This window comes from Salvelinus fontinalis, chromosome 12 (assembly GCF_029448725.1).
Source record: "Salvelinus fontinalis isolate EN_2023a chromosome 12, ASM2944872v1, whole genome shotgun sequence".
Classification (NCBI taxonomy): Eukaryota; Metazoa; Chordata; class Actinopteri; order Salmoniformes; family Salmonidae; genus Salvelinus; species Salvelinus fontinalis.
In genome coordinates, this window is record NC_074676.1 from 7,524,135 (window position 1) to 7,668,313 (window position 144,179).

General features: G+C 41.5%; 1 protein-coding gene across 1 annotated transcript; it reads right to left on the reverse strand.

The window, feature by feature from the left end:
- Positions 1-27,209: 27,209 nt before the first annotated feature.
- Positions 27,210-98,269, reverse strand: LOC129866712 (kit ligand-like). The gene is made up of 9 exons (XM_055939543.1): positions 97,983-98,269; positions 66,198-66,305; positions 61,336-61,392; positions 60,993-61,145; positions 60,027-60,225; positions 39,673-39,773; positions 32,723-32,835; positions 32,511-32,562; positions 27,210-32,334 (listed from the first exon to the last, which is right to left on the reverse strand). The coding sequence occupies exons 1-8, from the start codon at positions 97,995-97,997 to the stop codon at positions 32,532-32,534; spliced, it is 777 nt and encodes a 258-aa protein (XP_055795518.1). The 5' UTR covers positions 97,998-98,269; the 3' UTR covers positions 27,210-32,334; positions 32,511-32,531.
- Between the last annotated feature and the right edge of the window lie 45,910 nt (positions 98,270-144,179).

Here is a 144,179-nt window from a genome sequence, read left to right on the forward strand (position 1 = left end):
TTGTTGCATCTTGCTTATGCCGCTCGGCCATCACTCATCCATATATTTATATTGACATATTCCTATTCCATCCCTTTACATTTGTGTGTAAGGTAGTTGCTGTGGAACTGTTAGACTGCTTGTTAGATATTACTGACATGTCTGAACTAGAAGCAAAAGCATTTTGCTACTCTCGCATTAACATCTGCTAACGATGTGTATGTGACCAATACAATGTGATTTGATTTGAGCTTTGAGAGCACTATGGTGTTGAACGCTGAGCTGTAGTCAATGAACAGCATTCTCAACTAGATGTTATTTTTGTCCAGGTGGGAAAGGGCAGTGTTGAGTGCAATAGAGATAGTCATCTGTGGATCTGTTGGGGCGGAATGCAAATTGGATTATGTCTATGGTTTCTGGGATGATGATGTTGATGTGAGCCATGACCAACCTTTCAAAGCACTTCATGGCTACAGATGTGAGTGCTATGAGTCGGTAGTAATTTAGGCAGGTGCCACCCATGCGTCAATTTAGGGATGGTGCCAGGTTTCCTCCAGATATGACGTTCAGGCCAAAGAGTTCAATCTTGCTTTCATCAGACCAAATAATCTTGTTTCTTTAGGTGCCTTTTGGCAAACTCCACGCAAGCTGTCATGTGCCCTTTACTGAGGAGTGGCTTCCGTCTGGCCACTCTACCATAAAGGCCTGATTGGTGGAGTGCTGCAGAGATGGTTGGCCTTCTGGAAAATTCTCCCATCTCCACAGAGGAGCTCTGTCAGATTGACCATTGGGTACTTGGTCACCTCCCTAACCAAGGTCCTTCTTCCCCGATTGCTCAGTTTGGCCGGGCGGCCAGCTCTAGAAAGAGTTTTGGTGGTTCCAAACTTCTTCCGTTAAAGAATGATGGAGGTCACTGTGTTCTTGGCGATCTTCAATGCTGCATAAATGTTTTGGTACCCTTCCCCAGATCTATGCCTTGACACAATCTTGTCCCGGAACTCTATGGACAACTCCTTTGACCTCATGTCTTTGTTTTTGCTCTGACATGCACTTTCAACTGTGGGACCTTTTATATAGACAAGTTTGTGTTTTTCCTGATCATGTCCAATCAATTGAATTTACCACAGGCGAGCTCCAAGTTGTAGAAACATCTCAAGGATGATCAATGGAAACAGGATGCACCTGAGCTCAAATTTGAGTCTGAATACTTATGTAAATAAGGTATTTCAGGTTTTATTTGTATTGTTTGGGGCAAAAATGTATAAAGACCTGTTTTCCCTTTGTCATTATTGTGTGTAGATTCCGTAGAAAAAAATAATATTTTATACATTTTAGAATAAGGCTGCAATGTAAAACAAAATATGGTCAAAGTCAAGGGGTCTGAATACTTTCTGAAAGCACTGTATAAAGCATGCAAGATCTGTCTCATTGGACTATGTACCTCTTTAAAAATCAATAAAGATATGAAAGAAGGTCATTCGGTTCTCCGTTAAGATAAAGTATGAAGAGTGCACATTTTTACAAGGAGAAGCTGTTCAAACGTATCACATGCTACAAGTTGATGTGGAATTATTTGTAACTATGATTCAATTTCAGAATTCAAGGTTGCGTTAGATTAACTCTCCAGCGAATATCTCACTTTTAAAAGACTAAATTCTGTTAACTCAAACAAATAATGTTATTGACTCATCCTATATACTGTAGTATTTGTTTCTAAAAGATACATTGGAGAAAAAAAACACTTAAAATGCCTCCTCAGACTTGTATCTGAAACAGGCCATTTAAAAAATGCTTGCTATTTCCTCTGAGGACGATGAGATGGCCAATCAGCGGTCTACTCTTCTTTTTTTTTATGACCGGTATACGCCCACACCATTCTGTTGTTGGGGTACACCCACACCATTCCAACACAGAAAAGCTTATTTTTAACATACGTAATTATCCTTTTTGGGAAATAACTATTTCACTGGTATTGTAATTAATTATAGGTCATATTTCATATGAAATCTGGAAACACTGGACACTTACTTTTTAAATAACATCACTTGAAGATTGATTCAAATTAGTTCCGCAAATGCATTCATCAGCACATCTCCACATCCTTCTTTTCCCCTTTTCCACATAAAAAAACAAACATCTCCATGCATGGCTCTTCCTCTCTGAAGTGGGTCTTGTGGGACTCCGCTGTCCTAGTGTATCTATTTTTACCCACAGTGTTCTGTGTTACAAAAATAAATACAAATCGAGAAACTCATCTTGTAAAGTCTTTAATGAGCTCAACAGAATCTGCAATTAATTACGAATGCAGATAAAAATGGTCTGCAAGCAGACCCCTCATTTAGGGATTGAGAGTGATTCCTGCAGTTTCTCTCGAGTGGCCTGGATGACAAGTGGATACGTTCGGATTCCCTGCACCAAGCAAAAAATATCAACGAAGCTGGTTAAGCTTACCTTAACTAAAAAAGTATTTAAAGAGCCACTGAACATGTCATTTGGCATTTTTGTTTTTCTGTTGCTCATTAAAAAAATGAGATTTCAGTCTTGGAGGTGTGTTTCCTGACCAAATCCGCATTTGGTTAATGATGTTTGTCCCCCATGAGACACTGTAGCCTATTTCACGTCCTCAAAATCCCCAGAATAAATGTAAGATAACTCAAGAAATTTGAAATAAATTTTGACCTTTTTGCTGAGGATGTTTTAGTTGTGCAATTTTACATTTTGAAGAGGTTTGGTACATGTTTCTCAAATAAATAAATATGCAACGTGTTGTCTTATGTAAACAAAGTCGGGCTGCTGGGCAGGTCTGTCTCACTGTCTATGCTATTGGATAGAGAGGAATCACCGCAGCTATGTACATTGTTAAATCAAAACCCAACCTTCATTTACCTGTTGTGATCATGGATGTTCCAAAATCTCTTTTAGAGGAGAACGATTTAATTACTAAAGTATCCTATTTACACTCTGTAGTCAATTTTGACACTCGAAAAACTGTTCCTGACTCATCGATGCCACATGCTGTTTTCAAAGGGATTTGGTGCTTTTTAAAGGCAGTTGCTCTTTAAAGGACCAACGAATTGAGAGCTGTGCCATATAGATTGCAAAATAGTTGGGAAGAGATTTTTGATGTACCGATTCCATGGTACATGGTTTATGAATTGACACGCAATTTTCTGTTCCTCGTGAAAGCCCTCATATTAAAAACAGTTAAATGCATTCTCTACATCCCCCACACACTTTAAACATTTGGATAATAAAGCATTTAAAGGCTGACATTGGTTGATTTTAATACTTCTGACAGAACTTTTGGACTTTTAAACATTCCCAGAAGGGCATGGATTTTTATAACCTACTGCAGGCCTAAAACCTCTGGGTGTAAACAACTCTTCAACCATTACAAAATTATATCTCGGGCCATGTGTGGAAGAAAATTCCCCCCAACTTGCAATGTATTAAAGTGGTACATTTCTAACTACAGACGTCATGCAACCGCAAAATGTCAGGTAAAGCATGTACTGTACAGTATTTCTTCATCAACATCTTTATCCTTTTGTTATAAAAATAATTGTTCAAAATGCAGATGTTTATTTCAACTGTCAGCAGGACAATGGACTCTTGCCGAGTTTGTGGACTTTAAATATATTAATGGATCCATAGCGAAATACTGTGGGTATAAATATCACTGAATGACAGCATGGGGACTGGTCTTGATAAATCAATCAGATTTTTATTTGGAAATGCTAGGATTATTTTGCTCTTCACTATCACAATATTAAAAACGTTAAATTACAATCATTTATTAAATCGCTTCACCCGACATGTTGCGGTTCATCTGATGAGGGTGCACATGGGCCTATTTATATCATGAAAATGAATTTGGAGGGGAGAAATGATTAAATATTAAAGCTGGTATGGCAACTGCACAGCCCAAAACCGCAGGGCTCTCCAGAGGGTGGTGCGGTCGGCACAACGCATCACCGGGGGCAAACTACCTTCCCTCCAGGACACCTACAGCACCCGATGTCACAGGAAGGCCAAAAAGATCAAGGACAACAACCACCCGACCCACTGCCTGTTCACCCCGCTATCGTCCAGAAGGCGAGGTCAGTACAGGTGCATCAAAGCTGTGACCGAGACACTGAAAAACAGCTTCTATCTCAAGGCCATCAGACTGTTAAACAGCCATCACTAACACAGTGAGGCTGCTGCCTACATACAGACTTGAAATCTTTGGCCACTTTAATAATGACACTTAATGCTTACATATCTTGCATTACTCATCTCATATGTATATACTGTATTTTATACCATCTATTGCATCTAGCCTATCCCACTGGGTCATTGCTCATCCATATATTTATATGTATATATTCTTATTCCATTCCTTTACTTAGATTGTGTGTATTAGGCAGTTGTTGTGGAATTGTTAGAATACTTGTTTGATATTGCTGCACTGACGGAAGTAGAAGCACAAGCGCTACACTCGCAATAACACCTGCAAGCCATGTGTATGTGACCAATAAAATGTGATTTGATTTGATTATACCTCTCACTAAAGACGTCAGTCATACAAAACTTAAATCCGAACTGGTTTTGTCAGACGAATCATTGGGTCAAAACTATAGAACAGTACAAAACAAGAGAACACATATGGTTAATGTGCAGATTTTTTTTTAAATACAAGTCCGCATAAGTTTCTTCAAATGTCTTCTGACTGTGATTAGAGCAATGTTGATGTTGTGCAGTGATGCCAGCAGATTCCAGATTGCTGATCGCTCGTCATCTTCAACCATCAGTGAGTGATTGGCTTGTATAGTCTCGCTGGAAATGGAATACCACAGTAGATGCATTTGTGAATTCAATTGCTTTGTTTAACTATTTAGGGCTCCTTTCTCTTCTATGTGCTGGAGTTCTTTTAAGAATAAAGTAGGCTAATGAAGGGAACAAATTGTTGCTGACTGGAACACCCAAAGTCATCCAATTGTTATAATAGGACTTGAAGCAATAGCCTACCTGCTGTGGTCAACTATTTCAGCACAGTTTCACGCTACTCTGAGACAAGCATGGGGACTGGTCTTGATAAATCAATGAGATTTTTATCTCTGTTTGGGTATTGGTTAGCCTACAATTAGGGTGTGGAAATGTTAGGATTATTTTGCTCCTCACTCGCAGTCACTTAGTAACCTAATCCGGACCGGTCACATTGTACAGCGCCAACTTTAACAAAACTTTTTCACTATTTCTTATTCTCCTATTTTCTTCTCGCTAAATAAAAGGTACTGTAGTTGCCCAGATACATCCCACCTTTCCCTCAGCTATACTTTCATGGCTCTTCCCATAACATCTGCCTCCATCTAATCCTTGTTTAGTGTTACTGAATCAGGCGCTGTCTGTCAGATGTATAATTTTTGTTTTTTCTTGGAATAGAAACACTAAAATTAATTAAGCTACATTTCTTAAATTCAATCCCAAATACTAGGTTCTTACAAAAAAGGTTTAACATTTTCTAGTACAGCCAATATTAAAAACAGTCAAACGCTTCTCAAATATGTGACTCAACACCTAGATTTGATCTTATGTAGCAAAATTAGAAATTGTGTTTTTTTACATTAGATAAAAGCAGAGATTCAGAGCTACAAAATGACATATCATACACTGCATTTGAGGAACAATGAGAAAGTAATTCTGCTTTGAAAGTTGATCAACTTGTAAACCCACTTTTGCTCACACTTGACCCTCGGGCCGATGATTTGTTTACCTCTGGACAACATGAAAACAGCCTAACCAGTTCTGCTGGCAACAATTTCTTAAGCTTTTTTTTGCAGACGTTTACAAACACACGTCGCGTAACGTTAGCTAACGATCCAGACAACCAGAGCTTCCGGCGATGACCCACGGTTCGGTTCCTCCGGCGACTAGCCACGGTCCGGTTCCTCCGGCGACGATCAACGGTCCGGAGCTTCCAGCGACAAACCCCGCATGGAAGATGACGTATCTGCGAGCGGAGTGGGTACTTCGCCCCGCACCGGTGCCGCCCCCGACGGTAGATAACCACCCGGACACTCCCCTATTGAGTCAGGTTTTACGGTCGGAGTCCGCACCTTTGGGGGGGGGGTACTGTCACGCCTTGACCATAGAGAGCTGTTTATTCTCTATGGTGGTTGGGGCGTGACAATGACTAGGGTGGGTTATCTAGGTGATTAATGATCTATGTTGGCCTGGTATGGTTCCCAATCAGAGGCAGCTGTTTATCGTTGTCTCTGATTGGGGATCATATTTAGGCAGCCATTCCCCCATTGTGCTTTGTGGGATCGTGACTATGTATGTGAGCACTATAGCAGCTTCACGTTTCGTTTTGCAGTTATTGTTTTCTTTGAGTTTGAGTTTCACTTCAAAATAAAGAGGATGGAACCATACCACGCTGCATCTGGGTCCACTCATTATAATGATCGGGACAAAGAGAGAAGGCTGTGCGCAACCCACTTCTCCCGATTGATAGCATAGTTGCTTGTTGAGTCTCGACCGATATCATTTTAAAAGAACCAAGTCAGGTTAAAATAGTGCATGCAATGAGTGATACGTATCTGTGATGTAAACTCAACATAAAAAGAAACGTCCCTTTTTCAGGATCTTGTCTTTCCAAGATAATTCATAAAAATCCAAATAACTTCACAGATCTTCATTGTAAAGGGTTTAAACACTGTTTCCCTTGCTTGTTTAACTTTTTAAGGATAGGGGGCAGCATTTTCCCTTTGGATGAATAGCGTGCCCAAAGTGAACTGCCTCCTACTCTGTCCCAGATGCTAATATATGCATATTATTATTACTATTGGATAGAAAACACTCTGAAGTTTCTAAAACTGTTTGAAGGATGTCGGAGTATAACAGAACTCATATGGCAGGAAAACCCAAACAAGAAGTGGGAATTCTGAGGCTGGCCGATTTTCAACTCATCGCCTATTGAAATCCCTGTGGGATATGGATCTGTTTGCACTTCCTACGCCTTCCACTAGATGTCAACAGTCTGGAGAACGTTAAATGAAGCTTCTACTGTGATGTTTTGCCGGATGGGGGTTGTTTGAGTCAGTGGTCTGGCAGAGAGCCAGGTCCTGGTCACGCGCATTCCAAATGATATCGACTTGCGTTCCATTATTTCTACAGACACAGAGGAATTCTCCGGTTGGAACGTTATTGAATATTTAGGATAACAACATCCGAAAGATTGATTCTACAGTTAGTTTGACATTTTTGACATTTATTCGACCTGTAATTTAACTTTTTGAAGTTTTCGTCCGACGTTCGGATGTGTTCACTAAACGCGCTAACAAAAGTAGCTACTTGGACATGAATAATGGACATTATCGAACAAAACAACAATTTATTGTGGAACTAGGATTCCTGGGAGTGCATTCTGATAAAGATCATCAAAGGTAAGGGAATATTTATCATGTAATTTCGTATTTCTGTTGACTCCAAGATGGCAGAGAAATGTTGTTTATATCTGAGCGCCGTCTCAGATTATTTTATGGTGTGCTTTTTCCGTAAAGCTTTTTTGAAATCTGACACGGTTGCATTGAGAACAAGTGTATCTTTAATTCTGTTAAATATGTATTTTTCATCAAAGTTTATGATGAATATTTCTGTTATTTGATGTGGCTCTGCAATTTCTCCAGATATTGGAGACATTTCTGAACATGGCGCCAATATAAACTGAGATTTTTGGATATAAATATGCACATTATCTGATGAAGATCATCAAAGGTTAGTGATTAATTTTATCTCTATTTCTGCTTTTTGTGACTCCTGTCTTTGGCTGGGAAAATGGCTGTGTGTTTTCTGGACTTGGCGGTGAGCTAACATAATCATATGTTGTGTTTTCGCTGTAAAGCATAATTTAAAATCGGACACGATGGGTAGATTAATGAACATGCATCTGTGGAACGGTTGTTAAGACACTAACAGGTTACAGATGGTAAGCAATTAAGGTCACAGTTATGAAAACATAGGACACTAAAGAGGCCTTTCTACTGACTCTGAAAAACACCAAAAGAAAGATGCCCAGGGTCTCTGCTCATCTGTTTGAACGTGCCTTAGGCATGCTGCAAGGAGGCATGAGGACTGCAGAGGTGGCCAGGGCAATAAATTGCAATGTCCGTACTATGTGAGACACCTAAGACAGCGCTACAGGGAGACAGGACGGACAGCTGATCGTCCTCGCAGTGGCAGCCCACGTGTAACACCTGCACAGAATCAGTACATCCGAACATCACACCTGCGGGACAAGTACAGGATGGCAACAACAACTGCCCAAGTTACACCAGGAACACACAATCCCTCCATCAGTGCTAAGACTGTCCACAAAAGGCTGAGAGAGGCTGGACTGTTGTAAGGCAGGTACTCACCAGACATCACCGGCAACAACGTCACCTATGGGCACAATTACACTGTCACTGGACCAGACAGGACTGGCAAAAAGTGCTCTTCACTGATGAGTCGCGGTTTTGTCTCACCAGGGGTGATGGTTGGATTCAAGTTTATTGTCGAAGGAATGACCGTTACACCGAGGCCTGTACTCTGGAGCGGGATCGATTTGGAGGGTCCGTCATGGTCTGGGGTGGTGTGTTACATCATCATTGCAGGCAATCTCAACGCTGTGTGTTACAGGGAAGACATCCTCCTCCCTCATGTGGTACCCTTCCTGCAGGGTCATCCTGACATGACCATCCAGCATGACAATACCATCAGCCATACTGCTTGTTCTGTGCATGATTTCCTGCAAGACAGGAATGTCAGTGTCCTGCCATGGCCAGTGAGTGCCCGGATCTCAATCCCATTGAGCACGTCTGGGACCTGTTGGATCGGAGGGTGAGGGCTAGAGCCATTCCCCCCAGAAATGTCCAGGAACTTGCAGGTGCCTTGGTGGAAGAGTGGGGTAACATCTCACAGCAAGAACTGGCAAATCTGGTGCAGTCCATGAGAAGGAGATACACTGCAGTACTTAATGCAGCTGGTGGCGACACCAGATACTGACTGTTATTTTTGATTTGGACCACCCCTTTGTTCAGGGAAACATTATTCAATTTATGTTAGTCACATGACTGTGGAACCTGTTCAGTTTATGTCTAAATTGTTGAATCTAGGTTCATACAAATATTTACACATGTTAAGTTTGCTAAAAATAAACTCAGTTGACATCAAACTTATTTATATATCCCTTCTTACATCAGCTGATATCTCAAAGTGCTGTACAGAAACCCAGCCTAAAACCCCAAACAGCAAGCAATGCAGGTGTAGAAGCACGGTGGCTAGGAAAAACTCCCTAGAATGGCTAAAACCTAGGAAGAAACCTAGAGAGGAACCAGGCTATGAGGGGTGGCCAGTCCTCTTCTGGCTGTGCTGGGTGGAGATTATAACAGAACATGGCCAAGATGTTCAAATGTTCATAAATGACCAGCATGGTCAAATAATAATAATCACAGTAGTTGTCAAGGGTGCAGCAAGTCAGCACCTCAGGAGAAAATGTCAGTTGGCTTTTTATAGCCGATCATTAAGAGCATCCTGCTGTCTCTAAATACTTAAAAGTTGAGACCGAGTCTGCGTCTCTCACATGGGTAGGCAGACCATTCCATAAAAATGGAGCTCTATAGGAGAAAGCCCTGCCTCCAGCTGTTTGCTTAGAAATTCTAGGGACAATTAGGAGGCCTGTGTCTAGTGACTGTAGCGTACGTGTAGGTATGTACGGCAGGACCAAATTGGAAAGATAGGTAGGAGCAAGCCCATGTAATGCTTTGTAGGTTAGCAGTAAAACCTTAATCAGCCCTTGCCTTAAATCAAATCAACATTTTTTCAAATCAAATTTAACAGAAAGCCAGTGTAGGGAGGCTAACACTGGAGTAATATGCTAAAACTTTTTGGTTCTAGTCAGGATTCTAGCAGCCGTATTTAGCACTAACTGAAGTTTATTTAGTGCTTTAGCCAGAAAGTAGAGCATTGCTGTAGTCTAACCTAGAAGTAACAAAAGCATGGATTCATTTTTCTGCATAATTTTAGGACAGAAAGTTTCTGATTTTTGCAATGTTACATAGATGGAAAAAACCTGTCCTTGAAACAGTCTTGATATGTTCATCAAAAGAGAGATCAGGGCCCAGAGTAACGCCGAGGTCCTTCAGTTTTATTTGAACCATCAAGATTAATTGTCAGATTCAACAGAAGATCTCTTTGTTTCTTGGGACCTAGAACAAGCATCTCTGTTTTGTCCGAGTTTAAAAGTAGAACGTTTGCAGCCATCCACTTCCTTATGTCTGAAACACAGGCTTCTAGCGAGGGCAATTTTGGGGCTTCACCATGTTTCATCGAAATGTACAGCTGTGTATCATCCGCATAGCAGTAGAAGTTAACATTATGTTTCCGAATGACATCACCAAGAGGTAAAATATATAGTGAAAACAGTAGTGGTCCTAAAACGGAACTTTGAGAAACACCGAAATGTACAGTTGATTTGTCAGAGGACAAACCATTCACAGAGACAAACTGATATCTTTCCGACAGATATGATCTAAACCAGTCCAGAACTTGTCCGTGTAGACCAATTTGGGTTTCCAATCTCTCCAAAAAAATGTGGTGATCGATGGTATCAAAGGCAGCACTAAGGTCTAGGAGCACGAGGACAGATGCAGAGCCTCGGTCTGACGCCATTGAAAGGTAATTTACCACCTTCACAAGTGCAGTCTCAGTGCTATGATGGGGTCTAAAACCAGACTGAAGCATTTCGTATACATTGTCTTCAGGAAGGCAGTGAGTTGCTGCGCAACAGCTTTTTCTAAAATGAGAGGAATGGAAGATTTGATATAGGCTGATCGTTTTTTATATTTTCTGGGTCAAGGTTTGGCTTTTTCAAGAGAGGCTTTATTACTGCCACTTTTAGTGAGTTTGCTACACATCCGGTGGATAGAGAGCCGTTTATTATGTTCAACATAGGAGGGCCAAGAGCAGGAAGCAGCTCTTTCAGTAGTTTAGTTGGAATAGGGTCCAGTGTGCAGCTTGAAGGTTTAGAGGTCAAGATTATTTTCATCACTGTGTCAAGAGATATGGTACTAAAACACTTAGTTGTCTCTCTTGATCCTAGGTCCTGGCAGAGTTGTGCAGACTCAGGACAGCTGAGCTTTGGAGGAATAGGCAGATTTAGAGAGGAGTCCGTAATTTGCTTTCTAATAATCATGATCTGTTCCTCAAAGAAGTTCATGAATGTATTACTGCTGAAGTGAAAGCCATCCTCATTGAAGTGAAGAAACATCCCCATTGAGAGGATGTTTCTTTTTTGGCGGAGTTAAATAAATATACAACTTTTGACGTTAATGTAATGTCATTGTTAAGTGAGAAAACCACTCTGGAAAAGGGTGGAACAGCTCTTCCGGATGTGAGCATGAAAGAGATTTTAAATTCACAGTTTCTTGATATAAAGAACCATTTCAAAGTAGAGGAGGAGACACGGGTGAAAAAGTCAGATGTGACCCCCACCTGTGGCCTCTCTGTTCCCTCTATCTATCCTCACACTGAATTGTGCATGGCAGATCAGGTTTCAAGCATCTGGTCAGTACTGCCTAGCTTCGAGTCAACAGATTCTGACAGCAGTCACAAACGATGTCTTAGGCCAAACAGAAAACAGGCTGTAAAAGGAAGTAAAGATAAACTTCTAGTGAGAGTAATCACACAAATCAGCATCTCCAAAACAGTTGAATGAATGATCAAAAACTTTTACGCATCTACAAGACGTGGGCATCAGAATTGTGCAGGTTCCGATTGAAACCAACAACATTATTCATTCAGCAAAAAAGAAACCAGGTGTATGTCATTATTGCGGGATTTCTGGTCACTGGCAACGAGAAAGTCGGAAAAGAAAATGTATTTAGTGAGAAATGGCTAGGAGAAGCAGGGTCCGTCTAAGGGAAAATGGAATCAAGACAACAGCCCCAACGACACAATGCTGATGCAGAAGCTCTCTCCGACTCAGCAGCAGAGTTTGCTGGATGATTTTCCCATGATGTCAAGCAAAGAGGCACTAAGTTTGAAGGTAGGCCTTGAAATACATCCACAGGTACACCTCCAATTGACTCAAATGATGTCAATTAGCCTATCAGAAACTTCTAAAGCCATGATATCATTTTCTGTAATTTTCCAAACTGTTTAAAGGCACAGTCAACTGAGTGTATGTAAACTTATGACCCACTGGAATTGTGATACAGTGAATTATAAGTGAAATAATCTGTAAACAATTACCTGTGTCATGCACAAAGTAGATGTCCTATCCGATTGTCAAAACTATAGCTTGTTAACAACTTCTCTAGGATAGGGGGCAGCATTTTCACGTTTGGATGAAAAGCATACCCAAATTCAACTGCCAGCTACTCATCCCCAGAAGATAAGATATATATATATATATTATTAGTCGATTTGGATAGAAAACACTCTGAAGTTTCTAAAACTGTTTGAATCATGTCTGTGAGTATAACAGAACTTATTTAGCAGGCGAAACCCCGAGGACAAACCATTCAGATGTTTTTTTTTTGAGGTCACTCTTTTCAATGAGCTTTCATTGGGAATACAGATTTCTAAGGGACCTTCTTGCAGTTCTTACCGCTTCCACTGGATGTCAAAAGTCTTTAGAAATTGGTTGAGGTTTTTCCTTTGTGTAATGAAGAAGTATGGCCATCCAGAACGGGGCAGGAAAACGACAGGTCAGGGGTAGGCAGGCTCAGGGCATACAGAATGGTCAAAACCAGAAGAACTAGAAAACAGGCATTGGACAAGATTATGGGGAAGAACATGCTGGTAGGCTTGATGAGACAAGACGAACTGGCAACAGACAAACAGAAAACACAGGTATAAATGCACATGGGATAACTGGGAAAATGGGTGACACCTGGAGGGAGGGGGGGGTGGAGACAAGCACAAGACAGCTGAAACAGATCTGGGTGTGATAATGTTTGCTGAATCCAAGTTAAAACCAACTGACTACAGCATTACTGTGAAAATGGAGTAGGCAAGTGGAAGGGGGTGAAGGTAGGACACTTGTTTGTCTGCTATATATTAAAGACCAAAATTGACTGAAAAAGATTGGCATTACTAGACACATTTACCAGTTTCATTTGAGGACAAAAATATTTGCAGCTGTGCCATGCAGGTTGCAAAATAGCTTGGAAGAAATGTTTGATGTACAAATTCCATGACACGTAGTGTATGAACGGATACATAAAAAACAGAGCTTGATTCAACGCTGAGTTTTTCCATTTAAATTATTATACAAAATTCTTACCACCAACAGAATATTATATGAGACATAAAACAATTTCAGCCTTAGAGCATTAGATCATTTATTCTGATATTGTCCCCATGTAGCATGTCTTTGGTCACAGGTTCAGGAATGGCAAAAAAAAACACAACAATCATTTAAAATGAACGCTTCAAATAGCAATGTTGGGCGATTTGGAAAATCAACAATATAATAATTCTCTTGTATCTTTAACGTACATTCTGTGGCTAGTCTGCGATTAGAGAAGTTCAAAGTTCATGTGAGACATCACAGCACAGTTGAAAAATGTATGGCACGTGAAAATCAAAGGGTGTCTATGGAGATAGGTGGGATGGGCCGGGAGTAGCAGACGGTTGGGTTTAAAAAACTCATGATCGGTACTAGTTATTACTGAAAACACTATATAGATGTCCAAATACTAACTGTCCACAATGTTGTGTGTGTGTGTGTGTGTATATATAAATATGCATATGCTCAAAAAGAAATAGCTACAAAAGCATTTGGTATGTTATGAATTTTGAGAAATTAATTAGGATTATATTTTGAACACCTGCCCCCTGAAAGATCTGTGCACGGCCCTGTTTCCCACACATGCCTGAGTCATATATGCTTCATAGCAGTAGCTAAAGCTACAAGGATGTACAGTACTGTACATATCCTGCTTATATCTACAAGGTACACAAAAGGCCTAACGCAATGTTGGTTGTGGTCGTAGCCGTTTCATAGCATGGACTGACACGGGCTAATAACTAACTAAAGTGCCTTCAGAAACTATTCACAACCCTTGACCTTTTCACTTTTTTTGTGTTACAAAGTGAGATTCAAATGGATTTAATTTGATTTTTTTTGTCAACGATCTACACAAAATACAAAATGGATGAAAATATGCTCAAATTACTTTGAGTGTGGCGCCAAAAGAAGATATAATGCTTCACTGTCCCAATAATTACAGAGGGCACTCTGTGACATATTGTGTATTCACAGCCGTATCAAATATTGTGGTGTGACAAAAAGCATGCAGGACATATGGATCTTTTGAGGATGAAGAAATTAGCCATTAGGTCAGCCACCTGACCCATGACCATACCCTTGGGTTTACCTTAGTTGAGGTCGCTGCAGTTTAGGTCAGTCCTTCTTCGATAGTCATTGTCAGATATGTTACAGTTCTGTACTGTATGTATATTCACAGCAACACAATGCTGTATTCACACTGACATATTCCACATGTTGGCTCTTTATTTCCTCATGTCAAAAACAATGATATTTGATTACATCTTTAGAAGGAGTGAAGTCAGGGGAGATGTGTTATTTCATAGTTTTGATGTACTATTGTACAATGTAGAAAATAGTAAAAATAAATGAAAACCCTTGAATGAGTAGGTGTGTCCAAACTTTTGACTGGTACTTTATATATTTCCTTTGCTCTAGAAGGTATACTTTATTTCTTTCTAACACTTTTTATATACTGATCAGCAAATACAACACTGCATATTTGGATAAGTGTACTTTATTCATATCATCATATACTGTATATGTCTGTTTTCATTTATACAATAATACAGTAAACAGTAGAGTGTTGCCTAGCTTTCGCCTGGGTCACAATTACGTTTACTTTGGGCACCCAGACTAACTTCCTGGAACACATAAACACAGAATTCCTCAATTCAAATTCTAACATTAGAAATATGGAATTCTATTTCGATGGTGGGAGACTAAACTGAACACCACTGTTCAGAGCACAGCTCCTTTCAACCAAAATAAGCTAAAGAGCATATCAGAACTGATACCATAACATATTTAGGGCTCTTTTACTGAACCATTATTTTACCAGGCAAGTTGACTGAGAACACATTCTTATTTAGAGCAACGACCTGGGGAATAGTTACAGGGGAGAGGAATGAGCCAATTGGAAGCTGGAGATGATGGTATGAGGACCAGTTTGGGACTTTAGCCAGGACATCAGGATTAACACCTCTACTCTTACAATAAGTGCCATGGGATCTTTAGTGACCACAGAGAGTCAGGACACTCGTTTAACATCCCATCCGAAAGACGGCACCCTACACAGGGCAATGTCGCCAATCACTGCCCCCCCCGGGGCATTGAGATATTTTGTTAGACCAGAGGAAAGAGTACCTTACCTACTGTTCACCTAACACTTTTTTTGTACTATTGGTTAGTAAGGACTGCACCTCTTGTATTCGGCGCACATGACAAAGACACTTTGATTTGACCGTCTACTAGCCTCTTCACCACCACTTCCAGCAGCATCTGGTCTCACATCCAATACCAACTCTGCTTAGTTTAAGAGGCAAGCCAGCAGTGGGATGCATTGTAGTATGCTGCTCACTCTTGCTCTCTTCACCATGGACTGCAGGGCTGTTGAGGCTCCATGGAAAGACATTCAAAATAGCACCCTATTCCCTATATAGTGAACTACAGTGTATTCAGACCCCTTGACCCCAGATTTTCTCCCACCAACAATCTACACACAATACCCTATAATGACAAAGTGAAAACAGCATTTTAGAAATGTCAGCAAATGTATAAACAGTTTTTTTTAAATATTTGCAATGAGACTTGAATTTGAGCTCAGGTGCATCCTGTTTCTACAACTTAATTGGAGTCCACCTGTGGTAAATTCAATTGCTTGGACATGATTTGGAAAGGCACACACCTGTCTATATAAGGTCTTACAGATGACAGTGCATGTCAGAGCAAAAACAAAGCAATCGGGTAGAAGGAATTGTCCGTAGACCTCCGAGATAGATCTGTGCCTCGACACAATCCTGGGGAAGGGTACCAAAACATTTCTGCAGCATTGAAGGTCCCCAAGAACACAGTGGCCATCTTCATTCTTAAATGGAAGAAGCTTGGAACCACCAAGACTCTTCCTAGAGCCAAACTGAGCAATCGGGGGAGAAGGGCCTTGGTCAGGGTGGTGACCAAGAACCCGATGGTCACTCTGACAGAGCTCCAGAGTTCATCTGTGTAGATGGGTGAACCTTCCAGAAGGACAACCATCTCTGCAGCACTACACCAATCAGGCCTTTATGGTAGAGTGGCCAGATGGAAGCCAATCTCAGTAAAAGGCACATAACAGGTTGCTTGGAGTTTGCTGAAAGGCACCTAAAGGACTCTGACCATGAGAAACAAGATTATCTGGTCTGATGAAAGCAAGATTGAACTCTTTGGCCTGAATGCCAAGGGTCACGTCTGGAAGAAGCCTGGCACCATCTCTACAGTGAGGCATGGTGGTGGCAGCAGCATGCTGTGGGGATGTTTTCCAGCTGCAGGGACTGGGAGCCTAGTCAGGATCGAGGGAAAGGCAAAGTACAGAGAGATCCTTGATGAAAACCTGCTCCAGATTGCTCAGGACTTGTGACTGGGGCGAAAGTTCACCTTCCAACAGGACAACGACCCTAAGCACACAGCCAAGACAACACAGGAGTGGCTTCGGAACAAGTCTCTGAATGACCTTGAGTGGCCCACCCGGAACCCGGACTTGAACCCGATCGAACATCTCTGAAACACCTGCACAGGATCGGTACATCCGATCACCTGCGGGACAGGTACAGGATGGCAACAACAACTGCCCAAGTTACACCAGGAACACACAATCCCTCCATCAGTGCTCAGACTGTCCACAAAAGGCTGAGAGAGGCTGGACTGTTGTAAGGCAGGTACTCACCAGACATCACCCGTAACAATGTCGCCTATGGGCACAATTACACTGTCACTGGACCAGACAGGACTGGCAAAAAGTGCTCTTCACTGATGAGTCACGGTTTTGTCTCACCAGGGGTGATGGTTGGATTCAAGTTTATTGTCGAAGGAATGAGCGTTACACCGAGGCCTGTACTCTGGAGCGGGATCGATTTGGAGGGTCCGTCATGGTCTGGGGTGGTGCGTCACATCATCATTGGACTGAGCTTGTTGTCATTTCAGGCAATCTCAACGCTGTGTGTTACAGGGAAGACATCCTCCTCCCTCATGTGGTACTCTTCCTGCAGGCTCATCCTGACATGACCCTCCAGCATGACAATGCCACCAGCCATACTGCTTGTTCTGTGCATGATTTCCTGCAAGACAGGAATGTCAGTGTCCTGCCATGGCCAGCGATGTGCCCGGATCTCAATCCCATTGAGCACGTCTGGGACCTGTTGGATTGGAGGGTGAGGGCTAGAGCCATTCCCCCCAGAAATGTCCAGGAACTTGCAGGTGCCTTGGTGGAAGAGTGGGGTAACATCTCACAGCAAGAACTGGCAAATCTGGTGCAGTCCATGAGGAGGAGATACACTGCAGTACTTAACCTCTACCGAGCACCTACCCCGGGTCCGGGAGCACCCCCCACCCCCCCCCCCACACTGATTAGCATCGCTAGCATAGCGTCACAATTAAATAGTAGCATCTAAATATCATTAAATCACAAGTCCAAGACACCTAATGAAAGATACAGATCCTGTGAATAAAGCCACCATTTCAGATTTTTATAATGTTTTACAGGGAAGACACAATATGTAAATCTATTAGCTAAACACGTTAGCAAAAGACACAATTTTTTTACTCCAACAGTTTTTTCCTGCGTCAGTAGCTATCACTAATTCGACTAAATAAAAATGTATATAGCCACTAACCAAGAAACAACTTCATAAGATGACAGTCTGATAACACATTTATGGTATAGCATAGTTTTTTTGTTGAAAAATGTGCATTTTTCAGGTATAAATCACAGTTCTACATTGCAGCTGCAATCTGAAATAGTGCCGACGCAGCCAGAACAATTACAGAGACCAACGTCATATAACTAATTACTTGTCTTAAAACATTTCAGAAAAAATACACAGCGTACAGATATTGAAAGCCCAACATCTGGTGAATCCAAACAATATTTCTGATTTATTAAATGTTTTATAGCGAAAACAAAATGTAGCGCTAAATTAGCATAGCCACGCCGGCCAGAACCAGCTGGGCGCCCCCGACCAGTTCACATGCACGACAGATATATGAAATAACATCGTAAATTGGGTCTTACTATTGCTGATCTTTCATCAGAATGTTGATCAAGGTGTCCTTAGTCCTGATGAGTCGTTCAATCTATTCATAATGGCAACTTTCCCTCTTCATTTAGCATAGGTACTGGCCGACTGGCACGGTTCTGTCCAGAGTAAAAAAACTCACAGAACGGAACACGGCAAAACTCCCGAAAAAATTCAAATAATCTGATTAAACTATATTGAAAAAACATACATTAAGATGATATGGTCACATGTATCAAACAAACTTCGAGACGGAGATAGTTTTCATCCGTAACGGCAGCAAAACTGTAGACAATCGCACCTCCAAATCGCGCGATTCAGAGAACCGGAAGTTGTCGGTCACGCCAAAGAAATAGGTCTTATTTCACGTCAGTACAAGATAAACAAAACATTTCTCCTCTGACGTCCTCTTGACACCCAGAGGAAGACGAATTAGGTGTGTTTCGGGTCATAGGTGGCGTGACCATATATAGGCAGAGCGTTGAAGCGAGCATACACATCTTGCATTCTTCTTCTTGGTCAGGGAAAGTGCTGTCAAATGACTTCTGTTTCACTCAGAGACAAAATTGAAACGGTTTTAGAAACTATAGATTGTTTTCTATCCAATGGTATTAATTATATGCATATAGTAAGAGCAATAATTGAATAAGAGGCAGTTTAATCTGTAGAGGAAATTATGCTAATGCGAAAACAGCACCCCCTGTTTTCTCAAGAAGTTAATGCAGCTGGTGTTCAAACCAGATACTGACTGTTACTTTTGATTTTGACCACCCCTTTGTTCAGGGAAACATTATTCAATTTATGTTAGTAACATGTCTGTGGAACTTGTTCAGTTTATGTCTAAGTTGTTGAATCTAGGTTCATACAAATATTTACACATGTTAAGTTTGCTGAAAATAAACTCAGTTGACATCAAATGTATTTATATAGCCCTTCTTACATCAGCTGATATCTCAAAGTGCTGTACAGAAACCCAGCCTAAAACCCCAAACAGCAAGCAATGCAGGTGTAGAAGCACAGTGGCTAGGAAAAACTCCCCAGAAAGGCCAAAACCTAAGAACAAACCCAGAGAGGAACTAGGCTATGAGGGGTGGCCAGTCCTCTTCTGGCTGTGCCGGGTGGAGATTATAACAGAACATGGCCAAGATGTTCAAATGTTCATAAATGACCAGCATGGTCAAATAATATTAATCACAGTAGTTGTCAAGGGTCCAGCAAGTCAGCACCTCAGGAGTAAATGTCAGTTGGCTTTTTAAAGCCGATCATTAAGAGTATCTCTACCGCTCCTGCTGTCTCTAGAGAGTTGAAAACAGCAGGTCTGGGACAGGTAGCACATCCGGTGAACAGGTCAGGGTTCCATAGCCGCAGGCAGAACAGTTGAAACTGGAGCAGCAGCACGGCCAGGTGGACTGGGGACAGCAAGGGGTCATCATGCCAGGTAGTCCTGAGGCATGGTCTTAGGGCTCAGGTCCCACGAGAGAGAGAAAGAAAGAGAGAATTAGAGAGAGCATACTTAAATTCACACAGGACATCGGATAAGACAGGAGAAGTACTCCAGATATAACAAACTGACCCTAACCCCCCAACACACTGGAGACTGAGACAGGAGGGGTCAGGAGACACTGTGGCCCCATCCGATGATACCCCCGGACAGGGCCAAACAGGAAGGATATAACCCCACCCACTTTGTCAAAGCACAGCCCCCACACCACTAGAGGGATACCTTCAACCACCAACGTACCATCCTGAGACAAGGCCGAGTATAGGCCACAAAGATCTCCGCCACGGCAAAACCCAATGGGGGGCGCCAACCCAGACAGGAAGATCACGTCAGTGACTCAACCCACTCAAGTGACGCACCCCTCTTAGGGACGGTATGAAAGAGCACCAGTAAGCCAGTGACTCAGCACCTGTAATAGGGTTAGAGGCAGAGAATCCCAGTGGAGAGAGGGGAACCGGCCAGGCAGAGACAGCAAGGTCGGTTCGTTGCTCCAGAGCCTTTCCGGTCACCTTCACACTCCTGGACCAGACTACACTCAATCATATGACCTACTGAAGAGATAAGTCTTCAGTCAAGACTTAAAAGTTGAAACCGAGTCTAGATCTCTCACATGGGTAGGCAGACCATTCCATAAAAATGGAGCTCTATAGGAGAAAGCCCTGCCTCCAGCTGTTTGCTTAGAAATTCTAGGGACAATTAGGAGGCCTGTGTCTAGTGACTGTAGCGTATGTGTAGGTATGTACGGCAGGACCAAATCGGAAAGATAGGTAGGAGCAAGCCCATGTAATGCTTTGTAGGTTAGCAGTAAAATCTTGAAATCAGCCCTTGCCTTAAATCAAATCAACATTTCTTCAAATCAAATTTAACAGGAAGCCAGTGTAGGGAGGCTAACACTGGAGTAATATGCTAAAACTTTTTGGTTCTAGTCAGGATTCTAGCAGCCGTATTTAGCACTAACTGAAGTTTATTTAGTGCTTTAGCGAGAAAGTAGAGCATTGCAGTAGTCTAACCTAAAAGTAACAAAAGCATGGATTCATTTTTCTGCATCATTTTTGGACAGAAAGTTTCTGATTTTTGCAATGTTACGTAGATGGAAAAAACCTGTCCTTGAAACAGTCTTGATTTGTTCGTCAAAAGAGAGATCAGGATCCAGAGTAACGCCGAGGTCCTTCAGTTTTATTTGAGCCGACTGTACAACCATCAAGATTAATTGTCAGCTTCAACAGAAGATCTCTTTGTTTCTTGGGACCTAGAACAAGCATCTCTGTTTTGTCCGAGTTTAAAAGTAGAACGTTTGCAGCCATCCACTTCCTTATGTCTGAAACACAGGCTTCTAGCGAGGGCAATTTTGGGGCTTCGCCATGTTTCATTGAAATGTACAGCTGTGTATCATCCGCATAGAAGTAGAAGTTAACATTATGTTTCCGAATGACATCACCAAGAGGTAAAATATATAGTGAAAACAGTAGTGGTCCTAAAACGGAACTTTGAGAAATACCGAAATGTACAGTTGATTTGTCAGAGGACAAACCATTCACAGAGAAAAACTGATATCTTTCCGACAGATAAGATCTAAACCAGTCCAGAACTTGTCCGTGTAGACCAATTTGGGTTTCCAATCTCTCCAAAAGAATGTGGTGATCGATGGTATCAAAGGCAGCACTAAGGTCTAGGAGCACGAGGACAGATGCAGAGCCTCGGTCTGACGCCATTAAAAGGTCATTTACCACCTTCACAAGTGCAGTCTCAGTGCTATGATGGGGTCTAAAACCAGACTGAAGCATTTCGTATACATTGTTTGTCTTCAGGAAGGCAGTGAGTTGCTGCGCAACAGCTTTTTCTAAAATTTGAGAGGAATGGAAGATTCGATATAGGCCGATAGTTTTTTATATTTTCTGGGTCAAGGTTTGGCTTTTTCAAGAGAGGCTTTATTACTGCCACTTTTAGTGAGTTTGCTACACATCCGGTGGATAGAGAGCCGTTTATTATGTTCAACATAGGAGGGCCAAGAGCAGGAAGCAGCTCTTTCAGTAGTTTAGTTGGAATAGGGTCCAGTATGCAGCTTGAAGGTTTAGAGGTCAAGATTATTTTCATCACTGTGTCAAGAGATATGGTACTAAAACACTTAGTTGTCTCTCTTGATCCTAGGTCCTGGCAGAGTTGTGCAGACTCAGGACAGCTGAGCTTTGGAGGAATAGGCAGATTTAAAGAGGAGTCCGTAATTTGCTTTGTAATAATCATGATCTGTTCCTCAAAGAAGTTCATGAATGTATTACTGCTGAAGTGAAAGCCATCCTCATTGAAGTGAAGAAACATCCCCATTGAGAGGATGTTTCTTTTTTGGCGGAGTTAAATAAATATACAACTTTTGACGTTAATGTAATGTCATTGTTAAGTGAGAAAACCACTCTGGAAAAGGGTGGAACAGCTCTTCCGGATGTGAGCATGAAAGAGATTTTAAATTCACAGTTTCTTGATATAAAGAACCATTTCAAAGTAGAGGAGGAGACACGGGTGAAAAAGTCAGATGTGACCCCCACCTGTGGCCTCGCTGTTCCCTCTATCTATCCTCACACTGAATTGTGCATGGCAGATCAGGTTTCAAGCATCTGGTCAGTACTGCCTAGCTTCGAGTCAACAGATTCTGACAGCAGTCACAAACGATGTCTTAGGCCAAACAGAAAACAGGCTGTAAAAGGAAGTAAAGATAAACTTCTAGTGAGAGTAATCACACAAATCAGCATCTCCAAAACAGTTGAATGAATTATCAAAAACTTTTACGCATCCACAAGACGTGGGCATCAGAGTTGTGCAGGTTCCGATTGAAACCAACAACATTATTCATTCAGCAAAAAAGAAACCAGGTGTATGTCATTATTGCGGGATTTCTGGTCACTGGCAACGAGAAAGTCGGAAAAGAAAATGTATTTAGTGAGAAATGGCTAGGAGAAGCAGGGTCCGTCTAAGGGAAAATGGAATCAAGACAACAGCCCAAACTACACAATGCTGATGCAGAAGCTCTCTCCGACTCAGCAGCAGAGTTTACTGGATGATTTTCCCATGATGTCAAGCAAAGAGGCACTGAGTTTGAAGGTAGGCCTTGAAATACATCCACAGGTACACCTCCAATTGACTCAAATGATGTCAATTAGCCTATCAGAAACTTCTAAAGCCATGATATCATTTTCTGTAATTTTCCAAACTGTTTAAAGGCACAGTCAACTGAGTGTATGTAAACTTATGACCCACTGGAATTGTGATACAGTGAATTATAAGTGAAATAATCTGTAAACAATTACCTGTGTCATGCACAAAGTAGATGTCCTATCCGATTGTCAAAACTATAGTTTGTTAACAACTTCTCTAGGATAGGGGGCAGCATTTTCACGTTTGGATGAAAAGCATACCCAAATTCAACTGCCAGCTACTCATCCCCAGAAGATAAGATATATATATATATATTATTAGTCGATTTGGATAGAAAACACTCTGAAGTTTCTAAAACTGTTTGAATCATGTCTGTGAGTATAACAGAACTTATTTAGCAGGCGAAACCCCGAGGACAAACCATTCAGATATTATTTTTTTGAGGTCACTCTTTTCAATGAGCTTTCATTGGGAATACAGATTTCTAAGGGACCTTCTTGCAGTTCTTACCGCTTCCACTGGATGTCAACAGTCTTTAGAAATTGGTTGAGGTTTTTCCTTCGTGTAATAAAGAAGTATGGCCGTCCAGAACGGGGTAGGAAAACGACAGGTCAGGGGCAGGCAGGCTCAGGGCATGCAGAATGGTCAAAACCAGAAGATCTAGAAAACAGGCATTGGACAAGATTATGGGGAAAAACATGCTGGTAGGCTTGATGAGACAAGACGAACTGGCAACAGACAAACAGAAAACACAGGTATAAATGCACATGGGATAACTGGGAAAATGGGTGACACCTGGAGGGGGGGTGGAGACAAGCACAAGACAGGTGAAACAGATCTGGGTGTGATAATGTTTGCTGAATCCAAGTTAAAACCAACTGACTACAGCATTACTGTGAAAATGGAGTAGGCAAGTGGAAGGGGGTGATGTAGGACACTTGTTTGTCTGCTATATATTAAAGACCAAAATTGACTGAAAAAGATTGGCATTACTAGACACATTTACCAGTTTCATTTGAGGACAAAAAAGTTTGCAGCTGTGCCATGCAGGTTGCAAAATAGCTTGGAAGAAATGTTTGATGTACAAATTCCATGACACGTAGTGTATGAACGGATACATAAAAAACAGAGCTTGATTCAACGCTGAGTTTTTCCATTTAAATTATTATACAAAATTCTTACCACCAACAGAATATTATATGAGGCATAAAACAATTTCAGCCTTAGAGCATTAGATCATTTATTCTGATATTGTCCCCATGTAGCATGTCTTTGGTCACAGGTTCAGGAATGGCAAAAAAAATCACAACAATCATTTAATATGAACGCTTCAAATAGCAATGTTGGGCGATTTGGAAAATCAACAATATAATAATTCTCTTGTATCTTTAACGTACATTCTGTGGCTAGTCTGCGATTAGAGAAGTTCAAAGTTCATGTGAGACATCACAGCACAGTTGAAAAATGTATGGCACGTGAAAATCAAAGGGTGTCTATGGAGATAGGTGGGATGGGCCGGGAGTAGCAGACGGTTGGGTTTAAAAAGCTCATGATCGGTACTAGTTATTACTGAAAACACTATATAGATGTCCAAATACTAACTGTCCACAATGATGTGTGTGTGTATATAAATATGTTTATGCTCAAAAAGAAATAGCTACAAAAGCATTTGGTATGTTATGAATTTTGAGAAATGAATTAGGATTATATTTTGAACACCTGTCTCCTGAAAGATCTGTGCACGGCCCTGTTTCCCACACATGCCTGAGTCATATATGCTTCATAGCAGTAGCTAAAGCTACAAGGATGTACAGTACTGTACATATCCTGCTTATATCTACAAGGTACACAAAAGGCCTAACGCAATGTTGGTTGTGGTCGTAGCCGTTTCATAGCATGGACTGACACGGGCTATTAACTAACTACAGTGCCTTCAGAAACTATTCACAACCCTTGACCTTTCCACTTTTTTTGTGTTACAAAGTGAGATTCAAATGGATTTAATTTTATTTTTTTTGTCAACGATCTACACAAAATACTCATCTGATATGGATGAAAATATGCTCAAATTACTTTGAGTGTGGCGCCAAAAGAAGATATAATGCTTCACTGTCCCAATAATTACAGAGGGCACTCTGTGACATATTGTGTATTCACAGCCGTATCAAATATTGTGGTGTGACAAAAAGCATGCAGGACATATGGATCTTTTGAGGATGTAGAAATTAGCCATTAAGTCAGCCACCTGACCCATGACGATACCCTTGGGTTTACCTTAGTTGAGGTCGCTGCAGTTTAGGTCAGTCCTTCTTCGATAGTCATTGTCAGATATGTTACAGTTCTGTACTGTATGTATATTCACAGCAACACAATGCTGTATTCACACTGATATATTCCACATGTGTTGGCTCTTTATTTCCTCATGTCAAAAACAATGATATTTGATTACATCTTTAGAAGGAGTGAGGTCAGGGGAGATGTGTTATTTCATAGTTTTGATGTACTATTCTACAATGTAGAAAATAGTAAAAAATAAATTAAAACCCTTGAATGAATAAGTATGTCCAAACTTTTGACTGGTACTATATACACTGCTCAGAAAATAAAGGGAACACTTAAACAACACAATGTAACTCCAAGTCCTTCACACTTCTGTGAAATCAAACTGTCCACTTAGGAAGCAACACTGATTGACAATAAATTTCACATGCTGTTGTGCAAATGGAATAGACAAAAGGTGGAAATTATACGCAATTAGCAAGACACCCCCCAAAAAGGAGTGATTCTGCAGGTGGTGACCACAGACCACTTCTCAGTTCCTATGCTTCCTGGCTGATGTTTTGGTCACTTTTGAATGCTGGCGATAATTTCAGTCTCGTGGTAGCATGAGACGGAGTCTACAACCCACACAAGTGGCTCAGGTAGTGCAGTTCATCCAGGATGGCACATCAATGCGAGCTGTGGCAAAAAGGTTTGCTGTGTCTGTCAGCGTAGTGTCCAGAGCATGGAGGCGCTACCAGGAGACAGGCCAGTACATCAGGAGACGTGGAGGAGGCCGTAGGAGGGCAACAACCCAGCAGCAGGACCGGTACCTCCGCCTTAATGCAAGGAGGTGCACTGCCAGAGCCCTGCAAAATGACCTCCAGCAGGTCACAAATGTGCATGTGTCAGCATATGGTCTCACAAGGGGTCTGAGGATCTCATCTCAGTACCTAATGGCAGTCAGGCTACCTCTGACGAGCACATGGAGGGCTGTGCGGCCCCACAAAGAAATGCCACCCCTCACCATGACTGACCCATCGCCAAACCGGTCATGCTGGAGGATGTTGCAGGCAGCAGAACGTTCTCCACGGCGTCTCCAGACTCTGTCACGTCTGTCACATGTGCTCATGTGCTCAGTGTGAACCTGCTTTCATCTGTGAAGAGCACAGGGCGCCAGTGGCAAATTTGCCAATCTTGGTGTTCTCTGGCAAATGCCAAACGTCCTGCAAGGTGTTGGGCTGTAAGCACAACCCCCACCTGTGGACGTTGGGCCCTCATACCACCCTCATGGAGTCTGTTTCTGACCGTTTGAGCAGACACATGCACATTTGTGGCCTGCTGGAGGTCATTTTGCAGGGCTCTACTAGTGCTCCTCCTTGCACAAAGGCGGAGGTAGTGGTCCTGCTGCTGGGTTGTTGCCATCCTACGGCCTCCTCCACGTCTCCTGATGTACAGGCCTGTCTCCTGGTAGCGCCTCCATGCTCTGGACACTACGCTGACAGACACAGCAAACCTTTTTACCACAGCTCGCATTGATGTGCCATCCTGGATGAACTGCACTACCTTAGCCACTTGTGTGGGTTGTAGACTCCGTCTCATGCTACCACTAGAGTGAGAGCACCGCCAGCATTCAAAAGTGACCAAAACATCAGCCAGGAAGCATAGGAATTCAGCAGTGGTCTGTGGTCACCACCTGCAGAATCACTCCTTTTTTGGGGGTGTCTTGCTAATTGCCTATAATTTCCACCTTTTATCTATTCCATTTGCACAACAGCATGTGAAATTTATTGTCAATCAGTGTTGCTTCCTAAGTGGACAGTTTGATTTCACAGAAGTGTGATTGGCTTGGAGTTACATTGTGTTTAAGTGTTCCCTTTATTTTTTTGAGCAGTGTATATTTCCTTTGCTCTAGAAAGTATACTTTATTTCCTTCTAACACTTTTTATATAATGATCAGCAAATACAACACTGCATATTTGGATAAGTGTACTTTATTCATATCATCATATACTGTATATGTCTGTTTTCATTTATACAATAATACAGTAAACAGTAGAGTGTTGCCTAGCTTTCGCCTGGGTCACAATTACGTTTACTTTTGGCACCCAGACTAACTTCCTGGAACACATAAACACAGAATTCCTCAATTCAAATTCTAACATTAGAAATATGGAATTCTATTTCGATGGTGGGAGACTAAACTGAACACCACTGTTCAGAGCACAGCTCCTTTCAACCAAAATAAGCTAAAGAGCATATCAGAACTGATACCATAACATATTTAGGGCTCTTTTACTGAACCATTATTTTACCAGGCAAGTTGACTGAGAACACATTCTTATTTAGAGCAACGACCTGGGGAATAGTTACAGGGGAGAGGAATGAGCCAATTGGAAGCTGGAGATGATGGTATGAGGACCAGATTGGGACTTTAGCCAGGACATCAGGATTAACACCTCTACTCTTACGATAAGTGCCATGGGATCTTTAGTGACCACAGAGAGGCAGGACACTCGTTTACATCCCATCCGAAAGACGGCACCTTACACAGGGCAATGTCGCCAATCACTGCCCCCCCCTGGGGCATTGAGATATTTTGTTAGACCAGAGGAAAGAGTACCTTACCTACTGTTCACCTAACACTTTTTTTGTACTATTGGTTAGTAAGGACTGCACCTGTTGTATTCGGCGCACATGACAAAGACACTTTGATTTGACCTTCTACTAGCCTCTTCACCACCACTTCCAGCAGCATCTGGTCTCACATCCAATACCAACTCTGCTTAGTTTAAGAGGCAAGCCAGCAGTGGGATGCATTGTGGTATGCTGCTCACTCTTGCTCTCTTCACCATGGACTGCAGGGCTGTTGAGGCTCCATGGAAAGACATTCAAAATAGCACCCTATTCCCTATATAGTGAACTACAGTGTATTCAGATCCCTTGACCCCAGATTTTCTCCCACCAACAATCTACACACAATACCCTATAATGACAAAGTGAAAACAGCATTTTAGAAATGTCAGCAAATGTATAAACATTTTTTTTATTTTTATATTTGCAATGAGACTTGAAATTGAGCTCAGGTACATCCTGTTTCTACAACTTAATTGGAGTCCACCTGTGGTAAATTCAATTGCTTGGACATGATTTGGAAAGGCACACACCTGTCTATATAAGGTCTTACAGATGACAGTGCATGTCAGAGCAAAAACAAAGCAATCGGGTAGAAGGAATTGTCCGTAGACCTCCGAGATAGATCTGTGCCTCGACACAATCCTGGGGAAGGGTACCAAAACATTTCTGCAGCATTGAAGGTCCCCAAGAACACAGTGGCCATCATCATTCTTAAATGGAAGAAGCTTGGAACCACCAAGACTCTTCCTAGAGCAAAACTGAGCAATCGGGGGAGAAGGCCCTTGTTCAGGGAGGTGACCAAGAACCCGATGGTCACTCTGACAGAGCTCCAGAGTTCATCTGTGGAGATGGGTGAACCTTCCAGAAGGACAACCATCTCTGCAGCACTCCACCAATCAGGCCTTTATGGTAGAGTGGCCAGATGGAAGCCAATCTCAGTAAAAGGCACATAACAGGTTGCTTGGAGTTTGCTGAAAGGCACCTAAAGGACTCTGACCATGAGAAACAAGATTATCTGGTCTAATGAAAGCAAGATTGAACTCTTTGGCCTGAATGCCAAGGGTCACGTCTGGAAGAGGCCTGGCACCATCTCTACAGTGAGGCATGGTGGTGACAGCAGCATGCTGTGGGGATGTTTTTCAGCTGCAGGGACTGGGAGCCTAGTCAGGATCGAGGGAAAGGCAAAGTACAGAGAGATCCTTGATGAAAACCTGCTCAAGATTTCTCAGGACTTCAGACTGGGGCGAAGGTTCACCTTCCAACCTGAACAACGACCCTAAGCACACAGCCAAGACAACACAGGAGTGGCTTCGGAACAAGTCTCTGAATGACCTTGAGTGGCCCACCCGGAACCAGGACTTGAACCCGATCGAACATCTCTGGAGAGACCTGAAAAAAGCTGTGCAGCGACGCTTCCCATCCAACCTGACAGAGCTTGAGAGGATCCGCAGAGAAGAATATGAGAAACTCGCCAAATACAGGTGTGCCAAGCTTGAAGAGTCATACCCAAGAAGAGTCAATGCTGTAATCGCTGCAAAAGGTGCTTCAGCAAAGTACTGAGTGGGGTCTGTGTAAAGGGTCAATACTTATGTAAATGTTATGTCAGTTTTCTTGTTTTGTATGCATTTTGTATAAAAATCTGTTTTTGCTTTGTCATTATGGGGCATTGTGTGTCGATTTGATAAAATCTATTTAATACATTTTAAAATAAGGCTGTAATGTAACAAATTGTGAAAGTCAAGGGGTCTGAATACTTTCCAAGTGGACTGTAAATAGGGAATAGGGTGCTATTTGGGACGCAGCCCCATATCTGTGTTCATAGGCTCTCAGACAGACAAGAACATGGGTGATGCCACCACATTTCTGTTCACAGCTTAAACCATGTTTCAACTCATCGCAATATTCATACAATATGTAAAACACCTGCAAAACTTCTGAAGTTAACTCTTTAAAAGCTTACATGATTGTTTTGTGGCAATTTTTTTACATTTTTCATTGTGGCGAGGGGGATGAAAAAGAATACTCTTGTACCTTTAACAAAACAACACTTACTCACACCAAGCAGTTTCAGCTTCTCATGCTGAAACTGTCACTTTTGCTGAGAACTATATGAACACCAATGTGTTTTTATTTTTTACCTACACTCCATTTTGCATAATAAAAACACTCTTCTAACAGAAAAGTCCAAGAGGACAATTTCCCAAATACACTTGGTGAAATAAACAGGTTTTACCATTTGACCCGTTTCCTATAAAGAGTACAACAGCTAAAACATTACATGCAGGCAGGATTGTCTAAATGAATGCAAACTGGAGGTTAATGCATTTTTCTGTCACATGTTATTTAGTGTAGAATTGCGTTATAAGAGCTTGGTGTTGTGGAGTATAAGTGTCCAAAGGAATAAGGTTATTGCTCTGACTGTGTCCTGATATTTAATATGGCTTCCACTTAGGCTTAGGGTCCATTTTGTTTGGACGAGTATCAAAATTGTGTATTGAAATGAGGGTAATGGGTTAACATATAAGGGCCACAATGACAACACAAGTAACACGTTGTTTCCATTGGTGTGAGATCATTACAACCAGTTGGGCAATGATTCAACACTCTCTAGGTATGGTCCACAACACTTTCTATCCCATTGGTTCATGGACACTGAGAGACAACCAACAACTATCAATGAGATGGGGTTCTTGGTCTCAGGTCCTCCATGTTGCTGTTTTTTTTCAACGGTTTGCCTCAACTCTTAGTAGTCTCCTGATGAGTTGGTGAAATGTCATACACAACATTTTGGGTATAATAGAATGATGGCCATGACTGCGGACCCAACTTTTAATCAGACTAATCTTCCTAATTATGCTGCAATATCTTAGCCTGAGTTGCTGAGTACCACACGATTTGATAGACAGTGGACAAACTGCTAGAGACTGTCCTCACAGATCATATCACTTTTCTAAAAAATGGTGAATTTTAGAGTCTGGTCCTCTCCAAACTTTGCTATATTCTGGCTTTTGACGTGCGTGTTAAGAAAATGTTCTAATATTGTTACCTGAGAAATAAACGTTTTAGCTCACTTTCTGTATAGGTTACTGAAGGTTATTTGGAACACAATTCATTAGGGTACTTGGTTACTGGATTGACAAGTATATTGTTCAAGTAAAAATGTTTTTTTTGGCTCAAGGTCAATTCATAGCTTTGAACCACTTCAACACATTATTAAACTGTACAGCTGTGTACATGCAACATACATAATATGCCTTATGGGTGGTTAGGCTGCAATATACCAGAGCGGAGTTCTAATGTAATTGCAGAATCTGATGCAAAACTGGTTTACTTGAGGCTAGACCACCTCTTTCTTGTGCATTGAGGGCATAGAAAAACCTTGTGTTATCAGATCCTCAATGTCTGATCTAAATCAACATGGATATGTACGATTTTCCCTTGATCTAACATTGATTGCTACAGGGACAATCATTTTTACTGTATATAATGGGATAAATGAAAGTTAGTCAAAGTAGCATTTTTTTTTTTTTACATTTACAACTCTAACAAAGGCCTTTCATACAACCCATTCATAAGCAAGAAACAACACCATCACACACTCTATGGCTGTCTTAATATAGATAACGCATGTGTTTATAGATTCCAGTGTGCTGTTTAAGTAGGCTTTATGCATTGCAGAATAATGGGTTATGTAGTCTTTATAAACCACCCTCGTAGACTTTTTCCTGCTCATTTAGTATGTCTATAGATGAGCTGAATCACTGACAGTTTTTTTCTCTCCAACTGCAGCAATATTAAGCTGTCAGCAATCTGAGTAAATAAATAAATTCATCACACAACCTCATCCCTTCCATACGTACATGGACCAAAAAACATCAAATAAAACAGATGGTTAAATTTGAGAGTATTTCTAGCTAACTCATTTCAAAATAGATTCTCAGGGAATGTCCAATGGAAACCAAAATGGATAAGGAGGTGGAGTGGAATGGTGCTGAGAGGTTGAGGAAAGTGAGGGCGACTAGAGGTAGTCATTTATGCTTCAGTCCTAATGAAAGAAAGCCATTTATAGGTGTTTTGTTCTATGCTGCGTTCTGGAGTAGAACCAGTGTCCACGCTCCAGCCGAACCCACAGAAAGTGCAAACGGGGGAGTGCTTGTGAAACCAACTTTGTCCCGTGAAGTTCACTGTTTTCACCGCTGTCTCCAGATGTTTCCATGAGAATCACACTCTCCTTTTTCAGCTTCATTTGATGACATTTGATAGTAGATGACAGGTTAATATATTCTCGCTAGAACAACTCCCAGCTTATTGCAGGAGTGATAAGACGGAGCACGTTTTTGTGTGCCATTATCTGGTTCTGGTATGAGAAGGCTGTCTGTTTCTGGACAGGAAAGAAGCAAGTCTTTCACCGTAGGAAATGCAGTTTTATGTTTGCTCGCTCTTTCTTAGATGACTCCTCTGTACACCTAAGAGAGAGAGAGAAAGAAGTGGATGTACAGTAAATTAGTGTTAATCTTTACATACAGCGAACTAAGAATAATTATCCTAGTTCCATACTCTTTATTGTCAAGCCATAAATGTCAGGAGTTGCCTAAGACGGTTTTTCATTTCTGAGGTCACATATTGATATGAAAAATCTCACCAATTTCCAAGGCTTGAACAATTACACTGTCTCAATGATGTTCAATCTGTTCCTGTAATGGACAAAACATGTACCATAAATCTATTGATATATGTAGATACAAATTCACCTCACCACAAAACTACTAAATTATTTTGGCACACGCAAACCTGTCAGATATTAAGTTTAGTGAATTGATAGATTCAATTAAACAGATGAGTGAATGTCTTTACTTTTCAGAAATGTCGTCGAGTGGAGGTGCCAAACTCTCTTCTGTTCCTGTGAAGAGGCCTCCTTCCACTGATTTCAGTTCATCTGATTGATGTTGGTTGCTCCTGGATTTCACCTGTTAGATAAGAGAAATACTTTGTTAAAGGCCCAGTGCATTCAACAACTTAATTTCCTGTGTTGTATATGTATTTCCACACTGAGGTTGGAATAATACTGTGCAATTGTGATAGTTGTTTGAAAAGACCATCTGAAATGTCTACTTGTTATGGTGGGATGTAGTTTTGGCCTGCCTGGTGACATCGCTATGCTTTAAATTAGTTAATAAACTGATAAGAGTTCCAAACCTCTCTGCCAACAACAGATAGTTTTCAGTTTCCCCCTCCCAGACAGTCCTAGCTAAATTCTTGCTTGAGAAATTACTCTTTGCTAAAAAGCAATTTTTGTTTATTTGTTACAATTTTCATTTAAAACAATCACAGTAACGTACTTAACTTCTTATGGCTGGGGGCAGTATTGAGTAGCTTGGATGAATAAGGTGCCCAGAGTAAACTGGCTTCTACTCAGGGCCAGAAGCTAAGATATGCATATTATTAGAAGATTTGGATAGAAAACACTGAGGTTTCTAAAACTGTTTGAATGATGTCTGTGAGTAGAACTCAGAACTCATATGGCAGGCAAAAACCTGAGAAAAAATCCAACCAGGAAGTGGGACATCCTGAGGTTTGTAGGTTTTCAAGTCTTTGCCTATCCAATATACAGTGTCTGAGGTCATATTGCACTTCCTAAGGCTTCCACTAGATGTCAACAGTCTTTAGAACCTTGTTTCAGGCTTCTAATGTGAAGGATTAGAGAATAAGAGCTGATTGAGTAAGACGTCTGGCAGAATGCCATGAGCTCAGTCAGTCGTGCACCCGTGAGAGGTAGCTGCGTTCCTTTTCCTTTCTAAAGACAAAGGAATTCTCTGGTTGAAACATTTTTTATTTATTTTTTATTTCACCTTTATTTAACCAGGTAGGCAAATTGAGAACACGTTCTCATTTACAATTGCGACCTGGCCAAGATAAAGCAAAGCAGTTCGATACATACAACAACACATAGTTACACATGGAGTAGAACAAACATACAGTCAATAATACAGTGAAAAAATAAGTCTATATACAATGTGAGCAAGTGAGGTGAGATAAGGGAGGTGAAGGCAAACAAAATATATATAAAAATAAATACAAATATAAAAAGGCCATGGTGGCGAAGTAAATACAATATAGCAAGTAAAAAAAACACTGGAATGGTTGGTTTGCAGTGGAAGAAAGTGCAAAGTAGAGATAGAAATAATGGGGTGCAAAGGAGCAAAAATAAATAAATGAATACAGTAGGTAAAGAGGTAGTTGTTTGGGCTAAATTATAGATGGGCTATGTACAGGTGCAGTAATCTATGAGCTGCTCTGACAGCTGGTGCTTAAAGCTAGTGAGGGAGATAAGTGTTTCCAATTTCAGAGATTTTTGTAGTTCGTTCCAGTCATTGGCAGCAGAGAACTGGAAGGAGAGGCGGCCAAAGGAAGAATTGGTTTTGGGGGTGACCAGAGAGATATACCTGCTGGAGCGCGTGCTAAAGGTAGGTGCTGCTATGGTGACCAGCGAGCTGAGATAAGGGGGGACTTTACCTAGCAGGGTCTTGTAGATGACCTGGAGCCAGTGGGTTTGGCGACGAGTATGAAGCGAGGGCCAGCCAACGAGAGTGTACAGGTCGCAGTGGTGGGTAGTGTAAGGGGCTTTGGTGACAAAACGGATGGCACTGTGATAGACTGCATCCAATTTATTGAGTAGGGTTTTGGAGGCTATTTTGTAAATGACATCACCGAAGTCGAGGATTGGTAGGATGGTCAGTTTTACAAGGGTATGTTTGGCAGCATGAGTGAAGGATGCTTTGTTGCGGAATAGGAAGCCAATTCTAGATTTAACTTTGGATTGGAGATGTTTGATGCGAGTCTGGAAGGAGAGTTTACAGTCTAACCAGACACCTAGGTATTTGTAGTTGTCCACATATTCTAAGTCAAAGCCGTCTAGAGTAGTGATGTTGGACAGGCGGGCAGGTGCAGGCAGCGATCGGTTGAAGAGCATGCATTTAGTTTTACTTGTATTTAAGAGCAATTGGAGGCCACGGAAGGAGAGTTGTATGGCATTGAAGCTCGCCTGGAGGGTTGTTAACACAGTGTCAAAAGAAGGGCCAGAAGTATACAGAATAGTGTCGTCTGCGTAGAGGTGGATCAGAGACTCACCAGCAGCAAGAGCGACATCATTGATGTATACAGAAAAGAGAGTCGGTCCATGAATTGAACCCTGTGGCACCCCCATAGAGACTGCCAGAGGCCCGGACAACAGACCCTCCGATTTGACACACTGAACTCGATCAGAGAAGTAGTTGGTGAACCAGGCGAGGCAATCATTAGAGAAACCAAGGCTGTCGAGTCTGCCGATGAGGATGTGGTGATTGACAGAGTCAAAAGCCTTGGCCAGGTCAATGAATACGGCTGCACAGTATTGTTTCCTATCGATGGCGGTTAAGATATCGTTTATGACCTTGAGCGTGGCTGAGGTGCACCCATGACCAGCTCTGAAACCAGATTGCATAGCGGAGAAGGTATGGTGGGATTCGAAAAGGTCGGTAATCTGTTTGTTAACTTGGCTTTCGAAGACCTTAGAAAGGCAGGGTAGGATAGATATGGGTCTGTAGCTGTTTGGGTCAAGAGTGTCCCCCCCTTTGAAGAGGGGGACAACCGCAGCTGCTTTCCAATCTTTGGGAATCTCAGACGACACGAAAGAGAGGTTGAAAAGGCTAGTAATAGGGGTGGCAACAATTTCAGCAGATAGTTTTAGAAAGAAAGGGTCCAGATTATCTAGCCCGGCTGATTTGTAAGGGTCCAGATTTTGCAGCTCTTTCAGAACATCAGCTGACTGTATTTGGGAGAAAGAGAAATGGGGAAGGCTTTGGCGAGTTGCTGTGGGGGGTGCAGTGCTGTTGACCGGGGTAGGGGTAGCCAGGTGGAAAGCATGACCAGCCATAGAAAAATGCTTATTGAAATTCTCAATTATAGTGGATTTGTCGGTGGTGACAGTGTTTCCTATCTTCAGTGCAGTTGGAAGCTGGGAGGAGGTGTTCTTATTCTCCATGGACTTTACAGTGTCCCAGAACTTTTTGAGTTTGTGTTGCAGGAAGCAAATTTCTGCTTGAAAAAGCTAGCCTTGGCTTTTCTAACTGCCTGTGTATATTGGTTCCTAGCTTCCCTGAAAAGTTGCATATCACGGGGGCTGTTCGATGCTAATGCAGAACACCATAGGATGTTTTTCTGTTGGTTAAGGGCAGTCAGTTCAGGAGAGAACCAAGGGCTATATCTGTTCCTGGTTCTAAATTTCTTGAATGGGGCATGCTTATTCAAGATGGTGAGGAAGGTATTTAAAAAAAATATCCAGGCATCCTCTACTGACGGGATAAGATCAATATCCTTCCAGGATACCTCGGCCAGGTCGATTAGAAAGGCCTGCTCGCTGAAGTGTTTCAGGGAGCGTTTGACAGTGATGAGTGGAGGTCGTTTGACCGCTGACCCATTACGGATGCAGGCAATGAGGCAGTGATCGCTGAGATCTTGGTTGAAAACAGCAGAGGTGTATTTGGAGGGCAAGTTGGTTAGGATGATATCTATGAGGGTACCCCTGTTTACGGAATTGGGGTGGTACCTGGTAGGTTCATTGATAATTTGTGTGAGATTGAGGGCATCAAGCTTAGATTGTAGGATGGCTGGGGTGTTAAGCATGTTCCAATTTAGGTCGCCTAGCAGCACGAGCTCTGAAGATAGATGGGGGGCAATCAGTTCACATATGGTGTCCAGAGCACAGCTGGGGGCAGAGGGTGGTCTATAGCAGGCGGCAACGGTGAGAGACTTGTTTTTAGAGAGGTGGATTTTTAAAAGTAGAAGTTCAAATTGTTTGGGAACAGACCTGGATAGTAAAACCAGAACTCTGCAGGCAATCTTTGCAGTAGATTGCAACACCGCCCCCTTTGGCCGTTCTATCTTGTCTGAAAATGTTATAATTAGGGATGAAAATGTCAGAATTTTTGGTGGTCTTCCTAAGCCAGGATTCAGACACGGCTAAAACATCCGGGTTGGCAGAGTGTGCTAAAGCAGTGAACAAAAACTTAGGGAGGAGGCTTCTAATGTTAACATGCATGAAATCAAGGCTATTACGGTTACAGAAGTCATCAAAAGAGAGCGCCTGGGGAATAGGAGTGGAGCTAGGTACTGCAGGGCCTGGGTTCACCTCTACATCACCAGAGGAACAGAGGAGGAGTAGGATAAGGGTACGGCTAAAAGCTATGAGAATTGGTCGTCTAGAACGTCTAGAACAGAGAGTAAAAGGAAGTTTCTGGGGGCGATAAAATAGCTTCAAGGAATAATGTACAGACAGAGGTATGGCAGGATGTGAATACAGTGGAGGTAAACCTAGGTATTGAGTGATGATGAGAGAGATATTGTCTCTAGAAACATCATTGAAACCAGGTGATGTCATCGCATATGTGGGTGGTGGAACTGAAAGGTTGGATATGGTATAGTGAACAGGGCTAGAGGCTCTACAGTGAAATAAGCCAATAAACACTAAACAGAACAGCAATGGACAAGGCATATTTACATTAAGGAGAAGCATGCTTAATCGAGTGATCATAAGGGTCCAGTGAGTAGAGGTTGGTTGGGGTCACGGCGATCCAGACAGCTTCCCGGGTAGATGGCTATCGGTAGCAAGATAGCATAGGATGGAAGTCTATTTTTTTTTAGACACCTCGTGCGTTTCCGTCGGTAGATTAGTGGGGTTCCGTGTAGTAGAGGGGATCAATCCAATTGGCAAAATAGATATAGTGACCCAAGAAAAATTGTCCGATATACTTATTCAGATAGCAGCCGATAAGACAGCTAACGATTAGCGGGCCCCAGATGAGCGTTCAGGTAACTTTGCGACGGAGGTGCCAGTTGGATAACTCCCTCGGGCAGATAATGTCGGCAGTCAGTCGTGAAGGCCCGATGGGGCTCCGCATCTGCAGCAACAACAAAACAAAACAAAAAAAACAAAAAACGGGTCCGGATAGGTGACTGTAGCCCAGGAATGGCTGATGGAACTCCTTAGCTGGCTAGCTTCGGAATAATTTAACTTTGCTCCGGGATCAACGTAAGCCAATAGTCACACGGTTTGCAGCTAGCTAGCTAGCTAAACGTCCAGAGCCTGCAGCTGAAATCCGGGGACACTGAGAAAAATAGGCCCGGTATGCTCCGGTCCGAGTCGCGTTGCACAAAAGTGCCGATAGATTATCGAGCTAAAGGAATAGCTGAAGACCACAAAACGTGGGCAGCTGAAACTCCAACGCTAGCCAGAAAACCGGCTAACTTCTGGGCAGCTTCAGATCAGCTACTGGCTAGCTTCTAGTTAGCTTCTGGGTAGCTTCCGGTTCGCTTCTGGTTAGCCTCTGGCTAGCTACCACTGTGGATTTTCAGATTTGAGGTAAATAATACTTTTTTTGTAATTGGTGAGGCGGGTTGCAGGAAAGCTTTTGTAGTTGAGTTCTTGGATAATAAAATATATAAAGATATGCGAAGAAAGGTGTAAATATATATGTATACAGGACACGACAATACGAGGACAAAAAAGACGGCAGAACTGCTAAGCCATCTTGGAATATCTTATCTTCTTGTTCTTCTTATCTTCTTCTTCCATCTTGGAATATATTATTGAAGATGTATGTTAAAAACATCCTAAAGATCGATTCTATACATCGTTTGACATGTTTCTACAAACTGTAATGGAATTTTTTTACTTTTCGTCTGGCCTGCGCATCGTGAATTTGGATTTGTGAACTAAACGCGCGAACAAAAAGGAGGTATTTAGACATAAATTATGGACTTAATCGAACAAAACAAACATTTATTGTGGAACTGGGATTCCTGGGAGTGCATTCTGATGAAGATCATCAAAGGTAAGTGAATATTTATAATGCTATTTCTGATTTCTGTTGACTCCACAACATGGCGGGTATCTGTATGGCTTGTTTTGGTCTCTGAGTGCTGTACTCAGATTATAGCATGGTGTGCTTTTTCGAAATCTGACACAGCGGTTGTATTAAGGAGAAGTTTATCTAAAGTTCCATGCATATCACTTGTATCTTTTATCAATGTTTATTATGAGTATTTCTGTAAATTGATGTGGCTCTCTGCAAAATCACCGGATGTTTTGGAAGCAAAACATTACTGAGATTTTTGGATTTAAATATGAACTTTATCAAACAAAACATACATGTATTGTGTATCATGACGTCCTATGAGTGTCATCTGGTGAAGATCATCAAAGGTTAGTGATTCATTTTATCTCTATTTCTGCTTTTTGTGACTCCTCTCTTTGGCTGGAAAAATGGCTGTGTTTTTCTGTGACTAGGTGCTGGCCTAACAAAATCGCATGGTATGCTTTCGTCGTAAAGACCTTTTGAAATCGGACACTGTGTTGGGATTAACAACAAGTTTATCTTTACAATTGTGTAAAATACTTGTATGTTTGAGGAATTTTAATTATGAGATTTCTGTTGTTTGAATTTGGCGCCCTGCACTTTCACTGGCTGTTGTCACATCGATCCCGTTAACGGGATATCAGCCGTAAGAAGTTAATTGTTACCCAGAAATGATTTCATATTTAAAAAGGCTGCGTTGGCTCTTAAGACACCAAGGAAACCCATGTTAACCCACAAACAAAGTTAAATTCAAAAGAGAAATCAAAGTAGCAGCTACTGGGAAAGAAACACCCAGACAGTCACAGACAAAAACCATCAAAGACCAAAAAATGTACTTGCAATCAAAGAGATTGACAATTGCCAACAGTCAGGTTTTAAGTTGCAGGTCTTTAGTGTCAAAGAACAGCTCACCTTCCACACAAACAGAAACACGATGGCTGCAATAGGAATTACAAGTAGTGACAGGAGGCTTCTCTCCACTACTTCTGGCAGGAACCTCAGAGGCTCTTTCCCTGTAGGGACAGAAATGTTTCTAGTCTGTAAGATTATCGAAAAGGTGCAAGCAAAGAAATCATACGAAATCGGACAATTCAAACCATTTGTATTTGAAAGCTGGCAAATAATTGTAATATATATATATATATATATATATATATATATATATATATATATTATTTTTTAAATATATTTTTTAAAATTTTATTTCACCTTTATTTAACCAGGTAGGCCAGTTGAGAACAAGTTCTCATTTACAACTGCGACCTGGCCAAGATAAAGCAAAGCAGTGCGGCAAAAACAACAACACAGAGTTACACATGGGATAAACAAACATACAGTCAAGAACACAAAAGAAAAATCTGTGTACAGTGTGTGCAAATGAAGTAAGGAGGAAAGGCAATAAATAGACCATAGTAGGGAAGTAATCTACAATTTAGCAGATTAACACTGGAGTGATAGATGTGCAGATGAGGATGTGCAAGTAGAAATACTGGTGTGCAAAAGAGCAGAAAAACAAATATGGGGATGAGGTAGGTAGTTGGATGGGCTAATTACAGATGGGCTGTGTACAGCTGCAGCAATCGGTAAGCTGCTCTGACAGCTGACGCTTAAAGTTAGTGAGGGAGATATAAGTCTCCATCTTCAGTGATCTTGGCAATTCGTTCCAGTCATTGGCAGCAGAGAACTGGAAGGAAAGGCGGACGAAGGGGGTGTTGGCTTTGGGTATGACCAGTGAAATATACCTGCTGGAGAGGGTGCTATGGGTGGGTGTTGCTATGGTGACCAGTGAGCTGAGGTAAGGCAGGGCTTTACCTAGCAAAGTCTTATAGATGACCTGGAGCGAGTGGGTTTGGCAACGAATATGTAGCGAGGGCAAGCCAACGAGAGCATACGGGCCGCAGTGGTGGGTAGTATATGGGCTTTGGTGACGAAACAGATGGCACTGTTATAGACTGCATCCAATTTGCTGAGTAGAGTGTTGGAGGCTATTTTGTAAATGACATTGCCGAAGTCAAGGATCGGTAGGATAGTCAGTTTTACGATGGTATGTTTGGCAGCATGAGTGAAGGAGGCTTTGTTGTGAAATCGGAAGCCAATTCTAGATTTAACTTTGGATTGGAGATGCTTAATATGCGTCTGGAAGGAGAGTTTACAGTCTAGCCAGACACCTAGGTATTTGTAGTTATCTACATATTCTTAGCCAGAACGTCCAAAGTAGTGATGCTAGTCGGGCAGGTGGGTGCGGGCAGCGATCAGGTAAAGAGCATGCATTTAGTTTTACTAGCATTTAAAAGCAGTTGGAGGCCACGGAAGGAGTGTTGTATGGTATTGAAGCTCGTTTGGAGGTTTGTTAACACAGTGTCCAAAGAAGGGCCAGATGTATACAGAATTGTGTCGTCTGTGTAGAGGTGGATCAGAGAATCACCAGCAGCAAGAAAGACATCATTGATATATACAGAGAAAAGAGTCAGCTCGAGAATTGAACCCTGTGGCACCCCCATAAATACTGCCAGAGGTCCGGACAACAGGCCCTTTGATTTGACACACTGAACTCTATCTGAGAAGTAGTTAGTGAACCAGGTGAGGCAGTGATTAGAGAAACTAAAGCTGTTGAGTCTGCCGATAAGAGTACGATGATTGACAGAGTAGAAAGCCTTGGCCAGGTCGATGAAGACGGCTGCACAGTACTGTCTTTTATTGATGGCGGTTAAGATATCGTTTAGGACATTGAGTGTGGCTGAGGTGCACCCGTGACCAGCTCGGAAACCAGATTGCATTGCGGAGAAGGTACGGTGGGATTGGAAATGGTCGGTGATCTGTTTGTTAACTTGGCTTTCGAAGACATTAGATGGATATAGGTCTGTAACAGTTTGGGTCTAGAGTGTCTACCCCTTTGAAGAGGCGGGTGACCGCGGCCGCTTTCCAATCTTTAGGGATCTCAGACAATACGAAAGAGGTTGAACAGACTAGTAATAGGGGTTGCAACAATGGCGACGGGTAACTTTAGGAAGAGAGGGTCCAGATTGTCTAGCCCAGCTAATTTGTAGGGATCCAGATTTTGAAGCTCTTTCAGAATATCAGCTGTCTGGATTTGGGTGAAGGAGAAGCGCAGGGGCTCGGGCCAGTTGCTGCTTGGGGTGCAGAGCTGTTGGCCGAGGTTGGGGTAGCCAGGTGGAAAGCATGTCCAGCCGTAGAGAAATTATTTTTTAAATTCTCGATTATCGTGGATTTATCGGTGGTGACAGGGTTTCCTAGCCTCAGTGCAGTGGGCAGCTAGAAGGAGATGCTCTTATTCTCCACGGACTTTACAGTGTCCCAAAACTTTTTGGAATTAGTGCTACAAGATGCAAATTGCTGTTTGAAAAACCTAGCCTTTGCTTTCCGAACTGACTGTGTATATTGGTTCCTGACTTCCCTGAAAAGTTGCATATCATGGGGACTATTCGATGCTTGTGCAGTACGCCACAGGATGTTTTTGTGCTGGTCAAGGGCAGTCAAGTCTGGAGTGAACCAAGGGCTATATCTGTTCTTAGTTCTACATTTTTTGAAAGCGGCATGCTTATTTAAGATGGTGAGGAAAGCACTTTTAAAGAACAACCAGGCATCTTCTACTGACGGGATGAGGTTAATATCCTTCCAGGATACCTGGGACAGGTCGATTAGAAAGGCCTGCTTGCAGAAGTGTTTTAGGGAGCGTTTGACAGTGATGATGGGTGGTCGTTTGACTGCGGACCCATAACGGAGGCAGGCAGTGATCGCTGAGGACTATTTAGAGGGCAAGTTGGTCAGCATGATATCTGTGAGAATGCCCATGTTTACGGATTTCGGGTTGTATCTGGTAGGATCCTTGATAATTTGAGGGCATCTATCTTAGATTGTAACCTCCTCACTGACTAGAGTGCAGAGCACATGTTTTTATGCCTTTCCTGTCTCCAAAGTGCCCTTTTTATTTATTATTATTATTATTTGTCATTGTTGTTCGAAACCTACTGCCCGCAAGTCGTCGTCGCCACCTTCCATCCTATCCGTTGGTTTGGCCTGATTGATGTAAATCAATGATCAGCTGATAGCCCACCCTCCTTTCCTGATGTCAATCATGTGCTTATGAGGCACAGTAGCTAGTAAAGCTGTGTTCGAAATAGTCATACTAACCGCACTAAGAATATTATTTGTGATGTAAATTGAGTGTGTAATCATGCCGGAAACCCTATACCCACTCCAATAGATCCACAGATGACGCAATCTCAATCACACTCCACACTGCCCTCCATCGGCTGCCACCTGCCCTCCATCGAGTTCCTGCATGACTCCAGGGCGAGAAAGATCTTCGTCGACCCCTTACACTCTGATCACCCACTATTCCAATGACTCAACTCTGGCAAACTGTTCAAGTCAATCACGACCAAAACCTTGCATCACCTGAACAGCTTCTTCCCCCACACCTTGGCCCTTACCGTGGCCACCTGGTACACAATGATCTTCTCCCTCATGGACTTTCCACTCTGCAATTTTAATCCACGGACTATCCACCCTGCACTTTTATCCTACAACTGCACATTGCTCTTTGCACTTTCTTCTGCGCTCTGCCACCGATTGACTGTTACATATATATTTCCCCCATTGCTCATCATCCTGTAATTTTTTTTAAAATTCATACATCTCTACATGCATCCGTTATAGTGTTTATGGTGTATTCTGTAGTTTTTAGCTTCTGTTTTATAGTGTACATACTGTATGTGGATTGTGTAAGTTCTGTGTCTATATACACTACCAGTCAAAAGTTTTAGAACACCTACTCATTCAAGGGTTCTTCTTTATTTTTTACTATTTTCTATATTGTAGAATAATAGTTAAGACATCAAAACTATGAAATAACACATATGGAATCATGTAGTAACCAAAAAAGTGTTAAACAAATCAAAATACATTTTATTTGAGATTCTTCAAATAGCCACCCTTTGCCTTGATGACAGCTTTGCACTCTTGGCATTCTCTCAGCTTCACCTGTAATGCTTTTTCAACATTCTTGAAGGAGTTACCACATATGCTGGGCACTTGTTGGCTGCTTTTCCTTCACTTTGTGGTCAGACTCATCCCAAACCATCTCAATTTGGTTGAGGTCAGGTCATCTAATCAGCACTCCATCACTCTCCTTCTTGGTAAAATAGCCCTTACACAGCCTGGAAGTGTGTTGGGTCATTGTCCTGTACACATGCTGAGATCATCGGTTCATCCACACCGCATCTCACGAAGACACGGCGGTTGGAACCAAAAATCTCAAATTTGGACTCATCACAGCAAAGGACAAATTTCCACTGCTCATGTTTCTTGGCCAAAGCAAGTCTCTTCTTATTATGGGTGTCCTTTGGTAGTGGTTTCTTTGCAGAAATTCGACCAAGATGGCCTGATTAACACAGTCTCCTCTGAACAGTTGATGTTGAGATGTCTGTTTTTTAAAATTATTTAATTACATTTTTTTGTTGTTGTTTTTTTATTTATTTTTTAGGGTAGGATCAGCTTAATATTGTGGAAAGAATGTTGCTTCCAATGTAATTGTCTGCATCATTTCCAATCCCCCATATTTTTGGGGTAAATATATATATCCATTCACGTATGCATACATATACACATATATACATACCTACATAGACATACATACTTTTTTAAGGAATATACATTTATTGTTATTCCCCGCAAACCCTACCACCGATCCCCCAATTGGAGTAAACTGATAAACATTTCTGTTTTTACCTTCAATTTATACATCTTATACACATTTTACAGACACAGTCTACTTTACAATAGTTCTCTCTTGTTTGTTCTTAGTCCTTCCTCTATTTCTGATGTCCATTCAGTTTGATTTCCACTTGTAACTGTGCTATTTCACAAAAGCTCCGAACCTATACACATTTCACAGATCGAGTATGCCTTACATTGTTTATCTTGTCATTAGTCCCACCCTTCAGCTCCACTCAACCCTTCCCATCTATCTTCCAACATCATCCATTTCGGAATTTTATTTGCCATATATTTTTCAACTGTGCTGTGATGCTTCACAAAATAATTGAACCTTCCTATTCTCATAGCTTCTACAGATTGTAAATAAAAAAAAATTTAAATCCTAAAATAATTATTATATTATTATTGATTGATTGACTATGGCTTTCAAATCACCCAGTATTGCTATCTGTAGCGTTAATTCTAGGCAAATGTTGCAATTCTTCAGCCATTCCTGGACCTGTGACCAAAAACGAGCTACATATGGACAATACCAAAATAAATGATCTAATGACTCTGCCTCCTCACAGCAGAATCTGCAGAGCTGGGAAGATTGTATCCCCCATATATATATATAACATTCTATTAGTTGCAAGAATTTTGTATAGTAATTTAAATTGAAAAATTCAATTTTGAATCCGGCGTTGTTTTGCGTATCAATTCATAAACCATGTGCCATGGAATGGGTACATCGCAAATCTCTTCCCAAGTATTTTGCAATTTATATGTCACAGCTGTCAGTTTTTTGGTCCTTAATTGAAATTGGTATATGCTTTTATTTATCACACTTTTCTTTAACCATTTATGTTCTTTAATATAGGGCCGACATACAAGTTCCTTACTTTTTCCCCCTTCTACTTGCCTCTTCCATTTTTGTGGTAATGCTGCAATTAATTGGTTGTAATTTTGGGTAGAGCAGACATTTCCATATGTCTGTGTTAGCTGCATGTGTGACATAACTCCACCAGTCCTATTTATGACATCATTCACTAAAATTATACCTTTTTAAAATATTTCTTTGATAAATATAGTTTGTTTATCAATTACTATATTTGAATTTAACCACAATATTTGTTGTACTATTTGTTCCGTCCTTTCCGGTGGATTAAACTGAAATTGCAACCAACTTTCTAAGGCTTGTTTAAAAAATAAAGATATTTTGGAGATGATTTCCTTTTCAAACAACCGAAAGTGAGCAGGTGTAATCTGAATAAAGGGAAAAAGGCCCTTCTTGAACATAGGATGAGACATTCGTACCAATCTACTAGAGAACCAGTTTGGATTTAAGTATAACTTTTGTATGACTGATGCCTTTAGTGAGAGGTCTAATGCTTTAATATTTAATAATTTCTGCTCTCCGAATTCATATTCGTTATATAAATAGGCCCTTTTAATTTTATCTGGCTTGCCGTTCCAAATAAAATTTAATATTTTTTGTTCATATAATTTAAAAAGCAGGTCACTAGGTGTAGGCAAAACCATAAGCAAATAGGTAAACTGTGATATGACTAAAGAGTTAATCAGGGTGATTGTTCCACAAATAGACAGGTATTTTCCTTTCCATGGTAGCAAGATCTTATCTATTTTTGCAAACTTTCTATAAAAATTTATTGGAGTGAGATCATTTCTTTCTTTTGGGATTTGTATACCGAGTATGTCCACATCTCCATCAGACCATTTAATTGGTAAACTACATGGTAATGTAAAATGTGCATTTTTTAGTGATCCAATACGTAATATGGTACATTTATCATAATTTGGTTTTAATCCAGAGGATAGCAAAAGTATCTAGATCCTCTAGAGGCCGTGGAGAGACTCTAATTGTGGTTTAAAAAGAAAACATGAATCATCAGCGTACAATGACACCTTAGTTTCTAAGCCACGGATTTCTAATCCCTTAACCTGTCTAGGATCAGCGTGGCGCTAGCGGCACCCCCCCCCCCCCCCCCACTGAAAAACCAGTGCCGCGAAATTCAAAAAAAATATTTTTTTAAAATATTTAACTTTCACACATTAAAGTCCAATACAGCTAATGAAAGACACAGATCTTATGAATCCAGTCAACATTTCCGATTTTTAAAATGTTTTACAGGGAAGACACAATATGTAAAGATGTACATCTATTACCTAAAAATACATTAGCATATTCCACCATCTTTTATTTGTCCACCAACACCAGTAGCCATCACCAATTCGGCTAAACTAAGATATTTATAGCCCCTAACCAACAAAAAAACTCATTAGATGACAGTCTGATAACATATTTATGGTATGGGATAGGTTTTGTTAGAAAAAAGTGCATATTTCAGGTAGACTTCATAGTTTACAATTGCACCCACCATCACAAATGGACTAGAATAATTACAATGAGCAACGTGTTTACCTAACTACTAATCATCAAACATTTCGTAAAAATACACAGCATACACGAATCGAAAGACACAGATCCTGTGAATACAGACAATATTTCAGATTTTCTAAGTGTCTTACAGCGAAAACACAATAAATCGTTATATTAGCTTAGCACATAGCAATTAGCAGCCCAGCATTGATTCTAGCCAAAGTGAGCGATAAAAGTCAACATCGCCAAAAGATATTAATTTTTTCACTAACCTTCTCAGAATTCTTCCGATGACACTCCTGTAACATCACATTACAACATGCATATACAGTTTGATCGAAAATGTTTATATTTAGCCACCAAAATCATGGTTAGACAATGTGAAATGTAGACAAGCTGGTAAAGAAAACGTCCTTGCGCCACTTAGACAGTGATCTACTCTTATACATAAATACTCATAAACGTGACTAAAAAATATAGGGTGGACAGGGATTGATAGACAATTTAATTCTTAATACAATTGCGTTATTACATTTTTTAATTTATCCTTACTTTTCAATACAGTTTGCGCCAAGCGAAGCTACGTCAAAAAACATGGCGTCCTAAGCCACTAAAATGTTTCGACAGAAACACGATTTATCATAATAAAAATGTCCTACCTTGAGCTGTTCTTCCATCAGTATCTTGGGCAAAGGATCCTTTCTTGGGAGAAATCGTCTTTTGGTGGAAAGCTGTCCTCTTGCCATGTGGAAATGTCAACTACGTTCGGGATGAACTGAAAAGCGCACCCAACTTTTCACATCGTTGCAAAAATAAATGTCCCAAAATCGCACTAAACGGATATAAATTGCTATAAAACGCTTTAAATTAACTACTTTGTGATGTTTGTAACTCCTATAACGAGTGAAAAGATGACCGGAGAAATATAACAGGCTAAACTAACGCTTGGAACAGGAGAGGGTCGGTGTCTTCCACGCGCGTTACGCAGCAAGAAAAGACTTGCTAGCTAAAGGTTTTTTTCATTTGTAGGGCCTGTGAACGAGCAATCGAGCCCGTTGGAATCGTCATCACGTAAAGGCATCCAGGGGAAGACGTAAGAAGTGTCCGTATAGTCATAGCAACGACAGAGCCCTTTTAAATGACTTCAGAAAAGTGGCCAACGTTTCTCAAATCTGACTCCATGTCAGGGAAATTGCTGTAGAATGGGCTCTGTTCCACTTAGAGACAAAATTTCAACTCCTATAGAAACTATAGACTGTTTTCTATCCAATAATAATAATAATATGCATATTGTACGATCAAGGATTTTGTGGGAAGCCGTTTAAAAAATTAGCCACATTAGCATAAATAGTCTAAACAGCGCCCCCATCCCCAACAGGTTAATATTAATGTTTGATCTAATTTTAACAGCTAACATTTTGATGGCAATAATAAATAGATATGCCGATAGTGGGCAACCTTGTTTTACTCCTCTAGATAGTTTAAAACTTTCTGAGATGTAGCCATTATTTACTATTTTACACCTAGGGTTACTATACATAATTTTAACCCATTTTATAAGAGATTCCCCAAAATTGAAATATTCTAGGCATTTATATATAAACTCTAGTTGTACTTTATCAAAAGCCTTTTCAAAATCAGCTATGAAAACCAGGCCTGGTGTCCCCGATATTTCATAGTGTTCTATTGTTTCCAGTACTCGTCTTATATTATCTCCAATGTATCGTCCATGTAAAAAACCTGTCTGATTAGAATGAATCATATCTGACAATACTTTTTTCATCCTATGCACCAAGCATTTTGCTAGGATTTTTGCATCACAACACTGAAGTGTAAGAGGTCTCCAATTTTTTAAATGGACTGGATCTTTATATATACCACTTGGGTCCTGTTTCAGTAATAATGATATCAGACCTTCTTGTTGCGTGTCTGATAATCTACCATTTATTTAGGAGTGGTTAAAACAAGATAATAATGGTCCTTTGAGTATATCCCAAAAGGTTTTGTATACTTCCACTGGTATGCCATCCAGCCCTTGAGTTTTCCCATCCTTAAAGGCCCCAATTGCATCAAGCAGGTCCTCCTATGTAATTTGGCCTTCACATGAGTTTTTCTGTACAGCTGTTAATTTTAATGTATTATTAGGGAAAAATCCATACAATTAGTTTCAGTTAGTGGAGATGGAGGAGCCTGAAGCGAAAACATATTCTTAAAGTACTTGACTTCCTCTTTCAAAATATAATTTGGTGAATCATGCGTGACTCCATCATTTGTAACAAGTTTTAATACATTCTTTTTGGTAGCATTTCTATATTGAAAAAGAATTTGGTGCATTTTCCCCCATATTCCATCCAGTTCGCTTTATTTTTTATAATATATTACACTGGATCTTTCTTGAATAAATTCCTCCATTTCTTTTTGTTTTTCCTCTAACTTATTCTGTGCCTCTATGGTACCGTTTTTATTGCTATCTAACTGTACTGTTAGTCCTTCAATTTCCTTTGTTAACATGGACTCTTTTGATCTAAATTCCCTTTGTTTTATAGATGAGTACTGAATTGCATGGCCTCTAAAGGCACATTTAAAAGTGTCCCATACAATAAGGGGATCTGCTGTACCTATGTTATGTCTGAAAAAGTCAGTTATAAATTCTTCTGTCCTAGTTCTAAACAATTTATCATCCAGTAGGCTTTGATTAAATTTCCAATATCCTCGCCCACGTGAAAATTTTGTAAGAATAATATATACAGTGGTGCAAAAAAGTATTTAGTCAGCCACCAATTGTGCAAGTTCTCCCACTTAAAAAGATGAGAGAGGCCTGTAATTTTCATCATAGGTACACTTCAACTATGACAGACAAAATGAGAAAAAAAATCCAGAAAATCACATTGTAGGATTTTTAATGAATTTATTTGGAAATGATGGTGGAAAATAAGTATTTGGTCACCTACAAACAAGCAAGATTTCTGGCTATCACAGACCTGTAACTTCTTCTTTAAGAGGCTCCTCTGTCCTCCACTCGTTACCTGTATTAATGGAACCTGTTTGAACTTGTTATCAGTATAAAAGACACCTGTCCACAACCTCAAACAGTCACACTCCAAACTCCACTATGGCCAAGACCAAAGAGCTGTCAAAGGACACCAGAAACAAAATTGTAGACCTGCACCAGGCTGGGAAGACTGAATCTGCAATAGGTAAGCAGCTTGGTTTGAAGAAATCAACTGTGGGAGCAATTATTAGGAAATGGAAGACATACAAGACCACTGATAATCTCCCTCGATCTGGGGCTCCACGCAAGATCTCACCCCGTGGGGTCAAAATTATCACAAGAACGGTGGGCAAAAATCCCAGAACCACACAAGTGAATGACCTGCAGAGAGCTGGGACCAAAGTAACAAAGCATACCATCAGTAACACACTACGCCGCCAGAGACTCAAATTCTGCAGTGCCAGACATGTCCCCCTGCTTAAGCCAGTACATGTCCAGGCCCGTCTGAAGTTTGCTAGAGAGCATTTGGATGATCCAGAAGAAGATTGGGAGAATGTCATATGGTCAGATTAAACCAAAATAGAACTTTTTGGTAAAAACTCAACTCATCGTGTTTGGAGGACAAAGAATGCTGAGTTGCATCCAAAGAACATCATACCTACTGTGAAGCATGGGGGTGGAAACATCATGCTTGGGGCTGTTTTTCTGCAAAGGGACCAGGACGACTGATCCGTGTAAAGGAAAGAATGAATGGGGCCATGTATCGTGAGATTGAGTGAAAACCTCCTTCCATTAGCAAGGGCATTGAAGATGAAATCATGCTTTCAGCATGACAATGATCCCAAACACACCGCCCGGGCAACGAAGGAGTGGCTTCGTAAGAAGCATTTCAAGGTCCTGGAATGGCCTAGCCAGTCTCCAGATCTCAACCCCATAGAAAATCTTTGGAGGGAGTTGAAAGTCCGTGTTGCCCAGCAACAGCCCCAAAACATCACTGCTCTAGATGAGATCTGCATGGAGGAATGGGCCAAAATACCAGCAACAGTGTGTGAAAACGTTGTGAAGACTTACAGAAAACGTTTGACCTCTGTCATTGCCAACAAAGGGTATATAACAAAGTATTGAGATAAACTTTTGTTATTGACCAAATACTTATTTTACACCAGAATTTGCAAATAAATTCATTAAAAATCCTATAATGTGATTTTCTGGATTTTCTAATTTTGTCTGTCATAGTTGAAGTGTACCTATGATGAAAATTACAGGCCTCTCTCATCTTTTTAAGTGTGATTACTTGCACAATTGGTGGCTGACTAAATACTTTTTTGCCCCACTGTATGCCAATTATGTGATGATCCGACCGCATTCTGTCCCCTATCAACACTTCTTAAACTTTTGGTGCCAGAGAGAATGGTATAAGAAAGTAGTCAAGACGACTAGCTTGATTATTTCTCCGCTGTAATGGCTGTCTAATGCCGTTACTCTAAGGAGTAAGGGTCGGACCAAAATGCAGCGTTGAATGTAGACATAATGGAATTTATTAAAGAAAGACGAAACACGAAAACTCTTATACAAACTACAAAACAACAAACGACGTAGACAGACCTGAACTTGAGAACTTACATAGACACGAAGAACGCACAAACAGGAAAGACTAGCAAACGAACGAACAAACGAAACAGTCCCGTGTGGTGCAACAGACACAGGAACAATCACCCACAAACAAACAGTGAGAACAGCCTACCTTAATATGGTTCTCAATCAGAGGAAACGTCAAACACCTGCCTCTAATTGAGAACCATATCAGGCAACACATTTAACCCAACATAGAAACACATAACATAGAATGCCCAGCCCAACTCACGCCCTGACCAACTAAACACATACAAAAACAACAGAAAACTGGTCAGGAACGTGACAGACCCCCCCCCCCCCCCCTCAAGGTGCGAACTCCGGGCGCACCCCTAAAACACAAGGGGAGGGTCTGGGTGGGCATCTGTCCGCGGTGGTGACCCGGGGCAGGACGTGAACACCACTCCACCATTGTCTTTGTCCCCCTCCTTAGCGTCCCTTGCCCCCGACCATGGTCCAGGAACCTTCACCAAGGCCCCTCCTAAATATAGACAACTCAGGACAGAGGGGTAGCTCAGGACAGAGGGGTAGCTCAGGACAGAGGGGTAGCTCAGGACAGAGGGGTAGCTCAGGACAGAGGGGTAGCTCAGGACAGAGAGGTAGCTCCGGACTGAACGACAGCTCAGGACTGAAGGACAGCTCAGGACTGAAGGACAGCTCAGGACTGAAGGACAGCTCAGGACAGAGAGGTAGCTCCGGACTGGCGGGCAGCTCATGGCTGGCGGCCCCCGACTGGCTGGCGGGCAGCTCATGGCTGGCGGCTCCCGACTGGCTGGCGGCTCCCGACTGGCTGGCGGCTCCCGACTGGCTGGCGGCTCCCGACTGGCTGGCGGCTCCCGGCCGGCGGACGGCTCCGGCGGCTCCCGGCCGGCGGACGGCTCCCGGCCGGCGGACGGCTCCGGCGGCTCCCGGCCGGCGGACGGCTCCGGCGGCTCCCGGCCGGCGGACGGCTCCGGCGGCTCCCGGCCGGCGGACGGCTCCGGCGGCTCCCGGCCGGCTCCGGCGGCTCCCGGCCGGCGGACGGCTCTGGCGGCGCTGGGCAGACGGACGGCTCTGGACGGCTGAGGCGCACTGTAGGCCTGGTGCGTGGTGCCAGAACTGTTGGTACCGGACTGGAGACACGCACCTCAAGGCTAGTGCGGGGAGCATGAACAGGGCACACTGGTTTCTCAAAGCGCACTATAGGCCTGGTGTGTGGTGCCGGAACTGGTGGTACCGGACTGAGGGCATGCACCTCAGGGCGAGTACGGGGAGAAGGAACAGTGCGTACAGGGCTCTGGAGACGCACAGGAGGCTTGGTGCGTGGTGCCGGCACTGGTGGTACTGGGCTGAGGGCACGCACCTCAAGGCGAGTGCTGGAACTGGAGACCTGGTACGTGGCGCCGGCACCAGAGAGCTGGTGCATGGGGCTGCCACAGGAGAGCTGGTGCGCTGAGCTGGCACAGGACGTGCAGGGCTAGGGAGGCGCACAGGAGGCCTGGTGCGTGAGGCTGGCACGGTCTTCACCAGACGGCTAGCCCGCACCTCAGGACGAGTATGGAGAGCTGACTCAGGTGGCATCAAATCCCCGACACGCTCCGTCAGGCGGATGTCGTGCCTCATGCACCAAACCAGCAAATCCCTCATTACTCTCTCCTCCAATTTCCCCATTAAATCCTTCACAGTCTCTACCTCGCTCACCTCCAATACCGCCCTCACCGGCTCCTTACGGTAATCAGGAGGAGTTGGCTCAAGTCTCCTGACTGACCTCCTTGGATGAGGAGGAGGAGTAAGGGTCGGACCAAAATGCAGCGTTGAATGTAGACATAATGGAATTTATTAAAGAAAGACGAAACACGAAAACTCTTATACAAACTACAAAACAACAAACGACGTAGACAGACGAGAACTTACATATAGACACGAAGAACGCACGAACAGGAAAGACTAGCAAACGAACGAACAAACGAAACAGTCCCGTGTTGTGCAACAGACACAGACACAGGAACAATCACCCACAAACAAACAGTGAGAACGGCCTACCTTAATATGGTTCTCAATCAGAGGAAACGTCAAACACCTGCCTCTAATTGAGAACCATATCAGGCAACACATTTAACCCAACATAGAAACACATACCATCGAATGCCCATCCCAACTCACGCCCTGACCAACTAAACACAAACAAAAACAACAGAAAACAGGTCAGGAACGTGACATCCGCCATGTATATCTCACTAGATCAGGTTATTTAAGTCTCCATATATCCACTAATTCCAATATATCCATGATTTCCTTAAGTGCCTGAGGGTGATAGTTTGTAGTGTGATTTATTTTCCGGTCCATAGAGGTATTTAAGACCGTATTAAAATCTCCCACTATAACAATAGAGTCTAGTGTTGCTTGTAGAGTTGATACATAATATATTTTTTCAAAGAAGCTTGGATCATCATTATTCAGACCGTATAGGTTAATAAGCCATATCTGTTTATTGTCCAATAACATATTTAAAATAATCCATCTACCTTGATGATCTGTTTGGACAATTTGCACATTTGGATCAAAATTATTGTTAATTAAAACCATCACCCCTTTTGAATTTCTTTGCCCATGGGAGAAATATATTTCGCCCCCCGAGTTATTTTTCACAAAACTTAATCTAAAAATGTTGAATGGGTTTCCTGTAAACAATAGATATTATAATCCTTCTCTTTTAGCCAGGTAAATACTGATCGTCTTTTCTTATTATCTGCTAAGCCATTACAATTGTAACTGGCTATACTTATTCACCACTTACCATAATGAGACACAACTTTCAATTATTTTTATCAAAATATATGTTTGTAAACGTACCATTAAAAAGTAACATGATGATTGAGTGTCTATATAGCTGTACCATGATATTTGCATGTAAACCTCCAATTGGTCCCTACTATTCCACCCACTAAAAGCCCTCCTCATCCCGAGTTGGGTTGTCATCCCAATGCCCGGCAGACCACCCTCAACCCCCTGTATCCCATAGCCCTAAACCGACTGGGATCTATCCTTTGAAAAGAGCACACAATGCCATTTACCGAATTGAAGTAGATCAACTGCCAAATGCATTTCCATCGCCCTCACCTCGATTTGTATTATATATAGCTGTGAATCATCCTCTATTGTCCCTAACATCTTTTACTCCTTCGCAACAGTTGTGGGATACACACATACACCCACACACACTCAACCATTACCCCCACACAACCATAAGCTCACTTTCTCAACAATTGCACCATCCCAGAGCCCAACTCAAGATAGGTCATGATTTACAAATGCATTTGCAGCTGCATGAGAAGGCCTGCAAGACCGCGCAAAAAAATGGGCAACAATTGAGAGATTTTATTTACCATTGTCACATCCTAGATGATGGAGGTCAAACGTACACCTTCTTCCTGAAACACCCACAATACGGTCACCCGTAATGACCATATTCCCAAGCATCTCCATGCAGTCCGACTTTGATTATGTGCCACCAGGGTCACAATAATATACCCCCTCTCTGAATGTCCGAGTGTGACCCCCTCCCCATGGGTTACTGTAGCTAGTGTTGCCAGCACTGCCACTGCCTGGGTGGGGGCACCCCACCGGAATCCCCACCGGCTAGGTACAAGGTCGTCAAGGTTCTCATTAGCAGCTTTGAGAATTTTCTTGTATATTATGCTCTCCCTTTAGGGGGCTTTGGCTTTGCAGGACCAACCCTGCCAAGCAGGCTCAGAATCTTGAGGGGGCAGTGCTGCTCTTGGTCTTTGACCTCATTTTAGCTGCATACAGACTGCTTACAGCAGGCACATAAAACAGTTAGGGACTTCTCCTTAGTATCTGGGTCATTCAGGTGGGTGTCTAGGGTATAGGGTCATGGACCGTACCATTAAAATAGGATCATAAATAAATAATTTGATATAATTTTTTTTTTTAAATGTAGTTCCCCATGATAGGACAATAAATAAATAAGATGTATAATTCATTCTAAAAGTATATCCATCATCTGAACAACATTGAAAGCCCTCTCATACCCCGGCTCACAGCAATACATTGGCTCTGGGATATGCAACCATTTCATTACTCACTCACTCAACTTTCAAAACATAACAAATAAAAATAAACACATACCACACCATCCACGCATACTGTGCCTTCTGTTTACTTCGTTTTAATCTTCACATTGTTGAATTAGTGCTTGTGTGTTCAATTAGTTATATGTGAAGATATATAGAAAAGCTACAGTGGGGAGAACAAATATTTGACACAATCAATCAATCAAGTTTATTTTATATAGCCCTTCGTACATCAGCTAATATCTCGAAGTGCTGTACAGAAACCCAGCCTAAAACCCCAAACAGCAAGCAATGCAGGTGTAGAAGCACGGTGGCTAGGAAACACTCCCTAGAAAGGCCAAAACCTAGGAAGAAACCTAGAGGAACCAGGCTATGAGGGGTGGCCAGTCCTCTTCTGGCTGTGCCGGGTGGAGATTACACACTGCCGATTTTGCAGGTTTTCCTACTTACAAAGCATGTAGAGGTCTGTAATTTTTATCATAGGTACACTTCAACTGTGAGAGACGGAATCTAAAACAAAAATCCAGAAAATCACATTGTATGATTTTTAAGTAATTACTTTGCATTTTATTGCATGACATAAGTATTTGATACATCAGAAAAGCAGAACTTAATATTTGGTACAGAAACCTTTGTTTGCAATTACAGGGATCATACGTTTCCTGTAGTTCTTGACCAAGTTTGCACAGACTGCATCAGGGATTTTGTCCTACTCCTCCATACAGACCTTCTCCAGATCCTTCAGGTTTCGGGGCTGTCGCTGGGCAATACGGACTTTCAGCTCCCTCCAAAGATTTTCTATTGGGTTCAGGTCTGGAGACTGGCTATGCCACTCCAGGACCTTGAGATGCTTCTTATGGAGCCACTCCTTAGTTGCCCTGGCTGTGTGTTTCAGGTCATTGTCATGCTGGAAGACCCAGCCACGACTCATCTTCAATGCTCTTGCTGAGGGAAGGAGGTTGTTGGCTAAGATCTCGCGATACATGGCCCCATCCATCCTCCCCTCAATACGGTGCAGTCGTCCTGTCCCCTTTGCAGAAAAGCACCCCCCAAGAATGATGTTTCCACCTCCATGCTTCACGGTTGGGATGGTGTTCTTGGGGTTGTACTCATCCTTCTTCTTCCTCCAAACACGGCGAGTGGAGTTTAGACCAAAAAGCTCTATTTTTGTCTCATCAGACCACATGACCTCCTCCCATTCCTCCTCTGGATCATCCAGATGGTCATTGGCAAACTTCAGACGGGCCTGGACATGCGCTGGCTTGAGCAGGGGGACCTTGCGTGCGCTGCAGGAATTTAATCCATGACGGTGTGGTGTGTTACTAATGGTTTTCTTTGAGACTGTGGTCCCAGCTCTCTTCAGGTCATTGACCAGGTCCTGCCGTGTAGTTCTGGGCTGATCCCCCACCTTCCTCATGATCATTGATGCCCCACAAGGTGATATCTTGCATGGACCCCCAGACCGAGGGTGATTGACCGTCATCTTGAACTTCTTCCATTTTCTAATAATTGCGCCAACAGTTGTTGCCTTCTCACCAAGCTGCTTGCCTATTGTCCCATAGTCCATCCCAGCCTTGTGCAGGTCTACAATTTTATCCCTGATGTCCTTACACAGCTCTCTGGTCTTGTCCATTGTGGAGAGGTTGGAGTCTGTTTGATTGAGTGTGTGGACAGGTGTCTTTTATACAGGTAACGAGTTCAAACAGGTGCAGTTAATACACGTAATGAGTGGAGAACAGGAGGGCTTCTTAAAGAAAAACGAACAGGTCTGTGAGAGCCGGAATTCTTACTGGTTGGTAGGTGATCAAATACTTATGTCATGCAATAAAATGCAAATTATTTACTTAAAAATCATACAATGTGATTTTCTGGATTTTTGTTTTAGATTCCGTCTCTCACAGTTGAAGTGTACCTATGATAAAAAATTACAGACCTCTACATGCTTTGTAAGTAGGAAAACCTGCAAAATCGGCATTGTGTCAAATACTTGTTCTCCCACTGTATATTTTTTATTGTATTGTTACAATCCATAACCGGGCTAGAATTGTGTTTATTTTCCTAATTTTTGAGAACTTTGTAATTTTTAAAATAACCATGGAGTAGTCTTTGTGTCTCTGAACAACTGGTTATCAATATATAGTTTATCAACAACAAGAGCTACTCGTTTCACTTTTAATCTATTTTCTTTGAAAATTGGATACAGAACTTTGCGCCAATCTGCAATTTCCTTCGGAAACTGATCATTCATGCCAATTTTGGTCCCAGCAAGTCTTTTACCCAGGCTTTTAACCATTATTTTATCTTTAAATGAAGCAAATTTGGCAACGATTGGGCGTTCATACCTTTGGCCTCTCTGTCCGAAGCGGTGTACACGTTCAAGTTGGATTTTGTCGATAACTTCGCGTGGAATCTGAAGCGCTGTGAGGAGAAACTCTCTAACTACAGATTCAGGAACTTCTCCTTCTTTCTCTTGGATACCTGTAAGTACCAGATTCTCTCTCATTGATCTAGTTTATGTCCAGTAAGGCTTCCCTCAGAACGGTGTTCTCCTTTTTAATTTCATTCATTTCGGTTTCAATCTTATTGACTGTCCATTTTAGCTTGTGTGTTTCCTTCTCCAATGTCACAGCTTTTTCATCACTCATCTCGAGGCTTGCCTTCAACTCTTTTATATCCTTCCTAACTAATTCAAGTATACCCAGTTTGTCATTTATTGATTTTAACAGATCGGTTTCGACCTTTACCATTCCCGGTGGTGAAAATATTAAATCATCAGTGTCTGTAAAAGAGTCACGTTTTCGTTTTGAAATCGGTTCCCCTGTCTTACTCTCCATCATGTTTGGGTGTTGCTTGTTTTCGTAATATTTGTCGATAAATGTCTCTAGTCTTAAGATTTGTTTTGTGTCATTATCCAGATTGAAGGTTATCACCCACCAGATTATGTAGGGCTAATATTTTAGTCTAACTTGCAGATATTGAATATTACGTTTTATCTTGAGGTGCAGTCCGCCATTACTTCGTTCAGTCCGCCATTACCTTTACGTCCGACACGTCCCTACGTCCCACGTCCGCACACCCTCCCTCCTGATGTGTCTGTTACTTGAACTCTGTGAAGCATTTATTTGGGCTGCAATTCCTGAGGCTGGTAACTCTAATGAACTTAATCTCTGCAGCTGAGGTAACTATGGGTCTTCCATGACTGTGGCAGTCCTCATGAGACAGTTTCATAATGGGGCTTGATGGTTTTTGCGACTGCACTTTATTTTTTTAAATGTAACCTTTTTTTAACTAGGCAAGTCAGTTAAGAACAAATTCTTATTTATAATGACGGCCTACACAGGCCAAACCCGGATGACGCTGGGCCAATTGTGCGCTGCCCTAATCTTCCTTTGGTTCTGTGAGTCGGCTGAAGAGGCGGCAGATAGCCTAGTGGTTAGAGCGTTGGGCCAGTAAACTAAAGTTTGCTGGATCGAATCCTTGAGCTGACAAGGTAAAAATCTGTCGTTCTGCCTCTGAACAAGGCAATGTTCAGAGGCAGTGTTCTCCGGTAGGCCGTCATTGTAAATAAAAATGTGTTCTTAACTCACTTGCCTAGTTAAATTTGAAAAAGTATTATAATTAAAAAGCACTAATGTCACAATGGACCTTCCAAGCACCTGGTAGGTTTCATGTTTTGTCATGTGAAGAAGAGATCTAAAACAAACAAAAAAAGTATGTTCACAAGAGGAATCATTTATCCCTCCTGTTGTGTTCTTTTTATGTTGATTAATTCTCTTCCCTGTCCAAAATGACCGCTCCATTATAGCTGATTATAAATCAATAAATATATTGTCACCTAATGTTGTGTTAGATCTTTTTATCAACTTTCGTTCTTATGAACATTTACGAGTTTTGAACTTCTATTTGCAATTTATGACCTGTAGGCCTTAATGACCTGAGCTCATACAACTCATTTATGAGTTTAAAAAGAAACATAATGTATGGATTATTTTGACAATAACAAATACTCAGATGAAACTATATTGTGCTATTTATCACAGACTACTCAAAGTTTAACAAGGACTCTCTCCTCCTCACTAGTGTCATGATCAAAGATATTATCCAGAGCCTCACATACAGTATATCGTTTGGTCATTGTGCTGCCACAGAATGAATTGTGAGCAAGGCCTCCAAAAAATGTATATACCATTTTTCAGAGAAAGAACTTGTAAATCTGTCAAATTCGGCAGGAACACAGCAGGAGGTTTGATGGAGAGGTTTGGTGCCCATCCACCAAAGAAGACAAATAGTCATTTTTAATTCTGGCATATGATAAACACCACATTATATTTTAGACGACTTAACAAGATTGAAACTGAGAGCTGACTCCCATGACCATATCAGCATATGAGCGAATGCAACAATGATGTAAGATAACATTTACACTTTAAAAAAACACTTGAACATTTACCTGATGTGGGGTATTGTGTTGTTATTGTGGTTGCCGATGCCTTTGTTGTTGTTGTTGGACATGGAGGTGGATCGCATTCTTCTGGCGAATCTCTATTAGAACGGGCCGTTTTTAGAAAATCTTCAACAAACTGAAAATAGTGTCCTGTCTGCCATTTCTCGTCTCTATAGTGGCACTCAAAATCAGACGTGATCACCTCCTGGGGATACAAAAGGGAAATACTAATCTCAATGGTGTGAAATTCAAAACATAAACATGTTAGCTTGAACTTTTCCTCCCCAATGGCGCTCTCATTTAAGCGATGCAGCAAATAGTTCAAAGAACATAGCTGGACAGAGATGTTTGAGCCCAAAATTAAGACATATAGGACAAGGGGGACTTAACTATCCCTATTGGATTATGAGCAAAGTTAATATGAGTAATATGCTTTAAATTTATTACATCTGTGAACATATTTCTTCACTCTCATGAGACTACAAGAGGTCCCTTTGTGAATACCTGATCTACCTGACAGATGACCCAGTCCTCACAAGACATTATTGCTGACAACTCTGATGTGGTCACTGGGATATAACCTGTTTATTAATTTATTCTAGTCTCTTGTATTTCTCTATTTCATGTCAATGGGCCAGAAAGAATTGCATGAATGTATGTGTTATTGGCCAGCTCCACTAGAAGGAGCCAGGTAGTCATCCCAGTCAAAGCCTCTATCCAACAAGTCCTTTGCCAATTCAGTCTTCAATGTTTTGAAGCGTTTAACTAACTCATTGCACTATGGGTGGTATGCTTATTGCGATAATTGTAATTGGTAATGACATATTGGTATCATAAATATTATATGTACAGTAATGCACTTCAAAGGTGCATTTTTGAATAGCCTTAAACATGTGTCCTCATCAAAATAAACCTGTCATAGTATCTATCGCAGTTACATTATTAGTATTAGAATCAAAGCTCCAAACATACCAAGTTCTTCATGTGATATCGCGTCTCTTTCAGCATTTCGATCAATATGCTGATATTATATTTGTTGGAAGAAATGTTTCCAAACTTGTCTGCCAATCCTCGTAAACTGAGTTCCAAGTGGAAAACATTCAGCGTGACCCAACACATTCCACCCTGAAAAAGAAAACAATAATCCAGACATAAGAATCATGGCTACTGGACAGTTTTGACACTTCAAATGTATAGTCCACCCTCTAAAAAAGTCAGGCATCACAGACATTCAATTATATTTTCTAAGAAATACAAACATTTGAAGTTATAATAATAGTATAATCATGCTATTGAGAAGAAAACTAAATCTTACCACTTCTTTTGGAATGTATGTCACAGGAATCTTGTAATCTTTAGGTATATTTTGTTTCTGTTGAAAAACAGACAATATCAAAACATTTATACCAGAAAAGTTTGTCAACGAACTACTAATTTACATTAATGCTAATTAGTGTTGCACAGTATATCAAAACATATGTACTTTTTTGATACTAGAACATGAAAAACTGTTGTTGTTACTTTCGTCACTTTTCTCAAATGTGTCTCATGTCGTATACTGATTGAGAGGATCAAGTCTGCCTATCAGTGCAGCCGATGTCCCCTTAGCACGAGCGCACCTGTCACGTTCCTGACCTATTTATGTTAGTTTTTGTGTGTTAGTTGGTCAGGACGTGAGGTTGGGTGGGCATTCTATGTTATCTGTTTCTATGTTGGTTTTGGTTTGCCTGGTATGGCTCTTGATTAGAGGCAGGTGGTTTGCGTTTGCCTCTAATTAAGAGTCATATTTAGGTAGGGCATTCTCACTGTTTGTTTGTGGGTGATTGTCTTCCGTGTCAGTATGTTTGTTCGTACCACACTGGACTGTAGCGTTTGTTTGTTTCGTTTCGTTTCGATGTCGTCTGTTTCCTGTACGTGAGTTTATGTTTAGTTATGTAAGTTTATGTTCAGGTTTCGTTCGACGTCGTTTTCTTGTTTTGTTATTTCGTAAGTGTATTTGTTTTCGTGTTGCCATCATCGTTGTTTAATAAAGATGGCTTATTTCCCGCAAGCTGCGTTTTGGTCTTCAGATCCCTCTCTCCTCACCTCATCTGAGGATGAGGAGAGCACAAGCCGTTACAGAATCACCCACCCCGCTAAGACCAAGCGGCAAGGGAAAATTAAACGGAGTAAGGGACAGGAGAGAAAGGAGCAATGGACATGGGATGATGTTTTGGACGGAAAGGGTTGCTACACTTGGGAGGAGATCCTGGCTGGGAGGGATCGCCTCCCATGGGAACAGGTGGAGGCACTGAGGAGAGCAGAGGCTACCGGGGAGAGGAACCGGAGCTATGAGGGAACGCGTCTGGCACGGAAGCCGAAAAAGCCCGTAAGTAATTCCCAAAAATTTCTTGGGGGGGGGCTAGGAGGTAGTGGGCCAAGGGCAGGTAGGAGACCTGCGCCCACTTCCCAGGCTTACCGTGGAGAGCGGGAGTACGGGCAGGCGCCGTGTTACGCAGTAGAGCGCACGGTGTCTCCTGTACGAGTGCATAGCCCAGTGCGGGTTATTCCACCTCCCCGCACTGGGAGGGCTAGATTGGGTATTGAGCCAGGTGTCATGAGGCCGGCTCAACGCGTCTGGTCTCCAGTGCGTCTCCTCGGGCCGGCATACATGGCACCTGCCTTACGCATGGTTTCTCCGGTTCGCCTACATAGCCCGGTGCGGGTTATTCCACCTCCCCGCACTGGTCGGGCAACCGGGAGTATTCAATCAGGTAAGGTTGGGCAGGCTCAATGCTCAAGAGTGCCAGTACGCCTCCACGGTCCGGTATTTCCGGCACCACCTCCCCGCCCCAGCCTAGTACCTACAGTGTATACACTACGCACTAGGCTACCAGTGCGTATCCTGAGCCCTGTTCCTTCTCCACGCACTCTCCCTGTAGTGCGTGGATCTAGCCCGGTGCCTCCAGTTCCGGCCCCACGCACTAAGCTACCAGTGCGTCTCCAGAGCCCTGTACACACTGTATATTCTCCCCCTACTAATCCTGATGTGCTTGTCCTCAGCCCGGCGTCACCAGTGCCGGTACCACGCATCAGGGATAGAGTAGGCTTTGAGAATACAGCGTGCCCTGTTCCTGCTCCCCGCACTAGTAGGAAGGTGCTTGTCATTAGCACGGTGCCTCCAGTTCCGGCACCACGCACCAGGTCTACAGTGTACCGTATCCGGCCAGAGCCATCCGTCTCCCCAGCGCCATCTGAGCCATCCGTCTCCCCAGCGCCATCTGAGCCATCCGTCTCCCCAGCGCCATCTGAGCCATCCGTCTCCCCAGCGCCATCTGAGCCATCCGTCTCCCCAGCGCCATCTGAGCCATCCGTCTCCCCAGCGCCATCTGAGCCATCCGTCTGCCAGGAGCCTGCAAAGCCGCCCGTCTGCCATGAGCCTGCAAAGCCGCCCGTCTGCCATGAGCCTGCAAAGCCGCCCGTCTGCCATGAGCCTACAGAGCCGTCAGCCAGACAGGAGCCGCTAGAGCCGTCCGCCAGACAGGAGCCGCTAGAGCCGTCAGCCAGACAGGATCTGCCAGAGCCGCCAACCAGACAGGATCTGCCAGAGCCGCCAACCAGACAGGATCTGCCAGAGCCGCCAACCAGACAGGATCTGCCAGAGCCGCAAACCAGACAGGATCTGCCAGAGCCGCAAACCAGACAGGATCTGCCAGAGCCGCCAGCGAGCCATGAGCAGCCAGAGCCGTCAGAACGCCATGAGCAGCCAGAGCCGTCAGAGCGCCATGAGCAGCCAGAGCCGTCAGAGCGCCATGAGCAGCCAGAGCCGTCAGAGCGCCATGAGCGTCGAGAGCCGTCAGAGCGCCATGAGCGTCGAGAGCCGTCAGCCTGCCATGAGCGTCGAGAGTCGTCAGCCTGCCATGAGCGTCGAGAGTCGTCAGCCTGCCATGAGCGTCGAGAGCCGTCAGCCTGCCATGAGCGTCGAGAGCCGTCAGCCTGCCATGAGCGTCGAGAGCCGTCAGCCTGCCATGAGCGTCGAGAGTCGTCAGTCAGCCATGAGCTGCCCTTCAGCCTGAAAAGGCTAGATACCCAGAACTGCCCATCAGTCCAGAGCTGTCTCTCTGTCCGGAGCTGCCTTTCAGTCCGGAGTTGCCCCTCTATCCTGATCTCCCTCTCTATCTTTTTCTACCTCTATATTCTTATCTATCCCTCTGTCTTGGTTTATCTCTCTGTCCCGGTATTGTTATTCTTAGATATGTTATTAAGAGGATTTTGTGGGGGAAGAAAGAGGGTGGACATTCTTGGAGGGAGGAGGCTAGGATGGATTATGGTGGGGTGGGAACCGCGCCCGGAGCCTGAGCCACCACCGTGGTTAGATGCCCACCCAGACCCTCCCCTAGACTTTGTGCTGGTGCGTCCGGAGTTCGCACCTTGTGGGGGGGGTACTGTCACGTTCCTGACCTATTTATGTTAGTTTTTGTGTGTTAGTTGGTCAGGACGTGAGGTTGGGTGGGCATTCTATGTTATCTGTTTCTATGTTGGTTTTGGTTTGCCTGGTATGGCTCTTGATTAGAGGCAGGTGGTTTGCGTTTGCCTCTAATTAAGAGTCATATTTAGGTAGGGCATTCTCACTGTTTGTTTGTGGGTGATTGTCTTCCGTGTCAGTATGTTTGTTCGTACCACACTGGACTGTAGCGTTTGTTTGTTTCGTTTCGTTTCGATGTCGTCTGTTTCCTGTACGTGAGTTTATGTTTAGTTATGTAAGTTTATGTTCAGGTTTCGTTCGACGTCGTTTTCTTGTTTTGTTATTTCGTAAGTGTATTTGTTTTCGTGTTGCCATCATCGTTGTTTAATAAAGATGGCTTATTTCCCGCAAGCTGCGTTTTGGTCTTCAGATCCCTCTCTCCTCACCTCATCTGAGGATGAGGAGAGCACAAGCCGTTACAGCACCGTTCATGCAACATGTTGGCTCCCCACTCAGGCTGCACAGAAGTTAACACACTTGAATAATGCAACAAGGCATGTTGAAATGTTGATACTGTTAATTACTTATTAGAAAACTTTACAATACAAGATGATACCGGTAGCTTCCTACTTTGTAAGCTAACTTTCCTTGCTAGCTTACAGATGACGCTGACATCAATTCACTATCCTAGTACTTTGTTTGTGATGCAAAATATGATGATTTCTAAGCTAATTGTCACCAAAAACTTTGTTAATTCACTTAATCATCTCCATCCAAAGATCCTTTCCCCCTTCGTCTGTCACGTCTCTTCCTCACCAAACTAAACTGACTGTGTGGGCATGTGACTCATCATGAATGACGTCATTACTGGGTTTAAGGAGACAGCGGGCACTTTTATAAGAGAAGAGATTGCTACTTCTATGACATTTTGTTGATCAGTACAATAAAATAAGTCCCAAATGGAAGGGAAACAGATTGTCTGTTATCTGTAGCCATATGAAAGCAGCGAAAACAAGCTCAAAACTCAATGCATGTACACAGTCCTATTGAATATGCATTCACCTGTATTGTGGATAGACCGCCTAGACTACATCTTGATTTCCCAGTTTATCAATAGAGATTTACTATTCAAATAAATGATTACCATTATTCTGTTATTTAGTTAGATTGGTAAAAACAAAGCCAAATTAATTGTATGATTTTATAATTAATGAAACATGTTGACATCAAATTTCAAATGTAATGATATTGAACTCAAGATTCCCAACTATTGAAGAGAGCAGTAGCAGAGTTCATCTGTCTGGATAAAGTGCCATTCTTTGACTTTGGCTAATACGCCTGTTTTGCCGTGATATTGAGTATCATGATGGTATCGAGTATCGCGATATTAAACCTGGTATCGGTATCGAAGTAAAAATGCTGGTATCGTGACAACACTAATGCTAATGCAGGAAGTCCAACTGCATTACAATACCCATTAGGAAAATATGTGGTATTTGGAAACAATGGATCAATGTATAAAATTCAAATGAATTGTGTGCAACTGGCATTGCAACAATGTTACGCATAAGCCTGCCTAATGGTTGATTTCGAAAGGATCCCTTGTTGAGAATAAAACTACATTACTGGCAGTAATTGGATCGAGACAGCTATATACAATAAGACCATTAGCCAAAGAGCTTTAATTTGCAGTTTTGGTGGCTTGAAGTAGTAAGTACTTCCGAGGACCTTACCAATAGTGAAATGCTTGTGATGTCATCTGTTACAGCATCTCCAAATTCACTTGAGTGAACTCCAAATGTGGTGCACAGCAATAAATGGACACAGATGCGTATCCAAATCTGAAAACCAAGAAAGACAAACACACAACATCATGAGAAATGTTTACAGATACATTTTCTATTAGCGTAACTAGCTGTTGCCTACAATTGAAGAGTTTCATTTCAAAATGCCATATATCCATTTTCAGAAATGTTGGTATATTAGCTTTTATTGTTTTAAAGACATTCTTAAATAGATTGGTGTGTTTTTTCACTATCTACTTATGGCATGTGGTTGTTCAATGACAGACGTACTGTATTTGTTTAAAATCTGTCACTTGATGGTTTCATTTCAGAGAGTGTAAGGGGTGCGTAACTGGTGGCAGGGAAGTAAACGCAGGAGAGCAGAACTAGGTAATAGCCGGAGCAGTTTAATTTCAAAACCAACGGCATCAAGAAAATAACTTGGGGACAAAACCCGACGCGCGCCAGTCAACATGTGCACAAGCACTTAAAAACAAACAATACCACACAAAGACATGGGGGGGGGGGACAGAGGGTTAAATACACAACACATAATGAAAACCAGGTGTGGGGAAAAACAAGACAAAACAAATGGAAATGAAAAATGGATCGGTGATGGCCAGAAGACCGGTGACGTCGACCGCCAAACACCGCCCGAACAAGGAGAGGAACTGACTTCAGCAGAAGTCGTGACAGAGAGACAATCATGTATTTTTTGGGGCAAATGCTACTTTTCCACCTCACTCTCAGATAACTGTTTTTTAAGAACAGTACAAATTATACATTTGTGACAAATATTATACTTTTTTATAATTCAATACAGTAATATGAGATTTGTATGTAAAACATTTTACATTTGAGTAATTTAGCAGATGCTCTTATCCAGAGCAACTTACAGTAAGTGCATTCATCTTTAGATCATTGAGTAAGACAACCACATATCACAGTAAAATATACAGGATACCAACATTTAATTCCAGCTGAACAATGAATATATAGCGTTTTGCAAAAAAACATTCTCATACATATCTAAAATCTATGAATAAACAATCATTAGAAAAAAAAGTGGATATAGCATTTTGGAAATATATTATTTAAATTAGACATAATCCACTAAAGTTAACCCTTAGGCTGATCTTAGTTGATCAAAGGTAGCAACCTGACACTTAAAAACCATCCTAGGCATGAGAAGAGAAGAGCACATATCCACACAACTTTATTTTCACCATGGTGATGATATTGTTCCCTTAGAAGTCTGTCTTCAAACACTAGGCTCCGTAAAATAGACGGTGATTAGTGTTCTAGTCCTTTCTAGACACAGCTTGCCATTATATGGTTGTCAGCAGCTAACTTAGATGCTTCTCTTTTGTTATTATCTAATTGGCTCACTTCAATCTTCTGAATTGCAGCCTTGGTATCCAGACCAGGCCTTTCACTGTCTAATGACTAATGCCTGTAGTGTTTCAGGGAGGCCTGTGTGACAGTCTGCCTACACCTCGCCCCTGGAACATTCCCTCGCCCCTGTCACCCCCCTCGCCCCTGTCACCCCCCCTCGCCCCTGTCACCCCCCCTCGCCCCTTCCACCCTTTTCCCCATGACAGTCTGAGCATGTTATGGGCAATTCACAGTAACGGAATTACACTTTGACCCAGTATTTTCACTTTTAAATGTATGCCAAAAAAACCCCCATTGATTTTAAAGTTTAACAAACCATAAAACTCTTTGAACAAGGACTACTTTTAACAATCTCCACTGAAAAATGTACAAAAACAAATTTAGTGATATAAAGTTGCAGATGCAAACTTTGGTAATGGAATTGCAGCCTTGGTATCCAGGGTCAAATTTCCCTCAGGTGATTAACTGTTAAATATCTGCGCCGAATTAAGATTCAACGATGTCTGCAGAAAGAATGGGGTGTCAGCTGTGACATGGCACCTTGAGTTTGAAATAATCTCGGTAACACCTCATTTTAAGGGGTCCTTATTACAGTGCAATTACATGTGTAAATACACTAACAAGTATTGTAATTAAGTTTAATACTTCAGAGTTACACTTTAATAACAACATGTAACTGGTGGTAATTGCAGTCTGTTAATTACAGGGGTGTAACAACGAATGCTTGTTACCATGCTTGTTAAATGTAAAAGCTTCCGATACCATCCCAACGCACCATATTTCAGCCTGCACAAACCATGTTGTAAGTGTTAGCCAATTGAAAACCGACCACCTCATTGAGACAACTCTGCAATAAAGGTCTGGCTCAAACGGTTGACATAAAAAAATACTTGAACATTAAATGATTTAACAATTTAATTTGAAAATGGGTCAGTTATTTTAACCATCAATTACATTTTTTTTAGACACATTAATAAACAGTTATGGTCAAATTGTGAGAGTCATTCGTGCTTGCCAAATTGTAACCCTATGAAGCTTGGTTGAATAATGGTTGACGTGATAACTAGTTAACATGCTAGTTAGGCCTAGCTAGCTATATGCAAAAACTACCGAAATCATGATGATGATAACTAGGGGTGATGAATAGTGTCTATGCTAAATTGTCATACATTCATCTTCTCTACCACAGATTCCAACAAGGTCTTAGACTCCAGGATGGGAAAATGCTTACAAGTAAGAAACAGATGAGGTCAGAGACTGAGTTGTCCATTGTTACGTGTAATGTTAAAAAAGGGAAGAAAAAGACAATCCCATATTTCTAAATTAGCTAGCTATCTAGGCTACTCACCATAATTTAGGCTAAAGATGTGAGTCACCACTAGATTAGTTGTTTTTGTGTTATAGGCCTATCTTTGTTTAATCTAACAATACAAATCTGTATTATCTTGTAAGGTATTTTAACATGTTGCAATAAGGTTGACTAAAGTAGAAGCTCATCTTTTCTTTGTAGGTATTTTTACTTGGTAATGAGCAATACATAAGTAACTATATAGATATTGATCATAGCTCACTATAAAGTGACACTTATTAAATAGCTAAATCCTGTGTAACTAGCAACAACCTTGTACTTATTCCAATATTACAGATATGTACTCCGTGGTATATTACTGTGTTTATTTTCTTACTTGGATGGCGCATTCAGATGCTGATGATTCGATTGTCAGAAAAGGTAACGTACTTTGTAGGTACATAATTCAAAATAAGTACCCCTCAAGATATCATCAATTTCAACAAGCTAAATCCTGTGTAACACCTATTAATTGCATTGTACTTATACAGATATTACATGTACTCTGTGGTGTACTAGTGTGTTTATCCTCTCACTTGGATGGAGCTTCCGGAAGCCTTAAAATAAGTACACATTAATTACAAGTATGTACCATTCAAGATGCACTTCATTTTAAGTAGCTAAATCCTGTGTAACACCTTGTAATTGCATTGTACTTATGGGTTTATCCCCTCACTTGGATGGCAAGGAGGTTCAGGTTGTCATAACGGATAACGTACACATTGATTACAAGTTATCCAAACCAAATATCTGATCTGTTTTTGTAAACTCAACCAAGTTAACCTAGATGTTACACTCTTTTGGGGCAAGTGCTAGCAACAACGAGTGGAGATTTTGAATAGTGCGCATTCACGCGTAGGTAATTAGAGTTTATTGAGCATGGTAATAAGCATTAGTTACACCTCTGTAATAACAGACTGCAATTACCACCAGTTACATGTTATTACAGTGTAACGATAAGTTATTATAATTAACTACATGTTACAGTGAAATTACATGTGTAATTACACTGTAATAAGGACCCATTCAAATGAAGTGCTACCAAAATCTCTTTTGGTTAATGAACTACAGTAAGTGTAGTTGATTTACACCCGGTAATGGAATTACATCATGGGTCCCTGATCTGTTCTACACAGTAATGTATAATTATGGATATTAATGTCATTTTCCTCATTTTTGGGTAATTCTGTAACATAATTCAGAGATTTAATCACTTAATAATTCATAAACAAAATTGTTATCAGTAAAAACACTATAACTAACTGGTAGGTCTACCTTTACTTGTGACTTCAGTAAACTTTCATCATCCTCCCTCATGAGGGAGAGAAATGAGAAAATATCTTAAAGATATGTAGGTTTTTGGTCACGGAATTACAAGACAGTATTTCTTAAACTTACAGAAGTTAGACAATTTCTCCAAAACGAAATGTAAGTGTTTATATTAGTTGGTAGGGGTCTTTACCTCAGCATTATTGTATTTTGATGTATTTCTGATACCTCTTAAGACTATTTCTGGTAGATGTTTTCTAAAATGTATGCACGCATGACTGTAATTGCTTTGGATTAAGGCGCCTGCTAAATGGCATATATTATTATTATATATTCAGACCCCTTTTCCATCTGTTTATCCAGAAATCAAAGTCTTAACTTATGCCACTTTTTTTTACATGGAAAATGGTTGAAACATGTATCTATGCCATTTCCCAAAACTATAGACTCTTAGCTTTCATTTGACATGCTCCTATGAACTTCAGATGTTGGTGCTCATGGGTCCTTTTCGATGTAAATTCCCTTATGCAACAGACCGACCTGACCCACACCTTACACCCTCATAGCCCAGATAAGAACTCAATATTAGGAAGGTGTTCTGAATGTTTTGAGCACTGTGTATTTTATCAAGGGCCGGTTGCACCAGTTGGTTGTAAGTTGTTCATAACTCTACATCTAAATGCGCTCAATGCCGGACCAAAAAATTTGACGTGTGGCAACACGTCAAATCTAGAGGCATGGCTGGGCGTAGATTATACGCCTAGTAGAGAGCAGGCGTAGGTTTTTAAATTGGGACTATCGTCATCATGATACGCACAGAAAATAATAGCAATCTATATTTTCAAAAGGATGTGAGTCGTGTTCATATTTTACAACCTCCACATAGTTTTTGAGTTGCCTATGAGCCAATAGCAAAACAATAAACCTGATTTATTCTACATTATATCATTATACCTTTTTCTGATCAGTGACAGATTAGCAAACAAATAGATTAGCTACCACCACTATTTATTAGTCCAGCCAGAGATAAAATAACCTCATATATGCTAGACGGAGATTCAGTAAAGCAAAATCTAATTCATTGATTATCCGACAAGTCAAGGGCTTTAGGTTGGGATATAGGCTACTACGCGTGTGAAGAGCAAAATAATCAACTAGTGCTAAACAAGGTAGACTAAAGATTATGATCATGAGCACTAACCTCAATATAGCTAATTGTAACCAAATATCCAAGCAGAGATTCAGCGAAAAAGATTTGACATTGATTTATTAAGATGAGTCCCTACACCTGTCTCAATCAATCAAAAAACAGTTGTGAAATGATACACTACAGGACCAAAAGTATGTGGAAACCTGCTCGTCAAACATCTCATTCCAAAATCATGGCATTGATATGGAGTTGGTCCCCCTTTTTATGCTTAACAGCCTCCACACTTCTGGGAAGGCTTTCCACTAGATGTGGGGACTTGCTTCCATTCAGCAAAAAGAGCATTGGTGAAGTCAGGCACTGATGTTGGGCGATTAGGCCTGGCTCGCTGTCGGCATTCCAATTCATCCCAAAGGTGTTCGATGGGGTTGAGGTCAGGGATCTGTGCAGACGAGTCAAGTTCTTCCACACTGATCTAAACAAACCATTTCTGTATGGACCTCGCTTTGTGCACGGGGGCATTGTTATACTGAACCAGAAAAGGGCCTTCCCCAATATGTTGCCAAAAAGTTGGATGCACAGAACCGTCTAGAATGTTATAGTATGCTGTAGCATTAAGATCTCCCTTCACTGGAACTAAGGAGCCTAGCCTGAAACCATGAAAAACCTCCCCAGACCATTATTCTTCCTCCACAAACGTTACAGTTGGCACTATGCATTGGAGCAGGCATCTGCCAAACCCAGATTTGTCCGTTGGATCGCCAGATGGTGAAGCGTGATTCATCATTCCAGAGAATGCGTTTCCACTGCTCCAGAGTCCAATGGCAGCGAGCTGTACACCACTCCAGCCGACTCTTGGCATTGCGCATGCTGATCTTAGGCATGTGTGCGGCTGCCTGGCCATGGAAACCTATTTCATGAAGCTCCTGATGAACAGTTCTTGTGCTGACGTTGCTTCCAGAAGCAGATTGGAACTTGGTAGTGAGTGTTGCAACCGAAAACAGCAGATTTTAACGTGCTACGTGCTTCAGCACTCAGTAGTCCCGTTCTATGAGCTTGTGTGGCCTACCACTTTGCAGCTGAGCCGTTGTTGCTCCTACACGTTTCCACTTCACAATAACAGCACTTACAGTTGACCGGGGGACCTCTAGTAGGGAAGAAAATGTATGAACTGAGTTCTTGGAAAGGTAGTATCCTATGACGGTGCCACGTTGAATGTCACTGAGCTCTTCAGTAAGGCCATTCTGCTGCCAATGTTTGTCTATGGAGATTGCATGGTTGTGTGCTCTATTTAATACACCTGTCAACAACGGGTGTGGCTGAAATAACCGAATCCACTAATTTGAAGGGTTGTCCACATACTTTTGTATATAGTGTAGTTGACCACACACGGCTATTGCTTTAAATTATTTAAAACAGTTGGATGACTTTGGGAGTTTCGGTAAGCAACAATTTGATACATGCCTTCAATTGCATTAACCTACTTTATTCCAATATTTTTGTCATTCAGTGATATTCGTCCCCCCAGTAATTATTTATTGATCCATCCAGTTATGGTTAAGGAAGCGTGCATGCATAGTGGTGGGCTTTGCAAAGTGAAATGCATCGCAAAGTTTAGAAATGCCACAAGGATGGTACGAATTTGCATTGCTTATGCCGGACTTAGCAACAATTAGTCTCATTTTGATTGTTGCAACAGGTGTAAATTCTGATCCCGAAGTCGGACCTAGCATTTAAGACCAACTTGTTTACGCAGATGTGCTATTAGCAAAAAGCATTATCACCTGTAGCCCAACTGATGAATGCATAGTGCCTATAAAATGTACACAGGCAAAAGCATGGGGTTTATACATCTGCATTTACTCCATTGGACACAAAATCCTGATTTGTTATTATTAATAATTTTATCATACAGATGAATATATAAATAATAATAACATGTTTGTTGTTTTTATTACAAAGTATGTTATTGCCCTTTTAAGGACATTGCCCCTTTAAGAGCTCTGTTAGTAGCTACACCTAAGCCATGCTTGAAACTCCATGCTACAAAAGCAGATGAAGGAGTAGAGAAATAAACGTGGTAGCAATGTAAAACTGTGATCCCTCTCTCTTTTTTTAAACAAAGGCCAAAAATGTTTTTCATTAAGAACTGTTGTGCATTGACTGCTTGTCAGAATACAGTTTCTCTCCTAATACATTTTCCCTCCTATGGCTCTCGCAACTTTAATACGCCTTGAGAATAATATTTATCTCACACCCAACAAGCCGACTAGGTAAGTAGGTAAAGTATTCTACAATGGGGTTGTCTGCGAATTTCTTTAACAACATTACAATCACAAATATAGTAGCACTGGAAAGTTACACCATTATTTCTATCTCTACTTTGCTCATTCTTCCACTGCAAATCTACCATTCCAGTGTTTTACTTGCTATATTGTATTTACCTCACCCCCATGGCCTTTTTTTGCCTTTACCTCCCTTATCTCACCTCACTTGCTCACATTGTATATAGACTTATTTTTCACTGTATTATTGACTGTATGTTTGTTTTACTCCATGTGTAACTCTGTGTTGTTGTATGTGTCGAACTGCTTTGCTTTATCTTGGCCAGGTCGCAATTGTAAATGAGAACTTGTTCTCAACTGGCCTACCTGGTTAAATAAAGGTGAAATAAAATAAATAAAAAACATCCTGAATGATAAAGTATAGGCTTTAAATTACTTTGCAAGCAGTTACAATAAGCTACACACGGTTGTCTGAGTTGAGCGCTGCTGTGGTGAGCATTATCGACGATTTAATTCCATTCATCGGGGTTTAATCCACAATCAGGCATGTCAGTTCAGTGCACACAGGGTAACAGAGAAAATAACATATGAGAAAACATATTTTGTAGAAAAGACATGCTTCTGTCTGGAGATTTTATTGTGGATCTCAAAAATGATCTCTCCACAATCCATACGAGGAAAAACTGTTGCAGTGACGGAGAACTTTACCCCTGTCTATGCTTAAAACAAAGGAAATAAAACCCTGGTGTTGTGGTCGTTATTTTACAATTAGCTATGCCACAACTGAGCAAAAGTTCAAACTACTTTGGTGTAGCACTTGGTCTTAAAGTGTCATGTGAGGCAGGAAAATGCCAGGCCCCGGTGGAACAGCCATCGTTTCATAGATGCCTGGGGACTATACACAGTGGCACGTTTGGACAGTGGTAAACTGTCACTGGTAAACCACTTCAAGATGAGGAAATGGATATAATAGCATCATAGGCTTTGACATCTGGCTTTGGTTAAACTGGGAGAACACAATGGTGTCAGGGTCTTGTGAGGGATGAGGGCTACTTCAGAGACTCAGCATGAATTTAGGTTCTGTCTGTATCCCAAAAAATCAGATTGGAAGACAGTATAATAGATCAGGGAACAATATTCATGACTTATGTCCTGCAAAAAAGGCCCCTTAAAGCAAATCAAGTTTGACATGTTAAAGTGTTAATTATAAACTTTAGAAGCATTTTTATAAACCTTGAATACACTAAACGTTCACATTTCCAGCTGTGCATTTACTGCAACAACAGGGTTATCAAATTAAGGTCCACCATCTGAATTTGTTTCCGGTAACTTCTGGGTTGAAGTGATCTTATCTGTAATTTGCATATTCTGGAGGACATTTCCTGAAATAAGATAAATCAGTAATTTACAGATGGTAAAGTTATATTATCACTCAAAAGCTATACCGATTCAAGTGTAATGTAAAAACAAGGTAGTTACATATGATATAGTTGTTATTAACCAAGCAACTTAATGTAAGTTGAAATCCAGTAGTGTGTAACAACTTTTTCAGACACTACCCTAACCAGGTCAAATTAGGAGACAGGAGAGCACTAGGTATAAACATTTTGTGTTACATTGTACTTACAATCTTTACCAACCCACTCGGTAAATAACAATATTGCTAACCACGGTTGGTGGTCATCAGCTATCCTTTAGCTCGAAAAGCTATCGCCAGTTTTGTACAACGCGACTCAGACCAGAGCATAACGGACGTATTTTTCTCTCCATATCCCCGGATTTCTACCGCAAGCTCTGGACATTTACACCTGGATCTTGCAGCTAGCTAGCTGCTATCCGAGTGACTATTGGCTTACGTCCGTCCCGGAGCAAACATAAATTATTCCCGAGCTAGCCAGCTGAAGAGTTCCATCAGCCACTCCTGGGCTACAATCACCTATCCGGACCCGTTTTACTGCCGATGCGGAGCCCCACCGGGCCGTCAACATCGGTAGTCCAGTCTTATCTGCCCGATGGAGTTATCCAACTGGCCCCTCCGACGCGACGTTACCTGAACGCCCATCTGCGGCCCGCTAATCGTTAGCAGCCGATAAGACAGCTATCTGAACAGGTCTATCGGACAATTTTCTTGGGTCACTACATCTATTTTGCCAATTGGATTGGTCCCCTCTACCACACGGAACCCCATCAATCTACCGACAGAAACGCACGAGGTGGCTAAAAACAGACCTCCATCCTCTGCCAGCTTGCTACCGATGGCCCGGCCAGCTGTCTGAATCGCCGTGACCCCAACCAACCTCACTACTCACTGGACCCTTATGATCACTCGGCTAAGCATGCCTCTCCTTAATGTCAATATGCCTTGTCCATTGCTTTTCTGGTTAGTGTTTATTGGCTTATTTCACTGTAGAGCCTCTAGCCCTGCTCATTATACCTTATCCAACCTTTTAGTTCCACCACCCACACATATGATGCAATCCAGGCCCTGCAGTGCCTAACTCCACTCCTATTCCCCAGGCACTCTCTTTTGATGACTTCTGTAACCGTAATAGCCTTGGTTTCATGCATGTTAATATTAGAAGCCTCCTCCCTAAGTTTGTTTTAATTCACTGCTTTAGCACACTCTGCCAACCCGGATGTCCTAGCCGTGTCTGAATCCTGCAGAGTTCTGATAGCCTGCAGAGTTCTGTCCTACTATCCAGGTCTGTACCCAAACAATTTAAACTTCTACTTTTAAAAATCCACCTCTCTAAAAACAAGTCTCTCACCGTTGACATCTGCTATAGACCACCCTCTGCCCCCAGCTGTGCTCTGGACACCATATGTGAACTGATTGCCCCCCATCTATCTTCAGAGCTCGTGCTGCTAGGTGACCTAAACTGGAACATGCTTAACACCCCAGCCATCCTACATTCTAAGCTTGATGCCCTCAATCTCACACAAATTATCAAATGAACCTGCCAGGTACCACCCCCAACCCGTAAACACGGGCACCCTCATAGATATCATCCTAACCAACTTGCCCTCTAAATACACCTCTGCTGTTTTCAACCAAGATCTCAGCGATCACTGCCTCATTGCCTGCATCAGTAATGGGTCAGCGATCAAACGACCTCCCCTCATCACTGTCAAACGGTGGACACTGCCTTTCTAATCGACCTGGCCCGGGTATCCTGGTAGGATATTGACCTCATCCAGTCAGTAGAGGATGCCTGGTTATTTTTTTTAAATGCCTTCCTCACCATCTTAAATAAGCATGCCCCATTCCAGAAATGTACAACCAGGAACAGATATAGCCCTTGGTTCTCTCCAGACCTGACTGCCCTTAACCAATACAAAAACATCCTATGAAGTTCTGCATTAGCATCAAACAGCCCCCGTGATATGCAACTTTTCAGGGAAGCTAGAAACCAATATACACAGGCAGTTAGAAAAGTCAAGGCTAGCTTTTTCAAGCAGAAATTTGCTTCCTGCAACACAAACTCAAAAAAGTTCTGGGAGAATTAGAACACCTCCTCCCAGCTGCCCACTGCACTGAGGATAGGAAACTCTGTCACCACCGATAAATCCACTATAATTGAGAATTTCAATAAGCATTTCTCTACGGCTGGCCATGCTTTCCAACTGGCTACCCCGACCCCGGTCAACAGCACTGCACCCCCCACAGCAACTTGCCCAAGCCTTCCCCATTTCCAGTCAGCTGATGTTCTGAAAGAGCTGCAGAATCTAGACCCCTACAAATCATCCGGGTTAGACAATCTGGACCCTTTCTAAAATTATCTGCCTAAATTGTTGCAACCCCTATTACTAGCCTGTTCAACCTCTCTTTTGTGTCGTCTGAGATTCCCAAAGATTGGAACGCAGCTGCGGTCATCCCCCTCTTCAGAGGGGGGAACACTCTTGACCCAAACTGCTACAGACCTATATCTATCCTACCCTGCCTTTCTAAGGTCTTCGAAAGCCACGTCAATAAACAGATTACCGACCATTTCGAATCCCACCTTCTCCGCTATGCAATCTGGTTTCAGAGCTGGACATGGGTGCACCTCAGCCAAACTCAAGGTCCTAAACGATATCTTAACCACCATCAATAAGAAACAATACTGTGCAGCCGTATTCAACCAGACTCGATAGCCTTGGTTTCTCAAATGATTGCCTCGCCTGGTTCACCAACTACTTCTCTGACAGAGTTCAGTGTGTCAAATCGGAGGGCATATTGTCTAGGCCTCTGGCAGTCTGTGGGGGTGCCACAGGGTTCAATTCTTGGGCGGACTTTCTTCTCTGTATACATCAATGATGTGGCTCTTGCTGCTGGTGAGTCTCTGATCCACCTTTACGCAGACGACACCATTCTGTATACTTCTGGCCCTTCTTTTGACACTGTGTTAACAACCCTCCAGACGAGCTTCAATGTCATACAACTCTCCTTCCGTGGCCTCCAACTGCTCTTAAATACAAGTAAAACTAAATGCATGCTCTTCAACTGATCGCTGCCTGTACCTGACCGCCCGTCCAGCATCACAACGGACGGTACTGACTTAGAATATGTAGACAACTACAAATACCTAGGTATCTGGTTAGACTGTAAACGCTCCTTCCAGGCTCACATCAAACATCTCCAATCCAAAGTTAAACCTAGAATTGTCTTCCTATTTCGCAACAAAGCCTCCTTCACTCATGCTGCCAAACATAACCTCGTAAAACTGACCATCCTTCCGATCCTCGACTTTGGCGATGTAATTTACAAAATAGCCTCCAATACCCTACTCAATAAATTGGATACAGTCTATCACAGTGCCATCCGTTTTGTCACCAAAGCCCCATATACTACCCACCACTGCAACCTGTACACTCTCGTTGGCTGGCCCTCGCTTCATACTCGTCGCCAACCCACTGGCTCTTTACCTGCTAGGTAAAGTCCCCCTTTATCTCAGCTCGCTGGTCACCATAGCAACCACCCTATCCCACCTGGACAAGAGGAATACCTATGTGAGAATGCTGTTCATCGACTATAGCTCTGCTTTGAACACCATAGTGCCCCCAAGCTTGTCACTAAGCTCAGGGTCCTGGGTCTGAACCCCTCCCTCTGCAACTGGGTCTTAGACTACCTGACGGGCCAACTCCAGGTGGTGAGGGTAGCCAACAACACCTCCACCACTCTTATCCTCAACACGGAGGACCTGAAATGGTCCCACCACACTGACACCATGGTGAAGGTGTAACAGCGCCTCTACAACCTCAGATGCCTAAACAAAAAATCCCCTAAAACCCTCAAACTTCTATAGATGCACCATTGAGAGCATTCTGTTGGGCTGCATCCCCGCCCGATACGGAATCTACTCAGCTGTCAACCAAATGGCTCTCCACAGGGTGGTGCAGTCAGCCCAACGCATCACCGGGGGCAGGCTTCCTGCCATCCAGGACACTTACCGGACTTGGTGTCAAATGAACCTCAGACACCAAAGTCACGGTCTGTTCACTCTGCTACAATCTAGCGGAAGGAGACAGTACAGGTGCATCAAAGCCAAAAGACTGAAAAACAACTTCTATCTCCAGGCCATCAGACTGTTGCACAGCCACCATGTCATCTCCTGTAATAAGTGAGAGTAGTAAGTAGAGGCAAAGATGAAGATGAAGGGGAGGAGACAGGTTAAATAAGGCTGTTTAAGCCTCGAGACAATTGAGACATGGATTCTGTATGTGTGCCATTCAAAGGGTGAATGGGCAAGACAAAAGATTTAAGTGCCTTTTGAACGGGGTATGGTAGTAGTTACCTGGCGAACCGGTTGAGTGTGTCAAGAACCGCAACGCTGTTGCGTTTTTCAATCTCAACAGTTTCCCGTGTGTATCAAGCATTGGAGTCAACATGGGCCAGCATCCCTGTGGAGCGCTTCTTCCATGCCTGGAAGAATTGGGTCTGTTCCGAGGGCAAAAGGGGCTGCAAATCAATATCAGGAATGTATTCAGAGCCCTTGACTTTTTCCACATTATTTTTTACATTGGAGCCTTTTTCTAAAATGGATTAAATCATTTTCTCCCTCATCAATCTACCACACAATACCCCATTATGACAAAGCAAAAACAGGTTTGTATCATTTTTTGGCAAATGTATTAATGATTACAGCCTCAAGTCTTCTTGGGGATGACGCTACAAGCTTGGCGCACCTGTATTTGGGGAGTATCCCTCATTCTTCTCTGCAGATCTCTCATAGCTCTGTCAGTTTGGATGGGGAATGTCGCTGCACAGCTATTTGCAGGTCTCTTAAGAGATGTTCAATCGGGTTCAAGTCTGGGATCTGGCTGGGCCACTCAAGAACATTCAGAGACTTGTCCCGAAGCCACTTCTGTGTTGTCTTGGCTGTGTGCTTAAGGTCGTTGTCCTGATGGAAGGTGAACTTTTGCCCGAGTCTGAGGCCCTGAGTGCTCTCGAGCAAGTTTATCAAGGATCTCTGTACTTTGCTCTCTTTCCCTCGATACTGACTAATCTCCCAGTCCCTGCTGCTGAAAAACATCCCCATAGCATGATGCTGCTACCAGCATGTTTCACAGTAGGGATGGTACCAGGTTTCCTCCAGACTTGACGCTTGGTATTCAGGCCAAATAGTTTCATAGATGAGAGAATCTTGTTTCTCATGGTCTGAGAGTTTTTAAGTGCCTTTTGGAAAACTCCAAGCGGGCTGTCATGTGCCTTTTACTGATGAGTGGCTTCTGTCTGGCATCTCTACCATAAAGGCCTGATTGGTGGAGTGCCCTTCTCCCCCGATTTCGTCAAGAATGATGGACGCAAATCTGTTCTTGTGGATCTTACCTCCAAACTTCTTCCATTAAAGAATGATGGAGGCCACTGTGTTCTTGAATTCTTCAATGCTGCAGAAATGTTTTGGTACCCTTCCCCAGATCTGTTCCTCGACAATCCTATCTCGGAGCTCTACAGACAATTCCTTCGACCTCATGGCTTGGTTTTTGCTCTGACATGCACTGTCAACTGTGGGACCTTACATAGACAGATGTGTGTGCCTTTCCAAATCATGTCCAATCAATAAAATGTTCCCCAGGCTGACTCCAATCAAGTCGTAGAAACATCTCAAGGAAGATCAATGGAAACAGGATGCACCTGATCTCAATTTCAAATCTAATAGCAAAGGGTCTGAATACTTATGGAAATAAGGTATCTGTTTATTTTAAATACATTTGCAAAAATGTATTATAACCTGTTTCAGCTTTGTCATTATGGGGTATAGTGTGTAGATTGAGGCAATAATGTATTTAATCCATTTTAGAATAAGGCTGTAACGTAACAAAATGTGGAAAAAGGTAAGGGGTCTGAATACTTTCCTAATGCAGTTTGGGGTCACATAGAAATGTTCTTGTTTTTGATAGAAAAACACATTGTTTGTCCATTAAAATAACATCAAATTGATCATAAATACAATGGAGACATTATTAATGTTGTAAATGACTATTGTAGCTGGAAACGGCTGATTTTTTTTTAATGGAATATCTACATAGGCGCACAGAGGCCCATTATGAGCAAACATCACTCCTGTGTTCCAATGTCACGTTGTGTTAGCTAATCAAAGTTTATTATTTTAAAAGGTGAACTGATCACTCGAAAACCATTTTGCAATTATGTTAGTACAGCTGAAAATGGTTGTTCTGATTTAAAGAAGCAATAAAACTGGCCTTCTTCAGACTAGTTGAGTATCTGGAGTATCAGCATTTGTGGGTTCGATTACAGGCTCAAAATATCCAGAAACAAATAACTTTCTTCTGAAACGTCAGTCTAGTCTTGTTCTGAGAAATGAAGGCTATTCTACGTAAGAAACTGAAGATCTTGTACAACGCTGTGTACTACTCCCTTCACAGAACAGCGCAAACTGGTTCTAACCAGAATAGAAAGAGGAGTGGGAGGCCCCGGTGCACAACAGATCAAGAGGACATGTACATTAGAGTGTCTAGTTTCAGAAACAGATGCCTCACAAGTCCTCAACTGGCAGTTTCATTAAATAGTACCTACAAAACACCAGTCTCAACGTCAACCTAGAAGGCCCAGCATCCCGGAGTCGCCACTTCACTGTTGACGTTGAGATTGGTGTTTTGTGGGTAATATATTATTATAATTTTTTTTACACATATTTAACCTTTTTTTTGTGTATGCATAAAACAACTACCTTAATTCTTCCATATAAAAAAAACAGTACCGTTCACCTTTAGATGAGTCCCTTGACACTTGTGGGGGTCGTAGAGCAAAACGGAGAACACCATCGTGTTCATGAGAGTCTCATCTTTCCATAGGGGGTCAAAACATTTGGACGCTAAAGACATTTTCGTGAGAAGACCGATTTTTCTGGATGTCTCAAGGTCTAACAAACACCGCTCTAGCTCTGTCACCTTTAACCTCCAATGCAAAAAATACACATCTCTAGCCTAAACTGACAGATTTTGAAGGGGATTTTTGCATTGTGTTACTTAGATTGACACACCAGTGCTTGATCAAAATGAAAACAAGTTGGGAAGTAATAGTAATTGGAGATTAAATTACATTTGTTAACAAATCGAACACACATTTTCATAAAGAACTTAAATTAATACTTCCTTGTTTGCTTCAGTAAGTCATAGCACATTTTAGTAGAAAAAGAACAAAGCCAGGTTCTGCAGTGCAGGTTTGATTGAACTCCAGACTAACACTTTTCTACTTCTTAAAAGGCCTGTGTTCACGCTTTGTTTGGTGCATTACTGCTCGAGGTATGTTGTGTTTGCTGCACTGCACTGCCTGATGACAGGCCCAGCTACAGGCATAAGTGACATAAGTGGCCTTTTTTTTTTTTTAGCTCAGTTAGGTACTCGAAATTTGGTTGTGCATCATCAGTTTCTCTTATTATGTCAGCAAACCATTTTTTGATTGGTAAATTGGTCTAGCCAGCTATCTAAACTTGTAGTAATCATGGCCGAATACCGATGCAGAGCATGTGCCCAGGGGCCCCCATGGATTTAGTTAGTCACTATTCCTCAGCTAACATTAACATGGCATAAGTATTGGCAAAATGTGTAGAATTGCAGGAAATTAGCTGTAAAACTGCCCATGTTTATCTCTGCAACATGGCAAAATAGAATTGCATGAAATGTGTTATAAAATGTCTAAACCTCTCTCCGCCCCATGGCAAAATGTGTAGAATTGCAGGAAATGTACTTTAAACAAAAACAAATATCTGCCGTCAAGAGGGGGGCCACAAAAATGTTTGGCCCGCGAGGTGGAGTGGACCCCAACAAAGTGTTGCTTCGGGCCCCCCAAATTTTAGGGCCCTGCCTGGTGATGATTACCCATGTCCTCATTGTCTACAACTTACTTTGATTCTACAGCCACTTTGATCCTGCGGTATCATTAACCAAATAGACTCAACAGGCCCTCCAGATACCCAGGCCTGTGCCTTCCTCTCCGGCCTTCTCCAACAACATACAGTAATCTCATTGTACAAAAACACAGGGCCATGCATATCATTAGTGCCACATGGCATATTTTTATTTAGGCCATCCTTTTATCACAGGCAAGACCCTGTTCCTAATCTCATCTAAATTATTTTGGTCTAACGACAAAACAACATCTCAGCCAGTGCGCTAAATGTTTTATAAAGGAGTAAAACATTTGCAGATAAAATCTGTTTTCAAAGCTTAGATGCTGTCTCATATGAGATGGAAGAAATTACTAAGGAACAAACTATTGTTTTTCAGTGGACTTGAGGTCTATGACCAAGGCTTTATGGTCCAGTGCATTTTTTACTGACTGGAATGGAACGACAATGACACGGTCTTGGTAGGCTTCTGGCTTCTACTATGTCTTGTCCATCTTAACAACCAACAAAAACATTTCTGCAGTTTTCCCAGGTATTGCTAAAATCATATGTAATGGAAATCTGAAACATTTCTGATTTTGGTCCAAGAATGACAGTGTAAACGTAGATTTAGAACATTGGCATTTGTGTAAAATAATAATTTCATCATATCTGATAGTAACCCAAAATAGAAGGCCTACAAGAGTGGGTAAAAATGAAAACCATCAGGAAAAGTCTATGATACAAAACAGGAAATGCGATTGATCTATTCCCACAGCGATTCAGAAAGCGGACCAGCGCCCACACAAAACGTGTATAAATCAAATCTGCATCTACAAATTGCATTCTGCCTGCCTCTGTCCACTCAGGTGCACTTAAAAGCCCATGTTAACTAAATAAACACAAATGGATACGATGCCATGGGGATTAGACTGTCTAAAATGTAGAGGCTCACTCAATGCCATGTGGTCAACTGAAGAGATTGAGTACTGGAAGTACATTGCGTTGGCAACTAAAGAGCACATTGAGTAGTATATCTTCGGATCAATAAAGTACTACTACTACTGGGTCATTCCAAGAAATGAGTGCCTTTGGGCGTCTCTTTGATATTTTAAGTAGTAATTGTGCACAGATATTGCATTTTAAAGCCTGTTATATTAAATAAAGTAGCCTCTAACATAGACCACATAGAAAACTCAATACATCTGATTTTCCTATACGAATAAAAACACAGCATTGTGACTTCTAGGAATATTTTAACGCATTTAACTTGAACATTTATACAAGTTTTCACCATCATTGTAAAGCCATAGTTATTTTGTTGCTTTCACAAAGTTATTTTTGAATAATTTTAGGGAGAAAAAACCCTGTCCCTCATTTTCAGGTGAACCCTGTTACATCAACAGAACATTTGTTTTAAAGGGTAACTAAATCCCAATTTCAGCATTTGCACAACCTCTTAAAAAAAATCTGTCTAGAGAATACTTTCTGTCTAGAGCATACTTTCTGTCTAGAGCATACTTTCTGTCTAGAGCATACTTTACCAGAAGTCTACTGGCAGGCTCTGATAATAAAATAATGTGCATCGCGAGTAAAAATGGCTCTGGACAGCTACCTCACAGTGGTGTGGCGCTGAGTTCCTGACACTTGTTGCCACTTATCTTTGAAATGTAGACTCACATTTATTGTGCCTTTTGTGTTGGGAAGAAAAGTGCAATCATCACCTTGAAAAATGAACATTATGGGCTCTATTTAATCCAACCCGCATTGCAATATTTATGCAGTAGATCTTTTTCCATTGGTCAAATTAACTCACAGATTGGTCTTGGGTACTGTATAAAAACATACAACTACTACCAGAGTGATCCCTCTCACAGGAAAGCGTTCACTTTTCAGAATTAGGCATGGGATGAATATTGTAAATAAAGGTTTTGGAAAAAAATAAATAAATTCTGCCCATTGTGGGATAAGAATTTACAATCATTGAACAATCAGCTAATAATTTTTGGCTGACTGCACCAACAATCAGTTGTAGAGTTTGTGAAGAAATACATTGAATTGACATGTTGTCATCTATTTCTTGTTACGATGGATGTAGCTACAAATATAAACACATAATTGTCATAGCCTACCGTACATGTTTTTTTTCTTCGGAAAAGCACAGATGTGTATGAAATGGTAAGCAAAAATGTTGAATTTGGTCATATGCAGAAATGTGCCTAACTGCGGGAAATGTGCCTTATTGCCTTTTGAATTTTGTGTAATGTCAGTCGTCTAGATAAGGAAGCATCATTGGCACGCTCCACATACCAAGACCATTGATGTCACCTGCTTTTATAGTAAGCCTTGAGGTAGTACCATCCAGCATATCTAGAAGGGAGTGTATTTCATACCCTTGAGATGAGAGAAGGTGCCTCTAATCACAATTTCAAAAGTAGAGTTTAACTGCTAGGGGCAAAAAGATTTACTACAAAAAGACCAAAATATATAACTTTTCCAACAACTGTCAAAATGAAGACCAGAATATACGTGTTTCACTCTAAGCCTAGTTTATGTTGAAACTATTCCTTTTTAAATATAGACTACAGTTCAAAAGTTTGGGGTCACATAGAAATGTCCTTGTTAAAAAAAACAAAAAAAAACATTGTTTGTCCATTAAAATAACATCAAATTGATCAGAAATACAGTGGAGACATTGTTAATGTTGTAAATGACTATTGTAGCTGGAAACGGCTGATTTTTTTTTAATGGAATATCTACATAGGCGTACAGAGGCCCATTATCAGCAAACATCACTCCTGTGTTCCAATGGCACGTTGTGTTAGCTAATCCAAGTTGAGGCTAATTGATCATTAGAAAATCCTTTTGCAATGTTAGCACAGCTGAAAACGGTTGTTCTGATTAAATAAGCAATACAACTGGCCTTCTTTAGACTAGTTGAGTATCGGGAGCATCAGCGTTTGTGGGTTCTATTAGAGGCTCAAAATGTCCAGAAACAAAACACTTTCTTCTGAAACTTATCAGTCTATTGTTGTTCTGAGGAATGAAGGCTATTGCATGAGAGTAATTGCAAGAAACTGAAGATCTCATACAACGCTGTGTGTTATTTCACAGAACAGGGCAAACTGGCTCTAACCAGAAGAGAAAGAGGAGTGGAAGGCCCCGGTGCACAACTGAGCAAGACGAGAAGTACATTAGGGTGTCTAGTTTGAGAAATAGACGCCTCAAGTCCTCAACTGGCAGCTTCAGTAATTAGCAGAGGTGGGACCAAGTCCCAAGTGAAGACAGGCAAGTCCAAGTCAAGTCTCAAGTCCTAAACTTTGAGTTTCGAGTCCTAAACAAGTCATAATGTGTTCTTCATATTTTTAACAAGAGTAATAGTTAGTATATTACATTCACGCAAATCATGAATGCTTTTAAAAACATCTTTATTATTATTAAATATCTTTATTATTAGTTTCCAAATAAACTTTATATTTCCATGGAAATACATGGGTAGCCATGAGAAAGACCTCCCCCCTCCCCTCTCTCTCTCTGTGACAGCGGGAGAGGTGTGGTAGGCTGGGTCGGGTCATGTGGGGTGGCTGCTCTCCTGTAGATGAATTGGCCATCCAACATGGCAATTCAAATAGAAATACATCACCTACAACAGCCTTTGCCGTGTGGAATAGAGAATCGAGTACAGATCTATATATTGCATTTCTATCTGGAAAACTGTATCTGAATGCGGTGCCTCAGATGAAATAAGCCTCCGATTTTCATTATCAATGGAGAAAGCTCAAAACTGCTGAGGACAGCAGAGAGAGGGATGGTGGGATTTGTGTGAAGCATAAACACAATCAGAGGTTCAAGCACTCACCATAATCAGCAGGTTAGGAAGAGTACGCAACCATTCTAGGAAGCACTCTGCCACAAATGTGCTCATTTGATCTTTTCCAGCTCCAAACAGCGTGGTGGCGAGTATATCTGTAAGTCTAATCTAGGCAAGCAGTGAGGAGCGCACATAACAATACAGGCTCCAGACATCACAAGCCAGCAAAAAGAAACCCATGAAACAAACAAGTTACACACACTCATAAACACACAACCTCGTGTGATGGATAGCTGTCGGCTATATTACCCACGACTTGCAGTTCTTTGTGCAGCTTCAAATGTCGAACAAAGTTGGAAATTGTTGCGCCTCCGTCTGTAATTTGTTTCCCGCAATCCGTTTTTTGTTGATACAGCGTCGTCTTTATATCCGAAAATAATATTTTTGGTATCATCTTTCCAAGGGCTCCATCTGAATTCACCCGCTGACGTTCCTCTGCAATGCCACGCACAATTTGATTGGCTGCTGTCCGATTCAAACTGTAATCCGTTAAATGAAGAGTTGATGCGCTGCACACTTTTTTTAATAGCATCATATTTAATATTTGGGCTTGGGGAGGGTAGCAAGTCAGGTCGAGTCATAAGACTCAAGTCCAAGTCAAGTCATGAGTCATTGGTGTCAAAGTCGAGTTGCAAGTCATTTTATTTGTGACTCGAATCTGACTCGAGTCCACACCTCTGGTAAATAGTACCCGCAAAACACCAGTCTCAATGTCAACAGTGAAGAGGTGACTCCAGGATGCTGACTTTCTAGGCAGAGTTCCTCTGTCCAGTGTCTGTGTTATTTTGCTCATCTTAATCTTTTATTTTTATTGTCCAGTCTGACATATGCATTTTTCTTTGCAATTCTGCCTAGAAGGCCATCATCCCGGAGTTGCCACAGTTTTCAACTGTACTAACATAATTGCAAAAGGGTTTTCTAATGATCATTTAGCCTTTTAAAATTATGAACTTGGATTAGTTTACACAACATGCCATTGGAACACAGAAATTATGGTTGCTGACAATGGGCCTCTGTACGCCTATGTAGACATTCCATTAAAAATCAGCCTTTCCAGCTACAATAGTCGTTTCCAACATTAACAATGTCTACACTATATTTCTGATCAATTTGATGTTATTTTAATAGACACTTTTTTTGCTTTTCTTTCAAATACAAGGACATTACTAAGTGACTTAGAAATCCAACACGCGGCACCCCCTCCAACATTTCCTTAAATCTAATTTCATGAATTACAGTAGCAGTGTCATAGACAGTGGGGGATTTATCCACAGCCACAGGGGAAAAGTAAACATAATTAACTATACATCCAACGGCTTGTTCTCTGCCTCGTACATATGTATAATCACACACTGACCTTAGATGTGCCTACCTCTATTGCAAATCTACTGTTGACATCAATGCATGTCTAATGTGAAAACAGTGTAAATACAATCATCTGAGTTTGGATTCGGCTCATAATTTGCATTGATGGTCACACGCCTACAAATGGAAATGAGGCAGAAGACAGACATTATTACTCCACTGGAAATCACGAAGCTGTTCAGCCATGGAGAAAGTACAGAATCTTTCCTAGCCATGATTGGTTGAGATAATGAGGGGGCTGGTACATTCACGAGAGTATTTAATTACAAATATATTGCACATCCCCCTCCCACATATATATGTGCCACCCATAAGTGAGAAACCTACATGCGAAGTATAGATCATATATTGTGTTCACTACAGGTTATAGAAAATAACTATCCATCAGACCCCAGTCCTACCTACAGGTTATGAAAAATATGCGATTTTTGTATTTTTGCTTCAGGTTTTCTTAAAAGAGAAAGCCTCCACTTCTATGTCAAAGAAAATAAAACCACTCTAGCAAATATTACAGTGATGTCTGCCAACACACAACAGTAAATACTACAGTATACAACAGTAAATACTACAATCTGCAAAAACACTACATGAATTACTATAGTATATACGACAGTTTTATTTGATGAAAGTATTTATTGGATCAAATCAAACACGTCACTGAGTAACTGCCTCCCTATTTTCAAGTATGTTGGTGGCTGCATCATGGTATGGGCATGCTTGACAATGGCAAAAACTGGGGAGTTTTTCAGGATGAAAAAATGTGGGATGGCGCTAAGCACAGGCAAAATTCTAGAGGAAAACCTATTTCTGTTTGCTTTACACCATACACTGGGAGAGGAATTCACCTTTCTGCAGGACAATAACTTAAAACACAGGGCCAAATCTACACTGAAGTTGCTTACCAATATTTGAAAATAATGAAATGTGCAAAGCTCTTATGAGACTTACAGCTGTAATCGCTGTCAAATGTGTTTCTAACATGTATTATAAACTGGGTGGTTCGAGCCCTGAATGCTGATTGGAAGAAAGTCGTGGTATCTCAGACAGTATACCATGGGTATGACAAAATATGAATTTTTACTGCTCAAATTACATTGGTAACCCGTTTATAATAGCAACAAGGCACCTCGGGGGTATGTGGTATATGACCAATATACCACGGCAAAGGGCTGTATCCAGGCACTCCGCTTTGCGTCGTACATTAGAACAGCCCTTAGCTGTACCCAGCCCCCCACCCCCGGGCCCTTTTGCTTTATTGACTCAGGGGGGTGAATAGTTATCTAATCATGTCCATAAATGCTACCAAATACTAATTGAGTGTATGTAAACTTCTATTATTCTGACATTTCACATTCTTAAAATAAAGTGGTGATCCTAACTGACCTTTTACTAGGATTAAACGTCAGGAATTGTGAAAAACTGAGTTTAAATGTATTTGGCTAAGGTGTGTGTAAACTTTCGACTTCAACGGTATAGCCCTACAGGCGATTGTTAGAGCCTATCCCCTGTATTTGGCAGAGCATTACAGGCTCCTACAAAAATGCTGCTGGTCAGTCAGGCTTTTGTTTTGCTTTAGGCCAAAGGGACAACAAATATTTCACTCAGTGCCGGTGCTTCACAAGTATTTCAAGTCTGGTCGAAGAGTTCCACTGATCGTGATATGCCTCTCTAATACCAGTCTGTGGGTAGAATCTATGGTAAAAAGTCATGACTGACAATAATGCTGATAGTCTCAGCAGGGACACAGGTTGATTTAGCATACCTAAGCTGCTTACAGATCATCCAGTCTGACCCATTTTACTAGCATTCTCAGGCATGTGGAGCCTAGAGTTCAGGAGACATAGCACCCTATTCCCTTCATAGTGCACTTCTTTCCCCCTATGGGGAATATGGTGTAATTTGGGACGCAGACAGCCTCAGCAGCATTCCATTTTACTGGCAATCATGTAAAAATCACCTGGACTGTTTAGTTTAACCACTTTCTTTCACTCAGGCCATGTTTTGTGGCTTGCTCCTAACACTTTCCAGATGCTTAGCCCTCTGAAATGTTGCCTGGTAAATTATGACAGACCAACAACAACAAAAAGCTTCCCCTTGAAGGTTGACCAAATTGCGGCATGGGGTAGTGTCATCTTCCGCAGTCTCTACCCCACCGAAAGGTTGTATACCTGAGGGGAAAAGGGGATCCGAGGGGAAAATCTCACTCAATTCATAGCCTCGTTGACCCCCTCCACTGGATCACTAACTCTTCCTAAATGTGCTCGGCTCTCCACAGGGGGCACACCATAAAGCAGAGATGCAAACAGGGCTGTCGGCGTGTGACCCCTCTCTGCACACCCCGGTGTCTCCACAGGTGCCCTGGGTCCCTAACTTCTAAGGAGACCTTGGAGCCCCCCCGGTCTGCTGTCAAGACTGTAAATGGGGGTTAAGAGCATTAAAGTGAACTGATATACCCAGCCTTATTATGGTCTTGGAAACCTTGACTGCTGAGGCATTTGGGACCTTCGAGGAAGGTGGCCATGGATATGTTTAATAGCAGACATAAAACACAACCTAGGAGGTACAGTATGTGTAGCTTATATCTGTCGATGTGCATTGCTTTTTAGAAATGCTCAAAGTCACGCACCTCGCCTCACACATTATTCTCTTGATAGCCAAACATTTCACACATCCTGTATCGTATTATACTTTTACAGCTCTATTTATTTTTCAGCAGCAGCTGCAGACTATTGCACAATGAGATTTTAAAAAAGATATGTTATTACTGTAGTTGACATGATCAAAAACAAGCAAGAGAGAAATGAAAGAGGGGAACGTTTCCTCTTAAAACTATGAGTGGCTCATTGGAGTAAAGTTTTGTTCCACACGATAGAGTACTCTAGATTGGTATAACCAGTTTTAGCAGGACATTGCCAATAAGGGCTTCCACACAACATGGAACAAGCAGAATATTTGCGTTAATATGAATTATCAGGATTTATATCATACTTTAATTTAACCAGACAAGTTATTGACAACACTGGATAGACTGTACATCATAGGCCGACCAAAGGGTGCAAAGTTTCACAGCGTGCATAATGTATTTGTCAGTTGCTGTGCTGAAGTAGCTGTGTGAATAAGAAACAGGACTGCAAGTCTAGATGTGAGAAGTTCAATTACACTAACTGAATCAGAGAAAAAAAATGTTTTACTGACTAAAAGATTAGGCTCCAGTTCAGTTCACATTGTAGGCTATGGTGAAAGTGAGAAACACCTGATTTCAGTTAGGCTCATATACCAAGTCTGGATACAAGGAAAGTTAGGATAAGGACTCTGGGTCTGCAACTGGATCCTGGACTTTGACAGGCCGACCCCAGGTGGTGAGGGTAGGCAACACCACCTCCATCACGCTGACCCTTAACACAAGTACCCAACAGGGGTGTTGGCTCAGTGCCCTCCTGTACTCCCTGTTCACTCACGACTGTGTGGCCACGCACGACTCCAACACCATTATCAAGTTTGCTGATGACACCATGAATCCAGGACCCTTAACAGTTGGTGTGAAAAGAAGGCCCGGAAATAAATAGACTATTTTAGACCATTTTCTCTGCTGACGCACGGCAAGAGGTACCGGTACATCAAGTCTGACACCAACAGGCTCCTGAACAGCTTCTATTCGCAGGCAATACAACTGATAAATAGCTAACAAAATAGCTACATGGACCAAATTTACCTGATATCTTTGACCTTTTATTCAAGTATTTACACACGTCACTCTAACACACACACACAAACACTCCATAATTTGCTCACTCACACATTTATACTGACTCTACACACCCACTCACATGCAAGCTGCTGCTACTCTGTTTATCTTATATTCTGTTGCTTAGTCACCCTACCCCTATACATATCTACATCACTCCAGTATCCATGCACATGTAAATATGCTATTGGAACTGACTTTAATATTTCCTGTATTTAGTATGCTTACTTAATTGTGCATTTCATATTTCTCATGTTTTTTTGTTGTAATGCATTGAATATTGCAATGCTGGGTTTTGAGTTTGTAAAAAAGGCTGTACATGTGCATGTGACATTAAAACTTGATATGGTAGGATCAACTTTAATGTCCCAGAGCAGAAAATTGTCTTAGAAACACACTGTAAAAACTTTCCCTGTAAAGCTACTGCATTATCCTGGCACCAGAGTTGCCTGCCTAATACTGTAATTTTGTTTTACAGCAGAGATGTTGTATATTTCACAGTACTATTTTCCTTACTGTAAAAAGATACAGCATCCCTGCTGTAAATTTACATGGACGCTGTAATGTTTTACAGTAAGGAAAATAGTACTGTGAAATATATTATAGCATCTCTGCTGTGAAGCAAAATTACAGTATTAATCTAGCAACTCTCATGCTAGGAAAATGCTGTAAATTTACAGTGACATTTCCTCTCAAATCTAAAAGTAAGAAAAACAATACATTTGAACATAAAATACATTTATTCATATTGGTAACATAAACAAGTGGACATAATTGACAACAGAAGTAACCAAATAAGAGCAACACTAATCTAAAAACAATATTGTGAGCCTGTGGGGGAGCGAGAGACGAAGAGAGAAAGGGAGATGGAGTTAAAAATTGGGATTGGGTACCATCCTAGATCTATGATCAGGGGCAACTACTAGGGGTAAGGGGGTTCCGAGGAGTTGAAACACACAACGTGATCGTTTGGGCATCCAGGAGAGAACTTAGCGCAGCATCAGGTGTTCCTCATGGGGCTCAAACAATCATCCTCAGTTCTGATTTGTTAGTTCTTCTCACCCTTAATTAGGACAAGTATAGAAAAATGAAGAATATAATGAGAGGCAGAGCACCAGGGCAGTTAATCTGTGGGGCAAAAACACAGGTGACAAGGGACATATCAAACTGGTGTTGTGTGTGTACTTACCTCGCTAAAGGCCTTCATTCAAACTCAGTAATCTCTTGGAACAATGGGGCAATGTAGGGGTTGAGAAAAAGTCTGCTGTTCTGGGCCACCTTTTCATGCACTTTGTCCCATCTTCAGGGTTCATCATCTTGGGTTGATTCGAATTTACAGCATATATCCAATATACGGTTGTTTATGAACTGTATGAGTCATTGAACAAAAATCGACAGCTAGATACACATACTTCAAACCTTTTCTAACTAATAAAACATTTCTGTAGCCTACGCAATCCCACGGATTATTTACCAGACTCACATTTTCCCTTCTTTTCCACCAAATGTTTACATACTAATGATAAAGTGAATAGGTTTACTAATACTGTAACATTACATGGACTTTTGGAGTCCATGTTACTAGCTACCGCCAGTGACACGATGACAGGCTACAGCTGCCCAGTGCACCTTAGGTCGGCAGGCACCTCGATACACACTGGTGCACTGGTCATTCGCAGCGGCTTTAGAGTACAGCCCGCGGTTTATGTGCAAAATGTGGCCCGTCAAGCCTCTCAAAAAACGTTGTGCCAGTAATATGGGTCAAATCTTTTGAACTGCTCGAAACATGCCATTTCTCTGTAGTAATGGTGAAAACATACCGGTTCATTATCATTTAGGAGGTGATGCTTTTCTCGGTCACACAGCAAGATATTTATGAGCAATTCAGAGCAGACCAAAATGGCATGTGTCAACTTAAGCTAGCTAGCTAAGCTAAGAAAACATGCAGTAATTCAATGCAATAAAGATACGTATAAACAAGTCAAGGTACCCACCCAGCAGCTGCCTAAAATATTTTTCCACCACAGACGCTTCAAAGAAGATTTTTTCTTTTTTAAATAGTCTGAGCTTCATGTGTCTCACTCGACAGCATGAGGTTGGCACCTGAAAACGGATCATTGTAATCTATAGTAGGCATAAACTATTACTGTGAATAAAGTGCTTTAGAGTAATTGTTACAGCTGGCTTCCAATTAAAGTTAATAACAGTATTTTTCCAAATTTGACCCATAATGCAGTGCAATCTACAGCATTAATGTTTTAAAACATTAATAACAGTATTTTACTCTATTGTTTCACTGTTGAAATTACAAAAAAAAGAGACTGTACATAAGCATATACCCAGTGGGGTCCGAAATTATTGACACCATTGATAAAGATGAGCAATAATGACTGTATAAAATGTATTATTCAAATGCTGAGCTGTGTTGTATGCAAATAAAAAGGGTAAATTATATTATTTTATACAATTGCTCAGAGAAAGAGATGTTGTTTCACTAATGTAGAAGTGTTTAGAAATAGATTGTATTCTTAATTATAATAAAAGTGACTCAAATGACAATACATTATTGACCATTCATTTCTACAAAATAATCTGAAACGCAACCAAATTTAACTGGAAATGCATTCAACAAGTCTATAAAGTCACACGTTTGATTTTGTCATTGTGTGCAAGGAATATGGGACCAAATACTAAACTTCACTATTTCATTGATAACTTATCTTTAGGGGTGTCAATTTTGACCCCTACCTTTGAGAATTTTGTATTATTTGTTTAACAAAAATCCCTCTGAATCAATTGTATTAGTATAAAATTATTTCCCAATTCGAGCATACAATACACCTCAGGATTTGAATTATTTATTTTATATGGTCATTATTTTATTATCTCTATCAAGGGTGTCAATCATTTCAGACCCCACTGTAGGCCTACATAAATAAACGACCTGAATATTGTTAGGCTATTCAGAAACAGGACGTTGAGAGGATGTGTAGAATACTGAAGTACAACAATTTCCCCCATCATTGATGTAAAAATGACATAAACATAGCTAAAGATGACATTTGGAAAGAATTCAGACCACTTGACTTTTCCCCCAACAAAATTACATTACAGCCTTATTTTAATATGAATTATAAAAATTACAAATACAACATGACAGCGCAATACACAAGGTGTGGAACAGTGGCAATGGTACCCACAGGACAAACAGATAAATATTAGTCTGAGGAGAGATTAAATAGCATTAATACAGCAAAAAATTACTATTTATGCTGCAGTAGTTTATGTGTCGGGGGGCTAGGGTCAGTTGGTTATACCTGGAGTACTTCTCCTGTCTTATCCAGTGTCCTGTGTGAATTTAAGTATGCTCTCTCTAATTCTCTCGTTCTCTCTTTCTCTCTGAGAACCTGAGCCCTAGGACCATACGTCAGGACTACCGGGCATGCTGACACCTTGCTGTCCCCAGTCCGCCCGGCCTTGCTGCTATTCCAGTTTCAACTGTTTCTGCCTGCGGTTACGAAACCCCTACCTGTCCCAGACCTGCTGTTTTCAACTCTTAATGATCGGCTATGAAAAGCCAACTGAGATTTATTCCTGATTATTATTTGACCATGCTTGTCATTTATGAACATTTTGAAAATCTTGGCTCTCTCTAATTTTCTCCTTCTCTCTTTCTTTCTCTCGGAGGACCTGGGCCCTAGGACCATGCGTCGGGACTGCCGCCCGTGGTGACTCCTTGCTGTCCCCAGTCCGCCTGGCCTTGCTGCTATTCCAGTTTCAGCTGTTCTGCCTGCGGTTATGGAACCGCCACCTGTCCCAGACCTGTTGTTTTTCAACTCTTAATGATCAGCTATGAAAAGCCAACTGAAAATTATTCATGATTATTATTTGACCATGCTTGTCACTTATGAACATTTTTGAACATCTTGGCATAGTTCTGTTATAATCTCCACCCGGCACAGCCAGAAGAGGACTGGCCACCCCTCATAGCCTGGTTCCTCTCTAGGTTTCTTCCTAGGTTTTGGCCTTTCTAGGGAGTTTTTCCTAGCCACCGTGCTTCTACACCTGCATTCTAGCTGTTTGGGGTTTTAGGCTGGGTTTCTGTACAGCACTTCGAGATATTATCTGATGTACGAAGGGCTATATAAAATAAAATTGATTGAAAATTGATTGATGAAATAGTTTTTAATTTTTCTTCCCATCAATCTACACATAATACCCCATAATGACAAAGCAAAAACAGGTTTAGAAACTTTAGCAAATATATATAAAAAAATGGAAATATCACATTTGCATAAGTATTCAGACATTTTCTTTGTTGAAGCACCTCTGGCAGGGATTACAGCCTCTATTCTTCTTTGGTATGACACTACAAACTGTATTTGGGGAGTTTCTCCCATTCTTCTGTGCAGATCCTCTCAAGCTCTGCCAGGTTGGATGGGGTGCATCGGGTTCAAGTCTGGCCAAAGAGTTCAATCTTTGTTTCATCAGGCAAGCGAATCTTGTTTCTCATGGTCTGAGAGTCCTTTAGGTGCCTTTTCGGTAAACTCCAAGTGGGCTGGCATGTGCCCTTTACTGAGGAGTGTGTTCCGTCTGGCCACTCTCCCATAAAGGCCTGATTGGTGGAGTGCTGCAGAGATGGTTGCCCTTCTGGAAGGATCTCCCATCTCCACAGAGGAACGCTGGAGCTCTGTCAGAGTAACCATTGGGTTCTTGGTCACCTCCCTGACCAAGGCCCTTCTCACCCGATTGCTCAGTTTGGCCGTGCAGCCCGCTCTAGGAAGAGTCTTGGTGGTTTAAAACTTAATCCATTTAAGAATGATGGAGGCCTCCCTGTTCTTGGGGGACCTTCAATGCGGCAGAAATGTTACGGTACCCTACAGGCCATTCCCTTGACCTCATGGCTTGGTTTTTGCTCTGACATGCATTGTCAACTGTGGGACCTTATAGACAGGTGTGCCTTTCCAAATCATGTCCAGTCAATTGAATTTACCACAGGTGGACTCCAATCAAGATACAGAAACATCTCAAGAATGATCAATGGAAACAGAATTGACCTGAGCTCAATTTCGAGTCTCATAGCAAAGGGTCTGAATACTTATGTAAATAAGGTACTTTCTTTTATAATTTTTTTGTTTTATATATTTGCTAAAAATGATAAAAATCTGTTTTCTCTTTGTCATTATTGGGTATTGTGTGTAGATGGAGCAAAACAAGTAATTTAATCAATTTTAGAATAAGGCTGTAACGTAACAAAATGTGGAAAAAGTCAAGGGGTCTGAATACTTTCCTAATGCAGTGTATGCAGTGTGCCAAAACCAATAGCCTGTATTACACTTTCATTTCAATACCCCCAAACCAAAAACCAATAGGCATAGCACATCAAAATACTGTACATGTACTGACATGAACTGACAGTATGTTAATCACTGCTCATTATTTAAGGTTATAACCTTAAACCACAAACTAGTGACTTCATGAAAGGAAAACGATTAGGCCCTACGCGCGAAAAGATTGTACATTATTGCACACAATTCAACAGAGGCGCACTCATTGCACACATCATGGGTTATGTGCAGGCAAATAGGCCACTAAATGTCATTCGTGTGTTACTCTGATACGATATATGAGAAAATCTAGGATGATTAGGTGCCTGATCGGTTCGGACACCCAAACATAATTACCGTTGGCATATTCTGTTTGGCCGTATTGGAAAAATGGGGAGTGAGGTGCTTAACTTAACAAACGTTTCCAAAGACGCTGACCACTAAAGGAACGGGCTTCATGTCAATGTCATATAATGTCATATTGATGCATACTTCTCAAAATCTATGGACAGAAATAGGCCAATTCACACCTTTCGTTTTTTCACCTGCCACTCGCATACGCGCACCGCACCAGGCGTAAAAAGGACATGCAAATAAGACAGCCTATAACAAGAAAGTGAGTAAGAAAATGTTCAGTTCCGATGTTAACTTACTTTTGACTTCTTCATATGGAACGAGAGGAGTAAATCCAATGTATTCGAAACCCTATTTTATCTTACTTCTGCGGGGAGGAAAGGGGTTTTCATCATCCCGTGTGCACATATCCAATGCCCCAGTCAGTAGTATCCAAACAGGGAAAAAAAGAATAAACCGCATAAAACTGCTGCAATAAGCTCTGTTGTATGGTATCCAAATGCACACATCATAGCGTGCGCATGAAAGTGGACTGCGAGACCATTGTGAGTTGATGGCTTTTTTTTACAGGGCAACACCTTTTATGCGCGCTTCAAGTGCCGCCCACAGGAACCGTTCCCGCCCGTCTGCTGCTCTACTATATGGAAAGCCAAAAGGTTCAAATCGTATTAGCAGGAACATGCATTAACACTTGTCATTTTCATTTTTCACTTGCTTTCTTCAAATGCTTGTTATGGTCATTTTTTACCCCCACCTGCGTCCACCAGGAGGCACTACTCCATCCAGCCAGCTCCCTGCCCCAAGGAGATGAGGGGAGAGGGCCCAGTGAGGGGGAGGCAACCCCCGGAGAGGTGCTAACTCTCGCCCATGGCCACCAGGGGGCACCACACATTCAGCCAGCTCCCTGCATGGGCTGGGGCAACCCAAGGAAGGGTGGGGGGAAGGGGGCGACCCCCACCCTGAGTCAAGGCCACCAGGGGGTGCCACTACATCCAGACAGTTCCCTGTCTCAGCTATAGAGAGAAAGTGTAATGCCATATTTTTGCAACCTTAACTCCACCATGGTTCGTTCAACTGCCTATGGCAAAATAAATTGCATTTTTGTAGTTATAAAAAAAATATTCCCAGAAACAACTTATTTGGTAAATGTTATACGTTTTGTTCAATGAGATCATCTTCATCAGCTAACGTCACATTTTGTAAATTGTTATGCATTTATGTATTTTAAAAAAGCACATAAAGGCCTCATAATTCATGAAGGTCATGTTAAATGACTGATATTATCTCATAGAACAAAACGTTTAAGATCTCCTAAGCCCGTCTTAACCTCATACCTTACTACCATCATTACATTTTAGTAATTTAGCAGACACTCTGGTAATATTTAGCTAAATACGTATAACTCACATCTCTGCACCATCTTTTAGTATTTTCCTCACAGTAACACACATTTTCAGCCTATGTTGGCCTTAATTAACCAATATTTATTCCTTTATTGCATTGAAAAATCAATTCGGTTCCTCCACACTGAAATAAATGGAGGCCAACTGGAAAATAGGCTGCTGTGACTGATTTTATGATGACTCTATGAACCTTTTCCAATGGTTCGCCTTGTTCTGTGGGAAATTTGGTGTAGTTATCATCTAGGGTACCATGTGATAATAAAGCAAAGGTCCTATGTGGCTCAGTTGGTAAAGCATGGTACTTGCAAAGCCAAGGTTGTGGGTTCGATAGGCCGTCACTGTAAACTAGGATTTGTTTGTATATACAGTTGAAATTGGAAGTTTACATACACTTAGGTTGGAGTCATTAAAACTTCTTTTTCAACCACTCCACAAATTTCTTGTCAACTTCTTGCGAATATAGGGGGTGCTGTTTCGCATTAGCATAATTTGCTCTACAGATTAAACTGCCTAGTACTCAATTCTTGCTCGTACAATATGCATATTATTATTATTATTGGATAGAAAACACTCTCTAGTTTCTATAGCCGTTGGAATTTTGTCTCTGAGTGAAACAGAACTCCTTCTACAGCACTTTTCATGACATGGAGTCAGATTTCAGACATCTTGGCCCCTGATCTGGAGTCAGTTTAAAGGTCCCTGTAAATGCTATGGAGAAACAGACACTTCTTACGTCTTCCCCTGGATGTCAGTACGTGATGACGCTTTGAATGGAGTCGATTGCGCAATCAGGGCCTCTATAAATCACCAAATACCGGAAGTAACTTCCTTTGGCTGCCTGCGCCTGACGCACGAAGGACGTCGGACTCGCCTCCTTCCAACCTTTTGTTTAGCCAGTAATATTTCTCCGGTCATGTTTTTACTCGTTATAGGTGTTAACAACATCATAAGGTAGTTAATTTGAACCGTTTTATAGCAATTTATATCCGTTTAGTGCGATTTTGAGGCATTTCTTTCTGAGACACTTTGAACCGCTGGGCACGTTTCCAGTTCATGCCCGACGTTAGTGGGCATTTCCACATGGCAAGAGGACAGCTTTCGACCAAAAGACGATTAGACCCAAGAAAGGATTCATTGCCCAAGATACTGATGGAAAAACAGCTCATAGTAAGAACTATTTATGATGATAAATCGTGTTTCTATCGAAAAATGTTAAACGCTTATGCCGCCATTTTGTTTGTTATAGCTTCGCTTGGCGCAACCTGTATTGAAAAGTAAGGATAATTTAAAAAATGTAATTCAGCGATTGTATTAAGAATTAAATTGTCTATCAATCGCTGTCCACCCTGTATTTTTTAGTCAAGTTTATGAGTATTTATGTATAAGACTAGATCACTGTCTAATATGGCGCATGACATTTTCTGACCAGCTGGGCTACTTTTCTCATTGTCTAACCATGATTTTGGTGGCTAAATATGCACATTTTCGAACAAACTCTATATGTATGTTGTAATATGATGTTACAGGAGTGTCATCTGAAGAATTCTGAGAAGGTTAGTGAAAAAATTATTACATTTTCGTGGTGATAATGCTAACGCTCTTTTTGCCGTGAATCAATGCTGGGGTAATGTTTGCACATGTGCTATGGTAATATAACGATTTATTGTGTTTTCGCTGTAAGACACTTAGAAAATCAGAAATATTGTCTGGATTCACAGGATCTGTGTCTTTCAATTAGTGTACGCTGTGTATTTTTATGAAATGTTTTATGATTAGTAATTAGGTAATACACGTTGCTCTGTATTTTTTCTAGTCGAGTTGTGATGGTGGGTGCAATTGTAAACTATGATTTATACCTGAAATATGCACATTTTTCTAACAAAACCTATCCTATACCATAAATATGTTATCAGACTGTCATCTGATGAGGTTTTTTCTTGGTTAGTGGCTATCAATATCTTTATTTGGCCGAATTGGTGATAGCTACTGGTGTTGAGAAAAAATGGTGGACAAAGAAAAATGGTGTCTTTTGCTAACGTGGTTAGCTAATAGATTTACTTTTTTTGTCTTCCCTGTAAAACATTTTAAAAATCTGAAATGGTGGCTTTATTCACAAGATCTGTATCTTTCATTAGGTGTCTTGGACTTGTGATTTAATGATATTTAGATGCTACTATTTAATTGTGACGCTATGCTAGCGATGCTACTCGGTGTGGGGGTGGGGGGGGGGGTGCTCCCGGACCCGGGGTAGAGAGGCGTGAAAGGTTAACCTTACTGGTGTAGGGGGCAGTATTTTCACATCCGGATAAAAAGCGTGCCAAGAGTAAACTGCCTGCTACTCAGGCCCAGAGGCTAGGATATGCATATTATTAGTAGATTTGGACAGAAAACACTCTGGAGTTTCTAAAACGGTTTGAATGATGTCTGTGAGTATAACAGAACTCATATGGCAGGCGAAAACCTGAGAAAAATACAACCAGGAAGTGGGAAATCTGAGGTTTTTATTTTTACAAGTGATTTCCTATCCAATATACTGTGTCTATGGGGTCAGATTGCACTTCCTAAGGCTTCCACTGGATGTCAACAGTCTTTAGAACCTTGTTTCAGGCCTCTACTATGAAAAGTGAAGCGAATAAGAGCTGTTTGAACCAGGGGTCTGGTTGAACGCCTTCAGTTTAGTGACGCATGCGGCCGTGAGCACGAGCTCCGTTCCTTTTCATTTCTAAAGACAAAGGAATTGTCCGGTTGGAATATTATTGAAGATTTATGATAAAAACATCATAAAAGATTGATTCTATACATCGTTTGACATGTTTCTACAAACTGTAATAGAACTTTGACTTTTCGTCTAGACTTTGTGCTCGCGCCTTGTGCATTTCGGATTACTGGACTAAATGCGTGAACAAAAAGGAGGTATTTGGACAAAAATGATGGACTGTATCGAACAAAACAAACAATTGCTGTCTAAGATGGGAGTGCCATCAGATGAAGATCATCAAAGGTAAGTGATTCATTTTAACTTTATTTCTGACTTTTGTGACACCTCTCCTTGGTAGGAAAATGGTTTTCTGTGGCTAGGCGCTGACCTAACCTAATCGCAAAGTGTGCTTTCGCCGTAAAGCCTTTTTGATATCTGACACAGCTGTTGCATTAAGGAGAAGTTTATCTTTAAATGTATGTTAAACACTTGCATCAATGTTTATGATGAGTATTTCTGTACCGTCTACCGTCCCACTCTATGCACTTTCACCGCATGTTTGTTTGAGACAATGCATTTCTGAACATAATGCACCAATGTAAACTGAGATTTTTGGATGTAAATATGAACTTTATCTAACAAAACATACAAGTATTGTGTAACATGAAGTCCTATGGGTCCCATCTGATGAATATCATCAAAGGTCAGTGATTAATTTAATCGCTATTTCTGACTTTTGTGAGCCCTCCTTGGCTGGAAAATGGCTGTATGGTTTTCTGTGACTAGGCGCTGACCTAACATAATCGCATGGTGTGCTTTCGCAGTAAAGCCTTTTTGAAATCAGACACTGTGGTTGGATTTACAAGAAGTTTATCTTTAAAATGGTGTATAATACTTGTATGTTAGAGAAATTTTAATTATGGGATTTCTGTTGTTTTGAATTTGGTGCCCTGCAATTTCACTGGCTGTTGTGGAGGTGGGACGCTACCGTCCCACTTGTACCAGAGGGGTTAATAACAAACTATAGTTTTGGCAAGTCGGTTAGGACATCTACTTTGTGCATGACACAAGTACTTTTTCCAACAATTGTTTACAGACAGATTATTTCACTTATAATTCACTGTATCACAATTCCAGTGGGTCAGAGGTTTACATACACTAAGTTGACTGTGCCTTTAAACTGCTTGAAAAATTCCAGAAAATAATGTCATGGCTTTAGAAACTTCTGATAGACTAATTTACATCATAATTTGAATCAATTAGAGGTGTACCTGTGGATGTTTTTCAAGACCTACCTTCAAACTCAGTGCATCTTTGTTTGACATCATGGGAAAATCAAAAGAAATCAGCCAAGACCTCAGAAAAAAATTGCAGACCTACTACACAAGTCTGGTTCATCCTTAGGAGCAATTTCCAAACACCTGAAGGTACCACGTTCATCTGTACAAATAATAGTATGCAAGTATAAACACCATGGGACCACGCAGCCGTAAACTGCTCAGAAAGGAGACGCGTTCTTTCTCCTAGAGATGAACGTACTTGGTGCGAAAGTACAAATCAATCCCAGAACAACAGCAAAGGACCTTGTGAAGATGCTGGAGGAAGCAGATACAAAAGTATCTATATCCCCGGTAAAACAAGTCCTATATCAACATAACTTGAAGGCCGCTCAGCAAAGAAGAAGCCACTGCTCCAAAACCGCCATGAAAAAGCCAGCCTACGGTTTGCAACTGCACATGCGGACAAAGATCGTACTTTTTGGAGAAATGTCCTCTGGTCTGATGAAACAAAAATATAACTGTTTGGCCATAATGACCATTGTTATGTTTGGAAGAAAAAGGGGGACGCTTGCAAGCCGAAGAACACCATCCCAACCGTGAAGCACGGGGGTGGCAGCATCATGTTGTGGGGTGTGCTTTGCTGCAGGAGGGACTGGTGCACTTCACAAAATATATGGCATCATGAGGCAGTAAAATTATGTGGATGTATTGAAGCAACATCTCAAGACATCAGTCAGGAAGTTAAAGCTTGGTCGCAAATGGGTCTTCCAAATGGACAATGAACCCAAGCTTACTACCAAAGTTGTGGCAAAATGGCTTAACTTCTTATGGGCAGGTGGGACGTTTTTTTTTGCAGTATTACTTTAGTGCCTTGTTGCAAACAGGATGCATGTTTTGGTAACTACAATGTTGTTGATCTATCCTCAGTTTTCTCCTATAACAGCCATTAAAGTCTGTAACTGTTTTAAAGTCACCATTGGCCTAGTGGTGAAATCCCTGAGTGGTTTCTTTCGTGTCCGGTAACTGAGTTAGGAAGTATGCCTGTATCTTCTCTGTATCTAACTAGCTACTATCCGAGTGACTATTGGCTTATGTTGGTCCCGGAGCAAACATCAATTATTCCGGAGCTAGCCAGCTGAAGAGTTCCATAAGCCACTCCTGGGCTACAATCACCTATCCGGACCCATTTTACTGTCAATATGGAGCCCCACCGGGCCTTCAAGACTGGACTACCGACGTTATCTGCCCGAGGGAGTTATCGAACTGGCCCCATCCGTCGCGACGTAACCTGAAAGCCCATCTGCGGCCCGCTAATCGTTAGCTGTCTTATCGGCTGCTATCTGAATAGGTCTATCGGACAATTCTCTTGGGTCACTATATCTATTTTGCCAATTGGATTGGTCCCCTCTACCACACGGAACTCCACTAATCTCCTCCATCCTCTGCCAGCTTGCTACCCATGGCCCGGCCATCTGTCTGAATCGCCGTGACCCCAACCAACCTCAGTACTCACTGGACCTTTATGATCAATCGGCTAAGCATGCCTCTCCTTAATGTCAATATGCCTCGTCCAGTTTTTGTGCCAGTTTTTTTGAAATCTGACACAGCGGTTGCATTAAGGAGAGGTATGTCTATAATTCCATGTGTATAACTTGTATTATCATCTACATTTATGATGAGTATTTATGTTGAAACGATGTGGCTATGCAAAATCACTTGATGTTTTTGGAACTAGTGAATGTAACGCGCCAATGTAAACTCAGATTTTTTTATATAAATATGAACTTTATCAAACAAAACATGCATGTATTGTGTAACATGAAGTCCTATGAGTGTCAGCTGATGAAGATCATCAAAGGTTAGGGATTAATTTCATCTCTATTTCTGCTTTTTGTGACTGCTATATTTCGCTGGAAAAATGGCTGTGCTTATTGTAGTTTGGTGGTGGCCTAACATAATCGTTTGTAGTGCTTTCACTGAAAAGCATATCTGAAATCGGACACTTTGGTGGGATTAACAACAAGATTACCTTTAAAATGATATAAGACACATGTATGCTTGAGGAATTTTAATTATGAGTGTCACGTTCTGACCTTTATTTTCCTCTGTTTTGTCTTTGTTTTAGTGTGGTCAGGGTGTGAGTTGGGTGGGTTATCTATATGTTGTGTTTCTATGTTTGGTTTGTTGTTTGGCCTAATATGGTTCTCAATCAGAGGCAGGTGTTTGTCATTGTCTCTGATTGGGAACCATATTTAGGTAGCCTGTTTTGTGTTGGGTTTTGTGGGTGGTTGTCTTCTGTCTTTGTGTTCATTGCACCAGATAGGACTGTTTCGGTTAGATTCACTAGTGTTATTTTGTATTGTGTCTTGTTCAGTTGTTTATTATTAAAACATGGACACTAACTACACTGCGTCTTGGTCCGAAATCTCACTGCGTTACAATGAGATTTCTGTTGTTTGAATTTGGCGCCCTGCACTTTCACTGGCTGTTGTCATATCGATCCCGGGAGTGGGATGCAGCCATAAGAAGTTAACATCCCAGCCATCCTACAATCTAAGCTTGATGCCCTCAATCTCACACAAATTATCAATGAACCTACCAGGTACCACCCCAAAGCCGTAAACACGGGCACCCTCATAGATATCATCCTAACCAACTTGCCCTCTAAATACAAATACAGATCTTGTTTTCAACCAAGATCTCAGCGATCCCTGCCTCATTGCCTGAATCCGTAATGGGTCAGCGGTCAAACGACCTCCACTCATCACTGTCAAGCGCTCCCTGAAACACTTCAGCGAGCAGGCCTTTCTAATCGACCTGGCCCGGGTATCCTGGAAGGATATTGACCTCATCCCGTCAGTAGAAGATGCCTGGTTATTTTTTTTAAATGCGTTCCTCACCATCTTAAATAAGCATGCCCCATTCAAGAAATTTAGAACCAGGAACAGATATAGCCCTTGGTTCTCTCCAGACCTGACTGCCCTTAACCAACACAAAACATCCTATGATGTTCTGCATTAGCATCGAACAGCCCCCGTGATATGCAACTTTTCAGTGAAGTTAGATACCAATATACACAGGCAGTTAGAAAAGCCAAGGCTTGCTTTTTCAAGCAGAAATTTGATTCCTGCACACAACCTCAAAAAAGTTCTGGGACACTGTAAAGTCCATGGAGAATAAGAACACTTCCTCCCAGCTGCCCACTGCACTGAGGATAGGAAACTCTGTCACCACCGATAAATCCACTATAATTGAGAATTTCAATAAGCATTTTTCTACGGCTGGCCATGCTTTCCACCTGGCTACCCCTACCCCGGTCAACAGCACAGCACCCCTCATAGCAACTCGCCCAAGCCTTGCCCATTTCTCCTTCTCCCAAATCCAGTCAGCTGATGTTCTGAAAGAGCTGCAAAATCTGGACCCCTACAAATCAGCCGGGCTAGACAATCTGGACCCTTTCTTTCTAAAATGATCTGCCGAAATTGTTGCAACCCCTATTACTAGGCTGTTCAACCTATCTTTCGTGTCGTCTGAGATTCCCAAAGATTGGAAAGCAGCTGCGGTCATCCCACTCTTCAAAGGGGCGGACACTCTTGACCCAATCTGCTATCCTACCCTGCCTTTACAAGGTCTTCGAAAGCTAAGTCAACGAACAGATTACCAATCATTTCGAATCCCACCGCACCTTCTCCGCTATGCAATCTGGTTTCAGAGTTGGTCATGGGTGCACCTCAGCCACGCCCAAGCTCCTAAACGATATCTTAACGCCATCGATAAGAAACAATATGGTGCAGCCGTATTCCTTGACCTGGCCAAGGCTTTCGACTCTGTCAATCACCACATCCTCATCGGCAGACTCGATAGCCTTGGTTTCTCAAATGATTGCCTCGCCTGGTTCACCAACTACTTCTCTGATAGAGTTCAGTGTGTCAAATCGGAGGGCCTGTTGTCCGGGCCTCTGGCAGTCTCTATGGGGGCCACAGGGTTCAATTCTTGGGCCGACTCGCTCTTGCTGCTGGTGAGTCTCTGATCCACCTCTACGCAGATGACACCATTCTGTATACTTCTGGCCCTTCTTTGGACACTGTGTTAACAACCCTCCAGACGAGCTTCAATGCCATACAACTCTCCTTCCATGGCCTCCAACTGCTCTTAAAAACAAGTAAAACTAAATGCATGCTCTTCAACTACCCGCCATTCCAGCATCACTACTCTGGACGGTTCTGACTTAGAATATGTGTACAACTACAAATACCTAGGTGTCTGGTTAGACTGTAAACTCTCCTTCCAGACTCACATCAAACATCTCCAATCCAAAGTTAAATCTAGAATTAGCTTCCTTTTTCACAAAAAAGCATCCGTCGCTTATGCTGCCAAACACCCTCGTAAAACTGACCATCCTTCCGATCCTTGACTTCTGCGATGTCATTTACAGAATAGCCTCCAATACCCTACTTAATAAATTGGATGCAGTCTATCACAGTGCCATCCATTTTGTCACCAAAGCCCCATATACTACCCACCAATGCGACCTGTACGCTCTCCTTGGCTGGCCGTCGCTTCATACTCGTTGCCAAACCCACTGGCTCCAGGTCATTTTTTATTTTTATTTTACCGTTATTTTACCAGGTAAGTTGACTGAGAACACGTTCTCATTTGCAGCAACGACCTGGGGAATAGTTACAGGGGAGAGGAGGGGGATGAATTAGCCAATTGTAAACTGGGGATTATTAGGTGACCATGATGGTTTGAGGGCCAGATTGGGAATTTAGCCAGGACACCGGGGTTAACACCCCTACTCTTACGATAAGTGCCATGGGATCTTTAATGACATCAGAGAGTCAGGACACCCGTTTAACGTCCCATCCGAAAGACGGCACCCTACACAGGGCAGTGTCCCCAATCACTGCCCTGGGGCATTGGGATATTTTTTTTAGACCAGAGGAAAGAGTGCCTCCTACTGGCCCTCCAACACCACTTCCTCCAACACCGTCATCTACAAGACCCTGCTAGGTAAAGTCCCCCCTTATCTCAGCTCGCTGGTCACCATAGCAGCACCCACCTGTAGCACGCGCTCCAGCAGGTATATCTCTCTGGTCACCCCCAAAACCAATTCCTCCTTTGGCCCCTCTCCTTCCAGTTCTCTGCTGCCAATGACTGGAACGAACTACAAAAATCTCTGAAACTGTAAACACTTATCTCCCTCACTAGCTTTAAGCACCAGCTGTCAGAACAGCTCACAGATTACTGCACCTGTACATAGCCCATCTATAATTTAGCCCAAACAACTACCTCTTCCACTACTGTATTTATTTATTTATTTTTCATCCTTTGCACCCAATTATTTCTCTCTACTTTGCACATTCTTCCACTGCAAATCTACCATTCCAGTGTTTTACTTGCTATATTGTATTTACAAAGCCACCATGGCCAATGCTTGGGCATTGTCATCGCAGACTAACAATAAAAAAATCCTATTCCCTATTTTTATTTTGTGAAATGGCTTGAATATTTTGTTCAGGGCATATTCAGGACAAACATCCTGTTAATATGTGTCATGGTTTCCACAGTCCAACCGTTGTTATGCTACTGTTACGCCCTGATCTGTTTCACTTGTCCCTGTGCTTGTCTCCACCCCCCTCCAGGTGTCACCCATCTTCCCAATTATACCCTGTGTATTTATACCTGTGTTCTCTGTCTGTTTGTTGCTAGTTCATCTTGTCTGTTCAAGCTTACCAGCAGTTTTTCTGTCAGCGCCTATCTTTTTCCTGCCTCTTTTCTCATCCTCCTGGTTTTTGACCTTCGCCTGTCTTGACCCTGTACCCGCCCGCGTGACCTCTCTGCCTGACCCTGAGCCTGCCTACCATCCTGTACCTTTGCGCCACCTCTGGATTACTGTACTCTGCTACAATAACCATTGTTACTTTGACAGTCTGCATCTGAGTCTTACCTTGGTTCCTGATAGCTACTTCGTTGATAAAGCAACATACACAGTATTTAAATACTTGGATGGCTCACAACTTCCTCCAGCTAAATCAAGTCAAGACCAAGGTACTTATCATTGAAGCCAAAGCACAGAGAGAGAATCTGGCCAGACATGGTCACCTCCCTGACTCCCCCGATTTGACTTGTCGGCCAGCTCTAGGAAGAGTCTTGGTGGTTCCAAACTTCTTCCATTAAAGAATGATGGAGGCCACTGTGTTCTTGAATTCTTCAATGCTGCAGAAATGTTTTGGTACCATTCCCCAGATCTGCCTCGACACAATCCTGTCTTGGACTTCTGCGGATAATTCCTTCAACCTCATGGCTTGGTTATCGCTCTGACATGCACTGTCAACTGTGGGACCTTAAATAGACAGGTGTGTGCCTTTCCAAATGATGTCCAAACAATTGAATTGACCACAGGTGGACTCCAATCAAGTTGTAGAAACATCTGATGGATGATCAATGGAAACAGGATGTACTTGATGCTCAATTTCGAGTATCATAGCAAAGGCTCTGAATTCTTATGTAAATAATGTATTTCTGTTTTTAATATTCAATGAATTTGCTAAAATGTGAAAAAAAGAAGTTTTTTTTGTCATTATAAAGTATTGTGCGTAAATTAATAATGGAGGAAAAATGCTAATTTAATACATTTTAAAATAAGGCTATAACATAACAAAATGTGAAAAAAGTCAATGGGTCTGACTACTTTCTGAATGCACTGTATAGTGTCATTAGAATGTGTAGGAAATCCCTATTCAAGACAAAGGCTGGAGGAACATTTTGCTTCTATAAAATAATGATTAAACGATGGAGGGTATTTGTTTTCTCATGGACTAATAGCTTGTTACTTCAGAAGGAAATTTGTTGATATCCAGACAATAGAAATGTAAAAAAAGATCAATTGTAATCGTGGCATTGAACTCTAGAATTGCATTTGCCATCACAGGTAGTCTGTGTAGTGTAGTCAGTCAGAACCTCAGCTACAATCCGTAGAACACTTTTCTGATATCAATTACAACAGAATTTGTTTTTTTGTCCGCAGTTTTAAAAAAAACGAAATACATTCTGAATTAACATAATAAAAATTGCATATAAAAACACACTAAGAGGAAAAATATGGATTATACAATGATTGAAGACACTGTCTGCATCTCAAATTTCAAAATTTTTCCCACTTTGGTGTGGCAAAGTCTAATGACGATTGTCATTAAGGTCCATGTTTATATCACGTTTCAGGTAAGACCCAAATGCAGACTGTGTTGAAGTAACATTGTTTATTACAGCAACAGGGGCAGGTAAACGACAGGTCAAGGCAGGCAGGGGTCGATAATCCAGAGTGGTGTTAAAGGCACAGGATGGCAGTCAGGGTCAGGGTCAGGGTCAGGTCAGGCAGAGGTCGGTAATCCAGAGTAGGGACAAAGGCACAGGACGGCACTGGTTGACTTGACAAACAAGACGAACTGGCAACAGACAAACAGAACACAGGTATAAATACACTGGGGATAATGGGGAAGATGGGCGACACCTGGAGGGGGGTGGAGACAAGCACAAAGACAGGTGAAACAGATCAGTGTGTGACAGTCTATTTTGGTATGATAACCACATTTAGCTACCTCCTATAAGTGGTTTTCACTGTCATTGGTTTTTGGGTCAATAGCATTGAAGATATGAAATGTCATTTTGTATTATCAGGGAAAAAATTGATTAACTTTGTCGTAGAAATATTGGTCCAATAATATTTCTCAGATGCCGGAACTTGTGAATTCAAAATAGACTTTATTACAAAGTAACAAGCCAAGCTGGTCCATGGATCAACTGTCTTCCCAGCCTCGGCACACTCCTTTTATACAGTTTTCATCCTTATATCACATACTGTAACGTTCGTCGTCCTCGTCTGATGAGGAATAGGAAGGATCGGACCAAAATGCAGCGTGGTACGTGTCCATGTTAAATTTATTAAACTGAACACAAAATAACAAAGGTGAAAAAACGAAACAGTCCTATCAGGTTACACAACACAAAACAGGAAACACCTACCCACAAACACAGGTGGGAACAGGGTACCTAAGTATGGCTCTCAATCAGAGACAACGATTGACAGCTGCCTCTGATTGGGAACCATACCAGGCCAAACACAGAAATACAAAACATAGAACAAAACATAGAATGCCCACCCCACCCCACGCCCTGACCAAACCAAAATAGAGACATAAAAAAAGGAACTAAGGTCAGAACGTGACACATACATAGTTACTCCATGGATCAACTCTTTTTGGCTTTGCGCCACTATTGTTTTCCATTCCCTAAGCTATTTTTTGAGGCGGGCTTTGTCACGCCCTGGCCTTAGTATTATTTGTTTTATTTATTATTTTAGTTAGGTCAGGGTGTGACATGGGGTATGTGTGTATTTTGGGGTATTATATGGTAGAGGGGGTGTTTGTTGTAGTTTATGGTTTTGTGTTGAGTGAATGTGTCTAGCTGTGTTTATGTTATACGTTTGTAGCCTGTATGTGCACTTCGTTCATAGCTTCACGATCGTTTTCTTGTTTTGTTAGTGTGTAAGTGTTTTTGTTTCGTTTTTGCCTTCGTATTCATTAAAAGGAATATGGCTTATTTTCCTACTGCTGCGTTTTGGTCCGTCAATCCTCCACACGATCGTGACAGGCTTTTTACTGCCTCTACAAATCATTTAACCGATTATATTGGTGACGCAACTGTAACAGTTTGGCAAAAAAAATAATAGGGGCCTTTACCAGGCTGCAGTCATATGTACATTCATTGTATAGATTATATCAGCACCCACCAGGCTATAGTCATAAATACATTCATTATATTGATTATGACAAATTTCGAAGCATTTGTGTTTAATCTGCTTTATTTTAATAAATACACTACTGTTGAAAATATTTAGAACACCAACTCATTCAAAGGTTTTTCTTAATGTTTTACTGTTTTCTACAATGTTGAATAAAAGTAAAGACATCAAAACTATGAAATAACACAATATGGAATCACGTAGAAACAAAAAAAAAAGTGTTTAATAAATCAAAATAGTTTTAGATTTGAATAACCACCCTTTTCCTTGATGACACTCTTGCACACTCTTGGCATTCTCTCAACCAGCTTCATGAGGTAGTCACCTGGAATGCATTTCAAATAGCAGGTGTGCCTTGTTAAAAGTTAATTTGTGGAATTTAGTTCCTTCTTAATGCGTTTGAACCAATCCGTTATGTTGTGACAAGGTAGGGGTGGTATACAGAGGATAGCCCTATTTGGTAAAAGACCAAGTCCATATTATGGCAGGAACAGCTCAAATAACCAAAGAGAAACAACAGTCCATCATTACTTTAAGGCATGAAGGTCAGTAAATACAGAAAATGTCAAGAACTTTGAACGTTTTTTCAAGTGCAGTCGCAAAAACCATCAAGCGCTATGATGAAACTGGCTCTCACGAGGACCGCCACAGGAATGGAAGACCCAGAGTTATCTCTGCTGTAGAGGATAAGTTCATTAGAGTTACCAGCCTCAGAGATTGCAGTCCAAATAAATGCGTCACAGAGTTCAAGTAACAGACACATCTCAACATCAACTGTTCAGAGGAGACTGTGTGAATCAGGCCTTCATGGTCGAAGCACTGCAAAGAAACCAATACTAAAGGACACCAATAAGAAGAAGACTTGCTTCGGCCAAGAAACAGGAGCAATGGACATTAGACCGGTGGAAATGTGTCCTATGCTGTGGAGTCCAAATTTGAGATTTTCGGTTCCAACCACTGTGTCTTTGTGAGACGCGGTGTGGGTGAACAGATGATCTCTGCATGTGTATTTCTGACCGTAAAGCTTGGAGGAGGATGTGTTATGGTGTGGGGGTGCTTTGCTGGTGACACTGTCTGTGATTTATTTAGAATTCAAGGTGCACTTAACCAGCATGGCTATCACAGCATTCTGCAGCAATACGCCATCACATCTGGTTTTGGCTTGTGGGACTATCATTTGTTTTTCAACAGTACAATGACCCAACACACCTCCAGGCTGTGTAAGGGCTATTTTACCAAGAAGGAGAGTGATGGAGTGCTGCATCAGATGACCTGGCCTCCACAATCCCCTGACCTCAACCCAATTGAGATGGTCTGGGATGAGTCAGGTCGCAGAGTGAAGGAAAAGCAGACAACAAGTGCTCAGCATATGTGGGAACTCCTTCAATACTGTTGGAAAAGCCTTCCAGGTGAAGCTGGTTGAGAGAATGCCAAGAGTGTGCAAAGCTGTCATCAAGGCAAATGATGGCTATTTGAAGAATCGCAAATGCAAAGTATATTTTGTTTTGTTTAACACTTTTTTGGTTACAACATGATTCCATATGTGTTATTTTATAGTTTTGATGTCTTCACTATTATCCTAAAATGTAGAAAATAGTAAAAATAAAGAAGAAACCTTGAATGAGTAGGTGTTCTAAAACGTTTGACCGGTAGTGTAAATGCTTAGCTGATGAAGATTATCTCATTGAACAAAATGTTTCCTAAGCCTGTATTTACCAAATAAGTTATTTTCGATAATCATCAACAACAAAAAACATAGACTGTTGAACAAACCATGGCGGAGATAGTGCTTGCAGAAATACGCCATTACTAATTCTCTCTATAGCTGAGACAGGGAGTTGGCTGGATGTAGTGGCGTCCCCCAGGAGGCCTTTGGCGGGAGTTAGGACCCCTCCGGTGTTTCGCCCCCCTCCCACCATCTTCTTGGGGCAGGGAGCTGGCTGGATGAAGTAGCACCTCCTGGTAGCCGTGGGCCCGGGTTCGGCCTCCCCGTCTGGGGATCGGCTCCTGCACCCTGGGTCGTCCCCAGCCATTTGCACATTTTAAAAACAGTACAGGGACTCCTAACACACAAGGTGAAAAGATTGTATCAGTAAGTACCAAGGATAGACTTTTCAGGGTTCAGTGACTGGGAATATTCACCTTTAACCAAAGCATTGTCTTACATTGATGACTGTTCCTAAGTTTTTAAAAACATAAGCATATTGTTAAAATGTCATATGTCAACCCTCAACTAAGCCACTAAATATAGATCAGTGTTAACAGTTTACCATACAGACTCCAAACAGGACTGTTACCTACCTGTATTTTTTAAATATATATAAATTGTGTAGAATGAAATATCTTGACATCACCAGTGCCGTCAGATAGCCAGTTGTCTTCCTACACCACCATCAAGGCTGAGATATCAACCATAATTAGAAAATCACTAACGTTAAATGATCACTAACGTTTTGATGATTAAAGCACATCAGATGCGCACATCAGTTAACCGGTGACGATTTAAAAAACATTATTTATAGGGACTCAGGATGTTTGGACGGTTCAGTGCATTGGTTCAAGATAGTCCCGACCAATCCATTAAATATATTCGACTATATTTAATTTTCTAATTTCTTTTACTTGTTGGAAAGAGGAGACTACCACTACCGTGCTGGTGGTCGAAGGAGTGTGTGTAAACGAGGTTGGAGTTGTGAAACTGTCAGTGGAGGGTGGTGAACACAAAGTGAAGTTTATTTAATTTTTTATGTTAGACAACCATGACGCAAATGAAAGAGGGACCCCTGTGAAGTCTGAAACATCGTCGACCAAGTTGGGAGTTCACCTGTTCCTCAACCTGTCTAGCTTCGACGTCTTCAGATGCAAAGAGGAAAGTGTGTAACATGCAGCGGACACAGAGACTATTGCTAGTGATGGACGGTGGGCCTGAAGAAAAGGGAAAACCAGCCACGTCGCGGACACCGCTCCCTGACAAGCTAAACACTTTCTCCTGCTTTGAGGATAACACAGTGCCACCGAATTGGCATGCTCCCAAGGACTGTGGGCTCTCGTTCTCCGTGGCCGACGTGAGTAAGAAATGTAAGCGTGTTATCCCTCGCAAGGCTGCCAGCCCAGATGGCATCACCAGCCGCGTCGTCAGACCAGCTGGCTAGAGTGTTTACGGACATATTCAATATCTCCCTATCCCAGTCTGCTGTCCACACTTGCTTCAAGATGTTCCTGTACCCAAGAAAGCAAAGGTAAAGGTAAGGGAACTGAACAAATGACTATCGCCACATAACACTCACTTCTGTCATCATGAAGTGCTTTGAGAAGCTAGTTAAAAGTATCATATCACCTCTACCTTACCTGACACCCTAGACCCACTTAAATATGCTTACCACCCCAATAGATCCACAGACAATGCAATCGCCATTGCTTCTGGACAAGAGGAATACCTAAGTAAGAATGCTGTTCATTGACTATAGCTCAGCCTTCAACACCATAGTACCCTCCAAGATCATTATTCATCTCAGGGCCCTGGGTCTAAACCCCGCCGTGTGCAACTGGGTCCTGGACTTCCCGAAGGGCCGCCCCTAGGTGGTGAAGGTATGAAACAACACCTGCGCTACACTGATCCTCAACACAGGGGCCCCACAAGTGTGCATTCTCAGCCCCCTCCTGTACTCCCTGTTCACCCATGACTGTGTTTCCAAGCACAGTCATCAAGTTTGCAGATGACACAACAGTAGTAGGCCTGATTACAAATAATGACGAGACAGCCTGCAGGGAGGAGGCGAGGGCCCTGGTGGAGTGGTGCCAGAAAAATAACTGCTCCCTCAACGTCAACAAAACTAAGGAGCTGATTGTAGACTTTAGGAAACAGCAGAGGGATCCCCCCTATCCACATCGACGGGACCGCAGTGGAGAAGGTGGAAAGCTTAAAGTTCCTCGGCCTACAGATCACTGAAATTGTCCACCCACACAGACAGGGTGGTGAAGAGGGCGCCATAGCATCTCTTCAACCTCAGGAGGGAGAAGGAAATCGGCTTGGTCTCTAAGATCCTCAGAAACATTTACATATGCACACGTGATGGCATCCTGTTGGCTGTATCACCGCCTGGTAAGGCAACTGCACCGCCCGCAACCACAGGGCTCTCCAGAGGGTGGTGAGGTCTGCCTAATGCATCCCCGGGGTTACACGGCCTCCTTTCCAGGACACCTACAGCATACGATGTCACAGGAAGGCCAAAAAGATCATCAAGGACATCAACCCCCTGAACAATGGCCTGTTCTACTTGCCATCATCCAGAAAGCGTGGTCAGTACAGGTCCATCAAAGCTGGGACTGAAAAATAGCTTCTAACTCAAGGCCATCAGACTGTAAAATAGCCATCACAAGCTGGCTACCACCCGGTTACTCAACCCTGCACCTTAGAGGCTGCTGCCCTCTATACATAGACATGGAATCACTGTCCACTTTAATAATGTTTAAATACTGCTTTACTCATCTCATGTAAATACTGCACTCTATTCTACTGTATTTTAGTCAATGTCACTCTGATATTTCTTAATTCCTTTATTTTACTTAGATTCATATATCGTTGTGAATTGTTAGATACTACTGCACTGTTGGAGCTGGGAACACAAGCATTTTGCTACACCCACAATAACATCTGCTAATTCTTTACTTACTTGTTCCTCAACCTGTCTGTCTTTGACGTCTACAGATGCTAGGAGGACAGTGTGTAAGTAAATGCCTTGTCAAACTGCAGGCCAAATAAATCAGACTTGATCGTTCAGACACAAGTCCCCTGGCCAGGAATCAGATTTGTATCTGGTTTGAAACAGTTCAGACTGTTCAAAACAGATTCTAATCGGAAATACAAAAAACAGGATTAGAGTCACTTCAAACTGTCAACGTGAACAAGGCTTAACACCAAAGCCTACAGCAGGTTGCGTCTCTCGCTGAACACAAGCGGGCATCTTCTATTCCATCTCACCCACCAACCTTCCCCAACAAGCCACTTACAATAGTGGAATCTTTGAAATACCTGGGCAGCGTCCTCTCCAACGCTCAGGACGGGAGCAATGAAGAAGAAAGCACCTCAAGAGACAAAGCCAGGAATGCACTACATCCACATTCCGAGACTTCACATGACCTGTCTAAAACATGTTTGAGGTCAAATTGGGTCAAGTTCAATGTGACAAGGCCAGGTCATACATATCCACTAAAAATGTCTGATGTGTTGAAGGTTCTTGTCGTAGCTGGCAGTGATGTGACAACCATCCGGGCCAAGGTGTATGCAGAGTCCGAAGAGCCAACCCACTACTGCAACCGCTGCTTCAGACTGGCGTGTGTCTTTGAGGACGCCAACATCCTGGACAGTCTCCGGAGAATCACTACCTTCAACATCAATGTGCCCCACAACCACATTCAGGAGGAAACTTTCTGGGAATGGGAGGTCGAAGTAGACAACAACCCAATGGCTTGGGTGAAAGCGTAATGTTCATGCAACCCCCTTGTCGTCAGCTGAGAACAGCAGCTTCCCTGTGCTGGATTTTCATCTTCCCTCGTGCACGCACTCCATTGGATCCTGGACAGGGCAAAAGATCTGAGGAAAAATATGTGGACATCTAGGAGAATGCTTGTATTTAAGCAAAAAGTATAACTATAAATACAGGCAAATACTTCAAGACAAAATAAACCAGCTCAATATATAACTACTAAGAGAACGAGTAGTGGTGTTGAACTTTGAGTGTGCTTTGGTCGGTGACATACATATGGTGCGTATTTTTTCAATCAGGCTTTCGAAGAAAACCTGCAGTAACACCACATTGAACTGATTGTGATCCAAACGGAATGCCAGGGGATGGGTCATAACCTACCTAGGTCATAATACATGATGTTGTGATATGATGAACGTCAGATGTAACGATTGCGTGAAGATGGAAATTCTGATGCAGCTCCTTCAAGGGGGAAACACTTGGAAAGAACATCCACATCAAGGATTAACTTCAACACATGGCTTTTCCCACCACACACTCACACTTCAAAACTGAAACGTTTAAATAGAATGTTTCAACTTTTGACTGTCGTGGAATATTTCTGATCCAAAGAGAGAGACTTTTAGATTTCTTTAAACAATCAATCTCTATAATCGATTAAGAATTGAATTAATGAATCTGGTCAACGACCACCCGACGGTAATCGTTGAGAACCCAATGAGCAGAACTGAGCCACAGCATTTTATAGCAAAGTACATCCTCCTGATTGTTCATGACAAACAACAGCAGTAGAATTATACAAAGGTACATTGTGCTATCAAGCAAGAGACAGCAATATTTACACTGCACCAGGTTTCTGTCTCTATATCATTTACTGCTTGTATATACAGAAATACGAATGTAACATAGAACACTAGGTCCTTCCCTCAAATAATGAAGTCCAGTCTTCGTCTGCAATGTGGGAGAAGTAAACTGGAGGATGGGTTTGCCTGGCACTGGCAGATAGGCCGACATTTCACAGACACTAATCATGGAATGGAATGCAGTCTAGGTTTTATCACCAAGGCATCGTAAATCAACTGTCAGCATGAAGCCTCAGAGGCTCCTCTTAGAAGAACAGACAGTGTGAAAGTACTAATATAAAAATCCATTCTATTTTAAAGTAATGTGAATAACATCATGTTGTAATTTCCACACACACACACACACACACACACACTTCATAACTGAAACTTTTAAATAGAATGTTGCATCTTTTGACCCCAGCATTCACTTCTTTTTCAAATGATTCACAAACGTTGCATTAGTTGACATGCAGTATGGAGACAGACCTATGAGTCCAGTCAAGTTTAAAACTTCTAATCAATAAATTGCTAGTTTGACTATGATGTACTTCATCTGGTCCGTAGCCTTTAGTATTACCATGACAACATGGCATGGGCCGTTGTTCTCTTAACTTCTATTTTGTGACCACTGCATATTTAAATGTTTTACTTTGTAATTACACTAGCACTAAAATATCTACATAAATACAATAACATTTAAATGAAATACATTCAGAATGTTCCCCACTGTCACGCCCTGGCCTTAGTTATCTTTATGTTCTGTAATATTTTGGTTAGGTCAGGGTGTGACAGGGGGGATGTTTGTGTATTTGTCTCGTCTTGGGTGGTTGTATGGTATAGGGGGTTTTGGGTTTTGTAGAGTGTATGGGTTTGTGTTGAGTGTAGGTGTCTAGGTATGTCTATGGTTGCCTGAATGGTTCTCAATCAGAGACAGCTGTCATTCATTGTCTCTGATTGGGAGCCATATTTAAGGCAGCCATAGGCATTAGGCTAGGGTGGGTAATTGTCTATGTGTAGTGTTTAGTGGCAGCACTAATAGTTGAATAGTTTGTTGTTTTGTTCGTGTTCATAATAAAAGAAGATGTCTTTCCATCACGCTGCGCCTTGGTCCACTCTTATTCAAAGTTACGACGATCGTGACACCCACAGCCAACCATCTGTACAGCAGAACCTATAAGTACCACAGTGCCACTGATCAGGGGCAACAGAGTTCAGAACCAGAGTTCAGGTCTGTACGGTTTGAAAATAGCTACCAACAATGCTAGCTAGTCAGTATACTACTATTAATATTAGACATTCAATGACTTCAGATGTGTTTAATTCACAAACTTGGTGAGCCAATCTACGTAGCTATTTTGGACCAATCTACGTTTCAAATGCATTGGGGAGTTAGAGCACTGATTATGCTTTTGGGTCCTACTGTGTCTCTAACTGACAATGAATGGGCGACATAAACCTAAATAGAAACTGATAATTGTACACAACTTCAGTATTATTACTTACTGTATGTTTTTAGTTTATCTCCCTCTAATAACAGAAATCAATAATTCTAAAGAACAAACTGGCTTTATTTATGTTCACAAATCGCCTTTTTCCTCACTCATATTATGTTATTTGAAAACAAAATCTTCTCTAAAATATAATTTTTTAAACAAAGCGATTATTATTATTAATTCAGAATTATATAAAAGCCCGTTGGATATTCTCGCAGATATATTATTCACCTGTTATTAGCGGGACAATATATATTGGTCATATTGGTCATGGATCCCGAGTGGCGCACAATGGGATTGCCTTGCAGTTCTCCAGCTGTATCCACTGAAAGCGCACAAGGTTCAAGGCACTAGGGCAGGGGGCACGCGATTTGCCGCAGAGCATACGTACAGAAGACCGACCTAGCCCATGGGGAAGGGAGGAGGAGGAAGGGGCGGGGGGGGGGGGGATTTGGACCCCCCCCTGCCAAACTGGCAACACTTTAAGGGGGATCGCCCTAATAATGGCGCTGACAAGGGAAACGTTCCCGCAGTTCTGTTCTTAGTGCCAGTCTGCACGTTGAAACTAAAACAATGTAACTAATAATGGCATCTTTATGCTTTCGTTTATAAAATGATGATAAAAATACTCTTTCAAAATGCCAATGTTTATTTAGTTATGGATCCATAATGAATTACTATGGGAATAAACATCACTAAATTACAGAAATATCCTCCAATCCTCTATATGTAATTATTGGCGGAGAGTCACGTCATAGTTTTTCGATTCACTGTAGACCTACCATATGCAACTTGAGTCTCACTAGTGTTGAGGAATGTGCTGTAGGTCATATTTATTTAAAGAGCATATTGAAGCTAGAAGCAATAGGATTTGAAGCAGTAGCCTACAACTATTTCAGCACCGTTTTACGCTGCTCTGAGACAAGCATGGGGACTGATCTTGATAAATCAATGAGATTTTTATTTTCACAGTATCTCTGTTTGGATATTGGTTAGACTAGAATTAGAAAATGAGGGTGTAGAAATATTATGCTCTTAGTGTAACATTTATTTAACCAGGCAAGTCGGTTAAAAACAAATTCTTATTTACAAGGCCAGCCTACTCCTCCCTCCTTCTTTAGCTAAATAGCCCAGTGCTGTACTCCTGACCGTCACATTGTCCAGCACCATATGTTCCGTTCCATCCTAGCGGAAACCCAGAGGGTTTTTCATTTTTTCTTCAAATAGAAACACCACTTTGGGGAAAAACGTGCACAATTTAATCGGCCTCGTACTCTATTCTTGCTCGTACAATATGCATATTATTATTACTATTGGATAGAAAGCACTCTCTAGTTTCTAAAACCGTTTGAATTTTGTCTGTGAGTAAAACAGAACTCATTTGGCAGCACACTTTCTGACCAGGAAGTGGAAAGTCTGAAAATTATGCTCTGTTCAAGGGCCTGCCTATAAATGGGCATGACACATATGAGTATACATGCACGTCATACACCTTCCCCTGGATGTCAAGAGGGCGTGAGAGAAGAAAGGAAGTGTTTATCTTGGTCTGAGGTGGAATAAATCATTTTGGCACGACGAGTCATCCATTTTTTTTTTCTGGAGAGCGCGCAGATGGACCTGGAATTGCCTTTTGACAAGCCGTCGTTATAGGCGAATACTATCTCCGGCTTGGATTTTATTTGATACATGTCACAATATCATCGTAAAGTATGTTTTTTTAATATAGTTTTAATAGATTATTGAAATTTTTTCGGGACGTTAGGCGTGTTGCGTTGTCTGTGTTTGTTGACGATGGGGAGCTTTGCGCCACTTAGCCAGTGTTTTTGCTAGTTCAAGAGGGAAACACGATGTTGTAAATCCAAACAACGACTGTTCTGGACAAAGGACCCCTTGTCCAACATTCTGATGGAAGATCACGAAAAGTAAGAAACATTTTATGATGCTATTTCATATATCTGTCGAACTGTGTACTAGTAGTTTTGCGCCCAGGTTTTGGAAACTTGGTCGACATAACGTAAGCCTTATGTAGTAATTAAGTTATTTTTTAGAATTCTAACACGGCGATTGCATTAGGAACTAGTGGATCTATCATTTCCTATACAACATGTATTTTTTTGTAATGTTTATGAATAGCTATTTGGTCAGAATAGGTGAGAGTCTAATAGAAATATCCGCACATTCTGGGAAAAAGAAGCTACGTTAGCATAATGGATAACCACTGATTTCAGCTCTAAATATGCACATTTTCGAACAAAACATAAGTGTATGTATAACCTGATGTTATAGGACTGTCATCTGAGGAAGGTTTATGAAGGTTAGTGAAAATTAATATCTTTTGCTGGTTTATTCGCCAACGCAAACGTGCCTATTGCTATCGCTAACGTGCCTTGATGAATGAATGCGGTTGTGTGTTTGGCTATTGTAGTAAGCTAATATAATGCTATATTGTGTTTTCGCTGTAAAACACTTAAAAAATCTGAAATATTGGCTGGATTCACAAGATGCTTGTCTTTCATTTGCTGTACACAAGGCATTTTTCAGAAATGTTTTATGATAAGTTTTAGGTATTCCACGTTGGTCTCTATAAATACTCTGGCTGCTTCGGTGCTATTTTTTGACGGTAGTTGTGATGGTAGCTGCAATGTAAAACTGATTTATACCTCAAATATGCACATTTTTCGAACAAAACATAGATTTTTTTGTGTAACATGTTATAAGACTGTCATCTGATGAAGTTGTTTCTTGGTTGGCTCTTGGTTAGTTAGGTTGGCTTTGTGCATGCTACCTGTGCTGTGAAAAATGTCTGTCCTTCTTTGTATTTGTTGGTGAGCTAACATAAATATACGTGCTGTTTTCGCTGTAAAACATTTAAAAAATCGGACATGTTGACTGGATTCACAAGATGTGTATCTTTCATTTGCTGTATTGGACTTGTTAATGTGTGAAAGTTAAATATTTCCAAAAAAATGTTTAAAAATTTTGCGCTCTGCCTTTTCAGTGGAATGTGGGAGGAGATCCGCTAGTGGAACGCCTCGGCCAAACAGGTTAATCAAATTAATTAAGCAAGTACCAGTCAAAAATTTGGACACACCTACTCATTCCAGGCTTTTTCTTTATTTTTACTATTTTCTATATTGTAGAATAATAGTGAAGACATCACGACTATGAAATAACACATATGGAATCAGTTAAGAACAATTTCTTATTTACAAGGACAGCCTACTCCTTCCTCCCTGTCGGGTAATTGAACCCCGGTCTCCTGCGTGCCCGCACGACACAGGGATTCTTTAGCTAAATAGCCTGTAGCCTACTCCCAACCATCATGTTGTACAGCGCCATATTTTCTGTTCCATCCTAACGGAAACCCAGAGTTTTTTTTGTTTGTATTGGAATAGAAACACCACAATATTAAGCAAAATGTATTTAAATCAGTTCTATATACTTACAAAAAAAGGTTTTAAATTCTCTAGTACAGCCACTATCGAAGGCTATCAAATGCTTCTCAAAGATGCCCTCTGGTGGTCGAACTAGCACAAACTAGCATTAAATGGTACCAGTTGTTCAGACTTCAATAACGTGCCATAGAATTCTGTGGCACCATGCAAGCTGCTCCGCAGTATGCTGCAACTTTTAAAGGGCGAACCCCTGTAAACCCCTCTGACTCGTTATTGAACTGTCGGTCAAAGTGCGCACCTCTCACGCTGGAACAGCATAGTAGAGCTAAAGAGAGATCTGTCACAGGGTTATACAGCCCCCCACTCACTGCAGCGCTAGATAGAACTTTGTGGAGGAATGTAAATCTACGAAAAATGTAAAAGTTCTGTCACAGCGAAAATACTAAATTCGTGAAGTCCATTAGATTGTGAGATATTGCATATACATTTTATGTGATAAATTTGTGTCACAGATTCACAATCTTAGATCTCTGCCAATGTCAAGGCTGTGGGTAACTGGTGAAAGGAGTCAGGCGCAGGAGAGCTGAGATGAGTGGACAAGGTATTTAATTCAAGAAAACACCAGCATAAACACAATACTATGGCGCTGGAAAAATACCGGTACCACTAAAATAAACGGGTGTAATAACAAAACCTGGTAACAATAATACCAGCTGTCAGATACAGCCTTACAATAAAACAAACATTCACACAAACATTGATCGCATTGATGTGCCATCCTGGATGAGCTGCACTACCTGAGCCACTTGTGTGGGTTGTAGACTCCGCCTCATGCTACCACGAGAGTGAAAGCACCGCCAGCATTCAAAAGTGACCAAAACATCAGCCCGGAAGCATAGGAACTGAGAAGTGGTCTGTGGTCACCACCTGCAGAACCACTCCTTTATTGGGGGTGTCTTGCTAATTGCCTATAATTTCCACCTTTTGTCTGTTCCATTTGCACAACAGCATGTGAAATTTATTGTCAATCAGTGTTGCTTCCTAAGTGGACAGTTTGATTTCACAGAAGTGTGATTGACTTGGAGTTACATTGTGTTGTTTAAGTGTTCCCTTTATTTTTTGGAGCAGTGTATAATGAAATCAATCAATTGAAATAAATTCATTAGACCCTAATCTATGGATTTCACATGACTGGGAACACAGATACCTTAAAGAAAAGGTAAGTACATGGATCATCTCCCCGGTACAGTTGCAAACGGGATTCATCCATTAAGAGGACACTCCTCCAGCGTGCCAGTGGCCATTGAAGGTGAGCATTTCTCAACAAGTCGGTTACGATGCTGAACTGCAGTCAGGTCAAGACCCTGGTGAGCATCACGAGCACACAGATGAGCTTCACTACATAAATTCTTTGGTTGTTCAAACCCACAGTTTCATAAGCTGTCCAGGTGGCTGGGCTCAGATGATCCCGCAGGTGAAGAATCCAGATGTGGAAGTCCTGGGCTGGCGTGGTTACACGTGGTCTGTGGTTGTGAGGCCGGTTGGACGTACTGCCAAATGCTCTAAAACAACATTGGAGCCAGCTTATGATAGAGAAATGAACATTCAATTATCTGGCAACAGCTCTGGTGGACATTCCTGCAGTCAGCATGCCAGTTGCACGCTCCCTCAAAACTTGAGATATCTGTGTTGTGTGACAAAACTGTACATTTTATAATGGCCTTTTATTGTCCCCAGCACAAGGTGCACCTATGTAATGATCATGCTGCTTAATAAGTACTTTGATATGCCACACCTGTCAGGTGCGTGTATTAAAATTGAGACAACATTTTTGAAGCAGTTACTAAACCAGCTGTATTGTTAGATCTGTACAAGATATTTCTGTTCCGATTCCAAGATGTCATACCCTCTATCTTTTTGTCTAACTTGTTGGGAAAGTGGTTAAAGTAGCTGATTTGTGACAAAAGTTACATTGTTTACAGTGAATGTTGAAAGTCATGATGTCACAATGGGGAGCTTTAGAATGCTGAAAAAAGTCCCATTGAATTGAATGAGAAGAAAAAGGAAGACAAAAAATTATAGTTTTAAAAACGAAGAAATAGTTCAATGCAAGCACATTATCCCAGAACGTAAAGTCGTGAATTTTGCTTCGCAATACCACCTAAAAAGTCAGAAGTATTACGAAGATTGCAACTGGGATGTTTGCTGTTGCATGTCCCATTAATAACTAGATGGTAACATTACATTAAGGAAAGTTGTGTGGCTTGCTTTAGCTATTTAAAATATTTTTTGGGGTAGTGGAAGACGTTTAAATCATGTGACTGTACTATTTAAAGCAAAGCAGTTACATATAGTCAAAGTTACATTTAGTAAGATAATTGGTCTAATTTCTTTGATATACTACTATATCAAGCTTTTTACTTTGGATAGTGGATAGTTTTCACATGCAACAAATTAAACTGAAATGAGTTTTCCTCTTCAGCCTACGTATCAGATATGTCTACTGTGTTGTTATTAGGGGTGTGACAACCCGGCTAAAAAAAATTAAGTGTCGATGTTGGCAAAAACCTATCTCCTTGCAGGTTTATATTCCAAAAAAGCTGCAGATTAGGAGCAGCAAGTGGAGGTGTGTGTGACTGTCTGTGTGTCCTGTCCTCAAAATTTGCAGCGGGCTGGCACTCAGTCAGAATGCGCGTCAGCGTTTCATTTTATTTACCTACTTTCGCTTCACTTGTTAGATATTATGCACATTGATAGCTTGCTAGCAAATGTCCTTGCCTATTGATTCATCATAATAGAAATGTATAAATCAATTGGAATCTTAGCTGTGTGAAGTTGTGTTCCTTTCAGTGCAAGCCATTTGTCACTGGGGTGTATTTACTATGTACTGTATATTCACCAGCAACCAAATGCAACAAACCGGAGAGGGACCCTACCAATAGAAAAGTGCATTTTACTATATAGGACTCACCTTGCCTTGTTGGCGTTATGCAGTATAATGTTAGTCAGATGCAAAAGCTGTGACATTTTCCTTCATTCATTCAAGCTTTGTTAACACCCTGTTTCTGGTTGTTGTGGCCTGTCAAATATTACACTGTGTTGAGAGGAGAGAAAATAAATGATGGTTCTGCAAATGAGTATCCATAGCAACGGACATTAGAGAGCTGTTAGCTGGCCTTGACTAGCTACTTTTCAGCGCATTAAATGATAAACAGCTGTAACTTTTGATCGGAGATATTTCTGTTCTGATTTCAGATTTAAAGCCCAGTTTATACCTGGTTCTAACTTGCATCCTTTGTCATGAACTTCTCCATATTCTGACTGTTGTCACATTCCTGACCTTATTTCCTTTATTTAGTATGTGTTTAGTTGGTCAGGACGTGAGCTGGGTGGGCATTCTATGTTATGTGTTTCTATGTTGGGTTCATTTTCAATTAGCCTGATATGGTTCTCAATCAGGGGCAGGTGTTTTACGTTTCCTCTGATTGAGAACCATATTAAGGTAGGCTGTTCTCACTGTTTTTTTGTGGGTGATTGTTCCTGTGTCAGTGTTTGTGCCACACGGGACTGTTTTTGTTCGTGTGTTCTTTCCTGTTCGTGCGTCCTTGTTTTATGTTCTCAAGTACAGGTCTGTTCACGTCGTTTATTGTTTTGTAGTTTGTTTAAGAGTTTTTCCGTCTTCGTCTTGGACAGAGAGACAATTTAATATAATAATTTGCATAAATGAAGGGAACAGGAAATATGGTCACAATGCAGACACATTGGATGGATAACAGACACACTTTAATACCATGTGTAGACATATCTTTTGGAAATGTGGGCACAGTCAGAATGTAGAAAAGATCAGGAAAAAGGACCCATGTTAGCACCAGGTATAAACAGGGCTTAAATAGCAGAAGACAAATATTTCATATGTGACCCACCACCTGGATTCGGTCCTATGTAGCAACATTTGAAATTGTGTTTTTTAGATTGGATAAAAGTAGAGACTCAGAGCTACAAAATGGTACTGTGTATCATACAGTGCAGTTGAGGAACAATGGGAAAGTAATTCTGCTTTGAAAGTTGATAAACTTGTAACCCCACTTTTGATGAAAAATAATGGCCTGTGAATGTTTTGGTACACCTACTGGAGAGCTTTTATTTGTCTACACCCATTCAGCATTGTTCACACACTCAAGGTTTAGCCCCACCCATCTCTTTAAGGATTCACATGTGGGTCCATGTGCTAAACAGTGTAAGGTAGTGTGGTAAACAACCAAAGATTTCAAGACTAAAAGTGGTGAAAGTAGTAGTAAAAATACACTTTATGTAGTCCTTAGTTTATATCCTAATCTAACTTTGGTGCAGGTCATGTTGTTCTTCACATTACCATCTCTGGTGAACACACACTATATCAAATATAATCAAAGTTTATTTGACAGATGCACAGGATACAGAAGATGGAAACGGCACACTGAAACTGTTAATTGCATAGTGGAGTCTTTTGTTTAGACATGTAGCTAGCTAAACAATTATCCCACCTCATAATGTTACTACCCTGCATGAATCTATAGGTAGCTAAAGCTAACCAACTTGGTTCAATGTTAGCTAGGTAGCTAACATTAGGCTATAACTAGCAATGCAAATGGCTCTGAGATATGAATAATATTACTACACAGCTCATACTGTCAGGTTTTGGCCAGGACTGTTCTGGTTTTATCACTAGATGTCCCCATTGCACCTTTTTTTGTACCTTTTGTTTTTTCCTTGCTCTCTTATTGTTTGCACCTGTATGTCGTTCCCTTGTTAGTATTTAAACCCTGTGTGTTCCTCAGTTCTTTGCTCAGTGTTTGTTCGTTAGCACCCAGCCCCAGCCCTGCTGTTAACTTTTTCTCTTGTTGGAGTTTCTAGAGGTTCTCTGGTATTGTTCTTGTTTATTTTGGATTAGTCTTTTGAGGTTTGTTTATTCCCTTGCTGTTCTTACCACTTTGTGGATTTTCTTTGTATTTTGGAAGATATCTATTTTTGTCTCTTGGCTTTTGTTTTGGACGTTGTGGATTTATATTTTTGCCGGAAGATCTTTCCTTTGATTAAACCACCGTCTCTAGTACTGCCGTGTCTGCCTCATCTTCTGGGTTCTGCTGATTATTAGTGACTTTCTCACACCGGGTCCTGACACATACACGTAACATTAGCTAGCTAGCTAACAGTACAGTCGTGGCCAAAAGTTGAGAATGACACAAATATTAATTTCCACAAAGTTTGCTGCTTCAGTGTCTTTAGATATTTTTGTCAGATGTTACTGTGGAATACTGAAGTATAATTACAAGTATTTCATAAGTGTCAAAGGCTTTTATTGACAATTGCATGAAGTTGATGCCTAGAGTCAATATTTTCAGAGTTAACCCTTCAAATTTCAAGACCTCTGCAATCTGCCCTGGCATGCTGTCAATTAACTTCTGGGCCACATCCTGACTGATGGCAGCCCATTCTTGCATAATCAATTATTGGAGTTTGTCAGAATTTGTGTGTTTTTGTTTGTCCACCCACCTCTTGAGGATTGACCACAAGTTCTCAATGGGATTAAGGTCTGTGAGTTTCCTGGCCATGAACCCAAAATATTGATGTTTTGTTCCCCGAGCCACTTAGTTATCACTTTTGCCTTTTGGCAAGGTGCTCCATCATGCTGGAAAAGGCATTGTTCGTCACCAAACTGTTCCTGGATGGTTGGGAGAAGTTGCTCTCGGAGGATGTGTTGGTCCCCATTCTTTATTCATAGCTGTGTTCTGAGGCAAAATTGTGAGTGAGCCCACTCCCTTGGCTGAGAAGCAACCCCACACATGAATGGTCTCAGGATACTTTACTGTTGGCATGACACAGGACTGATGGTAGCGCTCACCTTGTCTTCTCCGGACAAGCTTTTTTCCGGATGCCCCAAACAATCGGAAAGGGGATTCATCAGAGAAAATGACTTTACCCTAGTCCTCAGCAGTCCAATCCCTGTACCTTTTGCAGAAAATCAGTCTGTCCCTGATGTTTTTCCTGGAGAGAAGTGGCTTCTTTGCTGTCCTTCTTGACACCAGGCCATCCTCCAAAAGTCTTTGCCTCACTGTGCGTGCAGATGCACTCACACCTGCCTGCTGCCATTCCTGAGCAAGCTCTGTACTGGTGGTGCCCCGATCCCGCAGCTGAATCAACTTTAGGAGACGGTCCTGGAGCTTCCTGGACTTTCTTGGGCGCCCTGAAGCCTTCTTCACAACAATTGAACAGCTCTCCTTGAAGTTGTTGATGATTCGATAAATGGTTGATTTAGGTGCAATCTTACTGGCAGCAATATCCTTGCCTGGGAAGCCCTTTTTTTGCAAAGCAATGATGACGGCACGTGTTTCCTTGCAGGTAACCATGGTTGACAGAGGAAGAACAATGATTCCAAGCACCACCCTCCTTTTGAAGCTTCCAGTCGGTTATTCGAACTCAATCAGCATGACAGAGTGATCTCCAGCCTTGTCCTCGTCAACACTCACACCTGTGTTAACGAGAGAATCACTGACATGATGTCAGCTGGTCCTTTTGTGGCAGGCCTGAAATGCAGTTGAAATGTTTTTGGGGGGATTCAGTTCATTTGCATGGCAAAGAGGGACTTTGCAATTAATTGCAATTCATCTGATCACTCTTCATAACATTCTGGAGTATATGCAAATTGTCATTATACAAACTGTGGCAGCCGACTTTGTGACAATTAATATTTGTGTCATTCTCAAAACTTTTGGCCATGACTGTATGCTTTAACTTGCAATGAAAATGATTTTCTGATAAAATTTGAAACATATACTATTTGAAATGTAGCCAGCTAGACTCTCTTACTGTTGAGAGTCTAGCTGGCTACATTTCAAATAGTATATGTTTCAAATTTTATCAGAAAATCATTTTCATTGCAAGTTAAAGCATACAGTCATGGACATACATTGATGAACGCTTCTCTCTCTCTGTCACGGATGCCATGATTGCCCTTAGTTTGAAATCTAATTCGGAGACAGGTTTTTTAAACAACAGCCTTTGTTTGTTCTCTTTTTTGAACTCTCTCCGCATTTTTGCAATCAAATGCCTGAATCTCCTTAGCTATCATACTTTGCTTCCACCGGGCATTCCACTGATTTCAAAACTCGGGTCCTCCAGGGATTGGAGAGCATTAGCAACATTATCACAGTTCTTTGTGATATTTGTTTTCTTTTTTAAGCTGCATTAGAACAGATTACCTACACATAATAAACAGTTTGTTATAAACAGAAGCGGGCTACATGGCAGACCCAATCCAAACTCATCTCTCGGCAAGTCCAGCCCATCCATTATCTCAGCCAACCATAGCTAGCGGGAATGTTCCTGTCTTTTTCCGTGTCTAAACCAACTAGAATCATTATTTAACTATCATATTCGTGTTTACAGATGGCATACAAGTTTGTTATGAAGGCACAGGAAAGTTCACATGTTCCAGAAGGCATTTACAGCCAAAAACACGTTTTTATTTTTTAAAAGGTTGACGTTCCGATGCCTGTCCTGTGAAGTAGTGACGCACGAAATACGTCTAGTTTCCTGAAACCCAAACGCTTTGGTCAAGCCAAACGCTACACCACGCCCACGGAGATTAGTTCTGAGTACTTCACAGACAATTTCTATGGAAATCCATTCTAGACTGCTTGATTGTTCCTAGAAACCAATGGGTTGGGCCAGAGCGTGGGTATAGCGGAATTTTGAAAATGAGTAATTGGTTTTGATACTCTGATTGGATAGAGATTATCCAATTGCTGATAACTTTGTTTTATACAACTAGGGCTGTTGCGGTGACCATATTACCGCCACACCGGTGGACATGCGTCATGAAGGAAGTCAAATTCCATGAGAACATTTAGTCACGGTAATAAGGCTTCTCCAAGCTCTGATGCTGCTGGTCATTAATAGCATACCAAACTTGCTAACTGCCTGGTAGTCAGCACTCTATTTTCCCTCGAATTAGTCTGACATAAATGCAAATGTCATCGAAAATATAATCAAACACTTCTCAAATCAAATCAAAGTTTATTTGTCACGTGTGCCGAATACAACGGGTGTAGACCTTACAGTGAAATGCTTACTTACAGGCTCTAACCAATAGTGCAAAAAAGGATGTGAACAATAGATAGGTAAAGAAATAAAACAACAGTAAAAAGACAGGCTATATACAGTAGCGAGGCTACATACAGACACCGGTTAGTCAGGCTGATTGAGGTAGTATGTACATGTAGATATGGTTAAAGAGACTATGCATATATGATGACCAGAGAGTAGCAGCAGCGTAAAAAGAGGCGTTTGGGTAGGGGGGGCACACAATATAAATAGTCTGGGTAGCCATTTGATAACCTGTTCAGGAGTCTTATGGCTTGGGGGTAAAAACTGTTGAGAAGCCTTTTTGTCCTAGACTTGGCACTCTGGTACCGCTTGCCATGACACCGCCTGGTGTAGAGGTCCTGGATGGCAGACAGCTTAGCCGCAGTGATGTACTGGGACGTATATTTGTGTATATTCCTTATAACCGCGGACACGCGAGGGGACGTTACTCAATTTATAACCTTTATGGTGCTATATTCAATCGTGCTTATGCAGCTAGCTACATTCTTCTATCAGCTCTGTAAAACAATGCTAGTTGCGTCAGAGAAGTATTAGCTTGTGTTGTATTTTGAAGCTACCCTAACCTTATGACTCCCAAGTGGCGCAGCGGTCTATGGCACTGCATCTCAGTGCTAGAGGCATCACTACAGACACCCTGGTTCGAATCCAGGCTGTATCACAACTGGCTGTGATTGGGAGTCCCATAGGGCAGCGCACAATTGGCCCAGCGTTGTCTGGTTTTGGCCGGTGTAGGCCATCATTGTACATAAGAATTTGTTGTTAAATAGCTCTGTTCTGCCCTGCCTTGCCCCCTTGTGGAGCTCAAAAGTTAACGTACACTCCTTAACAGTTTTACTGGATGAAAACACATAGGCCAATATGTAATAGTCGTCTATTTTATTGCAGTATTGGTAGTTGGTTTAACAACAACTTGTTTTACTAGGACAAAAAGACAAACTGAATATGCATAACCCATATTTAATATTCATGCATGAACAACAACTGCATTTCCACCCCCCCACCTCTAAAGGCATAGTATCATAGGACGTCACCTGTCAAGTCACCTGTGAGGTCAATCAGTCACTTATTGCTGCAGTTGTGCTCAATAGTGCTTGAGCATGTGATACTCCTCAAAGCATGGTGAAATACATAGAGGTGTATCACAAGCTAAACACATGTATTTTGTCATCTTCCTCTGCTTCCTTCTCCTGGTGCCAGACAGGCAGACTTTGCAGTGCCTCCGTGTGTGACTACCTTGAGCAGCAGTTTGAGGGACTTTGCAGTGAGAATGCCGTGCAGTGAGGTGTAAATTGTCTGCAGCAGGACAGCCCCTAGTGGATGGGCGCCAAGGGGTGCTCCTCCAGCAGCACTCTCATTAGGTTCTCTCTGTACTTTTGGTAGGTAATTACTTTACCTATGAGGGGAGGATGAGGGAAGGGAGAGGATGATGAGGCAGTGGGTAGGTGGGTGAGATATTGTCACTGTAATGGCATAATGGAACTATGTGAACTGTACATCCAATTACAAAAATACCTTGTTCAGTAATCATCTCACCTGTTAGTTGGCGTTGAACTGTGTGGCTGTTGAGGACAGCAGTGTCAATCAGATGGAAAATATCTTCTTATACCGAGTGCATTCCACAAAGCTATTTTATCCACTGCCGCCATTTTGAGGTTATAGTCAAGCTCACAATCTGGTTTTATCTTTCTCACTCCAGTCAGGTGATCCACCTTCCCTGTGGCCGACATGGTTGCTGTACGGACAGTGGAGAGGACATGGACGTCTCGTTTGTCATGCTACTTTACTGCCAGCTGCTGGAGGTCATTTTGCAGGGCTCTGGCAGTGCACCTCCTTGCACAAAGGAGGAGCTAGCTGTCTTGCTGCTGGGTTGTTGCCCTCCTACGGCCTCCTCCACGTCTCCTGGTAGCGCCTCCATGCTCTGGACACTACGCTGACAGAAACAGCAAACCTTTTTGCCACAGCTCGCATTGATGTGCCATCCTGGATTAACTGCACTACCTGAGCCACTTGTGTGGGTCGTAGCCTCCGTCTCATGCTACCACTAGAGTGAGAGGACCGCCAGCATTCAAAAGTGACCAAAACATCAGCCAGGAAGCATAGGAACTGAGAAGTGGTCTGTGGTCACCACCTGCAGAATCACTCCTTTTTTGGGGGTGTCTTGCTAATTGCCTATAATTTCCACCTTTTGTCTATTCCATTTGCACAACAGCATGTGAAATGTATTGTCAATCAGTGTTGCTTCCTAAGTGGACAGTTTGATTTCACAGAAGTGTGATTGACTTGGAGTTACATTGTGTTGTTTAAGTGTTCCCTTTATTTTTTTGAGCAGTGTATAACTACATGTCGATAAACAGTGGTAGGTTAATTTAGAGGGTTGGAGGAGCTGTGTGGTATAATAAGTAGTATGTGCTCCCCCATTGTTATAATTAGAAAGTTATGAAAAGTTCCATAGCCGTTAATTCACCAGTGGGAAGTTAGCTAAATTGTAACGTCTGCTTCCAACTCACACTCTCAAACACGTAGATCCCCTGAACACAACTTACTTTCCAGCCCACTTTCCAGCTCACACTCTCAAACACTTTTCAGCTCACTCTCCAGATCCCAATCACCTGAATTCTGATCACCTGTTCACACACCTGTATGTCATTTACACACACTATTTAGTTCAGTTCTTTGCACCCCATCATTGTGAGGTATTGTTACACGGTCTAGTCGGAGCGCTGGACACAGTCCTCCTGTGTATTGTAGTTTTTGGCCATCCTCACTAACGACTCCTATTCCCTGCCTGTACTTTTGCCTATCAGATTTCCTGTCGCCAACCTCTTGCCTGATCTCCCAGACTACGTTATTAGCCTTTTCCCTGCCTGTACTGTTTCCGTTTTGGAGTCCCTGTGTATGACCTTCTGCCTGTCCCTGGACCCAGCTACCTGCCTCTTCCTGTGGTCCTTTGCTAATAGACACCTGCTGCGCCTTGCACATGAAACCAGCACTCTGTCTCCCATCGTATTCATGCCGTTACTAAAACAGTTGTACCTCTTGATTGGTAGGAAATAATTCTGTACTGATTCCAAATTTAAATACAAGTAGACCAAGATGTCACACCTTTATATGTTTTGTCTAAATCGCTGGGAAAGTGATAAATGTTTTATTGTTTTTGTTCTGACATCAGATATCAATAGTAAAAAAGAAGGAGAAGATGTCATGCTTTACATTTTCCTCTAACTGGTTGGGAAAGTGGTCAAAATTTGTTGTTAAAAAGTTAGCGAAAATGTTTTTGATGTAGTTACTTAATCAGCTGTAACGTTGGATCGGTACCAGATAATTCATTTCTGAGAAGTAGAGGAAGATTTCATACGCTGTAACTTATTGTCTAAGTTGTTGTGAAGGTGGTCAAAGTAGCGGATTTGTGTCAAAAGTAACATTGTTTATAGTGAATAGAAAAGTTGGAAGTGATGATATCACAATTGGACCTTTAGAATACTGAAGAAATCTCATGAAAGTGTATGGAGGACAAAAAAGGGAAAAAAGGTAATAGTTTAAACAGGATCAGTGGGTCCCCCACAGGAAAGTTGAGCTAACGTAGGCTAATGCGATTAGCATGAGGTTGTAAGTAGCAAGGACATTTCCCAGGACATATCTGATATTGGCAGAAAGCTTAACTTCTTGTTAATCTAACTGCACTGTTCAATGTACAGAAGCTTTTACAGTGAAATAATACCATGCTATTGTTTGAGAGTGCACAGTTATGAATTTAAAGTTATTAATAAACCAATTAACCACATTTGGGCAGTCCTGCTACAACATTTTGAACATGATTGCAATGGTTCATTGGATCAGTCTAAAACGTTGCACATACACTGCTGCCATCTAGGGGCCAAAATCTAAATTGCGCCTAGGCTGGAATAATACATTATGGCCTTTTTCTTGCATTTCAAAGATGATGGTACAAAAAAATGCATGAGGAACTCTGGAGCTCTGCCAGGTCACTCTGGCAGAGCTCCATGCAACAATTTCAGATTTGACTGAGTTATTGTTTTTATAAGGAAATCAGTCAATTGAAATACATTTATTAGGCCCTAATCTATGGATTGCACATGACTGAGAATAAAGATACAGTGCATTCGAAAGGTATTCAGACCCCTTCACGGTTTCCAGATTTTGTTACATTACGGTCTTATTCTAAAATGGATCAAAACCCCCCAGTTACGCCCTGACCTACTATACCATAGAAAAACAAAGGCTCTCTGTCTCAGCCTCCAGTATTTATGCTGCAGTAGTTTATGTGTCGGGGGGCTAGGGTCAGTTGGTTATACCTGGAGTATTTCTCCTGTCTTATCCAGTGTCCTGTGTGAATTTAAGTATGCTCTCTCTAATTCTCTCGTTCTCTCTGAGAACCTGAGCCCTAGGACCATACGTCAGGACTACCGGGCATGCTGACACCTTGCTGTCCCCAGTCCGCCTGGCCTTGCTGCTATTCCAGTTTCAACTGTTCTGCCTGCGGTTACGAAACCCCTACCTGTCCCAGACCTGCTGTTTTCAACTCTTAATGATCGGCTATGAAAAGCCAACTGAGATTTATGCCTGATTATTATTTGACCATGCTTGTCATTTATGAACATTTTGAAAATCTTGGCTCTCTCTAATTTTCTCCTTCTCTCTTTCTTTCTCTCGGAGGACCTGAGCCCTAGGACCATACGTCGGGACTACCGGCCGTGGTGACTCCTTGCTGTCCCCAGTCCGCCTGGCCTTGCTGCTATTCCAGTTTCAACTGTTCTGCCTGCGGTTATGGAACCCCTACCTGTCCCAGACCTGCTGTTTTCAACTCTTAATGATCGGCTATGAAAAGTCAACTGAGATTTATTCCTGATTATTATTTGACCATGCTTGTCATTTATGAACATTTTGAAAATCTTGGCTCTCTCTAATTTTCTCTCTTTCTCTCGGAGGACCTGGGCCCTGGGACCATGCGTCGGGATTGCCGCCCGTGGTGACTCCTTGCTGTCCCCAGTCCGCCTGGCCTTGCTGCTATTCCAGTTTCAGCTGTTCTGCCTGCGGTTATGGAACCGCCACCTGTCCCAGACCTGTTGTTTTTCAACTCTTAATGATCAGCTATGAAAAGCCAACTGAAAATTATTCATGATTATTATTTGACCATGCTTGTCACTTATGAACATTTTTGAACATCTTGGCATAGTTCTGTTATAATCTCCACCCGGCACAGCCAGAAGAGGACTGGCCACCCCTCATAGCCTGGTTCCTCTCTAGGTTTCTTCCTAGGTTTTGGCCTTTCTAGGGAGTTTTCCTAGCCACCGTGCTTCTACACCTTCATTACTAGCTGTTTGGGGTTTTAGGCTGGGTTTCTGTACAGCACTTCGAGATATTAGCTGATGTACGAAGGGCTATATAAAATAAAATTGATTGATTGATTGCTAGTACAAAGTACATGACCGCTACGGTGTAAGGAAAAAAGATCCAGCCATTTATCTATCGTACTTTAAGAGAAATAATTCATTGTCCGTTTGGTGATGGTTAAAGAAATGTGTTTTCCTTTTCAAAAAAGTTATAGATCCAGTTGCGGCATGTTTGGAGATCTACATGATTTAAAACCTCTTGAGCCTATGGGGGGTACTATTTGGATCTTGGAAAAATGAGTTCCCAAATTAAACTGCCTCATACTCAATTCTTGCTCGTACAATATGCATATTATTATTACTATTGGATAGAAAACACTCTCTAGTTTCTAAAACCGTTTGAATTATTTCTCTGAGTGAAACAGAACTCATTCTGCAGCACTTTTCCTGTCAGGGAGTGAGATTTCAGAAATCCAGGTCCCTGTTCTGAGATCAGTTTATAAGTCCCCATGTAAGCCATCGGGCTACATGCACTGCATACGCCTTCCTCTAGATGTCAGTAAGCGATGAGAATTTGAATGGAGTCGATTGCGCAATCTGGGACCTTATATAGGACCGTGGAACGGAAGGACCGTTCTTTTCAACAGTGCGCTTGACGCATGAAGACATCACAATGGCGTCCTGCAAACACTTTCGTTTTAGTAGTTCTGTATCTCCGGTCATGTTTTTATTCGTTGTAGGTGTTAAAAACATCATAAGGTATTTAATTTAAATTGACTTATAGCAGTTTTTAGCAGTTTATTGCAATTTTCTGGGATTTCTTTGCCATGCGCTTTAACGAGTTGGACACCACTCCAGTTGGCGGCTAACATTAGCGGCTATTTCGACCGGACAAGAGGACATCTTTCAACCCAAAGACGATTGTTCTGGAGAAAAGACACCTTGCCCAAGATTCTGATGGAAGCTCAGCTAGTAGTAAGCAGTCTTTATGCTGTTAATTCGTACTTATGTTGACAAATATCAGATTAAAATTCCGCCATGAATTATGGTGCGGTCTCGCTTTAGCGCACGCTGTATGCTTGAAGTAACGTTAATTTTAAAAATGTAAATCAGCGATTGCATTAAGAACTAATTTGTCTTTCAATTGCTGTCCAACCTGTATTTTTTTAGTCAAGTTTTGGAATAGTTACTGATTAGATTAGGTGCTTCTTCAAAGATTTCTCCTGCCATTTTCTGGGCAGCTTTGCTACTTTTATCATTGTATAACCACGATTTGTGCCGCTAAATATGCACATTTTCGAACAAACTCTATATGCATTGTGTAATATTATGTTACAGGACTGTCATCTGAAGAATTCTGAGAAGGTCAGTGAAAAAATTAATATATTTGGTGGTTTATACGTTATTGCTATGTTTGGCTTGAATCAATGCTGTTGTAATGTTTGCTATTGTGCTAAGCAAATATAACGCTATATTGTGTTTTCGCTGTAAAACACTTAGAAAATCTGAAATATTGTCTTGATTCACAAGATCTGTGTCTTTCATCTGCTGCACGCTGTGTATTTTTAAGAAATGTTTTATGATGAGTAATTAGCTAATACACGATGGTCTCTGTAGTTATTCTAGTCGTTTTAGTGTGAGTTGTGATGGGGGCTGCAATAGTAAACTCTGATTTATACCTGAAATATGCAAATTTTCTAACAAAACCTATGCTATACAATAAATATGTTATCAGACTCATCTGATGAGTTTGTTTCTTGGTTAGTGGCTATTTATATCTTTATTTGGTCGAATTTGTGATAGCTGCTGATGGAGTAAAAAAATGGTGGAGTATGGAAGTGGGTTCTTTTGCTAACGTGGTTAGCTAATAGATTTACATATTGTGTCTTCCCTGTAAAACATTTTAAAAATCAGAAATGATGTCTGGATTCACAAGATGTGTATCTTTCATCTGGTGTCTTGGACTTGTGATTTAATGATATTTAGATGCTAGCATTTACTTGTGACGCTATGCTAGGCTATGCTAGTAGCTTTTCTACTGATGGGGGTGCTCCCGGATCCGGGCTTGGGAGGCGTTAGAAGTTAAATGATTTTCTGAACTCACACACATACAGTCAATGGGGAATGACACAGTGTGAGGATTACAGACACACAGAGACTGCAATAGCTACCTGCGTTCGAACTATGAAAGAACCGTCAGACCTTGAGCTCTGAAACTTTCTTTACATGTTCTAGAGCTTAAGTCGATAGTGCACAGTGAGTTATGTGGCTCTAGAAGGTTCTCAGGCCGAGAAACAAATCAAATCAAATGTATTTATATAGCCCTTCTTACATCAGTGGGTATCTCAAAGTGCTGTACAGAAACCCAGCCTAAAACCCCAAACAGCAAGCAATGCAGGTGTAGAAGCACGGTGGCTAGGAAAAACTCCCTAGAAAGGCCAAAACCTAGGGAGGAACCAGGCTGTGAGGGGTGGTCAGTCCTCTTCTGGCTGTGCCGGGTGGAGATTATAACAGAACATGGCCAAGATGTTCAAATGTTCATAAATGGCCAGCATGGTCAAATAATAATAATCACAGTAGTTGTCGAGGGTGCAGCAAGTCAGCACCTCAGGAGTAAATGTCAGTTGACTTTTCATAGCCAATCATTAAGAGTATCTCTACCGCTCCTGCTGTCTCTAGAGAGTTGAAAACAGCAGGTCTGGGACAGGTAGTACGTCCGGTGAGCAGGTCAGGGTTCCATAGCCGCAGGCAGAACAGTTGAAACTGGAGCAGCAGCACGGCCAGGTGGACTGGGGACAGCAAGGAGTCATCACGCCAGGTAGTCCTGAGGCATGGTCCTAGGGCTCAGGTCCTCCAAGAGAGAAAGAGAAAATTAGAGAGAGCATACTTAAATTCACACAGGACAACGGATAAGACAGGAGAAATACTCCAGATATAACAGACTGACCCTAGCCCCCCGACACAAACTACTGCAGCATAAATACTGGAGGCTGAGACAAGAGGGGTCAGGAGACACTGTGGCCCCATCCGATGATACCCCCAGACAGGGCCAAACAGGCAGGATATAACCCCAACTACTTTGCCAAAGCACATCCCCTACACCACTAGAGGGATATCTTCAACCACCAAAAAAAACAGCCTCCTCCATTTGCAATGACTTCAATTCATCTTGATCATCACGAAAATGACAACATTTAGATAAGTCCCAGAGTCACAAGACTAGATGCATTGGAACTGCCTCGGCCCATAGAGATGGACCCTAAAGTTTCTGTCCGATAGCTCATTCAGGGACCCCGTAGCAACGCCAGGAAAAAGTGATTTTTCAGCACTAATTAAGGTCGCTGCTCGGGCTCCGAATGACCTATCGGGCCGAAACTCGGGATTCAGGGTCGCCTCAGCTTGGCCTACACATAATGTCAGAATTGGATCCGCAGCTAGAACGCAACGATGTGTGTTAAGTTTTTATTATGGTTTAAGAACTAGTGTATCTATAATTTCCTATACAACGTGTATTTTTTTGTCATGTTTATGAATAGCTATTTGGTCAGAATAGGTGAGAGTCTAATAGAAATATCCGCACATTCTGGGAAAAAGAAGCTACGTTAGCATAATGGATAACCACTGATTTCAGCTCTAAATATGCACATTTTAGAACAAAACATAAGTGTATGTATAGCCTGATGTTATAGGACTGTCATCTGAGGAAGGTTTATGAAGGTTAGTGAAAATTAATATCTTTTGCTGGTTTATTCGCTAACGCTAACGTGCCTATTGCTATCGCCAACGTGCCTTGATGAATGAATGCGGTAGTGTGGTAGGCTATTGTAGTAAGCTAATATATTAAAAAATCTGAAATATTGGCTGGATTCACAAGATGCTTGTCTTTCATTTGCTGTACACGATGCATTTTTCAGAAATGTTTTATGATGAGTATTATGTATTCCACGTTGGTCTCTATAATTGCTCTGGCTGCTTCGGTGCTATTTTTGACGGTAGCTGTGATGGTAGCTGCAATGTAAAACTGATTTATACCTCAAATATGCACATTTTTCAAACAAAACATAGATTTATTGTGTAACATGTTATAAGACTGTCATCTGATGAAGTTGTTTCTTGGTTAGTTTGGTTGGTTCTTGGTTAGTTAGGTTGGCTTTGTGCATGCTACCTGTGCTGTGAAAAATGATTCTTTGTATTTGGTGGTGAGCTAACATAAATATACGTGCTGTTTTCGCTGTAAAACATTTTAAAAATCGGACATGTTGGCTGGATTCACAAGATGTGTACCTTTCATTTGCTGTATTGGACTTGTTAAAACCTGTTAAGGCTAGGGGGTGCTGTTGTCACTATTTATGGAAATCGTGTAATTTTTGAAACGGCTTCCTACAAAATTCTTGATCGTACAATATGCATATTATTATTATTATTGGATAGAAAACAGTCTATAGTTTCTATAGGCGTTGAAATTTTGTCTCTAAGTGGAACAGAACTCATTCTACAGCAATTTCCCTGACATGGAGTCAGATTTCACACATTTTGGCCCCTGTTCTGGAGTCAGTTTTAAGGCCACTGTTATTCCTATGAGTATACGGACACTGCTTACGTCTTCCCCTGGATGCCTTTACGTGATGACGCTTTGAATGGTATCGATTGCCCAATCACAGCCACTATAAATGAAAAAATCCTGTAGGTAGGAACTCTTTTCTTGGTGCGTCAGGCGCGCGGAGGACATCGACCTACTGTTTTTCCAAGCATTAGTGTAGCCAGTTATATTTCTCCGGTCATATTTTTACTCGTTATAGGAGTTAAAAACATCATAAGGTAGTTAATTTAAAGCGTTTTATAGCAATTTATATCCGTTTAGTGCGATTTTGGGACATTTATTTCTGAGCCACTGTGAATCTCTGGGCACCGTTCCAGTTCATGCCGAACGCAATGTGCATTTCTGCATGGCAAGAGGACAGCTTTCGACCAAAAGACGATTAGACCCAAGAAAGGATTCTTTGACCAAGATTCTGATGGAAGAACAGCTCAAAGTAGGAACAATTTATTATGATAAATCGTGTTTCTGTCGAAAAATTTTAGTGGCTTAGGACGCCATCTTTTTTGACGTAGCTTCGCTTGGCGCAAACTGTATTGAAAAGTAAGGATAATTTAAAAAATGTAATTCCGCGATTGTATTAAGAATTAAATTTTCTATCAATCGCTGTCCACCCTATATTTTTTAGTCACGTTTATGAGTATTTATGTATACGACTAGATCACTGTCTAACATGGCGCACGACATTTTCTGACCAGCTGGGCTACTTTTCTCATTGTCTAACCATGATTTTGGTGGCTAAATATGCACATTTTCGAACAAACTGTATATGTATGTTGTAATGTTACAGGAGTGTCATCTGAAGAATTCTGAGAAGGTTAGTGAAAAAATTAATATATTTTGGCGATGTTTACGTTATCGCTCTCTTTGGCTAGAATCAATGCTGGGGTAATGTTTGCACATGTGCTATGCTAATATAACGATTTATTGTGTTTTCGCTGTAAGACACTTAGAAAATCTGAAATATTGTCTGTATTCACAGGATCTGTGTCTTTCGATTAGTGTATGCTGTGTATTTTTACGAAATGTTTGATGATTAGTAGTTAGGTAAACACGTTGCTCATTGTAATTATTCTAGTCCATTTGTGACGGTGGGTGCAATTGTAAACTATGACATCTACCTGAAATATGCACATTTTTCTAACAAAACCTATCCTATACCATAAATATGTTATCAGACTGTCATCTGAGGAGGTTTTTTCTTGGTTGGTGGCTATCAATATCTTAGTTTAGCCGAATTGGTGATAGCTACTGGTGTTGGTGGACAAAGAAAAGATGGTGGATTATGCTAATGTGTTTAGCTAATAGATTTACATCTTTACATATTGTGTCTTCCCTGTAAAACATTTTAAAAATCGGACATGTTGGCTGGATTCACAAGATCTGTGTCTTTCATTAGCTGTATTGGACTTTAATGTGTGAAAGTTAAATATTTAAAAAATATATTTTTTTTGAATTTCGCGGCTCTGCCTTTTCAGTGGGGGTGGGGGGGGTGTGCCGCTAGCGGCACCCCGGGGCTAGACAGGTTTTAATGTGTGAAAGTTAAATATTTCAAAAATATATATTTTGAATTTCGCGCTCTGCCTTTTCAGTGGAATGTGGGAGGAGTTCCGCTGGCGGAACGCCAGAATCAGACAGGTTAACTGCCTTGTTCCAAACAGAATGGATGATATGGAGCGGATTTTTTTTTACACAGGAATTATTACTTTTCACTTTGTCATACAGGCCAGAAATATGAACTGAAGGCAATCTTGTTGATCCCATTGTATTTTCAAGTATTTTGGTGGCATGTATGTTTGTCACTAGAATCCCTAAATCTATCTGATGGTGTGTGCTACCTGCTTTACAACCTGAAATCTCAATCATGCATCGCTTGTCTTTAAATCTGTCAGTATTTATGACACAAGATGGATCACGGTCCTTTGGTAAGAAATCTGAATCTCTCCTCTCTTGCTCCCTGAAAAGTATCTACCCTCCCCTCTATGTGATTTAAGTCTTAATTTGTTCTCTTTCAGACCTCCTAAACGACAAGATTTTGGTATCATTTATTAGGCCTTGTGAAAAACACGTGCACAAGAAATCACTTATCAAAGCCAGATAACACTGTGCCACTCACTTTATAGAGTAAGGTGGAAATGTTCTATCCCACTGTGTGCATGCCAAAACCGCTGCGTCTATGACACTGAGGGTATATCCCAAATGGCACTCTATTCAATATTAAATGCAATACTTTTAACGAGAGCCCTATCAAAAGAAGTGCACTACAAAGGGAATAAGGTGCCATTTGGAACACACCCCTTGGATTTGTGCCAGATGGGTTAGCATTGATTTGTGTTTTCCACAGAAGTTTATGTCTTTAAGGAAATGGAAACACGGATCGTAAACTACGTTAATGTCTCACTGCAGGTTGAGATAGCGTTTATGCTGAGATTAAGTGATACACAATACACCTGGTGGGCATTAACCATAATGGGGCACTATAGCTTACAAGACACGCATTCAACTTTTGGGTAAAATCAATTGGGTGATCAGGGCAAAGTCCAATCAAGTTCTGTGTACTCAAGACACTGGGTCAATTCCATTTGTATGTTGGTGTTCATCATTCCCTCTTGTTAAATCCAAAACTGCAGACTTATGAACAATAAAAGGGGAGGAGAGATGTCTGAGAATTGTGGGTAAAATTAGAAAGAGCAAATCTTTGAGATCTGCTGCATTCCAAACAATGAAGTTTAAAGAAAATAACATCACCTAACTCCCCTTGAAACTAAGGCATTAATGACACATCCTGAGTGCAATGAGGATTTCCTGAAGTGTAGTTAGCATTTGATCTGACTGTCACACCCTGATCTGTTTCACCTGTCCTTGTGATCGTCTCCTCCCCCTCCAGGTGTCACCCATCTTCCCCATTATCCCCTGTGTATTTATACCTGTGTGGTCCGTTGCCAGTTCGTCTTGTATGTCAGGTCAACCAGCGTTTTTGTTCACAGCTCCTGCTTTTTA

What these genes read in the sequence shown, in the direction of transcription:
- LOC129866712 (XM_055939543.1), bottom strand. An exon ending in CATACATTCCAAAAGAAGTG is followed by an intron (nt 61,146 to 61,335) that starts GTAAGATTTAGT and finishes TTTCTTTTTCAG; the next exon opens with GGTGGAATGTGTTGGGTCAC. An exon ending in AACACAATACCCCACATCAG is followed by an intron (nt 39,774 to 60,026) that starts GTAAATGTTCAA and finishes CTGTCCCTACAG; the next exon opens with GGAAAGAGCCTCTGAGGTTC.